The sequence below is a fragment of the Cebidichthys violaceus genome, unplaced genomic scaffold (assembly GCF_023349555.1).
Source record: "Cebidichthys violaceus isolate CVI_PGR_0920_01 unplaced genomic scaffold, fCebVio1.0.p SCAF_21, whole genome shotgun sequence".
In the NCBI taxonomy this organism is placed as follows: domain Eukaryota; kingdom Metazoa; phylum Chordata; class Actinopteri; order Perciformes; family Stichaeidae; genus Cebidichthys; species Cebidichthys violaceus.
The window spans coordinates 4,653,251-4,794,433 of NW_027176384.1; the positions used below are offsets into that span (position 1 = coordinate 4,653,251).

Genomic DNA, 141,183 nt, shown 5'->3' on the forward strand with positions numbered 1-141,183 from the left:
TACTGAGTATGTTTTCATGTAAGTTAAAGCTGCACCAATCAATATGTATTATTAACAACGGATCAAACCACTTGTGTATAAAAGAGGCCCGCTCATAGTGACAAAGCCACAGAAAATGATTACGCAGCGTTTCCTTCAGCTCTTTTGAGTTCTCAGTGTTGTTTTGTTTTTCTCGGCTGTCGGTTGAATCTCATGGCTCTCACCAGTGCCATTTTCGGACACAGAAGCTATTTTCAGCAACAAAAAAAGAGAAGCTATTATTAAAAGACTGTACTCCACTCACCCAGTACTAAACAACAGATGGACAACTATGTATACAGGTAACCGATTGCTAACACATTTGCCGTTATAACGCTATAATACGTCAGAGATGAGAGGAAAAGATGTTAGCCTAATGCTCCGAAAAAGAAAACGCTATACATTATTCAAAAAAGGGCTGATTGATCCTTTACACTAATTCAACCACTTTAGATTAATTACTCCTCAGGGAAACATTAGAAGTCCCCCCCCACAGCAGACATTTTGACATGTGGCCGTCGGCAAAGCACAGGTATTACTAATGACATTAACCATGGCTCAAGTGTCCCAGCAAGCCGTGGCAGAGTGACACTGAGCCAGCGTGAATAACAGCAGGAATTCAGCCATCATCTGTGTTATTACTTCCACCTGTGCTTTTTCTCACTGTGACACGTCAACATGTCTTGTTGGGGGCGGCGGCGGCCTATGAGTTCACGGCTGTGACCTGAGTGGCATCTCGATGAGCTGATGTGATGAAATTGGTGCCTGTCTGATGTGTCGAATCGACAATATATCTCCCATGTATTTAAAGGTGGGGGAGCTGAGTTGGTTTGACACGTTGTAGTGCTTCTGGGCCCAGCCAATGAGATCATTGCTGCATGCGTGCAACCACTAAGATGTATGGCCAGTGTTTAAGCTGCCAACAGGGAGCACCGTGCCTTCATCTTCCTCGACCTTCATCCTCTTATTTATTTTAAAATGTATTTATTTTTAAACATCTCTCTGATGCCCTCCTCCTCCTTTTGCAGCCAGGTAATCATCTTTCCATCAGAGGGAGGTCACATTTGCTGACATGGAGTAAATGGTGTGGGGGAGGAGGGAGGGGAGTTTTCCTTGGTTGCTGCTGAGGAAGAGCTGCAGTAGTTTGCAGATGGAATACACATGAGCAGCTGAGGCTGCAACATATTGTCCTCTCTCTGTCTCTCTCTCGCTCCCTCCCTATGTCTCTGTGTGTGTGTGTGTGTGTGTGTGTGTGTGTGTGTGTGTGTGTGTGTGTGTGTGTATGCGTGCGTGCGTGCTGTGAGCTGTAACCCGGCCTGAGCTGACCTCAGCGCCTGCAGCTGTCAGAGTCCGGGGGATCAGTGCGCCTCTGCAAACGGACACTTCGGTAATCCAGGTGTTATGCGGGCCGGTTAAACCCAGGTGAACGCGCAGCTGCAGCCGTTTGTCACCCCTGATCCACGCCGACGCCCCGAGGGGACCCCAAAACGGGGATGGTCTGCGTGATGGTTGTTGTCTGCAAGTTGGTGCATTGCGAATTTACCGCTGCCGTGCCCCGACCAGACCCGCATACACATACCTCTCTCCCTCTGTCGGACAGGATGCGTGAGCGGCATCCCATTGAACATCAACAACCTGCACGGCCACAATAAAGCTCAAATGTAAGGGGTAATTATACAGTAAATAGTTCACAGTTAGGAAATAAACAAGGGAAGACAAGGATTTTTAATGCATAAAAATGTTAGGGGAAAGGTAGAGGCCCCGAAAAAGTGCCGACGGTGCAGCAATTAACGACGTTTAGACAATTGCAGCAGGTCCGCCGCCAAGCTAGAGATACGTAACCAGCGTAATACAGAAAATTGGGAAATGCTGACTTCAAAATAAAAGCACAGCAGAACTAAATAGTTTTAGATATTGGTGAAATTGATAACCGTTAAATTGTTGGAGAAAATTATAAAAGCTCCATCCAGAAACCGATATAGGTTCTGGTTCTACTACGCTTATAATGCGAGGTAATGTTTTTTTTAATCCTTTTTATTACACAAGATTAATTAATATTCACTGTCACCTAATCATTGAACCTACTTTCAGGTTGCTTGCTTCCCTGATTTTGCTATTAATTTTGTTTTTATTAAGTTAAAAATGTATAGAAAGCTCATAGAACTGAGTATGATGATAGTAGTACCACTTTTATATTATTAGTTTTCGTACTGGTAATAGCAATTATAGTGATAAGAATTATTGACACACAACAAGTAATAACAGTATCAATATGAGTATTATTTGTCTGAACATCCTATCAACCAATATGAGTAACCTGTCTGTGTTCCTACGTTATGTAAAACAGGCTTTTATTTTGAAAGCCTTGACGAGAAGCGTTGTTATGTCCTCGTGAACTTGACAGCCGCTGTCCAGGGCCGGAGATGAGGAGAGGGAGGAGGGAGAGCGAGAAGAGGAGGAGGAGGGAGGCAGCAGGGACACAGTAACCTGCAGGAGGACTCACATGGTCCTGCTGCAGCAGAGGAGCACAGACCACCGGGACTCTCCAAACCTCTTACACGCAGCTCGGCTTCATTCTTCTTTATTTCACACACTCCTACGTTTTTATTTTCTTTCTTTTTTTTGTTTGTTGCTCACATCCCTCCTCCCGCAGCCCAGTGTCGGTCGGACTCGGGCCGGTTAAAAGCAGCGCCATGGCTCGGGAGAACGGAGATACCGGCAGAGGAGAGACGTGGAAAAAACAAGTCGACGACATCAAGAAGATCTTTGATTTTAAAGAAGTCCTCGGCACGTGAGTTGACTAACTTCACCTCGGATACTTCTGCGATACGCCCGTAATATTCCCAGCAGTGTTCAGTGTACATGTGGAGCTCCGTAGTGAGTTGACAGTGACCTTAATGCACTTCAGCAACGTTACAGTATTCCAGTGATCTCACCAAAGTGACTCTAAACGAGCCTCAGCACTGACCTCACACACTTGGACTGTTACACACGTTTCTTCTTCTGTGATATTCCTGGAGGCTTGTTGCATGTCCGCGTTTAATCAGCAGGGGGGTTTCATGTTTTTTTGTTTTTGCTATGGCGTCACTAATTGTTGGCTATTTGTACAAAGTGTATAGTGTATAATGTTTCTGTAATGGTCCCGAATGGCTCTTTTGTGAAATTAAGGTCTCGTAATGGTTCTCCATAGAAATAGTGACTTCAAAACAACGACATTGTTTTCTGTTAATTTAGCCATTTCAACAATTTATTCATTACATGTACTCAACTAACTAACTCGTACTTTTAGATAGTATGTTAAATACTTACTATACTTCCATCAATTTACCTTTTCATTTGTTTTAGCTATCGTAATTTCCCCATTTAGCATTTTAGCCATGTATTTCAACAGTTTATCGTTTACTTTAAGCTAACTATCAGCTATTTAGCTATTAGCTACTTTAAGCTAAGTGACAACCATTTATCCATCTCTTTTAGCTAACAATTTGAATGGTATATTTATTATTTTAAGCTATCTACGTCGACCATTTATCCTAACTTGTTTTCATACACCTGCTGACTCTATATATATATTCTAATTAGCACCCCAAATTCCTATCACATTTATATAAAATGACTTACGTTTGCCTACAACCTCCATGCAGTAGTATTCATGTTGGGTGTCATATGTTCAGGAGTACATAGTAACTTTATGGCAGGTTCATAGCATTTCTAATGTGACTGATACTCCTAGTTTTCCTGTGATTTTAATGTAGCCTCTCCTACTGTATGTAGTGTTTGTATAGAGACTTGCAATGACTTAAGATGACTGTGGTGCTCTAAAGTGAGTTTATAGTGATACAGTGGTTTATCTTTTTGGCACATTCTGTCTCATTCCTGGAGGGGATGTTCTTGTTGATGACAGCAAGGCTTCAACAGACCGCATGAATTTCGGTCTCTCAGCAGCAGCAATGGCCTCAACCATTCAACTCACAATCTTTCTTTTTCTTTCTCCTTGGTCATAAAGGAGATTTACACTCTCTGGCTCCATGTTAGGAATTGCCTTATCTTTCTTTCCTTCCTTGTTCCACCTTTTCTCTCCCGCCTTCCCTCTCGTTCTCATTCAAATAGCAACAGAATACAGTTCGACGCCCCCCAAAATGCCCGACAGGTAGTCCCTGTAAGCGTCTCTCTGCCCCAGCTCTGTTTGTCCTGCTGTGAGGAACGAGCTGCGTCTGTTTTATACGGCAGCCCGGAGGGGGACACGCGGGACGGATGCAGATTGGGATTAACTGCGCAGGGATTAGGGTGACTTCCCCTGAATAGAAGGAAGTTCAGTAATGGCTGAATGAGGATGGACGGCTAGCTGGCCGGGGTTTGTTACTCCAGATCACCTGAAATTTTGACCGGATGTGAAAAAAAACACACACACACACACACACACACACACACACACACACACACACACACACACTTAGCATGCAGGCTGGTACAGGACTCAATGATCCAAATCAGCCATGTTGCAGCCACACATTAACCAGAGTTGCTGACGGATCGTTGAACCTGATGCATCAGCATAAAAGAGGAAGGGGGAGTGTGTTTGTGGGATGGGCAAGTAATTAGCGATTAGCATTGGGAAAGCAGGATGAAGGAGAAGAGGACAAAGAGGAGACAGGGTAGCTGTGACTCATGTGGAAACAGATGAGTTTTTAGCACCAAGAACAAAGTAGGGATGAAAGCAGCAGCTTAGAGCCAATCAAAAAGGAGCAGTTGTCCAAAAATGTGTCCAGTGATTGGATGACCAGCCAAAGAGACATCATCAGCTATGTAGTGCTGCAGGAGTCCTAAAACCCGGAAATGAGTTTGTAGTTTTTCACTTTTGGTTCCCTCGTCTCATAGTCAAGGGGGTTTTGGTTTGATGCCTGAAATAGGTCTGTGGTTAACAGGAGCTGAAGATATTTAAAAAATTCCCGTTGGCTTTTTGTGGAGGGAGCCACCGTGATGCTAACGTCCAGGGTTAGCCCACAAAAGTACATCACCCCTGCAGCACTCTATAATAGTGAAACCAACAGAAATACAGATTTGCATGTTTGCGTTCCCCGGTAGCAGAGCTGTGTGGACATGCACGTGGGGAAACCCTGAAGCTAGTCGGTGTAATACTGCAGCGTTAAAAGTTGTCTGAGTCAGCGTTCCTGAGCTGCATCTGTACTGACAGGATGTGATGTAACGGAGCTGACACTGACCCTTCATATTTTGTCTCCTCACAATAAATCACCCATGCAAACATTGCTGTGTGTGTGTGTGTGTGTGTGTGTGTGTGTGTGTGTGTGTGTGTGTGTGTGTCGCTCACTAGTCAATAATTCAACACAAACAGGAGTGTGTTCTTTGTGTCGGTGTGTGTGGGTCTCAGGTAGGCCACAGCTTGCTCAGCAGGAGGAGTCACGGTGAGAACAAGTGCGAGAGACGGATAGTAGAAGAAGAAGAGTGGAGGCCGAAGAGAGCGAGCACATCTCAGCGTGCCGTCGCTCAACACAGGGTTTAGATTAGCCTCATGTTTTCGACTCCGGGTTGAGGCTAGAGGTCAGGAACTTAGTAGACACAATGGAAGTTTTTATTTTTTCCAAGTGTGTGTGTGTGTGTGTGTATGTGGGTGAGTGATCGAGACGTAAAGTAAAGTGGCGTCCGTGATGGTGGTGCATTGAGGGACGTCACTGTGCCATCTAGGGCACGCTGCCCTTAATTGCTGCTCCACTTCCCTGCTGCTGGCACTGTTCTGCTGCTGGCACTCCCCCCCCCCACATCCATCCTCTCTCTCTTTATGTCTCTATATCTCCCTCTTTATGTCTGAAGCTCTTTCATACACCTCCCTACTGTGTGTCCCTGAGTTAAACTTCCTTTTTTTTTCGACAACGTAGTGAGGACAGGATGCAGATTTGAAAGTTTCCATTCTTCCACCCCTGTTATAAATAGCGTCTTATAAATAGAACAAAAGATGGTTGTTTGCAAAGTGACAAAACCAACTTCATCAGTGGGCAGAGAGCCCATGTTTCTAACAGCTTGTGTGCAACTGTCTGTGCAACTGTCTGTGTGTGTGTGAGCACAAAGACAAATTTGAGCACATTGTAGTGATATTTGACTCGTCGCAGCATGTCGCCAGGCAGGCTTGTCCTCTGTTGATCTGTCCATCTGCTCTGTCCTCTCCTCTTCTTCTGTTGAGTCCTTCTCTCAGGCTGTGATTGGCTGTTGCAGCTCCTCGTTGTCGCCGATGAAGATCGTGTCGGCGTAATGCGGCAGTTGCTCTTGCTGTTGAAGGCATTGGTGACGTCATCCGTCATTATGTCGGTGGGTATCGCTGATGTAGCTGAAAACATCTGCGTTGTTTGTTACCGTGATGATGTTGTTGACATTGTTGATCCTGCTGATGCACGACAACAATCACGTTGTTGTTTATCTCGGTCTCTGTTTCCGACAATAACGAGACGACCAGGTGTTGATGACATGGTTAGTGTTTTTTGATAGATGGTGTTGTTTTTATGCCAATAATGCACCTTGATGATACTTGCGTCGCAACTCTTTGTTTGGATGTCGTCGTTGACTTTATGTCTGCTGATAAGCATATTGATGATGCTATTATCAAGTCATTATCATGTTGGTGATGATGTTTGTTGTGTTAATATGAAGGAATATCTGTGGTTTTTCAATAAAATAATAATAAAGTTTTATTCCCCCAGCAGCTTTCAACCTCGTCCCAGAGTCTTCATCAGCGGATGATGTTCACTCTGTTGTCATGGAAATGAATATGGACCATGACTCGCGTGATAACGGGTGGTAATCGACAACAACTGAGCCGTTCGGTACTAGGCTACGCTAACATTGTAGCGGCTCCATCAACACTGAAAATAACTCTATTCGCATCCATTCACGTCTCTGCATTGACTTTTTAATCGCGCTGCTCGGATTTCAACACACCAACACAGAATATGCTGATCTCAGTTTGGCATCTCAGTGCTACTAAATTTGAGCTACATTCATGTCACACACCTAGCGTCCACCTCTCTGCACAGATTGACACGTGTATCCAGACCTCTGAGTATTAATGATCATAAACTTTAGTCCATTATCGGATCAGCGCTCTATATTAAGCCTCTCGGCAAACCGCATCCAGCTTATAATGTCCCCCGAGCTGGAAGCCTGTTGTCTCCGCGCTGCTCTGTCCCGACAGCTGTGTGCCCCCCGGTGTGTCACCGCTCTCGTATGTAAACGCGGCCACCAGCTTTGGGAAGAGGTGCGGAGAAAGTTTGTGTAAGAACACAAAATGTAGACATTTAAAAGAACAAAATCCCTCGCTTTCTTTTTTTTTTACCTCATGCTGTTCCATTAGTTGCACATAAAAAGAGACCGATTTTTGTGGTATTACACATCAGAAACACTTTTCTGGTCTGGTATCCCACTGTGATTTCATTTTCGTCAGTAATGAAAGTAAAACAAAATGCTGTTTCCTCGTGACCTATTAAATGAAGATGGAGATGCTGTGCCAAGACCACTTACCGCCACAAAAGACATTTTCCTTTGTTTCTTTTTTGCGATCTGCAGTCTTCAGTTTGTTTCTCCTGACTGGAGGATTTGGTTTCAGGCCTGTTTTTAGCATTCGCAAAAGGGTCTCGACAACAACATCTGCTGCTGGAGAGGGGAATCAGGGCCACAGCCTGCTGGGGGACAAATGTCGCTTGTTATGGGGAAGTTAGCGGTTAGTGGGATGACTATATTTTGGTGATCAAGGGCGACAGGGTGCTGCTGGGGCTCAGTGGACTTGGGACGATCTGAGCAGTGTAGCTAATTGTCTTCCCTGCAGGCCATTGGCCTCTCAAAACATCAATCAAACTCAACATATATTGTGGTACATTTTCTCATAGACTTCTAAATTGTTGTCTGTAGGCTAGGTTGTTGGTGTTGGGCCACTCTTAATGGGTAAGTGGGCAAACCACAACAGTTACTAGCTCAGGTGTCTCACTGTATAACACATCTGGGTCTCCTTAATTCTCTGATCCCCCATAATTAATTTCATCACAGTGGAGGCAGGGCATCGTATTCCGACGGCACAAACGGTTCAAAGCAGTAAACAGAAACGGTTTCCTGTGCTGCGTATCCACAAAGAGAAAGGGAAGGCGTATTTATAAGAAAACGTGTAAGGTCAGTAAACTCAATGGCTGCGATACCAGCTGACTGCTGATAGTTTAATTGTGCAACCTCTACCTGACCGGAAAGGCAAGTCAGAAAGTAGCTTAGCGTGTTCTCCCTTGAGGCTCGGCTGCTCCTGACAGTGGCAGCGCAAAATATAGCAGAATACCAGAGCGGAGGAGGAGGAGGAAGAGGAAGAGGAAGAAGAGATAACAGAGTGGAAACGAGCAATGAGGGCGGGGAATTGAAGCACATGGGAGCCTAAGGGGATGGCCTCGAGGGGGGGTCCACTAAAGACTGAATATGTTGGAAGTCATCTCTCTGTCGGCCTTACTTTCCTTCAACCATCTGCCGTCACCAGAATCTCTGAAAGCTTTGAAAGAACAGCACTATGTTCCCGTTTTGCGCATGTTCCATTTCCCTCCAAATGCAACCTGCTGGCTCGTCGCATAAAACGGACGGAAGAAGCAGACGATTTTGATCATAGTAATGATGAATTAAGGGGGTGCTCAGCCCAGTCGAGAGACGATATTCGGGATCCAGAGTGAATCATCAAGCACACTGACTGGATCTGTCTCTGTCTCTGTGTGCATGTGCAGGGCTTTGTCCTCTGCAGGAACACGGAGCTCCGAGCTTCCCTTTCTTCCTGCTCGTCCCCCATTGAGACGGCAGCGAGTGTCAGAACAGGTTGCACGAAAATTTAATGCGAAAAAAGACTCTATACTCAGCAAACTTTGAGGAACCTTGTATCAGTTTGATTTGACCGTGACCTGAGTGAGTGTTCCCCGGTAGATGGGAGCCAGACTGCTATCAGTGAACGGGCGTGTGCGAACATGTTCGGTTGTATTTGCGTGACTCCGTCTTGTGAGATACGAGTGCTTGTCTGAGTGTTCTGTTGGCTCCAAATTGTCACAACTTCAGCCAGGCTTTAGTTTTTCATTTGTCTGTCTCCTGTTTTGCCACACTAACTCTCATGTCATTTCAGAATCTGCCACTCCCCCCCGCTCTGCACTAATTGCTGATTTCATTTCACCTGGCCTGCCCCACCTCCATACTCACCTGCTCCTCATCAGCAATCAGCCCCTCAGTGTATATGTACCGGCCCATTTCCCTCAGTTCTCTGCCAGATTGTCTAGTGTGTTTCCCTTGCTATCCAGCAACCTGTCATTCCGATTCTGATCCTGATTATCCGTGTATTGACCTGCCTTTTTGGACTTTGGACCTTCCCTTTTGCCTGCTCCCACTGGATTTGTTTGCCACGCGGGTTACTACCTGGTTTGACATCTGCTGGTTACTAAACCCGGTTTCTACACCTGAACTGTTTTCTGTGTCGTGCTATTGGGTTCTTGTCTGTCGTTTTGTGATACCTGACACAAATGGCAAATGATCTCACCATGTAGATGGTGTGTTTGTCTGAATACGATATAAGCTACTGGCCCGGTCCTAGAACAAACTAAAACAGGGCCAACACTTACACAAAATGCTGTTCAAAAGTAGAACTGCTGTGATGTTGTTGCAATAGTCACATTGCAGGATGTGCGATCAAAAAAAGTCAAAAGCCTCTGACTCCAGCTTCTTAAATGTGAATATTTCTGGTTTCTATACTCCTCTATGACAGTCAGCTGAATATATTTGAGTTGTGGACAAAGCAAGACATTTGAGGTTGTCCTCTTGGGCTTTCGATTTTTTTTTTTTACCATTTTCTGACATTTTATAGACCAAATGACTAATTGATTAATCTAAAAGAGAATCATTAATCATTAATTTCAGCCCTATGTGTGACCCGTGTTGAAACCCGTCTTCATATAAAGTCTTATTCAGCATTGTAACCTTTCCGGGGTCTTATCCTATATTGATCGGACTGCTGAGATTAATTATAGTGTAACAGCGTGTACCCAAATAATATTTTGGCTGTTGCCCATCAGATCGTGAATGATTGCTGCCGTTAATGGAAGCAGCGCTGCCGCAGCGGCTCCACCGCGGGCCAACACACACTCCGTCTTCTGGACAGGTAATTTAGGGCAGACGGCACGCACACAAACAAACCCTCAAAAATACACCCAGAGAAAACACATGCAGGCATACACTCGAAGAAACACAGAAAGAGCCTCACACACACACACACACACACACACACACACACACACACACACACACACACACACACACACACACACACACACACACACACACACACACACACACACACACACACACTTAAACACACATGGATGAGCCAAGTCACACACACACACAACCAACACGCATAGTATCTGACATTTTCACAGAATCTCTCACACGCCGAAGAACATTTATGTAAATATAAAATCAATTTTTGGTTTAAAACATACCAAAACTAACAGACATACATAATGTTACTGTGAAATGGCACATACAGTACACTTTCTGCTCTGGTAGGCTTTACACTTCACCAGAGTGACTGACACACACACACACACACACACACACACACACACACACACACACACACACACACACACACACACACACACACACACACACACACACACACACTCATCTGCACCTTGGAGGCCTTTTCTGTATTATAGCAGACCTACTTTCACGGAGTCCCACTACTGTACTTAGATCAGAGTGTGTGTGTGTGTGTGTGTGTGTGTGTGTGTGTGTGTGTGTGTGTGTGTGTGTGTGTGTGTGTGTGTGTGTGTGGCTGTTTATCTGGCGCGGCTTGGCCCAGTTGCTCTCACGTCTTCCTTGAGCAGAACACAATGCTGCACATAAACACTGATCCTGAAATTGCAAAGTTTTAAATTGTCTCAGGCTCTGTCACCAGCAGAGGAGTCTTACAGTTGAGGTCATTTTTATGCAAAAACTGCGTCACTGTTTGATCTTAGCCAGCTGTGCGTATTAATGTGTGTGTGTGTGTGTGTGTGTGTGTGTGTGAGAAAATGCTCTATGCGTCATCAGTCTAGTCAGAGCAGTGCGGTCTAGCTATCAATCATTTGTGTGGATGCCAAACACACACACACACACACACACACACACACACACACACACACACACACACACACACACACACACACACACACACACACACACACACAGTACGTGTAGTTATAGCGCCATCATCATCGCTAACATCATTGCGACATAATAGTCGATCCTCCACAATTAGTCTTTTTCTTTTTCCCTCTGCCTGACCCGCCAGGAATCCCTTCATCAGAAACTCACTATTCTGAGGCAAATTATGTAAAAATCATTCCCTAGTCTAATTTTATGTTTTAATGTTATTTTATTTATTTATTTTGTTCTCCACAACCGTCTGGCGGCCCCCATAAATCATCTCTCAACCCCTTGGTGGTATAGGTTTAGAGTCAATATGCAGAAACCAGGTTACTGTTGGTATTTCTGCAGTTACTTTATTTTGTGAACGTCATCTAAACAAGAAATCCGCTTTTAGATTGACAGCACTCTCATGTCTGTACACTAAAAATGAAACCAGACAACGGTTAGCTTAGCTTAGCTTAGCTTAGCGTAAAGACTGGAAACGGGGAGAAACAAAATCCACTCATCAGCGCCTCTAGAACCCGCTTAAAAAACATGTTATATGTGCAAAAACCACAGTGTAAAAAGGACAAATTGTGATTTTATTTGCCAGACTATTTCTTAGCCCGGACTGCAGTGAATTCCTGGTTTCTCAGCCGGCTGCCTGACCCCCAAGACTCCATGAAATAGTGAAAATATGGCACATAAGCTCCCCGTAGAACCACAAAGCCACCAGGTTACTTATAAATGTACTAAAAATCTCAGAAGCGGCTGGGTGGCTTTGAGGAAACCAAACAGTGACTGGCTCCCGATTGACTCCTAGAGTCTGCGCCATTCGGGGGTTGGGGGGGCGGGGTGACGTCATTATTAGGTCATATCGTCCAGCCCCACTTCAGAGGTAATATTCCATTCACACCTCATTCATGTAGCTGACAGCTACCCACAGTTATTCCTAAAAGGCGGGCTCGCTTGGCTGTCGATGGATGCCATTCACTCTCTGTAACCTCCAGGCCAGCCGCACCCTGCAGCCGCCTCCTGCTGCTGCCCCTGTTACGTGTGACTTGTGCTGTCGTGACATTAACCGTGATTAAATGATACTTGTAATCTATTGAAAGCAGGCGAGATTAGGCTGACTAAATGTGACTCCTGTAAGCACCTGTTCTCTTGTGTGTGACTGCTGCTGGGTGTGACGTGAGGTATATTTGGTTCTCTGGATATGTGCATGTGAGAGAGACCGTGTCGAGCTGCTGGGAAAGTGAATGCATAGTTTCACCAAAGGGGAAAAACAAGTGTGAGCATGTGTGCGTATCTGTAAGCCAAAAAGAAAAACAGTAGCCACATCACAAAAGCGTGTTTAAATATTTGCACTTGGCTTGTTTCTACTGATACAACCTCAATAGAGGCCATTGTATCATGAATCTAAAGCAAACATGTAGGTCTCCATCATGGAGGGATATTTGCGTGTTAATGACTCATTTCCATGTCTAACAGCCCAACTGGGAACAAAGAGGCACATCTAACAGCTTGTTGGGGTGAAGCTGTAGAACCCTTCAGTAACCCTCTTGTCCGTGTTCTCGTTGAACAGTCTGATGTCTGATTATAATTCTTTAAACAGATGCTGGTGCTTCAACTAGGCCGAGCCGATGTCACTCAGCTAATATGGAGTGACCTCAGCGTCACAAATGAAAAGGATCTGCGTCTCCGTTTGTACATTTTGTTCCTTCTGATTTGAGGGTATTCAGGGAACGTTGTTCTTTTAAAGGAACAAGATGACTGTGTCACTCTACCGACAGACGGGTCAGAGGAAGTCGACGTGTTGCCCCCCCCCCCCCCCTGCCTCTGAAGCAGACTCCGCTCTGTGAAGATAACAGGAATGGAAACATAATGAAAAGGCTGCATCACAGGCGAACAGAGCTGTTTACTCACAGTACATCACAATACATTCTGACGACACATGTCTCACTCGTTTCCTCCGGTTTTGTCGTCGTCTGTTCTCTCACTCGTAGCTCTGCCCGGTGGCTGAAGTCCGTTTTGTGCTGTAGAGCCTTTATGCTTTTGTTTGTTCACAGTTTCTTTGTGAACTTCACAATAGTGGTGTAGAACAAAATAAGCATTAATAAAGAAAGTCAAACAAACTAACCTAGCGTCAGCAGCGTTTCCAAACCCCTCAGTTTTTGGGGGGTTAAAACTCTGTAACAGTCTAAACATAGCAAAAGATATGCGTTTTTAAATCTACTATGTGACCCCTCCTCTCAGGCCGGATGTCATGAAAGAGTCTTTCAAATCTATTTTGCTATCCTCGTCAATACTTCCACACACTCTTATTAGCACGGAGGACCTCCAGCGGGGCCTTCAACATGTCAGGTCATGCCTTTTTATTTCCTTTCTTTTAAAAACACCCCATCCCCGCCTCCCCCCTCCCTCCCTCTGTGTCTCTCTGTTTGCCTCCATCACTCAGCATGGCTCTTGTTATACTGACGGGGAGACTGCGGTGCGGTGCTGGCGGTGTTCATGTTGCTGTCACTGCAGTCAGCCCTGTACCTTTAGCCACATCTGACGCTATTGCATTGTGTGTGTGTGTGTGTGTGTGTGTGTGTGTGTGTGTGTGTGTGTGTGTGTGTGTGTGTGTGTGTGTGTGTGTGTGTGTGGCTAGGGGAATCTCCAATTTTCACAGGATAGGAGATAAACTGCTGAGTCACCTACTGGTCTGTCGTCAAAACAGCTTTTGTTCGCTGCGGCAGTTTCTTCTCTGCTGTTTTTATTGTAGATTTCTTTAATGGTACATTTACATAATAACATTCACACAAAATCCCAAATTCATTGATTTGACACCTCTCATCTATGCACCGTCAGCTAGCCAAATTTAGCGTTGACAGCCATGGAGTGATGTTGCTCAACAGGTTGGTTGTCATTATGATTTTTTGTCTTAAAAACATCCGCTGCACTCATGATTCACTCCTTTCATGCTCCCACAACTCATTTTACATTTACAACTCTGCACGTCCAATTTTTGTAACACAGTCTCCCGCTTTCACACATGGGATTACCCAGAGTTCAAGCGCATCCTCACACACACACACACACACACACACACACGGGCTGAAGCTGTTACCATGGCAATTAATGTAAACAGAAGTGAAGTCTCCTGACAGCCACAGTGGTGGTCAGAGCTGTTGCCATGGCAAGTCCGTACCGCACAGGCTGCGTTGGTCTTTTTGTGTGTATCCATGTGACTGGAACACACAAAGCAGACAGGAAGCAGCATCTTTCTCTCTTCCCCGTGTGGTCACTTAATTATACACACATACGCTTCTTATGCCACTCCTGAATTCGGTTTCTCTTGTCTCTGGGAGTCCAGGTCATCCGGGTTTGTAGCGTGTACGTTTTAGAAAAACAACTTGATCACGACTAGCTGTCGAGGAATAATAAGCTGAAAGCAGAAGATGAAACAAATCCGTTTAAAGAAGGCATTACCTTTTTTCTGTGGACGTCTGGCACCCACAATGTTCAGGTCTAGATAACTCTAATCTAACATCTGTTTTGTGTACAGGTTGGAGGTAACCAGTGTTTTTGTTGAATCTCTATTTTGGGTTCCTCAGAATGATAGTTTTGCATCGTGTCATGTATCTCTGCATATCTTTGATTTGTCTATTATGACAGTTTCTTTTTTTTTATCATTCCATGGTGGCCTGAAGTAATCTCGCCCAGCATGCATCGGCTCACGTCTTTCTGTTAATGTTTAATTTTGTGCCACAGAGCTCGTCCCATCTGTCGTGGTATTGCCGGTGGAGAGGAGCCCAATCTTCACCCCCCTACGGACGGCGCGTTTGATTGCAGCGTCTCCAGCTTTTATGCCAACTTCTGCTTCTGTTTTGTGGATTGTTTTTGTCTTAATTGCACGGAAGACTGTACAGGCATTTTTCTCACAGCTCTCTCTCTCGCTCGTCTTCCTCTTCTGCTATCGGAGCCACATTGAGAATACAGACTATAATTGGCACTTAATTGCTGCCGTGGCAACAGTGCTATTTAAGCCTACGCGCTCTGCAACTGAGGCATATAGCGTGTGCACACAGGCACAAAATAAAGAGGAAAGGAGGCTCTTATGGCTCCGTTTCCCTCATTTCACCCCACGTGTTTATGTTTCCTCTACATAGAGAGACCGAGGTTCTGCTGAAGACTGTGTGGCAGCAGTGTTTGCATTCCACCTGTCCTGTTATTCTGCTCCGTTGCTTTCACACAGCAGCGGTAATAAAATCCTTGCCCATCCCGCCTGGCCTCTCCGTTGCCATCGTGATTCAGATCCACTGCGGGTCAGAACCCTACAACAGGTCCTGAGACAGTTGAGGAGGGTTTAGAAAGCTGTTGTTGCTGATCTCTTGGCCTCGTTTGAATTTTTATCTAATTACATAAACACGATCGTTTTATGTAGTTCTGAGCTGCTTCTTCAAAGCGAAACACGGAGACCCCTGAAAAAAGTTCCATAAAAATGTGAGATACAAGAAAGGACCTTCAATTATTAAGGAGGTGGAGGATTAACTTAATTGTTAAAATTGACAGTCGTCATGTGACGATCAAGCATCGGCTGTCCTGCAATTGGGCAATTGAGCCTACATGAACCTAAAACAATACAACGAACACAACAATCTTTTCAGTGGCATCGAGACAATGACACACGACTCAAAGCACATTACTTTGTATTCAAAGCACATGATAATAATGGTGCATGTGTGTTTGTGTGTTTGTGTGTGTGTGTGTGTGTGTGTGTGTGTGTGTGTGTGTGTGTGTGTGTGTGTGTGTGTGTGTGTGTGTGTGTGTACGTGGTCTGCTCAGTAATGACGGTAGTTTTGCGCTGTGTAATTGTCCTTGCCCATGCTCTGTCATTATCAGGCCTTCAGCGTGTATGTGTTGGAGCACAACCGCTTCTGCTTTGATTAAACTGCTAATTATTGATTGGACAGGAGCAGACCTACAGAGCTGACATTATCCCTCTCTAAATGTGTGTGTGTGTGTGTGTGTGTGTGTGTGTGTGTGTGTGTGTGTGTGTGTGTGTGTGTGTGTGTGTGTGTGTCCAGATACCGGTTCTTTCCCAGCTGCCTTTTTTTGTCATTTATCTGGCATTCTTGTTGGCTAAATCAATGTTGCGGCTCTGCTTGATTTCATTTTAATACCGTGCTGCATTTAGACTTCAGATCGATGGCATTAAAGCCAAAAATGAAACTTAACGTAAAGATAAAATCCCTTCACAGTGATGGGAGCAGTGAAGAAAACCTCAGAACAAATGCTGAATAACGTGGTTAACAAAGGAGCCGCAGATTAGATTGAGCAGGGAGGGTGTTTGTGGTTGAGCGGCGCCGGATCTTGTGAGAGATGTGTTAACAATTTGCACTTAGTACAACTACCGTGCGCCATTAATGCCATCTTGCAGCCTCAATTTATGTCTGTTCCAGTGTACCTGACCACTTTGTGAGCCAACAGAAGGGCATTAATGGACTCTCTGGCATTGTCTGGGTTACCTGCATCAATGACTCTTGTTTAACAACCCTGTTTATGTAGGGTTTGTTAATGGAGGTGTGAAATCATGCCAATTAGACCACAGCTTGAGCCATTTTCACACCATGATTGGGTTCCTTTATCTGTTAAATAGAGATTTTGTTTTTCTGACTCTGGCAATAAATGCACTTCAGCAGGGAGATGGCTGAATGGTTTGAATCCTGGTTGCCAGTTTGAGTAAAAGGTTTAGTTGAAAATGTATCGTACAGCAAAACAACGCACCTTTTGGTTTATAACACTACGAGACAGGGTTTTACAGAGTGACTGGTTTCATACAGAAAATACGCATACATGGCCAATAAAGCTGATTCTGATTCTGATTGGTTGCAGGCGGATTTGTGCTTTCAGTAAAAACGCAGAAGAATCTGATGACTGAACAACTTTTTGCAACGAATGTACTTTCAGCTCGACATTGAGAAACACTGATGGCTGTTGTCAGTCTCGGTGTTAAATGTGTCACTGTCACCATGTCGGCCTGTTCAAGTCTCTCTGTTCCTATCTCTGTCTTACATTGTGTGTGTGTGTGTGTGTGTGTGTGTGTGTGTGTGTGTGTGTGTGTGTGTGTGTGTGTGTGTGTGTGTGTGTGTGTGTGTGTGTGTGTGTGTGTGTGTGTGTGTGTGTGTGTCACAGACAGACTGTTTCCCTGTTGGATATGCACTTGATGGAGAAACACACACACACTGTTAATGCCAATGCATTTCTTGCGCGGCGCACTCAGAGAGGCAGCTGAGCTCGACTGACTCAGTTACACAGGTTTTATACAGCAGGAAATGCAATCATTGTTGCCGCGGGTAACGGCAAGCAGGGACTGCCAGCCAGTCAACTCCCGACACACACACACACACACACACACACACACACACACACACACACACACACACACACACACACACACACACACACACACAGTGGCCAGTTAGTGAACTCAGCTGCCAGATGTTATACAAGCTCCTGTTCTCCAATAAAATGAGCCCCACAGGTCTGTGTGTGTGTGTGTGTGTGTCACACTTTTTCAATCCCTCCCTTTACTGACCTTTTTCCTCATTTCAGTATAGCTCAGCTTCACATTTCATTCACTTCTTCCAACCATTCAGACATAATATTCAGCCTGAATGAACAGTGTGTGTGTGTGTGTGTGTGTGTGTGTGTGTGTGTGTGTGTGTGTGTGTGTGTGTGTGTGTGTGTGTGTGTGTGTGTGTGTGTGTGTGTGTGTGTGTGTGTGTGTGTGTGTGTGTGTGTGTGTGTGTGTGTCAATGCAAATTATATCCAAATCTTTATTTTTTTACTGGTATAATAATCATATTGCTGATCATAATCATGATTGCTAACTGGAGATTGGAGCACATTTTGTTGGCGGTCACATCAGTGTTGATGGTAACCTGTTGTGATTATGGCTCTGAAAGCAGGATAGGCTCCAATCAGTGCTGCAGTTTATGAGAGGCTCTTCCACTAGGGCAACGACTGTGTCTTATTAAGCAGTTGAAAAGCTTCAATGCTACTTGAAATAGACACCCCCAAGTCTGTAGGACTCAACACCATCTATTTCCTCATTTAGTGTAAAATTGTTCAAATAAAGATAAATAAAAAGCTTGGTTTTAAGGACACATTTTCTGACATTTGATGATAAAATTACATGTATTAAAATTTTCCGATGTGACAATCCCCTTTGCAAGGTGGAAAAAAATAATACTAACCCTGGAGAAATCAAATTTCAGTTTTTCTGCATATCCCCTGACCAGTTGTACATCTGAGGGGTTTTCTGGTACGTGTCTGACCGGAAGCCATTTCAGGTGTGTCTTTGGCTGATTTGAGGAACGAGGGGTGTCGAGGGTGTCCTCACTTCACCTGTTGAATGTCGCCCTGCAATCATCCCTATTGCGCTGGAAGGGACGGAGGTCTGCATGTCTGATTAAGTCACTCGTGGAACCGTTCGCATTATTTTGTCACTTACATATTTCGCTTCGTTCACGAAATATGAAAAAGCATTTTGCCACCCGGCTGAACTCATTTTTAGATGGAGAGTTATTGGAAGAAGTTATTGCTGGTATACTTGTTCTAATAACAGTTGTTCAGAGTCGGTCAAATCTTTTGCATCCATTTGGAGTCGTGTCTCTGCTCATCTGGCTGAAGTTAGTATAAAAGTCACTCTCTTTTTAGCTCTGTTTTTAGACTCCTGAGGGAAATCTGTTTAGCCACTAAATGCTCCACTATCTTCACCAGATAGTTGCTACCTCTGGTTGTCTGTTTGAGCAGATAGCATACAGTGTACTTTTTTTTTTTCTTCTTCTTTTTTTTGACTGCTGCAGCTGAAAATAACGCTATGAGAGTGGTGTGACTGAAACAAAGTCATAAAGTTGTGCGCTGCAAAACCAAAACAATGAGCTGAGCGGTGTGTGAATGCTCCTTAGAGTTGGGGGGAAGTGCACATGTGTCCTTTTTAACTTTACATTTGATCCAATGTTATTATATAGAGATGGACAGTAGCGACTTTTAACAGTTCCTTTGATTCATTGTGGATTATCCCTGGATTTACTGACAAACTCACAGCAGGTAGCCACAAAAGCAACTGTAGCTGCAATCTGCCCACCTGTGACGATTAATAAGAACTGCAGCTGTGAAAATGTAATGGCCCTGTGCGTCACCACTGGCGTGAGATGGAGTTGGGCAATGGCAATGTTTGGATACAACAATTACGCCAATGCTGCAGTGTAACTCAGTAAACCCAGTAAAAACTGAGGAAGCAGGGATTTTTGAAAGGATAGTCGGTATCACCATCAAAGTGAACGTTCGTTCATATTATCTCACAGTCGTGCTACTGATTTTATTTACATTTATTTTAATGAGATGTAATGTGTTTGTTCTCTACTGTTATAATTGAGGGGTTATTGGGATTATGGGAAGAAGAATTTAGTGCAGATTAAGGGTTAAAGAGTTCACGTACTGTCGGTTGGGTAGAAGACCCCCGCCATATACACACACACACACACACACACACACACACACACACACACACACACACACACACACACACACACACACACACACACACACACACACACACACACACACAGTGGCCCGGAGTGTGAGGTTACGTATCCCTGTGCGGCTGTTTTTGTCAATGGATGCTCATTCATGTGTGTACCTGTGTCTCTTTCTCTGTCTCTGCGGGTAATGAATGAACCACGTACGCACATGTGTGTAAGCAAGGCAACAATGCAAATAGCACGGCCCGCTCGTTTCGTCTGGCTTTGACGTCACCAAAACCCACAGCAGCCGTTATCAGTGCCAGCAGGTGTCTGCTGTGTGTGCGGGCGTGTGAGGGCATTTGGAGTGATCTGATTGGTTTGCCGGAAAGTCCACCTTGATCGCCAGGGTGGCCAACCGGTAATGTGATCACTTGTCACTGTAAAAGACATGTGGACAGTGAGGTGAGAAACGCAAAGAGGATGAGAGAGAGAGAGGAGGGAGGAGGAGGGGGAGGAGGAGGAGGAGGAAGTGAAGGTGAGAAGAGAGCGAGATTCTCGCCGAGAGGCGTGAGAAAAACACCAAGAGCAAGCAGATGCAGAGAAAATCAGCAACAAACCGCTTACTGTGACGGCACGCTGGCGTTCTTGGGGCTAGTCTCCCTAGTGGCTGATGGGCGGCTTGTCAAATGTGCTCCTTCTCTAAGGGGCTCAAGGGCTTTGCCGCACAGCAGCGCATATCAATGTGATGGAGAACTCATTCACAACAGCCTCTTACCGCCGGGATGAGGGTCTTAAAACACACTTACAGCACAAACACACACACCGAAATACACACAAAGGTAACAATGGATGAATGGAAACCTCGGCATGGAGCGGGAGGGCGAAGGTGTGATGTGATGGTGGACGAGTGTATGAAAGGCCGCCTGATGCGAGACTCTATTTTTTTTTTTTTTTATGGCGTGAAAGATGGAGAGATGGAAGTAAATTCATGAATTGAGTCTTGACTGATGGCAATAAAGTATTTGACAGATATTCGCATGAAATGTTTAATCAGCAGAATAAGATTAGTAGAGCAATATTAAAACACAGTTGGACCTCTTTTTCTTTATTTTTATTGCTCCCATTGGTGTAATGCAGTCTCAGATTCCTTCCTATAAACCCGACTGCTGTTATTTTGCCACGTTTCCTTTTTTTGGTAATAATCCTATAAGCACTATTTAAAAGAAAAGACACACAGTGTATCACAAAAGGCAACAGATTAGCAAACTGGAAGCTAGCAGCTCCCCAAGGCGGCACTTTGAGCTAAATGTTAAACATTAGCATGCTAACATGCGGATGTTTAGCAGGTGTAATGTTAACTATGGGCACCGTTTTAGTTTTGCTTGTTATCATGCTAATGTTTGCTAATCAGCGCTAGACGCAAAGTACATCTGAAGCTGTTGGGAAGATCACTATGCTATGTTCACACTGCAGCCAAGTGTAGCCTGCTACATCATTGTGTTGCTCAAGCACTCGTTGACGTAGTTATGTCGTTAAAAAGCACTGAGAACTGGCTAGCGGCAAGAATACGTTTCTCTTTCCGTTTTTTTTAGACGGAGCGGAACAGTGGTGGGTAAAGGAAAGGGGACTGGAAATGGTGAAACCAAACGCATTTGATTGGTTGACGCTTCGCCGTTGAGGCCAGCTCAAATACGTTTTGTAGGGCGTCACGCGGTGGCAAGTGTCGGACATCAGTTTGTAGCTTCATGTCACCGGCTCCCACTGAAAAGGACTTGTGGCCCCTTGATTTGATGCTCGTAGTGTGAACATAGTTTTTTAGTGTTTCAGGTTGCATGCTTCAGCTAATTTGTTTGGATTTTATTGACCACAATAGCAGACAGTGTGTTTTTATATCAACTGTTTACCTCAGGAGTTGGTGGAGAACAAAACGGAGCTAAAAGACCAGTGAATATTGGACTTCCATTAATTATAGGGCCACAAAGGCAACTCCAAATGAATGCTACTGTTGCTCCGTGTCTGCTGGATGTGTCGAAAGGTAACTGTTTGCTAACGCTTTCACCACAAAAACTTCATAAGGTTGTTCCTCTGGTCCTTAAAAGGTGTCTTGTGGTCTTAAACTCAATGTTACTGTGCATCTAGCGGGCATAACGTTATAAATCTGGATTTGTGTCGGCTGCAGGTTACCTGAATGTTGCACAGGAAGAGATGACGGAGGACGTTGCAGAGGGAGCGGGGACAAATGGCAAGATGAGGATAGAGAGAAGTTTGTTTTCCACTAATGCAAAGTCAGTGAAGCTGATGGCAGATCGTCACAGGAGTCAACGCTTGGTTCAGGCAGATTAACTCTCAATGGGCTCATCTTCATTCGTCGCCCTGCTCGTCTCCCCGGCGCACGCACACACACACACACACACACACACACACACACACACACACACACACACACACACACACACACACACACACACACATACACACACGCTCATACAAGAACCGAGAGACGTTTTGCCTAATATTGTCGCAGTGATTATGATTGAGGAGCGTCCATTTTTATGATGCAAGAAACCAAAATGAGAAATTATTTTTCATCCGTAACAGTCGTTTTAAGTGAATGAGTAAAAACAATTGGTAATGTTACACTTGGCAGATCCAATCTCATTATCATTGCAGTGTAATTTTCTGCATGTTAAGATCAGATACCTGTACCTGCTGTCAATGAGCTCTCAAAGGCAAAAATAACTAAATTCATTCCAATTTTATTTAGGCTAGAAAAGTTGTTTTTTTCCCCTTTTGTTTGCTAGGTTTAATCTGGCAACAGCAAATAGCACTGAAAAAAAGGTTGAACCGGTACACTCTACTGACCCCTCTTGTTTGGTTAGCTCGAGCTCTCATACTTTGAATTTGACCATTGTTTTTTTGTTTTTTTTTATGTATAGTGAAAACCTATTTATTGTGAAATCTAGTGGGACACCGGCATAAATGATCAGCTTGTGACTCGCGTGCCCTTCTGTTTAAATGTGTTCACAGGGGAGCGTTTTCCGAGGTGGTCCTGGCCCAGGAGAAGCTGACCGGCCGGATGTTTGCGGTGAAATGCATCCCCAAGAAGGCTCTGAAGGGGAAGGAGAGCAGCATCGAGAACGAGATCGCCGTGCTGAGGAAGTGAGTGCCGTCAGACAAAGCACCTAAAGCCTCCCTAATTCTGGTTACCGGGGCAACTGTGCATCTCCTCTCTCTTCCACTCATCACAACCACCCCCACCCTCCCCCTCCTTACCCTTCCGCCCCCAGGTCACGATCCGCATCCCACCTACCACACATGCACACATCACGACTGAAACGCCTGTCTGTCTGAGCACAAAACAGCCGCACGATATCAACCAGAAGAATCCCGCGGTGAACTCTATTTGGATGCCGTTGTTGGCGTTTCAGTCAATTGAGAGGAAACGTATCGACTTCAATCTGAATTAAAACGAGACGAAGTTGGTGTTTCTACACTCTGCATTGAGAGACATCCGATTTTAGAAGAAACAAAAACATTGCCGAAACATTCCTGAGCGTCACACATGGACACACATTATATGGACATGGATTTTATTTAGATATTCATGATTCAACCCATCAGGGCTAGTGTACTGTATAGTAACAGACATGGCACACAATAACATGCAAGGGAGGCAAAGCATACCCTCAGAAGAAAAAAAAAAAAGGACTTGTCTCCCTTTTACACACAAGCGTGTGACCACATGATTACACAGAAATGTCATACTGGCCGGGCGTTATTCTATTAGATACAATAAATGTGTTCGTTCAGCCGCAAAGTGTAACATTAGAGAAAATGAAAATTGCCTCCTGTAATAAAGGAGAGATGCAGACTTTCATTGAGACAAATGAGTGTCATTACTGCAAACACAAGAGAGCGTGAGGGAGCACACTGGCAGTTTCTACCAGCCCGTTCACTGTGAAGCAGCGGGTCGGCTTTGGAGGGAAAGCTGATGACTTTACACAAATCAGGACGATGTTCTCCCTCAGCAAATAGAGCCAACACTTTCAGAGAATCTGCTGAAAGGAGATGATGGAAAGAATTCTGGAAAAAATCAAGAAGAGGAACATGAACACAAGCTACAGCACCTGTATTATAGTAGGTCAACGGCATCATCCTCATAGACATTTCTTCTTGATTTCCCATGATACAACATTTCCAGGGAGTGTCCCAGCCTGAGTGATAAAAATAGTCAGTGGTCTCATTACGTCATTAAATTAAAAATTAAAACGATATTATTTATATAATAACATTGTTTATGCATATATATATATATATATATATATATCATTTATTTATTTGATTAATCATTTGGTTAATTAATACAATTAGAAGTATAGCCACATAGCTAAAGGGGATGTCTTCAAATTATTTCTTTGCTTCTTTGTTTTTTCTTCCAACTCTTAATTGTGAAGCTCAATTTCAAGAATGTTTGTCAATTTCACTTGATAAATGACATCATTCTCTGCTCAAGGAGACATTACGCCACTGTATCTTTACATCGCAAATAGTCGTTTGCTGCCATATTAATGCTCTGATTCCCGTATATACAATAGAATAATTAATCAACGTATCATTTCAGCTCACTTCAGAGCTTTATGTGCTACAGTTCAAAAGATTGAAAAGCAAATAAAAATGCCACACATGACATCGTTCTGTGCACAGCAGTTCCATCTGTGCTGCAGGACTCATGCAGGAGAAATCCATGAATGAGAACAACTGGCAGGAGCATAAAGCCAATAATGTACGAGAGGGTTTTTAACAATGCTTCCTGGCTCTCCTCTGCCATTATACTCTCTTCATTATCTCAGGCAGGGCTTTAATAAGTGCACACACACACACACACACACACACACACACACACACACACATCATCCCTTTTCAACCTGCACGCCTGTGTCTGTGTGTATGAGTCACGTCTCAGCTCCGCGGTTCATCGCCTGCCTGCCGTCGAAAGGTTGCACGCTCCATATTAAGTGTTAGATGCTCACCTGCGCACCTGCTGTGTGTGTGTGTGTGTTAGAGAGAGAGAGAGAGAGAGATAGACTAGGGGGAATTACCTCTGTTCACAATGCAAAAGATGATTAACCCACACACCCACGCACAAAATCAATCGTGTTTCTACAAGGTATGAGGTGTTAGGATAACGAATGTACTCCCACACACACACACACACACACACACACACACACACACACACACACACACACACACACACACACACACACAAAAGGATGGAAACACCCTCGTCACAGAGCCGTAACCATGGAGAAACCAGGAGAGAACTGACAGAAATGAGCAGAGAGGTGAGGAGAAGATGAAAATGGTTTTGTGGCAAAATGGCCCTCTGTGATCGGAAGATTGTCGGTTCGAGTCCCTGAAGAATTTGAGCTGGGTGGAAATTTTTGTGCGAAAGTTCATCCTCGGCTTCAGAATTAGTAGTTTTTGCAAAAACGCAGCTACAGTCTTCTTCAGATGCCAACTAGCCTCCAGAAACCTCAAGGTCCCTTTAGTAGCTGTTCTGGAGCTTTCAATCATATCCCATGATCTTCATCAGCAGGTAACGTTTGCTGAGCAACTGGGCAAAAAATGAATAGCTTGGAAATCTACATTTCCGTGGCAACTAGGCCAACTCTATCTGCGGATGAAGATCATGTAGTGTGATCAAAAGCACCAGAAAAGCGACTGAAGAAATCTGGGTACTGAAGTCTGGATTGTAAGGCCACCCGAGGTGACAGTTTAGTTTCGTTAATAGGTTATTGTGTGACATAAGACGTGCTGCAGCTTTGAAATAAAACACTGATGGTCTGTCTTTGCTTTGCAGGATCAAGCATGAGAACATCGTGGCACTGGAGGACATCTACGAGAGTCCTGACCACCTCTACCTGATCATGCAGCTGTGAGTTTAAGCTTCCTGTCTTTTTTGTTGTTCATTTGCTCTCTTACTTGAGCTTTTGGGACTGTTGATCAATCTAGTTGATGAGAAAACAGAGCCCCAAATCAGCCACGTCCCTGGGAGATCATTCAATCAGGTGATCCAGTGACAGTAAGTTTTATGCTGAAACTTAAAGGGGCAAGCCACTGATTTTACACAGTGTGTTCAGTATACATGTGAAAACTTGTCAACATGTACACTTCCGCTATGACCAGTAGCGTTCATTTTCTGTTGTGCACTTCACACAAGAAAGTCTCTTTCTGAACCTAAAAGCAGGTTCCTCTGGGAGGAGAAGATAAATGGGACTGCATGCTGACTTAATAATCAGGAGAAAGTTGTGGTTCTCACAGCGTTTCCTTACTAAACCTGCAGAGCAGTACGAGTCAGCATGGAAATATGCTATCTACTTGCATTATGGGAAATGTAGGATTTTTGGACGTTGTTGTAGCTGGAAACATACTAGACTCAGATTATAGTGTTGGGATTGTTCAATTTTGAGGTGAGTGATCACTGGTCACAGAAAAAATTCCTTTCATCCGTTTTAGATTATTATTATTTATTTATTTTTGTCAAAAATACAAACTCTGTTTATTGTATGATTTGTTTTTGGTGATATTTTCCATTTAAAAAAATGGGAACATTAGAACTTTCCTGGAGAAAACCACAAGAGCAATATCTGTTGGAATACAGAAATCTTAAAATGACAATGTTTTCTTGAGTTATTCATGAAACACTACATATAAATGAGCCAGAGATTCATAATTCTCCATCTCTGTCTTTCTCACACGTTAAATCGTATTCTTCTGTCCGCCCACCCATCACCACGTACACACACACACACACACACACACACACACACACACACACACACACACACACACACACACACACACACACACACACACACACACACACACACACACACACACTCTTCACTTCAACGACAGCTCCACCGAGATGACAAAATCTCACACACGCACAGCCCACCCATCCTCCCACACACACACACACACACACACACACACAACACAGAATGCATCAGCAACATCTCCGCTTGATGGTCAGCTGTAGGGGGAAGCAGGATTGTGTGTGGTTCACCCATGGGTGCCCTACTAACCTCCTCTGCAAGGTTACTGCCGCTTACATAAGAGGAGAAGTTGGTCGGGCAGTTTGGCCCTTGTACTGGAAACATTTCAGTCAAGTTCAGGTGGAAGTCATGGCTGCGGATTACACAACAAGGGGTGTGTTTACAACCCGGCGTTAACGCTTTATCTTGTCTGCCTACCACACGAGGATCTTTCTACGTTAGCTGCGGTCAAAATACAGGAAGCGAAGGGTTTTGTTTTACGATTAAAAAAACACAACTTTTTCTAGTTTTGATTCAGGGAATAAACTCTTAAGTAAAAGCTAATATTTTACTTTTGAATGGAAAAATGGACTTCTTCCTTTTCCTTGAGATTAAACTAGTTTATTGCATTTTCTGTGCTCTAATTCTGGAGTTTATGTAGCAGCTGTATGTCATAATCAATAGAAATGGAACTTGGGTGATTGTTTAAACTTGCAGATTTTAGCCTGAATGAGAATTTACATTTTCTTTAAATTAGGCTGATGGATCAGTAAGCTTTAAAGATACCAAAGGTAGCATCATTCTCAGTAATAGGTTGATAAGATCTGGCTCCTATATAGGTTACTGTGACATATTACATCAGACCTCATCTGATAAATGGAAGTTTTAAGCGACATCACTGGTATTTAATGGTATTTATGTTCTGCACCAGTGACATTTTCAATCCAGGCTAAAGGCTTTCATCTAAAGAAAGCTGCAGTGCTTCTGCTGCAGATGTAAGGCTTAAGGAAATACAAACATCATTTCCCTGTAAACGTATATAACATTATCTGTGTGACCTTAGCTAATGTTAGCGACCATAAGCTACCGGTCATACCAGACCAAATAAGGCCGGAGCAGCAAAACACTGTGTTTTGAATTGACCAAAGTTGCAGTTTATTGCTTGTTAATTCGACAAGGCAAAATTTCATTCGTCCAAAATGACTGGGTAAAATTTTCATCTGTAGCTAGCTAAGCTGACAGTAATGATAATAGATGACTGAAGGAATTATCAGAAAAGAAATTGTCACAATGAGCACTATGGCTCCAGGTTTACACCCGAAATGATAAACCTAATGAATCGTGATTATTCATCGCGATCATTTATAGATTTTAGGAAAAACATTTTTAGCGTGCATTTAAAATAAACGGAGCACTACTTTTATTTTGATGTTGTGTTACATTCCTGCTAATGTGCAGATCTCTGCATGAAAATAAAACGCCAGTCCACAAACCAACGGGTGACGTCACGATGACTACGTCCACTTCTTATACTGTATACAGTCTATGAGTGCAGCGGCATGACAGTTCCCCAACAGTAAAGCCAAAACATAGTGATCCCCCAGTGGCTGTCTGTTCTCGATTTGATATGCAGTGGAGTTTTTTTACAAGCGGAGCACGCTTTTCCAACGTCAATATCCCAGTCGATCATGTTCATTTAATTGCGGTGAGCCAAAATCGTGATGATATCTGAATAATTGAGCAGCCCCAGTAAGCACACAGGTCAATCGTGTAAATTCAGCCGTTCACAGAGCCGAGGTTCCTCCAACACGTCTGCTGAGAAGTGCGTTACGTCACCTGAAATCCTCTGTTGGCCAGACTGCAGTCAAAGGTTTTACTCTGATTAAGCTGTTTACCTTCAATAACGTTAACCTTTTGACGGAGTTTCCTGTTGTCATGAATAAACCAATTAACAGTAGTTGTGTTGGCAGGCCAGCTGCCATCACCTGTTTGTCAGCTTTACTTACGGTGGGTAACATGAGAAGGAAGTGATCGTCCCTACTCAGTCAGAACTTTACTGGTAAATAATTTCTAGACATTATTAAAATTGTGTCCAGATTTAAGAAATGGAATCTCGTGACTTTGAGTGGGAGCTTTGCAGCAGTTAAGTGTATGTACTTCTCTCTGCTGTGCTGCATATACAGGTTGTCAGACTCAATAAAACATCATCTCAAGGAGTTTTAACCTGCTGCCTCATTTCTACTGCTTTCACCTCGCTTTTAGGGCAAAAGACAGTTTTCATTCTAACAAAGCACGACAGAGACGGTAACAGGAAAGACCCCGCCTCTGCTCCTCCGTCCCCCTGTACACCCCCCCATCCCTGTGTCTTTTCTCTCCTCTCTCACACCATCTGCTCTCTGCTCCCTTCACTTCACTGCTTCCTTTCCTCCCCTCTCGCACCTTATTTCCATCACCTCTCGCCTTTCGCTTGCTCACTTGCAATTTTTTTTTTTAAACGTTTTTTTCTTTCAAGTTCCATCTATTCATGGAATATGGGTCGGTTGCCATAGTTACAGGGTCAAAGTTAACACCTGCTTTATAACGTTTCATTGGGACCTTGAGAATTGCAGCAGGTGGTATTATCAATGTGAGAGATTAGTTGTGCCGTTGTTTGTGTGATATTTTTTTACTTATTCAGACAAGCTTTTGGATAACCTTTCTGACTGTTACAATTAATATTTACTGTGCCACTTCTCATTCTATTTGACTAACATTTTCACAGTGCTCTTTTAAGATTCTGCATCGTCTCATGTTCAGACAGAGCATCAGAGAGAGAGAGACGCTATGTTAAAAAATAGAAGGCTCAGTGTAAAAGCATCAGAAGAGAGAGCAGTTCAGGCTCCCTTTTCATGTGGCCTCAGCGCTGCAGGCTGTTCTTCCTTATGCTGTACACAGCAGCTCCGTCACTGTACAGCTGATCTGCTGAAACAGAAAGAATCTGTGTAGCTGGTGACGGCAATCTGTCATCAGTGCCTCAGCAAGCTCGTAGCAGAAAGTGAGGCTTTTCCAGACCAAACGCCACTGTAATAAGTAACCTCATTTGTTCTAATTATGTTCATTTACCTGAGATGTCAGTTTTTTGTTTTTTTTCAGCACACATGAATCTCATTTAGAAAAGGATTTAGTAAAATATTTTTTGGTGTAAATGCGGCATGGTGGATCGATGCAGTCTGACTGCGCTTCCTTCACTCCCGTTCATCACAGCCCGTCTTACGTAACCTCCACCGCAGGGAGGCAATCAGTCGGCGCCGCTATGAAAATCGATGCAACCGAGAGCAACGTGGGCTTTATATTGATGCTGTTTATGTTGCGAGAGGCATATTAGCCAAAAGGCGAAAGCATCTGTGGTGTAGTAAGTATAAAAAAAAGTATGCAGCATCTGACCTCAGAAAGGTTGCAAAAAGATAGACCTGTGGTATAATTTTTTGATTCTTATGTTATAGTTTTAAGTGTGTTTTTTTATTTATTGCATCACCTTTTGTTTTTGTGCATTCCCGGGAAACCTAAAGCAGCGGTAGGCAATTTTTGGGGTGAAATTACATCATGAGAAAAATTATCAAACCGTCTTGTCATTTAACAAAATTCTGACGTTCAAATTAAGGATTTCAGACAAATGGCAATTTTTTTAAATAGTTAAAATGATAGTTATTAATGTTTTTGTGTGATAAGCATTCATGGGAACAAACATCAACTGGATCAAAGAAAAGCAAACCAGAAGTGCAAGTGCAGCCTTTGAAGCGGTGGGGCAGCTGTGATTAGTTAGTCAGGTCCCTAGACTGTAATACACACACACACACACACACACACACACACACACACACACACACATGAAAATAAGGCTTTCTGTCAGTCATGATGCACAACCGTTGCCTCGAGACAGCAATGCGACCGCCTGCCTGTAAACAGATGAGCTGACGGAGGAGAGATGGATGTCGGGATGGTGAAGAAGGGAATGAGAAAAAGGAAAGCATTTATCCTGGGGGGGAAAAAAAGTGAATGCCGGAAAATTCATCTGCAGCTGTAGAAAATGGGGACGACTCTACCCCCAGAATCAGATGACTTAAAATGTAAATGTGCTGAACCCATAATGTACACAATGATTTAAAGCACAGGTGTTTGCACTTATTCCGGATAATTAGACTCCTCTCCGGTTGAAGAGAGATCAGTGTGGACATTGTGACATGTCAGAAGGAAAATCACAGGTGTAAATAAGACAATTACACACAGTGGGTTTTGTTTACGCTCATGTGCGGAACTCTGTCCTGAATTGAAACGGTGCCGCTCATATTTGGAGCCGACCCGCTGAAAGCGCAGTCTGCCCACACAGCGCTCAGAAGAGCTTTAATCAGCCTAGACAAGTGGAAACACCTGTGTGGATGGACAGAGGCTGTGGAGGGCCTTAAAATGTCACAGCAAAAATAAAAAACATAATTTTATTGTTTTCCATGAAGATTTTTTCTAAATGCAGAAATTGAGTTATTCACTTTATGCCGTCCGTCCATTTTTTTCGCTGCTGGTCCGAATGCATTTGTATCCCATTTGTAGCACTGTTAGCATTGAAAACAAGAGGGATATTTGGGAACATTCAGCAAAAAAAACACAATCGGATGGTTTTACAGAACCACACCCATCAGCCATCAGTGACTGGGAGGACAACATATGAAAATGGCCTTCTCCTTTTTAATTACCTTGTAATTACTCTGTGTGAAGATGAAGCTTATCCTAGCTAGCTAGCTAGTAACTAGCTACTAGCAAATCGATGGGTTCTTGATTCATTTTATGGTTAAACATGCATTGGATACCTGTGTCTTCCCCTTCTGGCAGTGAGAGTAAACAAAAACACTTTCGACATGTGATTTATATACAGCCAGCAGCTCCTCTCCAATTTTTTTTCCATAAACATCAGCGGAAATTTCCAATTAGGCCTTATTTTGATAAACTGATCACATATTGGCAATCTAAATGGTGACTTTCTCTCCTGAAAACTGATTCAAACTTAAGAACAGCTTTTTTTAAAGATTTAATTTTTTTGGCAAGTGCCTTGTGCCATGTGAAAGAGCCCTGGTTCAGGCAAAGAATAAGGTCAATACCACACAGGCATAGAGCCGCCCAAACGGCATATTCTCATCTATTAAATGAGACACACTGCATTCTGGGATTGTTATCAGAATTGGAATGCACATGCCATGGCTGCTACTTTTTTCGTTCCATTGAGAAATTTGTGATGGCCGGCGAACAGTAACTGTAGTGCTCTATAATAAATAGACTGGGGGACATAAATATATTGTAAGGATGCTGTGACCTTAGACCTCCTGATATTGTTTATTAGATTGAATGAATAATAAGATGATCTGAGGTTAATTTGACAATACCTCAGCCTCTTTTTACGCGTGACATTGTGTTTAGTGTGCGTACTTGTACGTGTTTAACTTTGATGTGTGACCTTGTATGTTTATCTCTGTGTTTTTCACGCTTGTCTCTGTGTGTATGCGCTTGCTTTTAATATGTTCATGTCTCTGTGCGTGTGCGTGTGCGTGTGTGTGTGTGCGTGTGTGTGTGCGGTCCCGCCCTCGTGTCTGCGCTCGTGTGTCTGTGTTCTCTTGTGTGGTTGCTCCTGTCTGATTGCCATGGTCTCCTTACGCAAACGCTTACGCAACCATGCAGCCTGGTGGCTGATCTCCCCTTTTGCAGTGTGTGTGTGTGTGTGTGTGTGTGTGTGTGTGTGTGTGTGTGTGTGTGTGTGTGTGTGTGTGTGTGTGTGTGTGTGTGTGTGTGTCTGTGTGCGTGTCTGTGTGCGTGTGTGTGTGCGTGTGTGTGTGCGTGTGTGTGTGTGTGTGCGTGTGTGCGTGTCTGTGTGCGTGTCTGTGTGTGTGTGTGTGTGTGTGTGTGTGTGTGTGTGTGTGTTTGGCCCTTTCTTGTCATTCCCAGAAATGACTGCCTCTGAAACCAAACATGTCGCTGCCCTCTTTGAAGAGTCAGAGGATTAGCAATTAATTCTAATCTTTTTTTTTTCCAGAAACTTCATTAGAGTTTAACTTCCACAGGCTCTAATCTGATCCGTCGCCGTGACGACGCCCCACAGATACGCTGTGCGATTGTGTGCATGCATGTGTTCGCCTTGTTGTGTGTCTGTGGTGTTTTATGTGCACATTTCTGGCCACTAGTGCGTATTAGTGCATGTGTGCATATGCCTTCATTATGCTTTAATGCACAAAGTATAAACATGCAGTATATAGAGAATACTACAAGGTTGGTTGGGTACTACTGCTCTTATTATTACTACTAGTAATATTACAAATACTGCCACTGTGTTGCTTACTTATGTCGACACATCTTGTACGGCAAATAGTCCACATTAACGTCTAAACATTTAGATTAGATGACATCGTGAGGTGAAGGAGGAGGTTATCCTCCAGCAGGGGGAGCAATGCGTCCGTACGGCATAAGATGAGCCCGTTCCCATCTGCTCCGACTGTATGTGCGCCCGAACAAGTCATTTCATGTGGTCTGGAGTCATAAAACATCAAACTAAATATTGAAAGAATCTGCCAGAGGGGATGAACTTTGAAATGAGTTTTTTCTCTGGGGTCAATTGTGAGTTTCTTCTTTTACCAGCATTGCTGGGTTCCATTCTGTCTGCACGCTGTTTGTGTGTCAGAATATATTTTTTATCAACTTGGTGGGAGCTTTGTCTCCTTTCAAGAACAAGTTTCACATTGAAAATTGAGCAAAAAGTACTAATTTCTGATTTTCTTTCTAATCAAATTAAAGGAAAACTGCCATAGTTTAAAGTACACACCACCATATGCATAAAATCTGAGTTTAACAGTTTAATTTATCATGCAATCAGAGCAGTTCGACCTGCATTTGCATTCCTCACAGTCCCTGTAACACCCAACATCATAGTTCTACTTTGAGAGGGCACAAACACTGAGAGCTGAACTACCAAAACCAGAACGATGTTTTTGAGAATCGATACGGTAACACAAAACGTAATATCGCCATTTTTGATATTTTCTTACACCCCTGCTTTCCAGGAATATGGGAGGATGCATTTTCCAACTTTTATCACACTTTGCAAAAATAACATGAACACGGTATGCTAAACGCTGCAGGGTATGTGAGTACTTTGTGTGTGTATAAGTGTGTGTTTGTGTGTGTGTGAGGAAGCACATTGCTCACAGCTTCCACACGCAGCTCATAAATTACCAGAGATCTTGACCCAGCAACACCCCCCACCCCCCAGCCTTTTACCGGTCACTGCCATGTGTGTGCGTGCATGCTAATGTTTTTCTTTTTTAACAAACATACACTGACACACACACGATCTCCTTGCCATTCCGCAGCGTGTCCGGCGGCGAGCTGTTCGACCGAATCGTGGAAAAGGGTTTCTACACGGAGAAGGATGCGAGCACGCTGATCCGACAAGTCCTGGACGCTGTGAACTACCTGCACAAGATGGCCATCGTACACCGAGACCTGAAGGTAACACACACACGCACACACACACTCCTCCGGTATTTTTTGTGGGTCTGCGTTGCGCCTGCCGGCTGTTAGAAGAGTGCTGATTGGTCAGAGTGACTCTGTCTCTCTCTCAGTCTGTCTCTCTCTGTCTCCCTCTGTCTCTCTCTGTCTCTGTCTCTCTCTCTGTCTCTCTCTCTATCTGTCTCTCTCTCTGTCTGTCTCTCTCTGTCTCCCTCTGTCTCTCTCTCTGTCTCCTCCAGCCAGAGAACTTGCTGTATTTTAATCCCCAAGACGAGTCCAAGATCATGATCAGCGACTTTGGACTCTCCAAGATGGAGGGCAGTGGCGATGTCATGTCCACTGCGTGCGGCACGCCAGGATATGTGGGTACGTTAGCCAGTCTTCCCTGGCCTCTCCTTCTTTTTCTTTTTCTTTCCCCCTAAAAAAACATTAGTATCCAGGAAACGAAGAGATAATAAACTGTTTAATAAAGGCTTGCTCTCCTAAGGGCTTTCCACTCTCTACACACACACATGTGCTAACGAGGGCAGATTTGCCACTTGAAACTCTTGATATATTTTTAAGCAATGGGTCCTTGATTTCAGACGGAGGTAGACAAAAGCCAGTTTTGCTGGTTTTGCAGACTTGGTTTTTGGGTCCATAGCCGCATTGTGGTTTGGAAATGGGGGTCATAGCTGCCACACGTCTGTATTTCTCATTATGCCACTATGTGTTAGTGTGAATACAAACCAAGCTGTCTCCTTTGATTTCTGCTGGCGTTGATCCAACAACACGCATGAAAAATTCAAAGAGCGCATGTTGTTAGCATCTGACACCCTTTATGTATCCTGCACCGTCTTTGTGATCTGGTGGTGTGTGTGTGTGTGTGTGTGTGTGTGTGTGTGTGTGTGTGTGTGTGTGTGTGTGTGTGTGTGTGTGTGTGTGTGTGTGTGTGTGTGTGTGTGTGTGTGTGTGTTATAAGAGACAGATGTTCTGTGTTGACAGCACACACACACACACTCCCATGTTGGAACATAAACACACTGGTTGTTCTATATTTTTGTAGTTTCAGTTCGGCTGCTTTTCTTTATTTTCTTAATTTTACGATCTATGAAACACACACATACACTTTGACTTTAAATGATCAAATCCTTGTGTCTTTCTCTCTTTCATCCTGTCTCTCTGTACCTCTCTCGTTCATCTGTCCCATGGAGCTCATTTTGGGCTTTGCCCCTCGAGCAGCCTCCTCTCCCTCCTGCAGAGGCTTGCTTGGCCACAGGGCATTTCCACTCCAGACAATTTGTGTCTAAATGTAACTATAAATAACCCTGGAACGCACAGAATTAAAACCAGATCTGAACGATGTGCATATACTTATGAAGAACTTCCATTGACAAAGTGATCTAACTAGGCCCTTGAAGTTCTCCAACAGAAATCAAATTTGGGATGTTAACAAAGGCTGTGGGACTATTTTTGAATGTGTCACTGCAAACAGGTGCTGGTATATTCAGCCCAACAGGTTAGAAAGTTCACTAACTGATGCCAAATTTCCACTTGAACTTACTTGAAATTCCTGGAAAATGGTGCATGCTCAGTTGATGTTCCTAAAAACAAAAAACGTCCAAGCAATTCAGTCTTTGCAAGATTTGCATTTTGTCTTGCCTTTTTATCATCCTGAAAAATCACAATGTCTTGCCTAAAAATAGAGTAAGATCAACTATTGTATGTTTTACTGTAACAGCCCTCCAGTGACAGCTCCTTTCATTTATTCTATTTTATTATATTATTAGTTAATGTCAGGTACATTGCTTATTGATCAACTAAATGTTTATCTATTTATTTAGTAGGGGTAGTTAAAACTTTCTTCTTTTTTTCTTTTTTTTTGCAGAACACGAGGAAGACAAAAACAGCAAATACAGCACAGTTATCCCGATTTAAAACATTTTTTAAAAAGATTTGTAAAGTTTATAACTTAAAAAGCAATCAACAGACATCCCTTTGACCTGATGTTGCTCTTTTATTCCACGCAAAAAAAATGGTGACGAACCTCGTGAAAGCTTATGTTAACGAGACACACGCTTTGGGACAACAGTGTTGTTCTGAAATAGCAGAACGACCAAAAGAGTCAGAGTCCAAAGATGATGAGGTCCCTCCCATTGTTTGATAGGTGATGTGGAGAACATGCAGTGCAGAAATACTTCAGTAATGAGAATTTAGCAACAGAAATGGAGTTACACGGATGAATATACATTTCGGATCACTGCCGTATTTTACACATTTACAACATATTTGACCCTAAACTCTTTAACTTTTTAAAGTAGTGAGCACCAGGCAAGTCCAGCAAAACAACACACACACACACACACACACACACACACACACCTTCACAATGATTCAGTGTAGATCTATAAACAAATCTCTGATTCAGCATGTGTGCAAAGTTTCTGTTTTGGTATTTCTTCATATCTTGCCATTTGTGTAAGTGTGCCAAATCTATTTCAATCCAGCCTTGTGTGTGTGTGTGTGTGTGTGTGTGTGTGTGTGTGTGTGTGTGTGTGTGTGTGTGTGTGTGTGTGTGTGCGTGTGCGTGTGCGTGTGTGTGTGTGAGAGGCGATGTTCTGGTGAGCTCACTGACGGGACTAGAGGCTTGGTAATGAGCCACAGGGAAAGATCAGGCCAGGGCAGCCTGCCTTATGAACACAAAGAGCAGAGGAAACTACAGAAATAATAAAACAGAAGTGAGCTTCATGTTGAAATACAGGATAAAGCATGAGGTTGTTGCTTTGTTTGGGTCTTTTATTTCGGGGTCTACTTTTGTGTCAGTTACAACTTTTTTTGCAGGATGTGAAAATGTGTTCCTCCCGCAGGAAATTTCCCACCGTTCCCACCAAACCCGACATGTGATTTCAATTTGGACAGACATGGAGATTCTGCATGTTTTCTCTTTATTCAGGCTCATAAAACAGCCACATTTTCACACAATGATCGCACGGGAGTTTTAACTGGACCTCAAGCTGACTAGAAAGGAGAACGCTGCTGAAAACACGATCCAGATTTAAGCTTTAACACCAGGCTATTACAAAATTACATTAGTAAGAAAAACAAGTAACCAATATACATTTATTTTTCTTTCACTCTCAGCTCCAGAGGTTCTGGCCCAGAAGCCGTACAGTAAGGCGGTGGACTGCTGGTCCATTGGGGTGATCGCCTACATCCTGTAAGTACCAACTGGTCTCCTTCGGGTCACGACACGCTGCACAGCGAGTGGTTTCACCCAAAGCAGCCCGACGGATCACCGCACTCTCAGTTGGTGTCAGATTCACAGTTTGCACAAGTTTCTCGCCGGGAGACCCGTCGACACCATATGTCAGATTATCGAGTTGCCTGAACACATCGCAGAGTTCTGACACTTTCTTTTGCTGCGAGACTTCACTCATTTGAATGAGTGGGATAAATCAAAATGTCACCTGAGCTGAGGTCTAATTAGCCAGAACAAGTGGAAACACCTGTGTGTCAACAGTTGAGTTGTGAAAGCAAACAAGAATTGAAATCAAAGGAGATCAGTTTTGACTCTTGTCTTTGGTATTTGGAGAAAAAAATGCACGGTCTGACTTTACAGTTACCCTGCTAATATTTCTTTTACCAGTTATTGAAAATTGTTTTGCAGCTATAGGCAATTACAGATAGATGTCACAGAAAGTTGTTTTCTTTACTCCATGTGCAAAAAATCAATTGAGAACAGTTCTGCTTTGACGTCTTATCTTTTTCTCCACATAGGAATCTGTAACAGCACAACATCTATTGGAAATCAGAGTCAGACTCACATATGACACAGAATGACTCACCTCCGACTAAGCTTGTACACACACACACACACACACACACACACACACAAAACCACCGGCTGAGTTGTGTTGTGTTACACCTCCATATTCTTTTCATTAAGCTAGCTGGCATCGGTTTGTCATGCACTAATTTAACCGTTAGCAATGCTAGTACACGCTAATGTGTACACGGAGCCTATTGCCCTCAAAGGTCATGTAGCTCCACTCTGTTCTGGAGCTGAACTTGAGCCAGTCCCACGTGTGTGTGTGTGTGTGTGTGTGTGTGTGTGTGTGTGTGTGTGTGTGTGTGTGTGTGTGTGTGTGTGTGTGTGTGTGTGTGTGTGTGTGTGTGTGTGTGTGTGTGTGTGTGTGTGTGTGTGTGTGTGTGTGTGTGTGTGTGTGTGTGTGTATTTGTGTATTTGTGTATTTGTGTATTTGTTGATTTTACCCTGCGTGCGTGCATGTGTGTGTGTTGATGATGCTGCGTGTGCCGTCATCTGGGCCAGATGGAGCTCTGCTGAACGGCCTTGTATGGACATGGAGCAGCAGTCTAGACGTATCATTCCCTGCTTTTTGTTTTTTTTCTGCCGCATCACCCCAACCTCATACCACCACACACACACTTTCACTTGTGTGTGTGTGTGTGTGTGTGTGTGTGTGTGTGTGTGCACACCTTTGAGTGTAAGCGAACAATAACAACTACAATTTCAATGTGCTTAGCTTACTGTTGTGTGTACAGGGCTGTTTTAGTGTGTGTGTGTGTGTGTGTGTGTGTGTGTGTGTGTGTGTGTGTGGGTGCATCTGTTTGTGCTCCAACGTGTGTGTGGGAGTGTGTCTTTAGAGCATGACCTCTAACGTGTGTACCACAATGATATTGATGCCTTAAGCCACCATTTTAATCATTTTAGTGTGTGTGTGTGTGTGTGTGTGTGTGTGTGTGTGTGTGTATGCGTGTGCGCGTGCGTGTGCACGAGGGAGAGAGAGTTAGAGCGGCTCCCTGCTGACAATTAGCACAATTAGCGTTGGGATTCAGACCTTGCTAGCTTTTAGCCGCTGCTCAGGTGGAAAGATCACATTAGGTAATCAGCCATGATAATCACCTGGGATCCCGAGTGTGTTCAGTGGGATGGATGGTGAGCGGAGGCTGAGTCTCCAAGCAAACGTGAAAGCAGAAAAACAAAAGGCCAGCATCTCTTCACACCAGGCCGAAACTTAGTTTCTTCCTGTGTGTGTGTGTGTGTGTGTGTGTGTGTGTGTGTGTGTGTGTGTGTGTGTGTGTGTGTGTGTGTGTGTGTGTGTGTGTGTGTGTGTGTGTGTGTGTGTGTAATAGAGTGGAGGGTTAGCTAAGTGACAGGTGAGTCTGTAACCAAATGAGAAACCAGAAAAACAAACGGAAAGCCTTACTTTCTTCACTGCAGGCAGACTCTTTCTTCCTTTCCTCCTGGTGTGCTTTTCTTTTATTCTTTGTGTGTGTGTGTGTGTGTGTGTGTGTGTGTGTGTGTGTGTGATTGTGTATCGATGGAGAACAGCATTTTAATGAGTTTTTATCAAAATCTCTTGGTGCATCCAGAACTTCAGTAATGAGGTGCGGATGGTGTTTTTGTCGGTTCAGGCGGCTCATTACGGAGAATCAGACGGGAGCCTCAGTAAACACTGGGAACACTGGGAACGCAGTAATCTCATGTTGACCCGATTAAGGTGATACCGCCAACTACTGCCAGGACTACTATAGAAAGGGGCTGTCACATTAACCACTGTTGTCCCCTGCCACAAAAACGGGCAAGATGCCATTAATGAACTCACACAATGAACCTGATATTGATATAAATCACATTATGGCAGATGGGTGCTAAATTACATATCAAACAATCCAAATTAGGTTTAGTGCAACAAAAACATTATTGTGTTCCCAGAGTCAGGGATAAACATCTTCAAATAACTTGTTTTGTACAACAGATTAATATCTAGCAATATTCCGACTCATCATTCATCGGCTCTAAATGAATGATTTAATAAATCTGTGAATGCATAAATGATTTATTGACTGAGTAAATAGATAAACCAATCAGTTGACTTGTTTTGTACTGTATGAAATGACAAAGTGAGTTAATCAATCACTCGAGAGACAAAAGTGAATGAATGACTGGATAAATGAGTCAGTGAATAACCAGAGTGAATGAGTAAACGTCTTGTCTGCAGGCTGTGTGGTTACCCTCCGTTCTACGACGAGAACGACTCCAAGCTGTTCGAACAGATCCTGAAAGCCGACTACGAGTTTGACGCGCCGTACTGGGACGACATATCGGACTCAGGTGAGCCTTCCTCCTCCTCCTCCTCTTCCTCCTCCTCGTTCTTCCTCCTCTTCTGCTCCCTTGACCACTTTTTCCTTTGTCCTCCTCCGTCCCCCACACATGGCACACATTTACCACACACCACCTCTCCATCACAGCCTCTGACATCATCTGCCTGGAAGGAATGTGTTTGGGAATGTGTGTGTGTGGGGTCATCAGTCACCACCACAATTATGTGCGAAGCCTGGTGTGTGTGTGTGTGTGTGTGTGTGTGTGTGTGTGTGTGTGTGTGTGTGTGTGTGTGTGTGTGTGTGTGTGTGTGTGTGTGTGTGTGTGTGTTGATGAGGATAAAATAGCATTCATTCAGGTTTGTTCTTGAAGCAAATATAGCAGATGGTGCTTAGAGCACTTGGAAATCACCCAAATCCGAGTTACGTTTTTTTTTTTTGTAATAACCTCAAAATCCAATTTTGGGTGTTTAATTTTACACCGCAGCTGAAGATGCAGCTCTGTGATGACACGTTTCAACCCGTGGAACCCTCTGAAACACCAACTCGATTTTTGTTGTCATGCAAATATGAAGTTGTTTTTATGCATGTAAGGGGACGACAATGGTCCAGACAGAACAGTTATTGATGGACTGACATTTCATACACACATTCATGGTTACCAGAGGATGAATCCCTAATGACATTCTGAGATTCCCTCTAGGGCCACAATGTTGACATTTGTAGCTTTGATTGAAATGTCTGGATGGATTGCCGCTACATTTTGAACACACATTCATCTCCCCTCAGGAGGAATTGTAATCATTTTGATGATCCTTTTACTTGGCGTCATTATCAGGTCAAAATTTTGATTGTCCAATACTCTGGTTTATAATAAAAAAAACTTGTAAAACTAATGACATTCCCTTCAGCCACAGCTGTACTTTGTGCTTAGTTCTAATTACCAAATGCTAGCATGCTAACAAGCTACACTAGGACGATGAGCATGGTAAACATTCTACCTGTTGAACATCAGCATTGTGTTTGCGAGCGTGTTAGCTTGATGGCGTTAGCATTTAGCACAAAGCACCGCTGGTCATATGTACAGCCTCACAGAGCGGTTAGCATGGCTGTAGATTCGTAGTCTTCTGAGACATTATGTTTTTAATCAGATACCAGGTTTTCAGCGGATGCTAATCAAAAGTATTTGCACAAGCAATCCAAACTCACTGAAATATCAAAGATTACCAGCGTGTCACGCATATCTTTTTTTAAGCAGAAGGAATTGTTTCAAAATGCTGTTTAAAGTCAGTATGGTGCTCGTGTGTCTAGAGTGTTGACGTTTTATGGCCCTTGTGTTTCATTCAGCCAAGGATTTCATCGGCAGTCTGATGGAAAAAGATCCAGCCAAGCGTTTCACCTGTGATCAGGCGCTCAGACACCCCTGGTGAGAAACGCACACACACTCGCAAGGGATGTCACACACAGGCTAACAAAAAGGCATAAAATCAATATCGATATTGATGTACCGTCAGAAGTGTTCACAAAGAATTTGTGTGTGTGTGTGTGTGTGTCAGGATCGCCGGTGATACAGCACTGTGCAAGAACATCCATGAGTCAGTCAGCCGACAGATCAGAAAGAACTTCGCCAAGAGCAAATGGAGGGTAAGTTTAGTTTACTACGGTTTATTCTCTGTGGATCTGGCTCTATTGCAGCACATTACTTCAGTACGACTCCTCAAACGATTGTCTGTGTTTTTTAGAAGATGAATCACTGTGTAGTAAAAAAACTTGGCCCACCACATGTTCAGGACCTTCATCATCCCCTTTTCTTTTCCTGCTGCAGAGAGTAACCTGCAGACCTGAGACAAATTCCTCTTTCTTTAAGAAGTGCTCCTCACACAGTATGTCATTTCCAGCTCTGTGTGTTAAAAGCACATCCAGCTTGTGTACGATTTGAACCTCAGATGTTTTTAATGGAAAATAACCTTAAACAGAAGACCATATCATGGCTTTTTTTTTTTTTGCACTAGTGCCAGTTCATGAAAAGCAGATTCTGGTCTGCAAAGCCTTTTATGAAGACGAAAAATCCCTTTTTCGAACTTTACAATGACAAAATATTTAATAAAAAACCTTTATATAATCCCCTCCTCCTCATGAGACAGTACATCGGCAGTACAGCAAAGTCACTTGAGGCGAAGTGAGAGCTCATCTTCCCATTTCCTACCTCTCTCCAGCAAGCGTTCAATGCCACCGCCGTGGTTCGCCACATGAGGCGGCTGCAGCTTGGCAGCAGCATGGGGAGCAGCATGGACGCCTCCAACCCGCCGACCAGGCCCAGCCAGACGCAGAGGCCGGCTCAGAGCCAGGCGGGCCAGATCCAGCCAGCTCAGAGCCAAATCACCGGCCAGACGGCGCTGAGCCAGAACGCCACCACGGCCGCCAGCAAAACCTCCTCGACAGACAACAATTTAGCAGCTCCCCGCAAGGAATGTGAGTATGAGTCAGTAGTATCAGTAGCACCAGAGAGTCAGGAGAACATATGTATTACAAAAAAGTTACAGAATTGATAATACTCTAAACCACGATTGTGCAATCATAGTGTAATCTTTGGAAGTGATACTCTGTATGTACATCAAGAATTTGGTGTTTGTCTGCTCCAATGAAAGCTGAAAACGTTAGCATGTTCGGCTAACTAGCTTACCTACATACTAACACAGCGTTCCATTCAACTTTGTTGTTCTTGTGAGTTAAAAGTTATGTACAAAAAACAAGCCAGTCCTGAGTGCTACTATATCAAGAGTGTAAGCTAACATCAGCAGCTCTGTCTCTGTTCCAACAACGGCAGACAAACTCACAGACGTAGTGTTGTGTTCACATTGGTTCGTCCTCACCCTAAAAGCCTTTTCTCTTTTAACGTTTAAAGTAAATACAAACAATAAAGCGCAAATGTAACCTCTCGCATGTCTAAAGCAACCACTGTTATCATAGTATTTTGCATGTGTGTCGTGCGAAATTGGAAGACATAGTAGCAGAAGCGAAAGCGGGTGAGGCTTAGTGAAGGGTCGGATACAGCATTATAAAAATATATATGTATTACCCCTGATCCATCTGCCGCCTCCTCTCTCTCAGGTGTAACTGCATCGGTCACACCCTGCAGTCTGGCGTCCGCTGCCTCTTCTCCCGCCGCGGGGGCAGAGCTGAACCGGCCGCATCCGTCGGCGGTTCCCGCCCCGGTGCTCACGGAGACCAAGTGACGCCAGGTCCCGCGGGGAACCAGCTGGGAGGCCACAGCACTGTGAGACAGAGAGACGGGAAAGAAACGGAGGAAGACAAGAGAGGAAGAGGATCAACCCCCCCCCCCCCCACACACACACACACACACACACACACACACACACCTCCATCTCTTCTTCTTCGTTTCTCCCTCTCCTCACTGCGTTTCCACTTGAATGCGACGGCCCAGCAAGTTCCCCGCCCTGCTCCCGTGAGAGCAGAGGACTTTACCTCCACCCCACCGACTCAAGCCACACAGCGCCATACTGCACGCCTCTGGCCATAGCAACAGCCCGGCCACGGACTCTCACAGAGGATGCTTGTGCAGCCGACTGCGATTGGCTGCTTTGATGATGAATGGGCAGTAATTGGTGGTTGACAGTGGGGCCGGTGGTATCATAATATTCAGTGTTGGTCAACATCAACTTCCCTCTCGAATCTGGTCTTTCCTGCCCCACTTTATTTAGCTTTTTTTTCCAAGTTAGGTTTGACTGTTGACAACTGGATTGTTTTATTTTGTATTATTACTGTTAATGTTAAAGGTGGTATGTGTAACTTTTAAAAACCAAACACATCATTGTCAAATTGATATTGCTACTTTGGTATGATTACTGTAAATAAACAAGACCACTGCCAAGACGAGAGGTCTTCTTAGCCATTCTTTCTTTTCACTGATCTCACCAATGTAGCAAACCAATGTGACAATGTTAAAATGCTACATATAGCACCTTTAAGACACTATATGCCCTCATGGGCTCGTCTACCTATTTGTTTGTGCTTTAAGAAGTGCTTTAAAAGTACCATACGACTGTTGAGACGTGGAAACATGAGTAAGCGCTTTATGTATTTTTGCACAGAGGGTCAGATATGGTCTCAGACACAGATTAGCCGCCATCCATTTAAGTTAATCAGAGAGTAGAGATTGTAAACCTTTATAATAAATAAAGAAAATGCTAAGAATACTAACCCAGAGTGGATGTCAGAGCATTATGCGACTTTATTGTCTGAAAGATTCTGATCTGTTTATTATTTTCTATAAGACTTTTTTATAACAATCACCCTTTAAGGGACACACATACTACGAAGCATGCAGCAGGTGTAGGATAGTTTAGGACAGAGGTATTCACTGGGGGGGAAAAACTGCCTCCAGTTGAGAATGTTGGCTACATGTTAGCTTGCCATTTAGATTTATTTTCCAAACCAACAAGCAGCGCAGTGCAGTTTTAGAGCGGCTAAAGAATCCAAGATGGTGAAGCTGTCCCCCCCCCCTCTAAAGAAGCCATGACCTCACCTTTATCGCATTGTCAAGCTGTACCCAGTTTGGAAGTGCTCAGGGAAAACTGCAGCTGCACTGTGAGCTAGTGAATACTGATTTCCCGGTTTAGGTCGTTCCGTCAGTGTTTTTCTTTTTCTTTTTTTGATCCAGGTGTTGTGGCATCAAACAGCTCCGTGGATTTATTGCAATGTTGTAGTGACACGTGACTTGGAGACTCAGACCTGGGCTCCGACTGTTCCACAGAGGACTTTTGAGGATGCAATTCGCAACCGCGGAACAGCTGGGCTCTTTGCTTGACAGAATTGGACTGACAACAATACCTTGGATAGGTTAGGTCTTGCCGTATCCGATGATCCCCTGCCTTTATCACCCCGCAGCAGACAGCTATCGTGACCAAAATCTGAGTAGCTTGGTTTACGCGATTGAGTGAAATGATCCCAATACACGTGAGCAGCAAAGCCCAAATATTTGTGCTTAAAAAAAAGGCTCCCACGGTCCACTACCACTAGCCGTGACAATGGCTCATTCTTGGTTGATTTAAAAAAAAGGATACTGGGGTCCCGGTTGTATTTACTAATCTAAGCTTGATTTGACAGACTGACTTTGTTTTCATTCGCCCTTGATGACTCTGGCGTGACTTCGGTAGCTTTGGATCACGTCACCGGTTCTTGCGATGTCCTTCCAGACGTAACTCAGAGAGCAGAACTCTACAATGTCGGGTGCTCACTCACACATATCAGATTGTCGCGATGCAATTCTTCTGATCCCTTTATTGTGAATTGTAGCCAAAGACTAGCGCTGGGTACGAAGACAATTTGGTTCATTCTACTCCATGAATTAGTTACAACAGAACTAGTCAGATGTGAAGCCGTTCGAGACACAAGTGGACTAAAAACTAAGGGCTGAACTCCAGCTGCAAATTAATCTGGAGGGAAATTTATTCCCCATTTGATCCCTTCCTAATCTTTTGCCATTTGCCTTCTTTTTATTATCTACACAGAGTGCTGCTGAAAAGTGTCAGCATATTATTCATAGAGCTTGTTTTGATCCGTACGGCATGTCAGGGAGGGTGAGACCACAGCTGGATGAAAGTCAAATTATGGAAAAGATGAACACTCACCCAAGCTCTCTGGAATTCACCTTTGGCATGCTGTGCGTATTAAGTTGCACCTATTTGGCACTGAGGTTGACAAAAACAAAACCGACAAGAGATTTGTGAACGCTATCCAGTCTAAAAGCTGCCTCCGTCCTCTCTACGTTCTCTGTTCTTTGACAGCAGCGCCTTCTTCCTTCATAAGCTCTGCAAGGACAGTGGTGTCCTGGACAGTGTGTTCGTCCGGCTCTCAATGCAGAACAACTTTCTTACCCCATCTGCAGCTTTCAGCCCCCAAGCCCATCGGCTATACTGAGGACGTTAATCTTACAAAATGAGTCACAAAATATATAGTTGACATGAGACGGAACCTTATGTCAACAATTTCGGTAGGCTTAGTTGTGTAGGAAAAAGCCTGTTAGCCTGATTTATTTTGTTGTTTTATATGTGCAGTCATAGAGAAAGATAACTTTTTCGTGTTTTTACTGATTTACAACACCCACATGCAGCGTCTCCTACTGTATGACACCGTTCACCTCTCAGAAATGTTTATTAACTCTGACGTTTTTACAGCGGGGTCTTGTGTTTTTCTCTACTAAGTCAATCCATGCTGTCCACGTGTTACTGAGGGGAACTTTCAACCATGTAAGGGCTTTATTCCTTAATCTGATTATTCACTGTAACCATGTATACATCCCCATTGATTGCTATGCATTTTTTTAAACATTTTTAAGTGTCGTCAATGCTTTTTCTTGGAAGTGGGATCAGGGAACACCTATAGTTAAAAAAAAGTTTGGGGAATAAAAAAGTGCAAGACGCCAACCAGATCTTAGACTATTTCAACTTAACATTGAATTATCATTATTATTGAACAAGCTACATTGTAAAAAAGCGGCTTACCAGCTTTTGTCTCCGGCACAAAAGATGTTAACGAGTCGTCAGCCGACACTGTAAGAATCATTAAATGTGATGTTGTCCACTTCAGTGTGGACGTTTGGGTTTCTGAATGTATTGTGAGGCAGGCAGAAGGGTTCAGGTTCATGCTGCTCTGTGGTTTTATGTCTGCTGTTCAAAAACAAAACAAAAAAAAAGTTTTCTGAATGAATCTTTCCACATTCAAGATGCTACTGTAAATAGATTGTGAATATGAATGATCATTTTCAAGATAATATTTACAAATGTTTTGCTGTTCGGGCATGTGAGAGGGAATGAGTGAGCGAGCGAGTGTGTCGAGGGAAGTTGATTGTATTCTCTATGGAATGTTTAATGTAAAACAAACAAAAAAATAAGCTGAAACCCCCTTTACTCCCCACTGCAGTCTGCTGTCACATATAAACTGCTGCACAGTGCAGGTCAACGCCATCAGTGTTCCACCACCACGTCAGTGTCAGTCCAACTAAAAGTGAAAGCATCGTTAACTGAACTCAGGCTTACGTTTTTTTGCCATTCTAAAGGAAGAAATCCAAAGCTGTGACCTTCTCAGAAACACACTGTTAAGGACGAGAGTGGGTTACAACATGCCCTCGTCCGCCCTTTGAGCTCTCGCTCTTATTTTTTTCACGCCGTCACTAAAGATGAAAACACAAGCATGTCAAAAAAAAGGAATAAAAGTGCTCCAAGAATTCAACTTCACCATGAGTGTTTGCATAATCGTGTATATGCCCTTGTATGATGTTAGTATCTCTGTATTATGTAAAGACGTGCACAGGTTGAGATGTCTTCAGTCCACAAAAAGCACTTTTACTCAGTAATAGAGTTTTAGGTTCTACAAACAGCTTCCATAGGCGAAAAATAATCTCATGTAAGTATATTGCAAGCTAGCCAGCTGGCATGCATTAAGAGGATTGGATACAGTGTTCCAATGTATGAGCTCTAATTCTAATGAAAATAATTTATTCATGATAATTCAAAACATTTTTACTGTACCAAGTGGCATAAGATGTTGCTTTTTATATATATATATAATTTATCCCAAAAAGGCAATGCCCTGTTGTGCACTGTTTCCAGAAAACATGTAGCCATTGGCTTTTACTGAGGCTGCATAATTAGCGGTGGAAGTCATGTCTAATTTTACTCAATTATATCTTTGCTATGTTGGCTAAGTTCTACATCTACATGCAAGTGGTTCCGTATGAATTGTTGCCAAACGCTTTAGGAGTCACAATATTAGCATCGTCTCTCATGGACTGAAAAAGTTGCTCGGTGAGTTAGCATTAGTAAACCTAGCAAAAAGCTGTCACGCTAGCAGCTGTGCCTCAGTCCAGCTAATGTTAAAATCAGTCTATGTAGAGTTTGTAGGACTAAAACTTTATAGGAGCTGCTTTTTTGCGACCCAGTGTCTCCCTGTGGGCGTCCTCGTCCAGCCGACCTACAAGGTTAGCTGGCTGTATTGTATTTACTCTCTGCATGTGACCACGACAAAACTCCCCTTCTGAGCACCCTCCGTCACGTCGACGACACCCTCATATTTCTCAGAGCGGGCACCGCCTGCCGCACTTATTGTGCTGTTATGATGATGATGATGATGATGATGACTTTCTGTTAATGGGGCTTGTATATCAGATGCCTTCGACAATCATGTGCACATATCAGAGTTACCATGACGACACTGGCCAGAGCGACTGTTTGTGTTTTGTTTGTCTTTCTCCTGGAATAAATTCTGAATGATCGTAATATGACTCTTTATTTTTATTTGGGGTTTGTTCTTGTGTCATATGTGGCTAAGTACTACTCAGTCTTAGAATTAATGTTGTGCGTGTGTGTGTGTGTGTGTTCTTCCACACTCACAACTCAAGGATCTATGCACGTTTGATATAAAGCAGACACTCGACCACTACGGCCGACATATTGGCTTCTTATGTCCTGCGCAACAGATGTCTAACAGACGGAACACGCGTGTTGCAGACACATGGGGCACATTGACTAGCACATGTTGGAATACATTATTATGGTTAGAGCATTGAAAATATCTACAGATGTTACCTCCCCATAGAAAAGTATGTTCGGCCTCTTTGGGTTTAGACTCCAGTATCCACACTGAAATGATTGTGCAGCTGGTTTCGGTAAAAGTTCAGATAACACGTTACAGCCTTAACAAAAAATAAAGACCACTCATTTTTTTCTATATCAGTGTTTTTCTTCAACAGCAGTTTCCAAACATCTTTGAATCTTCACAGCTGCCAAGCACTCGTGTGGATGAATCAGTAAATATTACTATGTTTCATAGTGTTAAAATGATAATTTTTCAATGTGATTAAATGAAATGTATGTTTCTCTGAACAATGTATTGTAAAATGTAAACACAACTTAAGAGAGAAGAAAACACTAGTGGGGGGGGGGGGTGAAGCTGCAGGCTACTTCCTGCCCGTATATTGCCTTTTGATCATAGACTGTGAAGTGGACGTAGTCAGCGTGATGTCACCCATTGGTTTGTGGATTACGGTTTTGCAGCCTCTAGTTCGGCATTTGAGTAAGAAATTGGGTGGCCAAAATGTTATAATGAACTTTCATGTGCTGAAAACACACTATGAAAGCATTAAAGTCCTAAGATGATAACCCAGACCTGCCAGCACCATGGTAGCGACCTGTTAATCATAACATAGCCCCGCTCTAAAGCATACTCTGCTTCATGGTATATTTGACTCTAAATGGACCATAATTTACTAAATGAACATCATGCTGTATTGAAGAAGACTTGAAACTAGAGATTAAGACCATAAACTCATGTTTACAATGTTTACTGAGGTAATAAATCAAGAGAGAAGTAGATCAATTTTTTCATACAATCAGACTTCTTTTTGCAACCAGATGTGTCGCCCCCTGCTGACCAGTAGAAATAATTCAAGTTTAAGTGACTTCCACAGTGGCTTCACTTTTCAGACACTGAGGTTTTTTGTCAGAGCATCTGATTTAGTGATTGCTGTCGGGAGGTACAGAATTTCCAAAAAATATCACAAAAATGTTTTTGAAGAAGATTACCAACCCCAGCTTTAATATTGAGGCATTATTAGCAGAGGTCGGCTTGGTGGACACTTCCTGCTTTTCCCTCCATCTCAGTTGGAGCTTCTCCTCCTGACTGACTCCCTATCACAGTTCAGTACAGCGCAACACACACACACACACACACACACACACACACACACACACACACACACACATTGAATGCTCATTAGAAATGATTCATCCTTCTGACACAAACACACACACACACACACACCAAAGCACTGAAATGAAAATTGTGAAATCAAAGTATTTTAAATCCCTTTGGCACTCATGCACAATAACATGCACACACACACGAGCAGCAAAGCAACAGGATTGAATTTTGAAAATTGTCCATTATTTACACACACACACACACATACACACACACACACACACACACACACACACACACACTGATTCAAACACTGCTTGTTGACTTTGGCTGTCAAATTGTAAGCGTGTTTGTGCTCAGAGTTACTGATCTCACCGCCTCTTGAACTGATTTCTCCTCATCTTTAAATCAGGGCTTCGTCCTCCCATCCTCTTCTCCAGCCCTTTTTCTCCCTGCAGGCTTTCTTCCCCTCCTCTCTCCTCCGCAGAGACACGTTGTTTTGTTCTTTACTGAGCAGCATATATACACATGCCATGAGACTGGTTACGGGCATATCATCTGAAACAGCAAGATAACGTTGTGCAGGAAATAAGAGGCACGCTGGGGGAATTTCAAGTGTGCAAAGACCATCCGTATCATTTGGACAGACGGTTCTGAATGCAAGCAGCAGAGGGTAACGTGATGTTTGCTTGTTTGCTAGTAGTTAATAAGCTAAAAACTAAACCCAACTGCGCTGAACATCATCTTACGGTAGCACCATGACACCATCAATGACCTCAAGAAACATTTTACTTTAGCGGAAAAAGGCTTTGGTATAAAATTAGGCCGACATTATTCCAAACAGTTGTAATCAACCCCCGCAAACCACCATCTTTATGCATTATATGTATTATATATATTGGAACGCCAATAAGTAGGTTTTGAATGTAGCACACACCTTTATTGATGGATGGATGTCATGATAATATTGGTTGAAATTGGTACGAGCTTAGTCCCTAGCTTAAGCACACTTCCTATTTTTAATTTACAGAGAGAGAAGATGATTGGATTTTGATATAAAAATACAAAGTAGTTATCTTTTGTAATGTTTGCATATATTGTAAAATAGGTGCACAATATGCAACATGTGATCTAAAAGGGTTAAAAAGACATTATTTCATCTCTACTCTAAAAGTTCCCTGACGAATCAAACTGTAGAACCATTTGTTTGTTTCTTTATAGTTTCAGACTGAAATTATTTGCTAGAAGACAGCAAGCCAGGGAGCGTTTAAATAATGTGCAAACACAGCACAGTGTTCTGAAGTCAGTCGAAGTGAACACTCTTACAAATATATACATTTAAAGCTGCTTCTCCCAATAATAGACTCTCCTCAATCCCTCCCCCAAACTTATCCAACCCGTGGCCCTAAAAGCAACAAATACTGCACCAATTTAAAAAAATAAAATCTTTGCCACCAGAATAATTTGTAATCTGCTTTCATCACATAAAATTAAAATTGACACATGCATCATTTGAATTATTAAGTTCTTTGTCGAGCTAATTGGGCATGGGTTGTCAGTTACAACAACACTTTTTTAAAATGTATTTTTTATCGTAGTTACCATATTCCTCAGAAACTCAATTGTTCTTAGCATCATATGTGCATGTTTGGCTGCTTCGGGTTAGCAAAGATATAAAGTACTTTCTGTCACTGTGTTACGTGTATGCTACCTCAGCACAGACCAAGAAGATAAAGCTCTAAGGGGTTGTGTGTTTGACAGAATATATAAAAACGGGAGAACATGTTTGTATTCCTTGTTATTTTAGAATAACCGACTTAAGGCCGTATTTCGACTTCCTGCTTTACTCCTCTCATCGTCGCTGAGTGTTTGATTACGCGCTACAAGCGAGAAACTGCGATTTAACTTTTCTCTCCCGCCTCTCGTTTTGCCTGGATTTTTTTTTGTGTGTGATTTGCCGTGGTCCCGTGATGTGTCGGCTGCTCGCCTCCCTCCAGAGTTTTTGGTCTTCCAGACTGAATTGGAGGAATTACTTTCAGCGACGTCCTGCTGTTCGGAACATTGCTGCCCACGCAAACACATTCCAGTCACTTGATGGACCCGAAGCACATCTCTTTCTCTCCCCGAATACGACACTTATTACACACACACACACACGCACACGCACACGCACACACACACACACACACACACACACACACACACACACACACACACACACACACACACACACGCAGCGTCTCCCCTGAACTTAACCTGTCTTTACACTGTCTGTGTGATGCCGTAGGGCTTAACCGACCCGCCGGGTGTGTGTGGATATATTTGTTGTTTGGCGCTCAGGTGATGCAGATGTTCATAGTGTCCCCTCTAAACATTGCCACTTTCACACCGATGTTCAACCAAGTAAGATTTTATATGCATGAAAAACATCCGTACAAAAATATCCACATACAAGCCAATGCTTCCGACTTTAAAAAGCTAAAATTAAGTAAATGATTAAAGGACCTTCTCATGCAACATCGCAGTATTCTCATTCTCAGATACACCACTTATGCCGATTAAAAAGTTGATAAATCACAGCATCTTTAAAATGAAATGTAATGTTTCTTATCACTGCTTCACCAGGCCGCGATGACATGGAATTTTATTTGGTTAAGTTTATTTCGGTTGTTTTTGGATGCAAAAAGCTGCATAACCTAAAAGACTTAAATTGCGAGTACAAGTCTTTCAAATGCTTGAAACTGCTGTAATCAATATTTTCTTTTTAACAGTGGGTCAAATTAGTGTCAGTCGTGGAAGGGGTTTCTTATCGTGAGAATTATCACCAAACTCGGCTGTTCCACTCAGGTCTACATCCTATTTTCAGCTCATTGTTTCATTTGTGCATTGGACTGCAACTTTAAAGTTGCGATTTAATCCACTCGCATCAACGTCAGTTTGCACCATTGCCGAGCGCCTCCTCCTACCTGGATGTCTTTCAAATTTCTTGACCCCAAATGTGGAGCATTTTCTGTTGAGAGGATTTCCGTTCAAATGTGTTCAAACCCCGACCAAGATAACCCCTACGACATAACTTCCAAGACTTGTCACAGCTCCACAAGAGCCACAAAAGATATTATACAATTGTTTTTTACAGGCCGAGTAGCACTCCATCTGACAATGTAGGGGGAGTGGCCCTTTAACAGAATTCTTAGTCAGCATAAATGGTCCGATACATGATTTTCTTTTGTCGTAATTTAGTTTTATGGTCCTGGCCATCTGATAACATAGCAAGCAGGGATACAAAAGAGAGAAGGAGTAGTAAACTATGTAAATTATGACTTAATAAAAGTGTGTTTACTCATATGTGACAGCTGCTACTTATTTGCCCCTTACATGGAGACCGCCCAGCAGTCTCTCGCTCTCCACGGCCAGTTTTCAGTCCAGGTGGGTAGCAGTTTGGGGGGGCGGGGTCCGGGGCGGGGATTGAGTTAAATTTGCATCCTCTTGCGTATCGTAGCGCTCGTGTAACGCCCGGGCGGAGGCTCCTCCTGCGTTATGGCGTTGAGGTGATGCCCCGCCCTCCGCTCCGCGGCCTCCAGCCTCCCCTGCAACTCCCGGGCCTCCTGCTCGGCCTTGCGCAGGGCCTTGCGGGCGTTCCCCAGGGAGCGCTTCACCTTGCGAACGCGCTCCTTCAGCTGCTGGTTCCTCCTCTCCGCCGTGGCCAGCCGCTCCTGCATCTTGCGGCCGCGCTCCTCCTCCTCAAACAGCGCAGCCTGCACCGAGGAGCACAGCAGCTGGAGAGAGGAGGAAGAGGGAGGGGGGTTAGTTAACACACACAGGATGGGAGTTTGCTTAACAGAGACAAATCAAACTGTTGTAAAGCATCAGTTGCAATCTTGTCAGCTGGTTGTGTGGTGATGTTTTTATTCACAGCAGCCTCTCTGAGAAAACAAGATTTTTTAAAAGTCTCCCTTTGATGTCCACAGTGCTTAGAAGGAAGGAGGTGGGGAAATAAGGTGGAGGTCCTGACCCTCGTCATTTACATTCATCCACACAGGCTCCTCTGTGCAGAAAAACCCAAGGGGAGGTCGTTTATGTGTCTGTGTAACATAAATGTATCACCCCCGTGCACCTCCCTGACGATGTGAGGGGGTCACGTACTTTGATGTTTCAGAGGGCCCTAATTTTCCATCTCATTGGCAGACCAGAGCTGACCTTTAACCAGCAGGGTTAACAGGGGGGGGGGGGGGGGCTCACAGTGTGTTAATGTGACAGCAAACATGGGAAAATCTGAATGAATGTGTAAATGCTAATTGTTCCTTGTGCTCCATTAGCACTTTTCTAACAGCACCAGCATCACAAGATTCTGTGCGCCGACGGTGCATTCTGTATGTCAGTGTATGAATTGCTGTGGATGTGTTCTGCTTTGCCGAATGCACTGAAGCCGCATCAAGTGTAGCACTGATACAACATATAGCTACAGACCCTTCTCTGCATCAGATGGCAGCGAAGGAAACATGCATTCACAAACTGTCAGAGGAACTTGCTGCGGCCTGTTCGCATCATCCTCAGATGGCTACAGATGATAGTTACTTTCACATATTCTAAGGAGTGTCTTGGCACCAGTTTTGAGGTATATGAATTTTTTTTTCAGTAAGCTTTAGGGAGTACACTTATTACATATGAGCAAAGAATTACCATGTTTTGGAATATTAAATGCAAAAAAAAAAGCGTTTTTCACAAATTTCTGCACGTTGAATATATTTCGTTATAGGGTCAGCTTAATTAAAATGAACATTTTTAATTAGAGCTACCTTTTTTGAAAACTGTGGATACTGTTTCTGGACGGGGAGGGGGGTTTGCATTTATTTTAACATGCAACAAAAGTGTAAAGCTGCAATTACTTTCTCTTTCTTCCGATTTATTGACACAAAAGTTAAATCCTCATTACATAACACACACACACACACACACACACACACACACACACACACACACACACACACACACACACACCTGTCAAAACATCTGGGTGTTACCTGCCTGCTGTTTAGCGTCATCTGTACAAACACTATTTACAGGACATGTGAAGACACACACATGGATGTACAAAATGTTCTCAAATTCAAGTGAACAAAACGGACCACAGAAAGACGTTAACTTGACGACTCACGTGACGAGCGGGCATGTGAGTCATGTGACTAACAGCCCTAGCGACTCACGTGACAAAATGCCAATGTTTACTTTGAGTTTCGCTCAGGACATGAACAGCGGCCTCATGGACGACAGTGAACTGATGAACTGCCTCAGATCAAGCTTCAAAACAATAGTCCACAAACCAAGTGGGGATATCACAGTGCTGACTTCTTATATACAGTCTAACTAACTAACAAGGTTGGCAGTCCCCCCCCCCGGCTCCTACTGTTCGCATGTCAAAGTGTCCTTAAACCCACAGCTCCTAAATGCCAAATTTCATATATATACCTGTATGTGAATATTGTAATAAATTCAATTGATTCATCAACAGATAAAGAAGGAAGACATGGTCAGAGAAAGGCAGGGAAAGAGGAAAAATGGAATGAAAGAGTTTTAAAGCAAAAGAGAGAGTAGAGGGACTGGGAGACGTGCCTTTTTGTGTATCTGTCTTTGTGTGTCTGCAGACTTTTGATTCCTCTCTCTAACTTTATATGGGGACTCAGCATGAGCCCCCCCCCCTCTTGTCTTTAGAGCTTCACTATTGACGTCAAATGGGACATGCCAGGATTTCTCCTCTTCTCCTGAGGTTTTATTCTGCTCTGTGTGTGTGTGTGTGTGTGTGTGTGTGTGTGTGTGTGTGTGTGTGTGTGTGTGTGTGTGCGCGCGTGTGTGCGTGTGTGTGTGTGTGTGTGTGTGTGTGCGCGCATAGGGATGGTGATTAGAAAAGAGAGACAAAAAGAGAGAAAGAGAGTGAGAGATGAGGAGATAAAAGGAACAAAAGGGGGACAGAAAGAGGAAGAAAAACAAAGACAAGGCAGAGAAAGTGGGAGCTCAAACTACTGAGCGAAGCAGGCAGACTGTGTTCTCGTCCTTTTATCCCTCTAAGCGTCCACATAAAATGTTAATGAAACTCTGAAACTCTTGTTAAAGGTGTTTACATGACTGTTACAACTGGAGCATTCCCTCGCTGTGGTTATAATCAAATCATTAGAGCGCATGTAAACATGGAAATGTGCTGATTAAGAAGTATTATTCGCCTCTATCTTGCTGTGGCCTATCAAGGGAAGGATAAAGGGCCCAAAAGAAAATTTGAAAAAGAGAGAAATTTGTATCAAACAGATGAACGGTGGGCTGACAACAGTGTTACGGTGAAAGCTGCTCTGAGTGCTGCTGATAAGAGCCTCCTCTTTAAAAAAAAGCTAATTGAGGGTTCCGGCAGAAAAGTGGATCCTTCTGGATGGGCGTTTGGTTCCCACGAGGCTGAAACCAGAAGCAAACAATCTCCCAACTTCAATTTTAAGGGTGGTTTTGTGTCTAAACTCAAGCCAGGGAAAACACTTTGAAGATCCTTTGGAGATGGATAGATAGATAATGAAATTAGAAATTGGATCTTGTTGCTTTTAATTTAGTTTTAATTACACTTCAGCAAAACAGAAGTAAAGAGAGAGAGAAGGAGCTTTTTTATTTGCTTCAAGTCTGATACAAAAGACAGGGAAACATGGACGGGTAAGCAAGAGACGTGAGGAAGGGGAAAAAAAGTTCCTTTCATCTCATCATCTTCCATAAATTCCTGGAGCAAAACACCTGTTTCGTTCCGCCTTTTGTAAAAGTCATGGCAGATATATGCGAGTGCTCGTCCTCATAATGAGCCGTGTCTTTAACCCCTGCCTCACTGACCTTTGCCCACACAGCTCAGAGCCTGCAGGTCAAACCCGAGTAGAAAGGAAGGGGAAGACACCGCATCACTGTAAGTCTCCTGATTTAGTTCTGCAGTTTGGACTGTTAATAACTAAAATCCATTTTAGAAGCAGTTAAACCACATCTCTCTACATCGGCTGCAGGCAGTGTTCATGTCAGTCAGGGACAAGCTGCAACATCCTGACTGTTACTGCAAAGATGCTGATACGTGTAAGTTTAAACATTTTCTGTCACAAGTTACACAAATAGGTGCAAATGTACTGATTACTGATTTACTATAATGATGTTGGTGCTGTGTGATGTTACATCAGTATTCCTTTTGATTGTCTGGATACAAATCTGAGTTGATTGTAAGTATTTTGGAGGTTGTCCAAGTCAAGTCAATGAGTGTATGTCCAAGTCAAGGCTCAAGGCAATGGAGACGTGTCCAAGTCTTGTTATCCCAAGTCAATGGCCACATGTCAAAGTCAAGACTCAAGTCAATGGCGGAATGTCAAAGTAAAGACTTAAGACATTGGTGGCATGTCAAATTTAAGACTCAAGTCAATGCCGACTTGTCAAATTTAAGACCCAAGTCTATGGCAACGTGTCAATTTCAAGTGTCAAGTTAATGGTGAGGTGTCAAAGTCACAACCCAAGTCAGTGGACACAAATCTAAAAAAAACAATCAATGCAAGTCATGTCCCAAGTCACTCAGGACAAGCCCAATTCAAGTCTCAAGTCTTTTGAGAAAAGTGTAGTCAAACCTGATTTGGTGCAAGTCCAAGAGGCCCAGTTTCATGTCAGTGGAGACATATGAAGGCGAATCAGAGTCAAGTCTCAGGACTATTGAGACCAGTGAAATATAGATTAATTTGAGACAATTCAAACCAAAGGTCATTCACAACAAACCCAAGTCAAGTCTCAACTCATTCGGGACAAGTTCAAGCCAAGCCTCAGGTCACTGAAGACAGGTCGAGACAGACAATTTTCTCGTGTTTTGACATAGCTGACGCCTTCAAAGTACAGGCCTGTTTGTCCCCATGCAAAACCTGTCTGTCAAATCTTATTTATATGTTATTGTTCCAGGACTCAGTTCAAAACTTGAGACTTGAAAGGAAATGTCAGTTTTTAACTGGTCGATTCAAGCCTTTAAGGAGTCAGCTCTAAATAAATACAACACTGATGACCAAGTCATTTTTCAAGCCGTCATTTTTGTGACCTAACTCTACCCCGAGTCTCAAGTCTACATCTCGGATACACCTACAGTGAATTGACACTGTGCCACCAAATGAATAGCTCTTCAACGTTCAAATAGCTGCCCTAATATCCTTTCAAAACCAGGGCTGAGACTTGTGTAGCTCCATCTCCAGTTCTGTCTGGTCCAAAGTGTGACCTGCTCAGCTCACCCAGAGGAGGTTTGAGAATAAATGCTGCAGACTTTTCTTCCTCTGTTGACAGGGTCCAGCTTATCTTTGGTCTCGGGTCAGCAAACATTGCATCTACTGACATAAATCGAAGCTGAAGACTGACACACTTTTAAGCTGCTGCCTGTCAGAGATGTGGATCTGTGCTATTTGGCCTTTGACCTCTGGATGGCCAGTATCCTGCCTTCCTGAGAAGCCAGACGTATAATTTACTCTTCTGTGCATGTGAGTGACTATTCTTGTTTTTTTTTTATTGTTTTTGTATCCTTCTGAAGATCAGAACAGTAAAGTGTTATTTGTGTGTACATGTGCATGGGTGTGTGTGTGTGTGCGTGTATGTGTGTGTGTGTGTGTGTGTGTGTGTGTGTGTGTGTGTGTGTGTGTAGCTCTTAACTGTAGTTAAGCTGTGTTTCTACTGATCCTCACCACATTCCTGTCAGCAGCGTCGCAACTCAGGATTAGGTGTCCACACACACACACACAAATAAATTAATAAATAAAATATATATATGGCAACCATCTAGCAGTCATGCTGCATGGCAGTTGTCAGGGGTACAACTCAATCTTAGTTTTAGACCTTCAGGGGGGGAACAGTTGTATGATACCGTTGTACAACAGCGTGGTGCCCTACCCTGCTGTCCTCCTGTGTTTCCCACTCCGGGCTGAAGGTGTGGAAAGGCTGGCTCCCCTGGGTGCAGTTGGAGAACTGGAAGAGGCTGGAGAACATGCGCCTGTTGTCAGACGTGTCGGCGAAGATGGCGTCCTGGAAGTTGACACCATGGGGGAGGATGTTGTAGTTCTCATCCATCCTGCAGAGGAGACAGGCCGATGCATTTCATAGATGAGCTTTATATTTAATGAGCCTTTTAGCTTTGTGGGTAAAATCTTCCTTTGCAAAATAACTACAACAACAGCTTTCACATATATGTAGAAGATAAAGAGCTCAACATTTGAAGTCTCACTTCATGGAAATACTTAGCCTCAAGTGGCAAACCACACATTTAAATCTAAACACAGTATAGTCTTGTTTATACAGCTGACTGTAGATCAGTTTGCTCCAAAACAAACTGACAAAAGACAAGAACTGTTAGTTGAAAGTTGCTATTTAGCTAAATGCACGTCTGGTCTGTCAGTTTTATGGGATGCAATCAAATTTTAGTGAGAACAATAAAACTTCTAGACTGTTTCAAGTATAGTTTGAATTAAAAGAGTCCAAATGTTTAGAGTCCAAATGTTTGTTGGAACTAATAAGTTCAGGCTCAACACTTCACCTGAGGAAGAAGAAGTAGGAGTAGTTCTCCATCACGGTGTGGGACTGGCAGGACAGGTACCCCAGTCCAGTCAGGTTGAGCCTTGATCCAGAGGGCACCTCCAGCATGCTGCCCCAGGCTTGATCGCACAGCAACTCCACCTCCGCAGAGTACAGCAGCCCTTCCTCTGCGCCCTCGTACCCATACCCGAACCCGATGGGCAGCGAGTTGTACAGACTGCTCGCCCCGCCGCCCAGGGGCTCCCGGTGGATCGCCAGGACGCGGGCGTACACGATGATCTCCGCCAGCTCCGCCCGGCAGCCCTCGCTCAGCGGCCGCCACTCGGAAGGGAGCTGGCACCCGTGCGTAAAAGTGTCCAGATGCGCAAAAACGCCGAGCGCTGCGAGGAGGAGAGCCGTGGAAGACATCCCGAAGAACCCGGGAAGAGTTGCAAGCTTCTGGTAGTTTGTAAACCCCGTAGTGATGCTTCACTGAAGAAAAAATGTGATTTTACTAATTGATTAAAATTGTTTTATGATAGAAGTCTCCATGCAAGTTGCTAAAAGTTGCACATCTGGTTGGTGACCTGGAGGCTTGACGACCACAGTGCTTTTGTCCATTAAACTAAACGTGCACAAACTCAGATCTTCTCACCTCCAGACCAATTTGCAGAAACTTAAAGCACTCCAACCTGCTGCTGCGTTCCCAGTGCTTCCACCTCATCTGTCCGCAGCGGGAGCCACAGCAGGCTTCACCAGAGCGCACGGGTGCTGCGTTCAAGGACTGATAAAGACACTCCGACATTTGAAGCTTCCATGCGAACCGGTTAGTGGGCTCGAGCGCTATATACTCTGAAAAAATCAATATAGTTTCCAAACATCTTCCAAATATTACAAAACATTGTAAAGGAAATTGTACATGCATAACTCCTTATTCGTTTTATTTGTCAAATTTAAATAAATAGTAATAAGGGCTATACTGGCAAATCATTACTTTTTTCTATCACCAGCTTTTTCACCAGATTCAAGGTCTTTTGGGTGTAATTCTTAAGTAGTTTCCATTTTTCCGATAGCACACCTGAAAGCAACCAAGAGGATCAGAGATAAACGATCAGTCGAAGTGGTTTACTGTGGGAGAGCATGTCGAGGAGAAGGTCCTCTTTGAAGTGGTTCCAAGTGAACAACAATGACATCAGTGATTAATAACCGTAGTGTACAGTGGAACAGACAAGGATTAGGGTAATGACATTCATTATCCCCTGTACATTTATTTTATGTAGTTCAATAATCTCTACAGCAAACACGAGGTGTCAGAGTAGGTTCTGTGTGGATCCATCAGCTGCTCCTGTTTTAGTATTCTCCATAAAACAGCTGACAATTTGGCCTCAAAATGCACATCATCACACAAAATAATTAGGAACGTATTTCGGATGATACTTTTCAACCACAGCCAAACATTTACATTTTTTATTTTTTAAAGCTGTGTATTTCTGCTTAGAAAACACTGCCATCTAACGGACACTGCCGCGAGCAGCATGCTTATATATTTAATTGTATATAATAGAGTATCTAATTTGAATAAATGCTGTGATATTTTATATTTGACTTAATGGGCCACTCTGTGCACAAGTTTGGACCAAACCGCAAAAAAAGGGATGTTTATTGTAACTCATTAATGTAGATAAGGATCTTCATGTGTTTTTGTCAAACACTATCGCCATACATCAGGATTAATTATATATAACCCTAACCCTTTGCAAGAGTTGTCCCCTAAACATGACATGTCATAACAGTAATCCAGTCTTTCGTTTCTTGTTTTCAAAGTGCAAGGTGACTCCTGATGGGAATTCCCGCAGTCAGGTGATGGCTGTCTCCGCCCTCAGTTGTCAGTCTTTCCCTGATGTGTAAAACATGCGGATGGGCGGGTCGGCGCACTCACAGCGGCTCTGTTTATACTCACAGCTGTCGTTCATATTGAGAGCTAGTCACCGCTCTGCGACGTCACTTCGAGGAAGTCGGAACTGCAGCTACTTTTAATGTTGACAGGAAAAGAAGGTAAATGAGCTTTCAAAATAAGAGCGTAAACGTGACGATAAGTGTCAAAGTCGTCATTAAAGTTCGAGCATAGATTAGCAACATCAATATATTATTTAAAAAATGGGGATGCGTAAACAAATGGTCACCCCTTTTATCTCGTTGTTGCTATTTTCCCTATTCCTGTGTATTATCTGACTTATAGCCCATATAGATTGCATTAATGATCAATAAGAAACAGAACTTCGAACAGTATCTCTAAAAGAAATATTTTTTCTAAAGAAGGTCCGTTTTAAAACATAATACAAATTACTGGCAAAGTTGTGCTCAATTCTTGTACCGTTTTCAGACCAAAAAACCCCACATATTGTCGAAGTGCAGTTTTATTTTGAAAACAATCACCGGAAAGCGCTTTGTTTCCGTACGTCACTTGATGTTGCGAACCCAGAAGCAGCACAAGGTTGCTCGACACATTTCGCCATCTCTCCGAGTGTTTCTCTGTGTTTCTGGAGTGACGAGTCGGACTACGTTTAGTTTCCGAGTTGACAGCAGGTGAGTGGAAACATTTCTGCGCGTTTTTAAACGTTTGTCGTGACGCAGTTTGGCTCAACTTAAACCGCAACCGTGTTACGCAAGTTACTGGTAACTTTTCAGTGTTTACTAAAGAGTCCCACACCGGATAGGGCCCACCTCGAAGAAAGCGAAAGTAAAGTTATACGGCCGAATGTTAAAAATAACATATATCTACCAATTTTCACAGTGCGACCGTGTGTCCGTAGTATTCAGCGGTGGATTTAAAGTGGCATTTTTCCCACTGGGAACCACTGTAGTATTCTTTAAGGGAGTTACAGTTCAGCCGTGATATCTCTATATTGTTATTTATTTGTCACGGCAAGTCATTGTTGGCGCTCAGAAGCAGACCACAGTGTGTATCGCATTCAGCTCTTGTTATTATAACGTGATTAAACTATCATGTGCCCTGCTGATGAGAGAATTCCGGCTGTATGCTGCTTTTTCTGCTGCTGAATGCTGAAGCACTGAGTCATTCGATGATGTCAGCATGGGGCTTTTTTATGTGCCCTGTTGACGTGTAAGCACTTCAGTTAATAAGACAGGGTGTTCAATAATAGGTCCATAATAATCCATATTTTTTATTCTGTTATAAATTCTGACTCAAATTGATATCAAATGAAAACCAGATGGAGTCAGTCCAGTTATTCCTGTGGATATGATAATGCAGAGACTACCTGCTAACTACCTCTGAATCCAATTAACATTGTATCTAAGTGTGTGCAGTGTCTCCTCACAGATCAATAATAAGTCCATTATTCCAAAGAGAAAACCAGCCACGTCTTTAATGATATTTGATCAATATTCAAAGTCTCTGTCTCTTCTCCTGTTTTTCTCCCTCTCAGCGTCATGGCGTCTGGAGGCCCCGTGATGAATGGCGACATCTCTCGCTCTCCCGGTCAGTCGGGCGCGCTGGAGGAAACCCTGCAGCAGATGAACATCCTCATCCAGGAGAACCGAGACCTGAAAGGTGAGAGCAGGTGGAGGGTGGTAGATGTTTCTCATTCAAGCTTTTTGTTTGTTTTTCCTCCTCCTATCAGGTCTCAAAGTGCTCAGGGTCAAAGGTCAGGGTGGAGTTTCAGAGTTTTAGCGTAATAGACCAGCTGGAGCAGTTTGTTGGGAGAGGAAAGGCATAATGGCTGAGGAATGGGTCGTAACTCAAATGACTTGGATCGCGCGATTTTTCATTTATTCAAATTATTTTCGGTTTGTGTCTGTCGCCACCTCAGAGGCCCTGCGTCAGACCAACCTGACGATGAAGGAGCGTTTCGAGGGTCTGTCCACGTGGCGGGAGAAGCAGCGGGAGGAACGGGACTTCCTGGAGAGCAGGCTGGAGGAGGCTCGGGGCCACATGGAGGCGCTGACCCTCCAAAACCAGGAGCTGGGCAAGAGGATGGAGGGGGACGGGAGGACAGGGGGAGCTCTGGGAAGCTTGCTGGTGAGAATGTAACCCATAATTATATAATTCTCCAAGGAGACTTTGTCTGGCTCATTTTATATTAAATTGCACGAGATTTAAGCTCCTGTCAAATTGTAATCTCCGTGTGATTTGGTCTCCAGGCGGTGTCATCCAATCAGAGTGCAGAGGTGGATGCCCTGCGTGCCCAGGTCACTCGCCTGCAGGCTGAGAAGAACGACCTGGTGGCCATGAACTCCGAGCTGCAGCTGAAGGCGGACCAGGACTCACACGACGACTCCTTCATTGAGATCATCAGGGTCTCGGTGAGGAGTCACACACACACACACACACACACACACACACAGACACCTCCTATATAATCAGTGTGTCTTCTATCCAGCATGGAAAGGCCTCATCTAACAAAAAAAAGCCTCCACCTCCCACTCTGCGATATAACCGGGTGTGTTTTTTCTCTCAGGATGAAGTCGTAGACGGCGTGAACGGCGTGTGTGGTTCGGAGCGCAGCCGACGTCCGGACCTGAGCATGACGGCGTCCCGACTGGAAAGCGAGGAGATGACCGTCAGCCAGCTCCTCCAGTCACTGAGGAACGAGACGCAGCGGGCCGAGCGGCTGCAGGCCGAGCTTCAGTCCTCTGCTGCCAGGTAGGGGACCCAGTTCACCACTAGATGATCCACTCTCATCGTTTATAGCATCAGGAAACACAGGAAGTCAGAATGTTAGTGGTTCCTTGCAATTCTATTTCCGGTAAACTGGACCGACTTGGGAGGGAGTGACGTATTTCTGTGTTAGTTTTATTTAGTTTTAAGCGCGATGTTTTCATGAAATTCTTTGTTTTTAAAAAATACACACCTCTTGACGTGTGTTAGACATATTTTGTGAACTGTTTGTGAAAACGCACTGTCCAACAGGATTACACAGCTGGAGGAGAGGAAGGCGGATGTGGAGAAATCAACACAGACCCACCAGGCAGAGACCAAGGAGGATTCTGGGAAAGAGGAAAAGGTATTTACTCAACAGTGAAATTAATTTTATTCTAGTGAACGAACGATCTAATTCAGATAGGTGGTGTCCTGTGTATTCTGTCGACAGCTTGATCACGTGGTACACTGAGTTTTGTGATTTCGTTTTTCTTATCGTTGATGTTCGTGTGTCATTGTGCCAACGTTTTTCAGGCAGCGTCCGAGGTGGAGAATCTGAAGTCTCAGATGATGACGCTGTTCAAGGAGCTGCAGCAGGCCCAGAGCAAGCTGGATGAAGCAGAAGGGATGAAGAAGAACCTGCAGGACAGGTTAGGCCAACACGTGCAGATATGCACACACAGTCAGATCTTAACCCGCAAACCATTTAGTGAAGGAGCCAACGGCCGTACCGCATCGCAACCTGTATTAATCCCCAACAGTTAAACAATTTACAGGGAAACCCTGTGTCTTATGCAAAGGTTTCCTCCTTCAGTCAGCGTTCCCGTGCTTTGTCTTGACCTGTACTCACATATACAGCTTTGGTCTCGTGTCTAGATGTCGGGAGGTGGAGCAGGACGTGGTTACTCTGAAGGCTCAGCTGGTGGAGAAGCAGGCCGTTCAGTCGGAGAACGACCGGCTGAAGCTGCAGGTGGACAGCATGCACTCTCAGAGCCAGATGGAGCAGAAGAAGGCCGGGGAGGAGAGGTCAAAGATGACACAGATATATATATATAGTATATACGGAGATCTCAACCGCTTTTACTCACCGGTAACCCTTTTCCTTCCTTCCTCCCTCACAGGAACAACCTGGCCCAACTAAAGGATGCCTACACCAAGCTGTTTGAAGACTACAATGAACTCAAAGAGGAGAAGAAAAAGAAAGAGGTCAGTTTAAATAGCATGACGAGGACCCGTTTAGCAACAGATTTAATCCTGCTGATTTCCATCAAACCTAATGCAGCTATGAGAGAAATGGCAGCCAGACGTGTTTCACCTTTTGCCCTCTGCTCTTCAGTCTCTGCTGGTGCAGAAGGAGGTGGTGGACGAGCTGCAGGAACGTCTGAGTGCCGCTGAAGAGGCCCTGGCTGCTAAACAGAACCACATCGATAAAATGAAGCAGGAGATCTTCAGCAAGGAGGAGGAGCTGCAGACAATATCTGTGTTCCAGGCTCAGGTCAGCGTTGGTGTATGATTTCTCGATTTTGAGTAAACGAAAGCGCCATTGCACCAGGGAAGTATCAAGACGTCCTTGTGACAACATGGCCTCCCTCATGCTTATTTGTTGTACCGCAGGCGGAGGTCTATTCCTCGGACTTCTACGCAGAGCGAGCAGCGAGGGAGAAACTCCACGAAGAGAGGGAGCGTCTGGCTGCTCAGCTGGAGTACGTAAAGAAGCAGAACAACCAGCTGCAGGAAGAGTTGGACTCGCTGGGCAGGTACAGAATCAAGCGGAAGACCAGGTCTGCTTTTACACCTGTAGTTCAGTTCAGGAATAAAAAAATAGAAAAATACAGCACATTATCTCCTTTAGGTTCTAGTCTGGTTTCTTTTTACACTGTAACCAAGCTGTAAGCCTGTATGGTAACTCATTCATTGGACAGTTTTGGTGATGTCATCCTGCATCATCAGTACCACGTGGACCTGTGTGGTGAAACCTGCTCTCGTTCTGGCGTGCATAAGTGTTACCATACTAAACAAATGATCTTGCATAAATATATACCTGTATGTAGCTTATACAGGTTGCGTGTAAGATCGCTCTCATGGCAGTTCACAGACAGCAGTTATATTATCGTAGTTTAGCTTTAGAATGGGCACTACAATAATAACAATAATCCTGTGGTTGGTCTGCTTTGCTTTGACTCCACAAACAAACTGCACCGATCTGCTGGGAAGCGGTCTGACGTCCCCCTTCTTCACTGTGTTTCTCCACAGGCATTCGCTGACCGAGATGCAGAAGAGACATGTGTCACTGGGAGGAAATCCACACGGAGCCGCCGCTAGTCTGGTCGGAAGAGGTACATGTGCTTTTTTTTTGCATCCCATGTTTTTACCTGATAGTCTTAAAGGGACAGTTTATCTCAAAATGAACAGTCTCTTTCACAATGTAAGTCTATGGGAAATGTATTTTTGGGCCCCAATAGCATCACGTGACGGACCCTGAAATTGTAATTCCACAGTTTGGCCACCACCCACATAAAACACAAAGTATTTACATTTCAGCAAACAAGTTTTGAACAAACATGATACAGCATGCTGATTAGTTTAGACATATTAGTTTAGCCTTTTTGACAGGGCCAGGCTAGCTGTTTCCCTCCGTTTCCATTCTTTATGCTAGGCTAAGCTAACTGGCTGGAGCTTCATATTAGTGTAAATTAAAAAATTACAAACTATTCATTGAACCATCTCGACGGTTTAACCCTTGAATGGTGATTGGTGTAACTTGCTGTAACATAGCACACAGTCTGAGAGGGAGTGCTGGATTGACAGCTCAGTCCAGTGTAACTGGGACATGTGTCCAGGTTGTGATCAGTGTCTCTGACTCTCAGGTACTGACTGGCAGCATCAGGGGAATATTCCCGAACACGCCTGTCCCAAGTGCAATGAGATCCTGCCGGACCTGGACTCCCTGCAGATCCACATCATGGACTGCATCAACTAGACCTCCATGATTACAAGCATCCACGACAACAGCGGCTCCATTAGCACCTCAATCTTGAGTCTTCCTCTGCTTTTACACGCAGCTCTTCTCAACACCGTAGTTCCACCATGAACCCAGTAACATTCACTATAGGAAGGGAAGACTTAGAAGAAGTTAAGCCAAAAGGATTGTAAAGATGTATTTAGGGTTCCTCTGAAAATAATTGCTCCTCTCAAATTTGTTAAATTTGAGAATTCCTTCTAAAGATTTGAAATAGAACAAAGTATTGTAGGACACGTCTTGAAGGTTGTGGGCCCATGTCAAGTCTGAAAAAGAACTGCACGAACCCTTTGATAAGATTTGAATTAGGCGCTGTTTGCCTGTCATGCACACATTCAATTAGTTCAACCTTTACAAGTTCTATTTGGTTGTGTTGCCAAAGGAGATACAGATATACAGTATATATTTTAATTCTATCTATATTCTTTGCTTGGGAAAGATGTTTTAGCTCATCACTGGTTTGTTGGTGTACGCACCATGTAGGCACTTTAATATGAATATATATATTTTATTCAGAAGATACCTGGTAATTTGATTGTAATATATTTAACTTGTTAGTTGATCTGTCACTGAAGCCCCAGCCTTTGTAAATCTATGTGCAGGAAGCTCCAACACCCTGCAGATTCTGTAGTCTCTAGATTATATGTAATTTCAGATTCCATGTTGTTCTTCTGTGAGTGAAAATAAAATCTGCAACGTTCTGTCTGCTTTTGGTCATATTGTAACAGTACGGGAAGTTTACAAAAAACTCTTGAGTTAGATATATAATGATACAATTAACTGTAATTGAACCTGAACATAGTGATATCTATATGTTTAGAAACACCATGCACATGACATCCTGCCTTAAAAGAAGTATGATTTGAGGCTCGTTTTGGAAATGTATACTACTGTACAGTAGACTAATACTGGTGTGATGGTCCACTTTTTAAATATCTGACTTTGGCAACTCCCAGTGGTAGTATTAAAAAAATATAAATTACTTTTTTAATGATTTTTATGGGGATTGACTAACTTTTCACCAATCATCCGTGCACCTGTTGAACGACCACCTCATGGCAGTTAGCTCCTCTTGTAGCTCTATTCTCTCTTTGCGTGCAGCTTCATCCGCATAGCTTGTTACTTGTGTGTAATAAATATTCTGAAGGTCATTCCAAATGAAAACATTCTCTTTGACGCTTTTATCTTTTACAACTTTATTTTAAAGGCCAACTTAGTCAATTTTCAAGTATTTTTTAATTCTCAATAACCGGCGATCTATTTGTTCCTCATGTGAAACGAGAATATTGATTTATTGCTCACGGAACTTCTGTACTTCTGTAACGGAACTTCAGTAGTTATTTAAACCCAAATGACGATCTTTCCTAAAACTAACTCAGTAGTTTTGTTGCCTAAACCTAACTCAGTATTTCGCGATCTTTTCCTAAACCGAACCAAGTAGTTTAGTGTCCTAAACTTATCTGTTGTTTCCTGTTCAAAAAACATTATTTTTCTCATACTGTCTGCCTGAAACGCTCTGTTTTAGTGCCTGTCTCTTTAAGCTCCCCTCCCGGAAAAGCCCAATTAGCTATGATTGGCTTGCAAAAAATATGATGCACCTTCGCAAAGGTATTTCTCAAGCCACGTGGGTGGAGACACTAAGATGGGGGGGATGGTATATTGGACTTAGCCTGCATGTGAAATAAGAAAGGGAGCCAAACTGAATGGCATGTTTTCTGATCTAGGCATCATGTTTTCTGATCAAAAGCACTTTATAGTCGCATGCATTTACTCAACTGCCAGTTTGCCACCATCATCTTCGACGTACTGGTTGTTCCTCAAAGCGGTCTAGAACCGGGCCTGATAGTACCTGGTCACACAGACCAGCTAACACGTGAGAAATAACCTAAATGAGAAAACTCTTAAAATATCAAAAATATATTTATTGAACAGACACTAATAATAATTCAGCTGAATGGATAGAGCTCTTTCCCCACAGATGGTTCGGAGGTCTAACAACAAAGAATAGTTTAACAAAGTATTATATGCACATTATCTCGGCTTTTGTGAGTTCTAAGCAGCTCTATGTTGTAGTAAGCAGTGGAACGTTAACGTCAACATGGCAAAATAAATCTCCTTAGATGAGGTGAAACAGAAATCGGACCTCCATCTCTGTTGAACTGTATGATGAGACATGTCAGTGAGTTTCATAACAAACAATAATCAATTTGTAAGAAATTCTATCATCCAAGTATTTATATTACCATTATAAGCATTCAGAATCAACTGTCAATTCGACCGATTCCTTTATCAAATACAAGAAAGCACTATCTGTTTTGTGGGATCATATTTCTCAGATAGCAAGCTGTAATAATGAACACAAGTATTACAGAGAAATGTCACTTTTGTAGTCCTAAGGGAGGAAACCAGCCAGACATTGTAAACAAGTCAGATGTTGCAGGATCAGCCTTTTTGGACTAACAGCGTGTACGTTGCGCCCGGTACCTTGTGATTCAAAGCAGTCAGTGAAAGTGAGGTTCTTTGGAACACGAAAATCTGTCGGAGGGATGACGTCTGGTGTTGATCTGCCAAAATCTTTATGGTGCAAGGCATGTTTACAGAAAATGTTATCTTTGAACAATTTAGAGTAGAAAGACTTTGAAAAATAGATTAAACAGTGGAATGCGCATGTGTGATATTTAAAATGTTTTAGATCTTTGGTTCTTTTGGTAAAAGCATAGGCTGTGGTCATGTTTTAAGTGTGTCACACATGAGTAGTTGGTGTGCTGCCGTACTGTGAAAACAATCCATTTTTCTACAAAGTACTACAAAACTGTGAACTCTCTTGTGTACCATGCTGAATTAATACAAATATATATTCTTATTTTTTTAACTTTGTTTCCACTTACTTTTACTTTAAGTCTAGTGTTAAAATCCTAAGGTGTACAGATGAATGATGCTACTTAGTTATTCTCTGACAAATCACTACTGTGATATACTATACTGCAGGGGTATTTAATTAAAGTTCAACGAGGTCCAGTTAGACATTATTGTGATGTTCCATATACAGCATATTGTATTAACGTCTGTATGTGGTCACCAACTGAATGAAATAAAAAAAGTTAAATTGAATAATACCTCAACAATATTTATTGTCAGATTTAAAATTTAACTGGATGAATTATAAATAATGAATAAATGCTCTTCTCTTGCTTCAAGTAAAATAAGGACTGTACTAAAGAATAAATTATATAACAAAAGGAAAAGGAAAGCTTTTGAAAAATGTGCTTCTTAAAATAAAGTACTTAATTTTAGAAAAATGTATTTCACTGAATTGCCCTGCAGCTTAAATTCAGTTCATTCAGGTGTGAAGTGATGTCAATCAAAAATGTTTGATGGCACACAAAGTTTTCAGCTGGTTTGTGTTTTCCAAAGTCTCTACCCCTCAATTTTCCTTTACCACCCCTGTTGCCGCTGTCCTTTTTTTCCTCCACGCCCTCTTCCTCTGTGTTTGTCTCTGTCTCCTGCACCATATGTCATGGCATCATACATTGTCAGCTGGGCATCCTTGAGTTTGCGCTGACGAAACTCAATCTTTACTTGTTCTCTGTTGTTGTACTGCTCCTTAGCGTGTTCAGCATGTTGCAATATGGTTAGAGTCTTCCATATCAGACAACTCTCTTTGGTGTGATGTTTTCCAGGCTCATGGATGACGGAAAAGCCTTCTTACAGAGTTCGGTCAGGGCTGTCACTGCATGGTTATACGGACAGTTTTAAGCATCACCACAGTTGTATATAACACACTGCAGCATTTGGTCTTTCTGAAGTCCACAATAAGCTCATTGGTCTTCTTGGTGTTGAGGGCCAGGTTGTTGTTGGCGCACCACTTCTTTATGTCTTCTCTCTCTGTTATAATGTCCTCTTTGTCTAGCGTTCAGATAATCCAGGTTTATATTGTCATCAGTGTTCATTGACAGGGCTGAAGTTTTGAGCGTTGACATGATGCCTGTAGATTTTGATGAGTCTCATTTGTCCTCTTCATGCTCGGAGTGTTGAGTGGTGGGTGTTGGCTGTCATGTTGTTTGTGCCTGGGGAGCATACGGCAGCTGAATTCAGCTGTAAATTTTTCTTTTTTATAATTTCTTATTTGTATCTTTCTGACCTTCATTTCTTAATCTCTTTCTTTCTCTTACTTGTGCGTTCCCTCTCCACATACTATATGCTTTCCAGTCCACTTTAAACAGTTTACATTTATTTATTTCTGTCCTGTTCTGTATTTCTGTTCTGTACATTTTTTCATGTTTTTCTGCTTCACCTTTCTCTCTCTGCTCCAAACACGTTTTGAGTTGATCCAATTTTCTTGGGCTAAACTGCCTTTTTCAGGGAACCCCAATTGTATCCATTCTTCTAATTGTTTGTCAGTCTGATTATCTTTGTCCCGAGCGGCATGGGGATGTAAGGGATGAGGGTCGTGGGATGAAGGGATGTGGGGATTAGGGTAGTGGGGTCGAGGGATGAGATGTCGAAATTGGGATCTCCCTACGGGGCTGTTGGAAGGCGGGGGCAGACGACTTTGGAGTTGACGGAGAATGGATAACGAGAACCGCGGGGAACGTGGATGGCTAAACACAGCCGAGGTTGCTGGCGAGAGGAGGGAGCTCCGGAACTTCGGAATATGGCTGGTCATCCGGGAAAGATCCTTTGAGCAAGGTAAGCGGTTTTAAGATTTTGCTTGTCTGTCGCACGTCGTGTTGAAGCTTAGTCGAAGAGATTTTGCTCGTCTGTCGCACGTCGTGTTGAAGCTGGGTCAAAGAGGAAGTCAGTGGGTCAGTTGTGCTTAAATACTTTGTGCAGAGGAAATGAGATATGTTCGGGGTGTGGTACTTGTTCCTGAACTGGAAAGTTTATAAAACAAAATGTAATGAATATGTATGTATTCATACTCAGGTGTTTCATAATGGAATAAATGCACTTAGCCTTTGCAAACTGTACTCTGTATGTAGATTTTATTAAGACCATTAATAAAATCAGTCAATCCTAAGAAAGCTGAACAAAGTAAAGTAAAAAAAAAAAATTTAAGTTATCATTTAGCTCTTACATCCAGTATTAAAAGCTACAGTCGGTGACTTTAATAAAGATTACGCTTTTGTCATATTTGCTCAAACTGTCCCTGTATCCTGACAGTAGTACATGAGACAGCTAATCAGTCCATTTAGAAGCGATAATGGCCACTAAGATTTGAGACCTATGAGCATGGGCTTTACTTGTAATTTGCATAACATATTCCTGTGAAGTGTGGAAGACTTAAATTGTCTCAGTTGAAAGAAATCAAACAAAGAAATAAAGCACAACAAATACACATTATTGAATGCATTTCCAATTTAATCAGGAAATATTTCAATGTTAATTGAAATATAATCAAAAGAACTACTAGTCACCAGAAGTCATAAGTACATTTCCTTTTCCAAACAAGCATCTAAGAGCATGAAGCAGAGCATAACTCAGAGCCAAAGTACAGTGCAGAAACAAGAAAAACAGTTAGTGCTATAAGTAATACGAATACAATAAGTGCAACAAGCTAGTATGAAAACAATAAGTGCTAAGTGGAAGGCTCAGGGTAGCACTTCCTGAAGAGGTGGGTTTTCAGCCTGCGCCGAAAGATGGGCAGCGACTCCGCTGTCCTGACGTCAGTGGGAAGTTCATTCCACCACTGTGTGGCCAGGACAGAAAACAGGCATGACCGGGTCGATCGGCCGCCAGGACCTCTGAGCGTCGGGGCAACCAATCGCCCCGAGGCAGCAGAGCGAAGTGGTCGGGCGGGGGTGTAAGGCTTGACCATGGCCTGGAGATAGGAAGGAGCTGTTCCTTTCACTGCCCTGTAGGCTAGCACCAGAGTCTTAAACTGGATGCGAGCTCTTACAGGTAGCCAGTGTAGAGAACGGAGAAAGGAAGTTGTGTGGGAGAACTTGGGGCGATTGAACACCAGGCGAGCTGCGGCTTTCTGGACAAGCTCCAGAGGTCTGATGGCCGACGCCGGGGCTCCGGCGAGTAGAGAGTTGCAGTAGTCCAGGCGGGAGATGACAAGAGCCTGGATGAGAACCTGCGCCGTCTTGTCAGTCAGGAAGGGACGAATCCTCCTGATGTTGTAAAGCAGGAATCTGCAGGAGCGTGTAACGGATGAAATGTTTGCCGAGAATGACAGTTGGTCATCCAGGGTCACACCCAGGTTCCTCGCAGTCCGAGTTGGCGTCACCACGGTATCATCAATGGTGATGGACAGGTCCCGGTGCGGGCAACCCTTCCCCGGGAGGAACAGTAGCTCAGTTTTGTCTAGGTTGAGCTTGAGGTGGTGTGTCGTCATCCACTTCGAGATGTCAGCCAAACACGCAGTGATTCGCGTCTCCACTTGGGTGTCACCGGGGGGAAATGACAAGACCAGCTGGGTGTCATCGGCATAACAATGGTAGAAGAAGTCATGCGAGCGAATAACAGAACCCAGAGATGTTGTGTAGAGCGAGAAGAGAAGGGGGCCCAGAACTGACCCTTGCGGAACCCCCGTAGTCAGCATGCGTGGTTCCGACACGGCCCCCCTCCAGGTCACCTGGTAGGATCGACCCGTCAGGTAGGATGCAAACAGGGAGAGTGCAGAGCCTGAGACGCCCATCCCCTCGAGGGGGAGGCCGCATGTCTCCCACTGCTGCGTCTTTCCTCAGCAAAGCAGTGGCAAAAAATCAGCTGGTCCAAGTTAAAATCAAATCAAAAGATATTTAATAAGTACAGAAGCTAAACAATTACAAACCAAATACACTATTAATAACAAAACAAACATATCAATTTCATGAAAGTGAGGCCCTGTCCAGGCCACGCGACAGACTCGTATGTCTACTCCATGGTCAGGAGGAGGTCTGATTCTCTCCTCGGATTTACAGTTCTCTTGTCCCCCCAAAGTTACATTCCTCATTGATCTGCCTATTGATCTGCTCCACAATTGGCTGTAATCCGATAAGCCCCTCCTGGCCTTTGACACCTTTGTCCTGGTAGGTCATCTTCCTTCGGCCTGCAGCTTCCATCCCCCGCAGGTTCACACCTTCTCACATTCCTGAAGCCAGCCTCTCCCAACTCATCTCATTACCATACAGTCTACAGATCTGAAAAGCCTGTCTCAAAGGTCCCTCTCTTTCCCTCAAAACATTCAGCAACTATACTTTTAGTTTATGTTGGATTTTATAAACAAACTTATAACCCGGCTCATTGATCTTACTATTAATAAAATGCATTTAGTGTAATACCAGTGTACCGCTATGATTTTGAAAATGTAATTGTTGGAATGCTGATTCAGCATTCCAAGTATTGTTCTTCGAATCTTTATTCAACTATTTCTTCCGTACGTATTTTGGCACTTAATAACTTCCACATTTCTTAAGCTACAGAAACCATTCAACTATATAAATGTTCAGCTTTTTCAGGAGAGGGGTGTTATTTCTCATAATTTTTCTAATCTTTCAACTTTTTGAATTATTAAGCTTTTTGCAACTTATTTTTTGAATGGGATGTCTATGGAGAATATTTTTAAATCCTCTTAAACTTGTTCAACTTTCAGATCCTTCTACTTCCTCATACTTTCAGCTACAGACACCATTTAAACTTTCAAATGTTGAGAAAACCCTGACCAATGATTGTATGTTATAATCATTTTGATATCTTTTACACTTTTTGAATAGTAGCATTTTTGCTTTCATGTGTTTTTCAGTCCTTTTCTGCTTTTATAATGGGTGTGTATTGCGCAGCTTAGAGTGCGTGATGTCACCGCTAGAGTGAAGAGAAGCCTGAGATTCCTGTGAAAAAAATATTTGTCTTTTGCGACTGACTCCTCAATTTTCACTCTACATGCATAATTTGTGGATGGAAACGTAGCTAATCTTGTCCTTGTCGTAGACATATGACTTTGGAATCCCACAGGTTTACACATTTGGCTCAAAAGCCTTTACTTGAGAGGAAAACCAACTTTCTCCTCCATAGACCCCAATGTTAAAACGTACTTCAAAAAAGTCTTGCACAGACAATCGTACCCCATTTCTAAATCGCCATTGAAGCCACTTTTTTTTACACTACAGATCCAATATTCGCATGATCTGTTCTTCAAGTCATCCTTGCACTTCAGTCTTAATATCGGAGCAATAGGGGCTATGGTTATGGGAGTTTTGTGGTTTTGTTTGACAGGTGTTTTCCAGTTTTTTTCTCATGAAAAGGCGGCAGGCTCACAGGTGTTCGTGCTTGAGCTAATTACTAATGTTTATAAACACACAGACTCACAGACTCTCCAACTGCTGCGCCGTCACCATGGGAACCAATGACACACACACACACACACACACACACACACACACACACACACACACACCCTCTTTCTCTGTCTGTCTGTCTCTCTCTACACACTCAGTACATATAACTGTCTGCCTGCCTCACTCACTCACTCAGTACATATAACTGTCTGTCTGTCTGCCTGTCTCACTCACTCATTCCATATAACTGTCTGTCTGCCTGTCTCTCTCTCCAAATCACTCAGTCAATGTAACTGTCTGTCTGCCTGTCTCTCTCTCCCACACAATCAGTCCATCTGACTGTCTGTCTGCCTGTCTCTCTCTCCCACTCACTCAGTACATATAACTGTCTGCCTGTCTCACTCACTCACTCAGTTCATATAACTGTCTGTTTACCTGTCTCACTCACTAACTCAGTTCATATAACTGTCTGTCTGCCTGTCTCACTCACTCAGTACAAATAACTGTTTGTCTGCCTGTCTCTCTCTCCAAATCACTCAGTCAATGTAACTGTCTGTCTGTCTGTCTCTTTCTCCCAAACACTCAGTCCATCTGACTGTCTGTCTGCCTGTCTCTCTCTCCAAATCACTCAGTCAATGTAACTGTCTGTCTGCCTGTCTCTCTCTCCAAATCACTCAGTCAATGTAACTGTCTGTCTGCCTGTCTCTCTCTCCAAATCACTCAGTCAATGTAACTGTCTGTGTGCCTGTCTCTCTTTCCCACTCACTCAGTAAATATAATTGTCTGTCTGCTCTTCTCACTCAATCCAGATGACTGTCTGTCCACCTGTCTCACTCACTCACTCAGTACATATAACTGTCTGCCTGTCTCACTCACTCAGTTCATATAACTGTCTGTTTGCCTGTCTCACTCACTCACTCAGTTCATATAACTGTCTGTCTGCCTGTCTCACTCACTCACTCACTCACTCACTCCATATAACTGTCTGTCTGCCTGTCTCTCTCTCCAAATCACTCAGTCCATCTAACTGTCTGTCTGCCTGTCTCTCTCTCCCACTCACTCAGTTCATATAACTGTTTGTCTGCCTGTCTCACTCACTCACTCACTCCATATAACTGTCTGTCTGCCTGTCTCTCTCTCCAAATCACTCAGTCAATGTAACTGTCTGCCTGTCTCTCTCTCCCACTCAGTCAGTCCATCTGACTGTCTGTCTTCCTGTCTCTCTCTCCCACTCACTCAGTACATATAACTGTCTGTCTGCTCTTCTCACTCAATCCAGATGACTGTCCGTCCACCTGTCTCACTCACTCACTCAGTACTGTCTGTCTGTCTGCCTGTCTCACTCACTCAGTTCATATAACTGTCTGTTTGCCTGTCTCACTCACTCACTCAATTCATATAACTGTCTGTCTGCCTGTCTCTCTCTCCCACACACTCAGTCCATCTGACTGTCTGTCTGCCTGTCTCTCTCTCTGACTCACTCAGTACATATAACTGTCTGTCTGCTCTTCTCACTCAATCCAGATGACTGTCTGTCCACCTGTCTCACTTACTCAGTACATATAACTGTCTGTTTGCCTGTCTCACTCACTCACTCACTCACTCAGTACAAATAACTGTTTGTCTGCCTGTCTCTCTCTCCAAATCACTCAGTCAATGTAACTGTCTGTCTGCCTGTCTCTCTCTCCCATACAGTCAGTCCATCTGACTGTCTGTCTGCCTGTCTCTCTCTCCCACACAGTCAGTCCATCTGACTGTCTGCCTGTCTCTCTCTCCCACTCACTCAGTACATATAACTGTCTGTCTGCTCTTCTCATTCAATCCAGATGACTGTCTGTCATCCTGTCTCCCTCACTCACTCAGTACATATAACTGTCTGTCTGCCTGTCTCTCTCTCCCACACACTCAGTCCATCTAACTGTCTGTCTGTCTGTCTCTCTCTCCCACACACTCAGTCCATCTAACTGTCTGTCTGCCTGTCTTTCTCTCCCACACACTCAGTCCATCTAACTGTCGGTCTGCCTGTCTCTCTCTCCCACTCACTCAGTACATATAACTGTCTGTCTGCTCTTCTCACACGATCCAGACGACTGTCTGTCCTCCTGTCTCCCTCACTCACTCAGTACATATAACTGTCTGTCTGCCTTTCTCACTCTCTCACACTCATTCATTCAGTCTCTCTATCTCTGTCTTCCTGTCATTCTGTGTTTCTCTCTCTGTCTTTCTTTCTGTCTCTCCCTCTCTCCCTCTGGCTCTCTCTCTGCTACCACTACTGCTGTTATTCATGCTACTACCAGTACCAATACTACTACAGCTATTAGTACGATTGCTACTAGAACTAATACTACTGATATCACTTCAAATACTGCCATTACTATTTCTACTTCTTCTACTACTACTACTGTTATATTAAATACTACGACCACTACTACAGCTATTACTACGACTACTGATACTACTACTTATACTGCTTCTTCTAATTACTAATACTTCTACTAATAATAATACTTCTACTACAACTACAACTTCTACTACTACAAATATCACTACTGCTGACATTTTTTAAGCCACAGAAGCTGTTTGAATATCAAAATATTCAGCTTTTTCAGGAGAGGGGTGATATTTTTCATATTTGTAATCTTTAAACTTTTTGAATTATTAAGCTTTTTGCAATTTGTTTTGAATGGGATATCTATGGAGAAAATCTTCAAATCCTGTTCAACTTCTTCAACTTTCAAAGCCTTCTTTCTCATACTTTCAGCTACAGACACCATAGTTAGACGTTTCAACTAGAAGGGTTTTCAGCAGTGCAGTTTAAATGCTTTCAAGCTTCAACATTTTTCAGACCGGTAGTCTCTCATTTCTGTATTTTCAGCAATGTTTTTGCAATTCATTTCAGCTTTCAGCTTTCAGCATTCCAACGCATTTTCAGCAGGAAATGCATTTTCTAGTTTTATAAGCTTTTCATATGTTGTAAAATCTTAATCTGTAGAGTAATGAGTAACTATTGATATATCAAATAAATTAAGTGGAGCAGAAGTACAAAGTTGCATAAAATAATAAAGTACTTCAAAATTGTACTTAAGTACAGCACTTGAGTGAACACTTTAATGCAATGCACATTTTCACTTTGAATTATAATTAATTTAGCCTTTAAAGAAAAGCTGAATAATTGTTATTTAGCAAATATTTTCCATTTAAGTATAAGAGGTATTGCATCCAAAAAATACATATAACCATGTATACAGTATATATCCATTTAACTTCATATCTTAATTTGATTTGTTTTAATTTAGGGAGTTTCAATCTTCCATACTTCACAAGAATTAAACTTATTAGCTATTTAGATGGAAGTGACAATCAGAGTATAAAGGTTAAGAAAAGCTTGACTCACTTTATGTTCTTTTTTTAGTATTTGTTTGAATTTAGGTATGCTAAAGCTTCAACAGAGAAGTCCCTATTCTTTGCTTTTTCTGTTCTTTTTTGGCACATGGGAGTGGTTAAGAAGAGAAGGCGTCGTCAACATGAGATTCTATTGTTATCTTTAGCTGTGACTGTGATTCATGATGCAGTGCTGTTTGCTGTCACTACCCTCACATTAATTTCCTGAAAGTCAAGCACAGAGAACGTTTATTGTAAACCAGTGAGACAAAGTGACGGATCACACTGTGATGAACAGAATCTCCAAATGAATCTCTGCTGAGGTAAGACACATGAAACGCTTAAACAAAGTATATATATGAAGTTTATTTTATCATGAATCAGTATCAGTAACCATTCTAATATACTGTACATGTGTGACATTTTATTTGACTTCTACTCCTGTTATATGCTACTTAATACTTCTGCTCCACTACATTTCAGAGGGACATTTGTGCTTTGTACATTACATTACATTTACTCGACTGTAGTAATTGGATACTTTGTTGATTTAAGATTTACATAAAGTTAAAGACATATGACCAGTTTATAGAATCATGCATTCAAAACTTGATGGAAGTAAAAGTGCAAAAGTATTATCATCAAAATATGTCATTATGCAGAAGGCCCATTTTAGAATAATATATTATTATATTATATCTTCCCCAAATTCATACTGCAGTATCAGAGAGCTGAACTAAATTGATCTTCATCTGCTTGTGTTTCTTGTTCTCTTGTGTTTCCACATTGCTGTAGTAACAGTTTTTATAATAGGATATTTCAATGTAAAACACTGAGCAGAGTATTCACAAGATTTGGTATTTACAAAGTCTATTACATCAGATTGTCTGGTTTCTTTTACACCATAGCTGTACTCTTTATTATGAACCTATAACCTGTGATTCAGTAGAGCTGAGAGTGATTTGACTTGAAGCACGGGACAAACCAGTCTGTCCAAATATTGTTTGTCCTCATCTGGCATAGCTCAGATGTGTTTCAGAAAGATTTCTTCACATTCAGAATATATCCCACATATCTGTGTTCTGTGGGAAGCTGAGAATAGTCGTAATGTAAAACAAGAACAGAAAACACTTTTGATTAGGCATAAATCTCACTATTATGTCTTGTTGTCCACACAAATGTTAACTTCACCACCTTTGATAAAGTGCAGGCTAAGAGAAATACAGACAGAAATACAGACACAAAAGCGTCTGGTGTGTAGATGTGGGGTTATCCAATTGTGGGTTGCATTCATTCAATCACAAAATACAACACTGGTCGTTCCAGAACTTCCCTCTACTGAGTGCACCTTTCTACTTGTAAATGTATACATTTTATTTTGGATGTGGTCTTTTGAGAAAGATGCGCACATTATTATTTTTCTGCCACTTGGGGGCAGCAAAACATATTGACATATGAACGCCTTATAAAGTTGATATGACTAAAGTGTTAGCAAACACTGGACTATTTACACATCTAGAAGACATGGAAAAACATTAACATTTATTTGGAGTTGTGTTAATTGGTACTGCAAGACCGTCAAACCAAAACAATGAGCTGAAAGATGCGACAATGTTCCATAGAGCTGAGGGAACTGCAAAGTCAGGTAAGAATTATCTGTGTCTTAATAAGTGCGAGCGACATATTGCAGATTACTCATAGTCATTGACCCATTACTTATATGGAAATATTGATAAGTGCAGCTTTAACTCACAAAATGGATTTTTAGGGATAAAGTTTTGTGGGATGTTGAATGAACTTTCAAGCCGTTGTTTCCCATTTTAGTGCTGGATCTTTCTAGTTTTAACCTTGTTAAATTATTTAAAATGTGGGTCACCTTTGCTTTTATTTGAGTATGTTAAGCCATATTTTATGTGTGCTTTTTTTCTTCAGTGGTGTTAACCTGAAAGTCTTTATTCAGGCTTCAGGACCTTCCAATGTCACTGTGTTGCCAAAAAAGGAAGGTAAATCAAGATTTTACTGCTGACTATAATTACAATATTCAAAACTGAATGTCCTACAGACAATGAAAGTGTGTTGCGAGCATGGAGCACTAGGCTAAAAGTTAATTAATGTTGCTCTTCTTGTTAGTAGTGTATCTAGTGTCACTTTATACTTTGGTTTTGTTTTTTTACGGGATAATTTATATTATTTTACTTCCTCAGCTCAGCTAAAAAAGAAGAGCAGCACTGTGACATCTGGACCCTCTGGCTATTACTACCAGGGTGTGTGGCGAGCACTAGGTGGCACCACAGTTTGCCAATTCAACACCTCCTCTGCCATCAGTCAGTGTCTGAAAGGCAAAGTGGTCCATATGTATGGAGACTCCACTGTCAGGCAGTGGTTTGAATTTTTCAATGCAACTCTACCAGGTAGCTGATCCACAGGGATTTCTGGCATAGTTTGATTTTTTCCCCACTGCAGCTTAACGTGTCACCCCGTCATACTTTCAGGTCTCAAGGAGTTTGACCTGCACAACCGAAACAAAATTGGACCTTTTATGGCCTTAGACTATGAAAACAACATCTTGGTGACGTTTCACTGCCACGGTCCTCCACTCCGTTTTGCCGCCATCCCAACTAGACAGCTTTGTTACATTGTCAATGAACTAGATGACTTATTTGTAGGCAACAACACTGTCGTAGTCCTTGGCATCTGGTCTCACTTCAGCAGTTTCCCCATGGAGATCTACATCAGGAGGCTACAGAGCATCCGCAGGGCGGTGGTGCGGCTGCTGGACACAGCTCCAGGCACGCTGGTCGTCATCCGGACAGCAAATCCCAAAGCTTTGACGTTATATGAGAAAATTACAAATAGCAACTGGTACTCCCTGCAGCGTGATAAGGTGCTCAGAGCCATGTTCAAAGGACTGAATGGCCATCTGATTGATGCCTGGGAAATGACCCTGGCCCACCACCTGCCGCATAACCTCCACCCACCACCTCCCATTATTAAGAATATGATAAACCATCTATTGTCCTACATATGTCCTCAAAATGGCGGCTAGATATTTGTGTCTTGGGGGAGAGGAATGTGGATTCAAGCACACGTTGAGTTTACATGTTATCTCTGTGTTTCCACCAAGTGTGGCTCAAAAGAACAGAAACCAAAAATATTTTCACGATGTAACAATAATATTTTCACATGATGCCAAACATTGTTTTCAGAAAAGTCCTCATGTAATAATGAATCTTTCAATTATGCTGGTCTTGGTTAGAAGACGAACAGAACAAACTAGTCCTTTTCTATCAGGAAATGTCTGTAGTATCTTTCCAACTATCCAGGATCCACGAGGCGCTGTTGAATCAACAACAACAACGATATCTCCAGGTAAAAAAAAATAGTTTTGCCTTTCTTGCAACAATGGTACGTATTCTTGTGTCCATCTTTTCCAAAATAGATCAGCCAATTACTGAGTCTGTCTCCATCTCCTTTTTATATACAGATCCCTTTTTTCAAAAAGTCCAGGTGGCAAAACTGAGAATTCTCTTCCTTTCATCAAGAGAATGCGATTTGGCGTCGATGGCTCAAGGTCATTAGGATCATCAGATAACTGTGTAATAGGCCGATCATTTAGTATGGCCTCCATTTCACATAACACAGTGTGAAATCCTTCCTCATCCAAACATTGCTGACGAAAAACAGTGTTTAGAATCCTCCTCACCATACGTATGATTCGTTCCCAAACTCCACCATGATGGGATCCAGCAAGAGGGTTGAAACTCCATCTAATTCCTTCTTGTGCCATATTATTTTGTATTTTACTGTGATCTAATGAAGCTAAAGCTTCTCTGAGTTCTCTTTCAGCTCCCACAAAGTTAGTTCCGTTGTCTGATCGCATCGTAGAAACTTGTCCTCTCCTGCAGATGAATCTTCTCAACGCATTGACACACCAGTCTGTATCAAGCGAGTAAGCAACTTCCAGATGGACTGCTCTACTTGCCATGCAAGTGAAAAGTACTCCATAGCGCTTTATGATGATGCGACCTCTCCACATCAATTGGACCAAAATAATCCACACCAACATTTGTGAATGGTGGAAGATCAGGAACAACTCTCTCAGATGGTAAATCTGCCATTTTTTGCTCCCCCACCTTTCCTCTGTGACGCTTACAGAAGTAAGCGTTCGTTATTACCCTTCTCACTGCTGAATTGGCGCTTGCAATCCAATACCTTTTCCTTAGCTTGGAGAGTATATGATTTCTGCCACCATGGCCCAGTTGTTCATGAATATGACGGAGTGTAAGAGTCGAGATATTTTGGTCCTTGGCTAGAATGAGTGGTTATTTTCTTTCTTCAGGCATGGCAGCTTTGTCTAGTCTTCCTCCAACTCTCAAAAGACCTCCTTCATGAATTGGGTTCAGTTGTAGATGGTGCTGTCTTTTTTCACTTTAGATTTCCAAGATGCTAGTGCAACAATTTCGTTGTGAAATCTTTCCCATTGGCTGAAGCGAACAATAGATGTTTCAGCTTCGAAGAGGTCACCTACAGACAACCTTTGTCCTCCTAATGTGGCTTTGAAGTTTTGCATCTCCAAATTAACATCCATTAGTTGACGACCATCGCCACTGGCATTCGTAGTAATCAGCTGCTTCCCTTTCTTAGTTAAAGTCAGCAAAATCATCTTCAACATGAGAATCGAACCTACTGCAAATTTCAATCTTTTCCAACTGGAAAAGTGAGTAATCAGTTTATGCGTGGGACTTGAATCATCTTCAGTGACAATTGCATTTACTGTGAAGTTCCTTTTAACTTCCAGGTCCTCAACAATGTCCAAATCCAAAAAGTGCACTGGCCAATCTTTTTCTGCTTTCCACAGAAACTTTGGACTTTCAATCCATCTCTTTTGAACCAAATGTTAAATTTTCAGTCCCCTTGAGGCGTCATCTGCTGGGTTTTGTGCTGTAGGAATGTATCTCCACTGTGAAGTGTGTGATGGCTCTCTAATAGTTGATATTCTGTTTGCAACAAATGTTTGGAACCTTTTGTCCTCATTTTTGATGAATTTTAGAACTGATGTACTGTCGGTCCAGAATTGTGACTTCTCCAAAGGAAGCTGTAGCTCTGATTGTAGCTTTTTGTCCACTTTAACAGAATATCCTTTGTCAATGACATCAGTAAGAAAGTTTGAATATTCTTTATGGTAACTTTCATCCTTCAGAAGTCTCCTTTTCAGTGAACTGACACGCTGTTTAGCAACAGACTTTCCTTCTTCTATTAACATGTCCTTAATGTTTAGTGTTTTTAAGAGATATATTATGTGTACTTTTATTTTCAACAGTTGTCCAGACCTGTCGTCAATATTGAGTCTGAAATACTTGTATAAATTACACTTAATAATTATGTTAACATTTTACTCTGTGATTTCATATTATAGGCTAATATAGTTCTAAATGTATTCATACAGCCTAACTATATCACCATTCATTTGTACTGGCTTTTGATGCAATTGTATAACTCTTCATTATCAATATGACCATCTCATACAGCAAAACAACTTAAATTATTTGACCCCTTCCCTTTTCCAGTCATCAATGGCCTCGCTGAGGCGAAACATTTTTCATATGGACTGATTTTTTCTTTATTTCAGTGACAGTATGACCCTCAGGTGACACGGCAATAACATCAATGTTTATTGTTCCCCATCCCTTGACTTTAGCAGGTCCTTTATTAATTCCGCTGCAGACTCTGTTTAACATTTAAGACTTTTCTTGGATCTCTGAATGCAGGACTTCAATATAGGACATATGAGGCAGGAAGCGTAGCCTTATATGGTATTGATGGGGTTACTTATAATAATTTATAATTCTCATGAATGCTCACTCATGTATGCATAGGTGACATTCATCATGTTTACGCTGGTCATTGACACGGTTATCTGAAGTTAGGAGCGTTTGCCGAATCTGTTGTGGCACACTCGTACAAGTTTACCGTACAAAGAAAAATAAGAGAAACTTCAGGAAAAAGCGTCCTACATTCTGCTGGGTAGCGTTCTCCGGCAGAGAAATTAACAGTATTCAGCCCAATTTCAAAAGAGTGCTGGAAGCATGGAGCACTAGGCTAAACGTTCATGAATGCAGCTTCAGCTGTTAGCAGTGTTTATAGTCTCTCAGGAGTAAGGATAGTACTTAAGAGGTTCACACAATCACTTTATTTGGTTTTGTTTTTTCATGGGATAATCCCACCCTTATTTTTTAATTTCCTCTCAGGTCAGCTAATGGTGAAGAGCAGCACTGTGGCATCTGGACCCTCTGGTTATTACTACCAGGGTGTGTGGCGAGCACTAGGTGGCACCACAGTCTGCAAATTCAATGTGTCTGCCATCAGTCAGTGTCTGAAAGGCAAGGTGATCCACATGAATGGAGACTTCACCGTCCGGCAGTGGTTTGAATTCCTCAACACAGCTCTACCAGGTAGCTGATCCACAGGGATTTCTGGTAACAGATGATTTTGTTCCCACTGCAGCCTAATGTGTTCCCCCTGTCATACTTTCAGATCTTAAACCTGCACAGCCTGAAGCAAGCTGGACCGTACATCTCCTTGGACTATGCAAACAACATCTTGGTGACGTACCGCTGCCACGAGCCTCCTATTCATTTTCGAAGCCATGTCAACAAGAGAGCTTCGTTACATTGCTTCGTTACATTGCTAGATGACTTAACCGGAGGCCCCAACACTGTCGTAGTTTTTGGCATCTGGGCTCACTTCGGCACTTTCCCCATGGAGATCTACATCCGGCGGCTGCAGAGCATCTGCAGGGCGGTGGTGCGGCTGCTGGACACAGCTCCAGACACACTGGTCGTCATCCGGACCGCAAACCTCAGATTTGTAGACCTTTTTGTGACGCTACTCAGTAGCGACTGGTACGGGGTTAGACCTTGGCTAAGTGGAGAGCAGGGCCGCCTTTCAATCAGTGGGTCGGCGGTTCGATCCCCGGCTACTAGTCTCATGTCAATGTGTCCTTGAGCAAGACACTTAACCCCAAAATTGCTCCCGTAGCTGCGTCTACGGTGTAGATACTGAATTGTAAGTCGCTTTGGATAAAAGAACCGTAATGTAATATAATGTACTCGCTGCAGCGTGATAAGGTCCTCAGAGCCATGTTCAAAGGACCGAATGTGCATCTGATTGATGCCTGGGAAATTACCCAGGCCATATAACTTCCAGAGAGGAGAGGAATGTAGATTTAAGCACACATTGAGTTGTGCATGTTATTTCTGTGTTTCCACCAAGTGCTGCATTTTTCCTCCAGCAGTCTATGCTCAGACCAGAGGAACAATCAATTAAAAAAAAAATGTAACTTGACCCGCCAGATGGTTTGTTACACAGAACCATCTGAGAAGCCGTCATTGGTAACTTTTTAGAAAAGGGCATACTTTTTTACTTGAAGATGAACCATCTGTCAATCAAACTCTCACCAAAGTTAATCGGGAGAAAAGCAAATCTTTTCTATTGAGAAAAAGCTCCAGTGCCGTTCTTTGCTTTTCTCTCAATGAAGAAATACTCTCCAGCGCTGAAATAACTGATGCCATTGCAGCTTCTACGCTAACCTCTTTAGGAGCCGCCATTTTTGTTTGGATCTAAAAGAGATCGTCATGTGCGCCATTGGAAAATGTCCAATTTCACTTAATCAGTCAAAAAAATATGTCAAACTCAAATATTCCGACCCTCGGAACAATTATATCCGGCCCGCGAGATTCATATGTCTATCATTACAGCCACACCACAGAGCTCTGGGACGAAACGTGGCAATGTGAGCTGGCCTTTTTGTGCGACATAACGAAGCATCTCACTGCGCTAAACCTCCAGCTTCAGGGACGGGAGCGTGTGATTACAGACATGTATGATGCAGTAAAAGCTTTCCAAGCCAAGCTGTACCTGTGGGAGACTCAGATGCAGCAAGGGAACTTGGGTCACTTTCCGTGTTGCCAAACCGTGTCTCCACCGCTGTGTTCTTGACTGCGCATTTTGCTGATAAACTGGGTGCACTTGGCATAGAGTTCACCCGGCGATTTGCCGACTTTAGCTCAGCAATCCGTTTGCAGTTGACGTGGAAAGAGCACTTGTGCCCAGCTGGTAGACCTCCAGTGTAATGACACTTATGGCAAAGTATGACTCTGTGGGCGCTGCACAGTTTCCAAGCTTCATCCCCGAAACGATGCCTCAACTCTACCTACATGCTGCTCAAATGCTCTGCATGTTTGGAAGCACATACCTGTGTGAGCAGCTTTTCTCTGTGATGAAGATGAACAAAAACCCACACAAGAGTCATTCTCACTGATGCACACCTTCACTCCATCTTGAGGGTTTCCACAGCACAGAACTTAACCCCAGATATTAATGAACTGGCATCCAAAAAAGATGCCAGACATCTGGCTCTGGTAGGTATGCATACAATAATATAGCCTACCAAAACATGGATTCTTTTTGCACTTTGTCCAATATCCCTTCTATCCTGTTTATTAAATGTTGACCCTATTTGGCCCTCAATGTATAGTCCCAACGTTTTATTTTGGCCTTCTCTGTGATTGAGTTTGACACCCCTGGCATTTATGCTGTATTATGCTAAAAGTTGTCATTTTGTAACTTTTTTGGTTGTTGGTGTGCCGCGGGATCTTTTTAATGTAAAAAATGTGCCGCGGCTCAGAAAGGGTTGAAAAACACTGGTCTAACACACCTAAGCCAATGCCATAGCTGCCAATAGCTCATTACAGGATGCTGATTGGTTTGTGTTCAGCCACACAAACACCTTAACATTAATCTCTCCCCTTACCTTAAAAATAGACAAGTCAGGGGTTCTGCAAATAAATATCTTTAATGATTATGTATGTATTCATACTCAGGTGTTTCATAATGGAATTAATGCACGCCTTTGCAAACTGTGCTCTGTATGTGGACTTTCATTAATAAAATCAGTCAAACCTCAAGCATGACGTCATAGACCAGTTAACATGTCTTGACATGAAGAAATTTAAAAACCATCAAGAATAATCAATCTGCAAAGGCAGAAACACCCTGGAAGTGTGAACAGTAGGCCCAGTATCTTAAAAATACAACTGATTTGCGCATAAAAAAGAAAGAGTCCTTTTGCTTAAATGTAATACCAGCCTAGATGTGCAACTAGAAAAGCCAGTATGAAGTTAAATGTGGGTTGGGTCCTCTCACGCAGACTTGATCATCATTCTGGTGGCCTTCAGGGAGTAAGGCGCGTGAGTTTTCCAGGTTTGCCAGTGGAGGCCTGACGCCCAACCGACGTGTTCACCACTAGGATGCCAGTCTCCGTTCAGGCCGGCAGAGCCACAGCGACTGTACCACCAACCACTACCGTCTGAAGAAGTACAATCCATTTGAGCAATGTCACCAAAGATGCATGGGGAGCAGCCGTCATTGTCGCGGTCGACGGTGCTGAAGCCGAAGCCATTCTGGTCAATGCCTGAATAGGCACCACGAATGGCATCGCCTGTGGACAAAGTTAGAAACCGTTGAAGCAAGTTTAGAATTCAGTGGGTGCCTTTTGAAATCCACATGTGGCAGTTACAAGATGAGTACTGTTAAGAGATTGTAGAAAGATATGAAAGCATAAAAGTATAACCATCACAAAGATATGTTTTGTTCACTTTTTATAACTGTCACAATATATAACTTGTTTACACTTATTATAACTGATTTAACCTAAACAGTTTTATTTCATATTAGATGTGATTTAACATAAACTGTTTTATTTTATGATAGAAATGATCGAAACATATAGCCTGCTTAGACACTTTAATATAACAAGGTCACTTGAGCCTTGCATAGTGCTTTGGTTCTGTCCGGACCAAACTAGTTACAACCAGTTACAGTCTGTTGCTGACTCTGATATAAGATGTTTCCTGTATTTGTGATGCATGTGATTAGAGGAGGTACTAGTCAGAGTAGCATAAAAGAGAAACCTAAACTAGAGACTCTGGTTGTTTAGAACAATTTGACCCTCTTCCCTGTCCCTCATCCATGTGATACAGAGATGACGACCGACTCTACCAGAGGAGCTTAAGGTAAGTTCCCTGGGTGAAGACTTGGCAGAATTAGTCATAAATGCTGAGAATGTTCACAATAGGCGATAGTAAAGTACAGACTTTCTACATAACTATCCATACTGGGTGCTAGGGTTGCAGCCTACTGAGAGCACCTAGGGCATAGCCATACAAGACTCTCGAGAAGACAATTAATCCGAAATCCTAACGATTCAGCTACAGGGTGAGATAAAAGGCCGACGGTATTGTTCCGACACCTCTAGGAGGAATGTATATCCTCGCAGGTGGGACAGCCGACGGAGTTAGGTGCGCAAGCCTGCCCCGCTTTCCCCGGGGCGGGATCCGTTCACACTACAGTACAGAGGAGACAGTGAGCCTATTCAGTAATGCCAGTTAGACTTAAATTTGCCAAAATTAGTTAACGTTAGCCACCATAAGCTACTGGTCATACCAGACCAAGTAAGGATGGAGAAGTAAACCCCCTCAGGGTAGATTGGGGTGCATTTAATTACTTTTCAATTCCACTTTTGAAAGAGGAAATTATGTTATTTCCCTCTTTCAAAAGTTATATTGACTCGCTTTAAAGCTGCCATGTGTAGCATTTTATTATGTGTCGACCAACCCATCAAAGAGAGCTTGGACAGAGTTTGTGCTGAAAGCAGATGGTGGAAGAAGGCAAAGGGGAAATAGTGAGAAGTAATAAGTTGAAAATGTCCACAACCATAAGCACTAACAATATGACTGTGGTCTGAAGGTGGACCCTAGGTGATATAGTTGCCATGGTAACAACACCAAACAACAAAAACAATTTTTTTCTGGGCTCACAGGCTGCACAATTATTTTGATGACGTTAGAAACTTTTGCTCTGAGCAGCTTTCATTTACATCTATCAAAATGCTAAGGTTCAAATGGCCGTGGCAAAAAGACTACTCCAACCAGCATAAATGGAATGGAAGTAAATGGGTTTAAATTTGTATATCACTAAAAAGCGAAGGGAAAAGATGATCAATGAGAAAATAGCAGCCATTCGAAAAGCCTGCAATACCTGCATCTCCTCTGTATTTCCCGACATGCAGTTTGAAAGCAGCTTTTGCACTGCCCAAACTGAAGTTTCTGTACTCGGCGAAAGCAGTGGCATCTTCATGGTCCCACAGGTCGACCCTCATGGTCCACTTCTTGGTCTTGTTCTTGCTCAGAGAGAAGACCTTCATCAGACCAAGCCAGTGGTCCTCTAAGGGAATCAGCAGAGCACAAGGACACGATTCAAGTTTTTTCCGAAACGACTTTGCTTTGAGTTGTCATTGCTGCAGAATGCAGGGTCTTAAAAGTTCAAGATTGCAATTTCTGAAGTTCACACAATGTTTTAGTCTAGGAGTAGTAAATGTATGTCTGGTACAAAATGTGCTTATTGAGTTCACAGTATAATCTAATCTACGACTCTTCACAACATTATGCAGGAGAACATGTGGCAAAAGGGGCTGTTTCCGGCCAATGTCAATAAGGAAAAAACGTCTGTTTATTCTTGTAATGTTTCACCTTAATAACAGCTAATTGAATCCCAAATCCTGTATGTTCTTCTGCATTCAACTACGACCTTTCTTGGATATGTACATTCCCTGTGTAATAACTAAGGCGTGTCACAGTTCATCACAAGTTTGATTCATCCTCACACCCATGAACAAACCCAACCAGTTTTATATTCTTTACTTACGTTTCAAGTTTCCAAAACCCTTTTTATATGCTGCCCATTTCCTGTTAAAGGAAACCACTCGTCCGCTGCGCCTCTGAAACACCGTCCAGCCTCCGTCTTGCCGCATTTCACAGAACACCTGAGCAGGTAGTCCAGTAAGCATGCAGTATGTTGAAAAGTTTAAAAAACAGGTGGCAGGTTTTTATGTGTTCTACAGGGGTTTGGAAAAGACTTTGCATGCTCTATTTTTTTTCTTTCCAAAATCTGTTTATTGATTTCAGTCATGCAAAGGATTTAAGTTTTTTCTTTTCTTTTTTTTAAATGACACAACAGAAAAGAGCTGTTCAATTTAAGATTCAGTATTCATAAGGACATGCGTAGCAACAGTAACTAAGTGGGTGGGGCTTGGCAAATGGACAATTACAATCAAGCCTTGCTATGTACGTTACATCTCAGGTTTGGAGTCTTTTATTATACCTTGAACGGGGCCTTGACTCTCAGAGGCTGGATTACATAAACCCCACTGGATGCGTGTGGTGAGAGAGCCTTAATCCGTGTGCAGTCTGTTCCTGAGGTTAGCACAAGAGAAAAACAAAAGGAGGAACATTATGAAATGTGAATATACAGGTTCTTGTACCTTCCAAAGAGAGAATAACATTCACTGTACCTTGAGGCGAAAGTCGCTTCCGGTGTTTCTAGCAATGTCACAGAAACAGATTTATAGTGAGACTTCAAAATACAGACATCAAAGCCAGAGTTTGAGGATTGACTTGCTAGTCTGAAACATACAGTATTTAAGACAATGGAGAGACGAGGAGATATTATGTAGTTTGTATTACCTCAGCCTGTCCCGTGCAGCTCAAAAGAAACGCTGAGATGACCACACAATACCCAACCAGACTCTTCATTTTGACCTGCGTTTAAAAGAGCATCTCTTTTATAACATTTATAAACGTTAAAACAGCAGTCTGAGAAATTAGACTTTTCAGCCTTCACTTTCACAAGACCAAGTGAGAAAACACTACCGTTATTAGCCCATAATAATGTAATTGTTCTTTCTAACACTTACCTATGTGCTGGATGAACCTTGTATGCCAGTTCAAATTCCAAAGCAGTTGCACCTTTTCCCAACAACTAAACTACCACACCTCCTTCATGTTTACCATAATAGCTGTCACATCCTGTCATGCAGATTGAGCAGGAGCAAAGTCTGAACAACAGATCCACAGTGGTGGGCCATCAGGACCAGCAACACCTTCTCTACTGGCCTAAACAGAATCACAAAGTTATAGCTATTTTATCATTGAATTATTTTTCATAAATACACTACATGTATTCTAAATATTTTTTATCCAATCAGATTTCGCACCTATGCTGTCTCAAAGTAAAAAAAGTTGATTTCGACCAGGACTTGTAGTAGTATATCTGACGGAGTTTCTCCCTCAACCCATCCACACGGAGTCTGGTCGGAAGAGGTACCTGTGCTTTTTTTTTTTTTGCATCCCATGTTTTTACCTGATAGTCTTAAAGTTTATCCCAAAATCAGAACTTCACAATTCTTATTTTACCTCTAGGGCTATTTATCAATCAAGATGTTTTTGGTAAAAAAATACATTTGAGAATCTTCTCGCTCACATGAATGGCAGTTCATAATGCCTCGGGAAATAACTCTGGATTCAGCTATTACTGAAGTTTACAACTATTAGGACCTAATGATTTGAATAAGTTGTAACAATTCACCTTATTATATAATATATAAAAGGGGTTTACATGTTTACTAAGATCCTTTACACCAGGGGTCTTCAACGTTTTTCAGGCCAAGGACCCTCAAACTGATAGAGAGATGGAGCAGGGACCCCCTACTGTATACAGTATATTTTATAATTATATATATAATTGTGTCTTAAACGGGGCCTAGTGGCATGTATAAACATACCTTGTTATTGTTCATTCAATACTAAGATATTCAAATAATACACAGATTTATATATTCATGTTTTTATTTTAAACATGTGCAAGGTACAGTGAGTAGGTGCCACTGCCATTTAGAAACATAGCTTGCATGATAATCATGCATACAAGCTTTTCAAATTGACGTTTTTATTTTAAACATAAATGTGGAAATGAAAATGAGTGATGGACTATTAGTGCCAGTGCCATGCATAAACATACCTGTTATATTGCATACAATACTGAACTATTAAAATAATGGACAGATTCATGTTTGGGAAAAAATAAATTAATAAATAGTTTAATCAACCAAAGATTTCGCAGACCCCCTGTTGAAGACCTCTGCTTTACACCTCAGTAACTGCTGAGCTGTTTTTTTAGTAACACATACATATTAAAACATGTTACCCAGTCTGTTACAATACCTGGAATGATAAAATATTTGTTTTTATTGTATTCAGTTTGTTCAATCATTTCTTCATAATCTATTTCTCCATGTCATTTTTTTGTGACATGGAGTGATCATTTGAACCTGTAAAACCCAAAGCCTACCACGTCTTGTACACTGAATCCACTATACTGCCTGTTTTTGCATCTGCTTTGAACAAAGCAAATCATTTATAAACCTGTGTAAAGTGATACTTGGACCAAGAAATAGTGACTAGAAATGCCCTACATAATAACTTACCTCGTCGTGATCTGTGTAAAAGTATCATTCATTAATACCAATATTTACTCAACAACTTGCTAAATATTTTATATTCTTCTATCTGTAGACTGAATTAAATGGTCACTCCCATCTTCCCTCTGTCACACCTGTATGTCAAGCTGGGTTTTTGTCCTGTCTCCACGTTTGTTTTGTGACTTCCTGTTTTATTTTGGAAATTAACTCTCCTCTTGTTTCAGGTTCCTTGCCCTTCCTCATGTGTCACCAGTCTGATTGTCTTCCCTGATTCCTGATTGTGTCCACCTGTTTCCCCACTTCCCTCATGTGTACTTATAGTCTGCGTCTCCCCTTGTCCTGTGCCAGTGTGTCATGGCCTTTCGTCTTGCACACCCGCCCCATGCTAGTATCAAGTCCAAGTCATAGTTTTGTCCGTCCCGAACCTTGTTATAGAGTCCTTGGTTGGCCTTGTGCCGTTTATTGCTTCACAGCCCTTAGAATTATTTCAGAGCCTTTTTGTTAGTGACTGATTATTTTCTTGTTTCCTCGGTAAGAGAGATTTTGGTTTTGCATCTTGCCTTTTCGACTATTCAGCTCTTCGAGTTAAATCAGAGCATTTTTACTTGTAGTTTAATACCTTCCTCGAGAAGAGATTTTGGTTTGGCTTTTGCCGTTTTGACGTTGCAGCTCTTTGAGTTAAATCAGAGCATTTTTAGTTCTACTTTGTTATTTTCTTCTTTCCTCGCTAAAAGAGGTTTTTGTTGGCTTCCCGTTATTTAATATTGCCCAGCTCTATTTGTTTAGCCAGAGCATTTCCCCGTTCATCCCTCTTCGGAGGAGTTTTTTGTTTCCAGGGATTTCCCTGTGTATTTTTGTTGGAAATAAAAGATTGTCAGCTGAACCTCTACTCTGCGTCCGAGTCCTCGTCAAGAGCACCCTTCGTGACACCCTCGGGGTTAAAACTACTGGGGAGGCCCACGCAGAAGAGGATGGTCCAATGACACCATTGCTTAGCATTTTCTCAAGTTGTTCGTCCTTCTCGTCTCACAAATGGTTTATTTCATCTCTGTTCTATTACAGGTTTAGTACATACAAATCTATGGTGATATATTATGTTACATAAGCAGATCAAGCCGCTCATGTTGATTTCTACTTTGACAGTGCAGAGAACTCTTATGGGTCGCCAAGGACAATGATGAGAGTAAGTTCACTTTTAGAAATCCAGTTGTTTGATCTTTCTCACCACAATTACAGAATTAGAGCGATAATAGCGGTTAAGACACTACACACAAAATTATCAAAGCATCTGAAAATCTGCTAATGTGTAAATTACAGTCCAGAAGTGAACTAATTATTACCCAGCAATTTATCAATAACTAAAAATGAAATCTTAAGGTCTTAGGTGCCTCAAGGGGCGGTAACCCTCGAACTCCGTGGTGGACACCGGTGGTCAGGGAAGCCGTCCGACTGAAGAAAGAGGCCTTCCGGGATATGTTATCCTGGAGGACTCCTGAGGCAGTTGCAAGGTACCGACGGACCCGAAGGGCTACAGCCGCTGCCGTGAAGGAGGCAAAGCAGCGGGTGTGGGAGGAGTTCGGAGTAGCCATGGAGAAGGACTTTCGGTCGGCACCAAGGTGTTTCTGGAAAACCATCCGGAACCTCAGGAGGGGGAAACGGGGAAACATCCAAGCTGTATACAGTAAGGATGGGACTCTCTTGACTTCAACTGAGGGGGTAATCGGGCGGTGGAAGGAGCACTTTGAGGAACTCTTGAATCCGACTAGTACGCCCTCTATGGTAGAGGCAGAGCTGGAGGCTGATGGGGGAGCATCATCAATTTCCCTGGTGGAAGTCATTGAGGTAGTCAAACAACTCCACAGTGGCAAAGCCCCAGGGATTGATGAGATCCGTCCAGAAATGCTGAAGGCACTGGGTGTGGAGGGGCTGTCTTGGATGACACGTCTCTTCAACATTGTGTGGAGGTCTGGGACGGTGCCTAGGGAGTGGCAGACCGGGGTGGTGTGTGCCAATTACCGCGCTATCACACTACTCAGCCTCCCTGGTAAAGTCTACTCCAAGGTGCTGGAAAGGAGGGTTCGGCCGATAGTCGAACCTTGGATTGAAGAGGAACAATGCGGATTCCGTCCTGGCCGTGGAACAACGGACCAGCTCTTCACTCTCGCAAGGATCCTGGAGGGGGCTTGGGAATACGCCCATCCGGTCTACATGTGTTTTGTGGACCTGGAGAAGGCGTATGACCGGGTCCCCCGGGAGATACTGTGGGAGGTGCTGCGGGAGTATGGGGTGAGGGGGCCACTTCTGGGGGCCATCCAATCCCTGTACGCCCAAAGCGAGAGCTGTGTCCGGGTTCTCGGCAGTAAGTCGGACTCGTTTCTGGTGAGGGTTGGCCTCCGCCAGGGCTGCACTTTGTCACCAATCCTGTTTGTGGTATTCATGGACAGGATATCGAGGCGTAGTCGTGGGGAGGAGTGTTTACAGTTCGGTGGGCTGAGGATTGCATCGCTGCTGTTTGCAGATGATGTGGTCCTGATGTCTTCATCGGGCTGTGACCTCCAGCACTCACTGGATCGGTTCGCAGCCGAGTGTGAAGCGGTTGGGATGAGGATCAGCACCTCTAAATCTGAGGCCATGGTTCTCAGCAGGAAACCGGTGGATTGCCCACTCCGGGTAGGGAATGAGTCCTTACCCCAAGTGAAGGACTTCAAGTACCTCGGGGTCTTGTTTCGCGAGTGAGGGAACAATGGAACGTGAGATTGGCCGGAGAATCGGAGCAGCTGGGGCGGTATTGCAGTCGCTCTACCACACCGTTGTGACGAAAAGATAGCTGAGCCGCAAGGCAAAGCTCTCTATCTACCGGGCAATCTTCGTGGACTGGGTCATGACCGAAATAATTAGATCGTGGGTACAAGCGGCCAAATGGGTTTCCTCAGGAGGGTGGCTGGCATCTCCCTTAGAGATAGGGTGAGAAGTTCGGTCATCCGTGAGGGACTCGGAGTAGAGCCGCTGCTCCTTTGCGTGGAAAGGAGCCAGTTGAGGTGGTTCAGGCATCTGGTAAGGATGCCACCTGGGCGCCTTCCTAGGGAGGTGTTCCAGGCACGACCAGCTGGGAGGAGACCCCGAGGGAGGCCCAGGATCAGGTGGAGGGACTATATCTCCAAACTGGCCTGGGAGCGCCTTGGGATCCCCCAGTCAGAGCTGGCTGATGTGGCTCGGGAAAGGGAAGTTTGGGGTCCCCTGCTGGAGCTGTTGCGTCATTCGTCATTTTTCATGCCCGCTAGGAGCATGAAGTTTAAACCCATTTCTCAGTTTGTTCGTATTCCAAATCATCCAATGAAATAAAAGACATAGTCATAATAAATCCTTAGTGGGTGTAGTGTATTTACAATATTACTTCAGTAAAGTTTATAAATAATAAAATAAATAATGCAAATACATGTTGGTTTGGCCTGAGGTTCAAAACGTTTCCCAATCCCAATGCCCTCAAGGCCTTAGACCCTGAAGCCTCAGGGATTTACTGACGTCACCTGTTAAACAGTTGAGTGTGAGAGACTGTGTAGGACAGCACTTTGCTGCAAGACATTGTGGTGGAAAAAAATCTTTTTAACCTCCCTGTGAGAAATAACCGAAATGAGAAAACTCTTAAATATAAAAAAACATATTTATTGAACAGACACTAATAATAATTCAGCTGAATGGATAGAGCTCTTTCCCCACGGATGGTTCGGAGGTCTAACAACAATGAATAGACAAAACAAAGTATATATGCACATTATCTCACCTCCTCTCCCTTCACCCCCCTTCGCAGATGTCGCCCTCCTCTGTCTACCGATGCACCCACCAAGGCCAGGTTCCCAGCCTTTTGGTGGGAAGAGGATTAGGTGGTGAGATCAGGATAACACTACAGAAAGAAAGAAATGCTAAAATACTTTCGATATGAGATCATTTCTTATTAGCTTTTAAATTAGTGTGGTTGGCCTCGTCTGCATTTCTGCAGGTTTTAAGCAATACAAGTTATAACTAAGAGAACGCTATGATAAATTTCTCCAACACACATCATGTTGCAACATCATACCATGTTATGTACAACTGTAGGTATTTATTTGATACTTTTTATTATACGATTTGAACGTCTTCCAGGCTCTTTCATCACAAGATGAGAGATAATTACAAATAATCTTTTTACTCGTTTCATCTTTAATCCTTCATGTTTCTGTGTAAATTAAATATGACAGGCTGACAGTTGTTCCGTCCTCTTTGTTTACCTTTGTTTTCTCCATGCGACGTTAACCGTGTTTAACGTCACATTGCAATGATTTGTGGGTAATTCCCTAAGGCAAAAAAGACAGCATCCTATGCTGATTTACAGAAAGGGTTCATAAAGGGCTCAAAATGTCTGTGAGAGAGCCCTCAAACACTCGATGATTTGACAGTGAGACAGCCCTAAACCCTCACGGACTTCGCGGGAGCGCGCCTCAAAGTCTGTGAGTCCGTAAAGTTGGAGATTGGGATTGGGCCCTTATTTCTGCTCGGAGGAGCAAGGATCGAGGAGGAGCCATAGGTGAGGACGCACGAGAGCAGTCTTCCAGGAAGTGTTATTACGGCCGACACGCCCCCTCATTGTTCATCAGTTATGTGATTGGAGGCTGCAGCTGATTGGACTGACTGAGTGGAGTTTCATACCAGAGTGAAGACAGATCGCAGAATAAACTCTAGTTTTATATTTGATTAGTTTTCTAATTAACCATCTGGTTTAAATATATGTTCATTGTAGTCTAAACAACAAAAGGACCACAAACAACTTTCTTCATTTATTAGAAAGATTTGTCTTTTCATGATCTGTTATTTCCCTCAAGAACTTGTATTATGGATACAATTAAAGTCAGAGAGCGCTTTTTACATAATTTATCATCATCATTTCATTCAGTCACGTGAGGCTGATCATTCCTGAGTGTCGGGTTTGATGAGTTATATAATTTAAATTTAACCTGAAACATTGAGCCTGATAAATTAATTCCAGTAATATAATTTGCAAATAATTCATAAATATGAAAAACGCATTCCACCGGTATAAAAAGATCCTGCACTTATAAACAGGACAGTTTGTTAAAGAGGTAACAGGCTACAGAAAGAAAACACCTCTACAGTGATGATTACTGTCTTTATTAGTTTTTAGTATTATTAGTTACTATTGAGTGATCATGTGTACAGACACAAACTTCTCAAAAGTCTCTCCAGCTGTTAAAGATGACAGCTGTGATCAGCGGCCGCTGTCATCAGAAACATACTGAGGAAAACATATTTCCTTGTTTCCTCTCTCCTTGCATGGTAAGGACGCAAGTGAGGGAAACGGATGCAATTAAGAGACTTGGGGTGTGCCCTTTAGTGTGCAGAAATGCTGATTTACAGAAAGGGTGCATAAAGGAATTAAAATGTCTGCGAGAGAGCCCTCAAACACTCGATGATTTGACAGTGGGACAGCCCTAAACCCTCACGGACTTTGCCTCAAAATCCGTCGGCCCGTGAGTGTGGAGATTGGGATAGGGCCGTAGACAGCATTCTTTTTTTTCTTACATATAACAATTATTTTTTTGTCTTAGTAAATACATGTTTTTTCATGAATTTCATCCAGTGACATGAACTTTCAATTAAACTTTACAATTAAAATGTTTCTTATTTGTATTTTATTTTTTATTAACAGCCTGTAAAAGACACTCTCTATGGGTACATCTCAAGTCTCTTAATTGTCATTTCCTCGCTCCTCGATCCTCGCTTGAACCGGAAGTTGTTCTGCGCCGCCATATTGACGGCCGTCCCAAAGCTCTTATTTAGCTCGTAGAGAGGCGGGATCTCGGAGGACCCACGAGAACAGGCTTCCAGGTAGTGTTTTAACGGCAGACGCGCCCCCTCTTTGTTCATCAGTTATGTGATTGGACGCTGCAGCCAATCGGACTGATACAATTTTTTCCAACATGTAAACAGCGAAGACGGATTAAACTCAAGCTTTATATTTGATATGTTTTCTGATTCCGTATCTGTTTTAAATATATGTTCTTTGTAGACTGAACAACAAAAGGACCACACACAACGTTCTTAATTTCTTAGAAAGATTTGTCTTTTCATGATCTAATATTTCCCTCAATAACTTGTATTATGGATACAATTAAAGTCAGAGAGAGCTGAGAGACTAAACACTTTATATATATATATATATATATATATATATATATATATATATATATATATATATATATATATATATATATATATATATATATATTGTAGCGACCCTTGGTAAGGAAAGCTACGAGACGTTACTGTACTTGTTGTCTACAAGTACAGTACACGGCCCACTGTACACAGGCTACTGTGGGCCGTAGCCTACGCCAAACAACAGTCAACACCGTTAAACGTGCACAACCTGCTTAACAATCTGCTCCCGCTTATAGACTGCTTCACAGAACAACATCCACCCACACTCTCTCTGCCAATCCCAGGTACGCTCATGTGTGCCACCCACCCCCATAGGTAGCTAGGATGACTGACAGGTTTTACAGCTTCACAGGGCATGAGACCTTCACTGACCTCCGTAAATCCACTAACCAATCGTATCTAGAACTTCTTGTAAACACTATAACGCTTATAACATAACAGGTTAACATTACATGTCGCTCAGTCCCTTACACTATAATATAGTGACGTGCTGTGAGGTTCGTGGCTGGTGAGGCACTGACTGCACACTACATAAATCAGATTTACAAATATATGAACCTAAAAGAGTAGTTTAAATTACCATTCAATTGGCAGCTTGCACATTGACTACTGGTTGTTGTTCATATTTCATATCAGCATTATTTACACACACATAGGTAAGGTACATATTTGATTCCACCGTGAGCGTGTGCGTCGCGATCTGCCCCAACGACCTGCCCCACCAGGAGCGTTTCAGAAGCGGAGCGCTCGCGGGCGCCACCCGCGAAAATCGTGAGATTCCGCGATAATCTGTGTAACAACCACGGATGTATAAAGAGAACAACAAACACATAAAAGGTTACTTTACCTGTCCGACGTTGAATTGCTGTTGATTTGTTCATATTTCCCTGTTTTTTGAGACATTTTTAAGCTTGGATATATAATCTTACATTTTTGTGGTCAAAGCAAAATATAAGAAGAAGAAAAGTGTAGAAGAAGAGCAACGACAGAACAAGCATAAACCCGACCTGTGGGCTCTCGCACGCCCTCTTCTTTGAGGCAGAGGTACTGTTTGCCTCTCTGTGCTTTTTCACTGCGGTTTAATGTCAGATCAGCAACACAAAATATGTTCTACACATACGTGAAATACATTACCTATTTAGTGTCAACAAATGTTACAGTGGTGACAAACAATGAGAAAGCAAAAGGCACGCGCTCAACCCAGTTAGTGAGGGATTCACAATCTGAGGTGACGAACACCTCGTCACTGCCTCACCTCACCTGTCTTCTCTGTTTAAACAGGACATGCGCTAATTCAGCGATTTTGATTATAACTAGAAAATTTCGCAAGAAATTTTGACAGTGTGGCTTCTACTGCCCGAAGACGTCGCACTATATATATATACACGCTGATGTTACCGGTAGTATCGTTGAGGTTCGATTGAGATAATGCTTCTCTCTTTTCTGCATTTTAGATTCATACTCTTGAAAAAGTTAAACCAAGTTAAAGCTGACGCTTTTATTTTGAAAACTTACCGGATGCTCTATCCCTTATCGGTGTCTGACTTCCTGCCTGGGTCGATCTGCTCTGTGTTAATTGACGCGATAAACCTGAGCCTTGGGCTCTCGCACGCCCCCTTCATTGAGGCAGAGTAGTGTTTGCCTCCCCTTAATGTCAGATCAGCAACACTAAATATGTTCTACACAGACGTGAAATACAGTACCTATTATATGGAAAGAAAGGACATATAATGAAAGTGTCTACAAATATTACAGTGTGTGCAGGAATGAGACAGCAAAAGGCACGCGCTCAACCCAGTTTGTGAGGGATTCACAGTCTGAGGTGAGGAACAGCTGGTCACTGCCTCACCTCACTGTCTCCTCTTTGTTTGAACAGGACATGCGCTAATTCAGAGATTTTGATTATAAAAATGTTTGGAATAATACAGAAATTACATTTATAGTGCAGATCAGTAGAGAAATATTAATATTTATTTTATTTTAGCATTATTTGTTTTTTACATTTCATCATCACACCCTGACCGCACGTCCCTGCGTAGAGCTCTGGGTGAACACAGACGGCTACAGTTTGTACTTCCTGATTCAACAACAACAGGACGTCAGTGATGACAGGAGGAACATCGCGCCAACCTCGTCGCTTCAAACGCATCGCCCCAAACGCGGCGCTCCAAACGCCTCAAACGCGACGCCTTAAACGCGTCGCCCCAAACTTAACGCCCCAAACGCGTCGCCCCAAACTTAACGCCCCAAACGCGTCGCTCCAAACGCCCCAAACGCGTCGCTTCAAACGCGTTGCTCCAAACGCCCCAAACGCGTCGCCCCAAACGCTCCAAACGCGTCGCCCCAAACGCGCCGCGCAAAATTCGCGTCACTGCAGTCTCATAGCGTCTGTGCAAAGACTTTGTATGTAATCTCATCACGCGAATAATTCGCCCTGCGTTCGGTGTGAACACAGCTGGCAGCCTCGTGGGGAGGGGAGGGGGGAGCTGCGCTCATGTGATTGCTTGAAAATGAGGCTGACATCTGATTGGCTACAGATAGGTCCATGTTAAAAAAAACGTATTTGTGAATCCGGCCAGGCAGGGGAGTCTCAAAAAACCCACCAACAAATGTGAAGAGATCCACAAACAAATACACACAAATCCACAAACAAATAGAAAACATCCACACACAAATACATACAAATGCAGAAATATATTTGTTCTGCGTGCATTTGTGAGTCACATTTATTTGTAAATCCTTCTGTGTAGAGACAGGCAGACAGACAGAGAGAGAGAGAGCGCGTGCGTGCGTGTCACTGGTTGCCATGGTGACGACGCAGGGCCTGGAGAGTCTGTGAGTCTGTTTGTTTATAAACATCAGTAATTAGCTGAATTAAGAACACCTGTGAGCTTGGCAGACTTTTCATGAGAAAACACTGGAAAACACCTGTCAAACAAATGCACTTTATACCAAAACCATGGGTCCAATCAATAAAATAAGTGCACCGTGAGAGAGATAAGACTCTGCCGAACGCCCTGGTATGTTTTTTATGATTATAGTGTTATAAATGTGAGCGCCAGCGCAAGTTACAAAACTGGTACCGTCTGCTTTCTTTGACAAATTTCTTTTCTGATTTAACATGGGGTCTAATGGGGCAGTCGGTTGGAATTCATGTCGCTCCACGGCTGTTTGAGCCAAATGTGTAAGTCCGTTGGATTCCATAGACACTTTGTTGCGACCAGCACAACATTTCCAAGCTTTTTGGCCAAAAAATGGTGTATAAAGAGTAAAAATTGTGGGAATGGGAGCAATTTGTTTGGAAAAATCACAGAACTTTTTCCTGCTCTGCTCCACTCTGACCGTGATGTCATCACACTAGCACTTAACGAGCTGCGCAATACACACCCATTATAAAATCTGAAACAGACCCAAAGTTTTGCTGAAACTAAATTGGTGACTTCATGAAAACTATGCTAGCTAGCTAAATGTCCATTTGGCTCAATAACGTCGATCAATTTGTCTACGTTTTAAACTTTGAATCATGTTTCTACGTTAAAGTATGGCTGGTCAATATGGGTCCAAAGTTAAGTGTTTTTTTTGCTTTCTTCACGCCGAAATCCCATTCAAGTCAATGGGCCGATTTTTCATCGTAGATCGCGATTTTCGGGGAAACCGCTGGACGAATTTCTTATAAAGGTCATAGCTCACGATTCCCGATCAAGCCGCACGTGTTGAATTACTTTTTGAGCAGGTGTTGGCAACGCTGTGGGGCAAGTTTCGCGGCAAACTCTGATGTGGAAGATGGAGAATAAGAATAATAAGCCCGCAGGATTACAGTCAGTGTGCTTTGGCACAGGCAGTATTACTGCCTTGTGCCACAAAGCCACACTGAACTAGAAAATGCATTTCCTGCTGAAAATGCGTTGGAATGCTGAAAGCTGAAAGCTGAAATGAATTGCAAAAACATTGCTGAAAATACAGAAATGAGAGACTACCGATCTGAAAAATGTTGAAGCTCGAAAGCATTTACGCTGCACTGCTGAAAACCCTTTTAGTTGACACGTCTAACTATGGTGTCAGTAGCTGAAAATATGAGAAAGAAGAAGGCTTTGAAAGTTGAAGAAGTTTAACAGGATTTGAAGATTTTCCCCATAGATATCTTATTCAAAACAAATTGCAAAAAGCTTAATAATTCAAAAATGTAAAGATTATAAATATGAAAAGTCATATCACCCTCTCCTGAAAGAGCTGAAAATTTTGATATTTGAATGGTTTCTGTGGCTTAAACAATGTGTAGTAGTAGTGATATTTTTAGTAGTAGTAGAAGTTGTAGTTGTAGTAGAAGTATTGTTTGAAGTAGAAGTATTAGTAGCAATAGAGATATTTAAAGTAGTAGTAGAAGTTGTAGTTGTAGTAGAAGTATTATTAGTAGTAGAAGTATTAGTAATTAGAAGAAGTAGTAGAAGTAGTCGTAGTAATAGCTGTAGTATTGGTTGTTGTATTTAATATAACAGTAGTAGTAGTAGAAGAAGTAGTAGTATGAGTAACAGTAATGGCAGTATTTGAAGTAGCAGTAATAGCAGTAGTATTAGTACTAGTAGCAATCGTACTAATAGCTGAAGCAGTATTGATTCTGGTAGTAGCATGAATAGCAGCAGTAGTGGTAGCAGAGAGAGAGCCAGAGGGAGAGAGGGAGAGACAGAAAGAAAGACAGAGAGAGAAACACAGAATGACAGGAAGACAGAGATAGAGAAACTGAATGAATGAGTGTGAGAGAGTGAGAAAGACAGACAGTTATTTGTACTGAGTGAGTGAGACAGGCAGACAGACAGTTATATGTACTGAGTGATTTGGAGAGAGAGACAGGCAGACAGACAGACAGATGGATTGAGTGTGTGGGAGAGAGAGACAGGCAGACAGACAGTTATATGAACTGAGTGAGTGAGTGAGTGAGACAGGCAAACAGACAGTTATATGAACTGAGTGAGTGAGACAGGTGGACAGACAGTCATCTGGATTGAGTGAGAAGAGCAGACAGACAGTTATATGTACTGAGTGAGTGGGAGAGAGACGGGCAGACAGACAGTCAGATGGACTGACTGTGTGGGAGAGAGAGACAGGCAGACAGACAGTTACATTGACTGAGTGATTTGGAGAGAGAGACAGGCAGACAGACAGTTATATGGAGTGAGTGAGTGAGTGAGACAGGCAGACAGACAGTTATATGTACTGAGTGTGTAGAGAGAGACAGACAGACAGAGAAAGAGAGAGAGTGTGTGTGTGTGTGTGTGTGTGTGTGTGTGTCATTGGTTCCCATGGTGACGCAGTTGGAGCAGTTGGAGCAGTTGGAGAGTCTGTGAGTCTGTGTGTTTATAAACATTAGTAATTAGCTCAAGCACGAACACCTGTGAGCCTGCCGCCTTTTCATGAGAAAAAAACTGGAAAACACCTGTCAAACAAAACCACAAAACTCCCATAACCATAGCCCCTATTGCTCCGATATTAAGACTGAAGTGCAAGGATGACTTGAAGAACAGATCATGCGAATATTGGATCTGTAGCATAAAAAAAAGTGGCTTCAATGGCGATTTAGAAATGGGGTACGGTTGTCTGTGCAAGACTTTTTTGAAGTACGTTTTAACATTGGGGTCTATGGAGGAGAAAGTTGGTTTTCCTCTCAAGTAAAGGCTTTTGAGCCAAATGTGTAAACCTGTGGGATTCCAAAGTCATATGTCTACGACAAGGACAAGATTAGCTACGTTTCCATCCACAAATTATGCATGTAGAGTGAAAATTGAGGAGTCAGTCGCAAAAGACAAATATTTTTTTCACAGGAATCTCAGGCTTCTCTTCACTCTAGCGGTGACATCACGCACTCTAAACTGCGCAATACACACCCATTATAAAAGCAGAAAAGGACTGAAAAACACATGAAAGCAAAAATGCTACTATTCAAAAAGTGTAAAAGATATCAAAATGATTATAACATACAATCATTGGTCAGGGTTTTCTCAACATTTGAAAGTTTAAATGGTGTATGTAGCTGAAAGTATGAGGAAGTAGAAGGATCTGAAAGTTGAACAAGTTTAAGAGGATTTAAAAATATTCTCCATAGACATCCCATTCAAAAAATAAGTTGCAAAAAGCTTAATAATTCAAAAAGTTGAAAGATTAGAAAAATTATGAGAAATAACACCCCTCTCCTGAAAAAGCTGAACATTTATATAGTTGAATGGTTTCTGTAGCTTAAGAAATGTGGAAGTTATTAAGTGCCAAAATACGTATGGAAGAAATAGTTGAATAAAGATTCGAAGAACAATACTTGGAATGCTGAATCAGCATTCCAACAATAAAGATTCGAAGAACAATACTTGGAATGCTGAATCAGCATTCCAACAATAAGCCCGCAGGATTACAGTCAGTGTGCTTTGGCACAGGCAGTATTACTGCCTTGTGCCACAAAGCCACACTGAATAATAATAAGCTCGCAGGATTACAGTCAGTGTGCTTTGGCACAGGCAGTATTACTGCCTTGTGCCACAAAGCCACACTGAATAATAATAAGCCCGCAGGATTACAGTCAGTGTGCTTTGGCACAGGCAGTATTACTGCCTTGTGCCACAAAGCCACACTGAATAATAATAAGCCCGCAGGATTACAGTCAGTGTGCTTTGGCACAGGCAGTATTACTGCCTTGTGCCACAAAGCCACACTGAATAATAAGCCTGCAGGATTACAGTCAGTGTGCTTTGGCACAGGCAGTATTACTGCCTTGTGCCACAAAGCCACACTGAAAAATGCTTGAAATGATTGGAATCATATAGAAATTACATTTATAGCACAGACCAGTAGAGAAATATTAATATGTATTTTATTTTAGCATTATTTGTTTTTTACTTTTCATGATGACAGGTGCCTCCCCTGACCGCACGTCCCTGATATAATATAATATATAGAGCTGGAGAGACGAAACACGTTTTACATAATGTATCATCATTTCATTTAGTCACATGAGGCTGATCATTCCTGCGGGTTTGATGAGTTATATCAATTAAGAGAAACCATAATCATATTCTGGGTTATTTAATAATCACGTCACAGTCACAATTTCAAAACGTACAGACGCAAATAAGTCATAAATATGACAAACGCATTCTGTCATAGAACTCGATCGTGCGCTCATAAAAAGGACACAGTTTATTAAAGAGGTGACAAAGAAAACACCGCTACAGTGATGATAACTGTGTGTTTTTATTAGTTTTTAGTATTAGTAGTTACTATTAAGTACAGTGATCATGTGAACAGACACAAACTTCTCAAAAGTCTCTCCAGCTGTTAAAGCCGATCGACAACTGATCACAGCTGTGATCAGCGGCCGCCGTCATCAGAAACAGACGTCGCTTCACGTGACGCAACTGAGGAAAGGACGTCTCATGTGTCTTAAAACATATATCCTCGTTCCTCTCTCCTCGCATGGTTTCCTCCATGCATCCCTGGTGGGAGGTACTAAGACGCAAGGAAAGGACCCAAGTGAGTGAAACGGGGATGCAATTAAGAGACTTGGGAAACGAAGTAACGGAGTTACGAAATTATGAGATAGTAAATAGAAATTATGAGATAGTATCTCATTATAAAAGGAGCTGTATTTTTTCCTCACATTGGTAGAAATGGGCTTCCATATTTTTGGCACAGTGTTGAAGAAATTTACTTCCTGAGTTACTGTTGTTTATTTGATTCAAGCTGCGACGGAGATTCAGGATACAGTGCTGGGTGGTACCCACCCTTAAATACAAAACCTGGAAGTCAAGCAGAGAGAACAAAGCTTCCAGTAAACCAGAGAGGGATAAAGTGACGGATCACACTGAGGTTGTATCACTGTGATACAATGAATCTCTGCTGCGGTAAGACACATGAAACTCTTCAACTAAGTTTATTTCAATTTTCATTTAATAATGAAAACTAAATGTTGTCAGTAACCATTCGAATATACTGTACATGTGTACAAATTTGAGGTACCTGTATTTTACTTCTACTACTTCTGCTTCATGCTATACTCCATTTGTACTCCATCACATTTACTCAACTGTAGTTTCTGGATACTTTTGTCGATTACATAGAGTTACAAACATGATCAGTCTATAAAAGGCAATTAAACGGGCAAAAGTATCAGCGTCATGATATACTTCAAGTACCTAAAATAGAAGTATGCATTGTGCAGAAGAATTATATATTATTGTGTTATATTTTCCCAAAGGTCAATACTGCAGTATCTGAAAATGTACAGTATACACACATCGAAGTTAAAGCAACAGAACTTAACCTAGCTGAATTAAATGTCAGTCCAACAGTTACATTGGCAGCGTTAGCACCGTAGATACTTCCTGATGCAAAATAAGACTTTGCATTTTTAAAATGGAAAAACTCATAGGCAGTCGCCACACTTATTGTATTTCCGGGTCCACCGATTTTTGAAGAAGTTCGGCAGACAAGGTAGGAGTAGCATTTATTGTTCCACAATTTAATGTCAAAATAGTAAATGATACAGGGGGGACATGCTGGCAATAAGGTTAGATCTACAGTGGATAGAGGACACAAGACCATCGAGGGTAATCATTTTTTAAGATTCAAGTTCATCATTAACCATCTTACAGAACAGCCATTCAGACGGTAGACCAGACATCCCAAAATAAACACGACGAACATTGTACAGAATTCAAACAGACGTGTTTCTATCGCGGTACCGGCACCGAGTGTGGATTTGTCAAAGGGATGGAAATGTTAAATAAAGCTGCACTAATGTTGCAGTCAGCTTCAGTGCATCATAAACCAAAAGCAATATTTAACGGAAATCGAAAGGGAAAGTGGCCGAAACAATAGGTGGAAGAAAGAAAAGCACGATGGTTTAAGTTAAAGTCTAACGTTATCATGATGTGTTCACATGTAATCTCGTAAAATGTGGTGTTGACTAAACTTGACTAAATCCAGTTGTATGGAGGAGATGTTTTCACAACAACATAAATAGATGTTAGTGATGAATTATGAGCTATTTGACTTCCTAACACCAGCTGTAGGTAGCGTATAATAAATCATTAAAATGTGTTTAAATCAAATATACAATCTTTTATTTCCATATCATTTGAATTATGTGTTTTTATAAAGAATAAACCCCACTATAAATTACTGCAACAGAGTAAAAGGATAACATTCAGAATTTGTGATGGTTTACACTGACTTAAGTTGTTGAAATGAACTTCCTTAAAACCCCTTCTCTGCTTCTTTAATAATAGGAAAAGCTGGCAGTGTTACTATATTTGTATGGAGAGGATTTCACAATGGAGTTTAAGTTTTAACAAATAATATTCTTTGGCATAACAAGGTGCCAAAGGTGTGGTGCAAAATAATTTTACCCGCTGTTGAGTCTTTTTAAAGTTAAATATAGAATATCGTCAAACAGAACTTGTCTTTTAAAAGTATTTAATCTTGCAAGAAGAGGCACAGTTACACAGAGTCACAAAGAGTCTGTAGAAGTGTGCGCTACCGAGTTCAATTCTTACAGAGTTATAGAGAGAGTGATCAAGGGTGGGGAAACATCCTGTTTCAGGCTGTGCAGGCCGTGACAGTTAAGAAGTGCGTTATCTGTGTAACAACAGACACACACATACATACATTTTATAGAAAGTGTGAATTCAGGGCCATAAGTACTTGGACTGTGGCACAATTTTCCTAATTTTGCCTCTTTACCAAACTCCAATGGATTTGAAACTGCAGTCAATATGTGGTTGAAGTGTAGACTTTCAGCTTTAATTCAATGGATATAACCAAAACATAAGACTAACACAGTACTTGTTATCCAACACAGAGAAGAAGAGGATATGTGTGCAGGCAGTCAGCTGCTGCATGGATCACAAGTTACATGATGCAAGCTTATGATAGCTTGTTGGAAAACAAGTTATAAAACAGTTTACTTATAAGAATATAAAATACTTATAAGAATATATTTCCATTACCCAACAGCAAGATACATTTGAGCAGGTATGTTAACACAAAGGGTGAAGGTGTACTGAGTTCAGAGCAAAAGTACAAGTGCTTAGGCATTTACACAATATACTAAGTATAAATATATACTAAGTAGAAATTTACCATTACAGGACCAGAGACAGTGGTCGGGCCACAGATGAGGACTGATCACCAATCATGAAGGCCAAAGCTTGTTTAAGCTTCCTCCTCTTTCTGGCTGTCTTTGTCTTAATCTTTGTGCTATGGCACATGGACGATCTGGAGGTGAGAACGTATACGTTTTAGTGGGATCTGTTTGAAGGGTGGACCCTGTTTGAAATGTTTGATATTAGACTCTTTCTGGATATTTTCAAATCCAATGGAGCCCGGCTACAGTAATGGTCTATGTTGCAAGTTAATGCAGTTAAATGGTGTTATCACTCTCAATCCTGCATCTCTTCCAGTTAAAGGATAAAGCTGGCAGTATTCTATACTTTAGACAACCTACTGGCTTCCCATTCATTCTTACTGAAGACCTAAATCTTAAGAAATGGGTCGCAAATATATAGTTTATAAAAAGCCATGAGATGCCTCAAAACAGCTGGGCACTGAAGGGAGGACTTTGAGGTTTAATGCCTTGAATTCTCTCATCGGGAGAGTTTGTGAAACGACTAATAGTCCCTTTTGTACTGTTAGTGTGGTTCAATCCATTGAATATGCATTCAAAATTCAATACATCTTTCAGCTATGAAAGTCTTCCACTGTCATGTTAAACCAATGGGCATAAAACATCCTCTGTAGTGCTTCTTGGCCAATGACACAACATATCCCAAAGTATGAATTTTATTTAAAAAGACCTTGAAAACTGTGAACATTTAAATTCCATGGGTTAATATTGACAACAGAGTAAGGGCCATGGCGGAAGTTGAGAAGGGTGGAAAACATACATTTAAATCAACTCTCCAAAGTCATTTTGAGTTTTGGGGAGGGATAAATCTTCAGTCTTTGCACTTTTGCTGCATTTAGTTAATTATTTGATGCATCTTTGACACCATCTGTCTCTCTCGACCCCCTGCCAGTTTCAGCCTAAAGTCAAATCCACTATCATCATGCCGAGAGTCTCCACTGACCCTGACATGAATCGCAGCTTCTGCACCTTCCAGCCACTGTCCCTTAAGGATGCTCTGGAGGAACGCCTCATACTAAATTCCACTGCTTGGCCTGAAACTCCACTTCTGCCAGCTCCTATTTCCCTGGAGCAGACCAGTGATCCAGCTCACAGCACCTTCACCATTCTCCCAGGGAGGAAAGGGAGACAGTGGCATGTAGGTGATCAGCTAGAGGTTATGATACAAACCTCTGACTTCCAGGGTCGTCCCAAGAAGTCTGGGGGGGACTTCCTACTCGCCCGGCTGCACAACCTGAAGCTTGAAGCAGGTGTGGTTGGGCAAGTGGTGGATCATCTGAATGGGAGCTACTCTGCTGTATTCTCTTTACTCTGGGAAGGAGACGCACAAGTTGAGGTACCGAGATGTTTAAAACATTTCTTTTACTGATTGTCCGTGAAGCCCCGCCCACCTTTAGTTAGTTCAGAGGAGGGTTTAAGTGAATAGACAATTGTCCAGAGATTATTGTCTGAGATTAATCTGGTTCACGACTTGAAGACGTGAACCTTTTATAAGTGTGGCACTTCAAGTAGTATTACTGATATGACTGAACATGATTGGACTTGGTGAAAACTCTGGTTCTCTGTCCAATCAGGTGACTCTGGTTCACCCTGGTGAGGCCATCTCAGTGCTGAACAGGCTGAACAGAGAACAGCCCGACAGGATTTACTTCAAGAGCCTCTTCCGTTCAGGCTCACTCTCTGAAACCACCCTCTGTGACGTCTGCCTAAGGCCAACCCAGCAGCCGCAGTGCAACTACACTGACCTTCGTACAGGCGAGCCGTGGTTCTGCTACAAGCCAAAGAGCCTGAGCTGTGATACCAGGATCAACCACTACATGGGAGGATCCAAAGAAAACCTCCTCAATGCCAATGAGGATAAGCTCTTTCAAAGGTGAGGGAGCAGAGAGACTGGCATTTTGTGTGACTTCTAAATACGTACATCCAGTGTTACCTATGTATCGCCTTGGTGGAATGTTTCAGAAGTTTGTAACTACATGCAGTTAAGATTGAATATAAAGATGTTTTAAAGGTAATGCAAATCAAACAAACCAGTCTGAATCATACTAGTTGACTTTCATTTGGAACATTAGATAGCATTTGCTGTGTTTGATTTTAAATTGAATTATTGTAAAGTTATTTTATTTTGGATGAAGTCTTTTCTAAACTTTAAAATGCACACTTATTATTTTTTGCCACTTGGAGGCAGCACACCAAGCTATTAACATATGATCACCTTGTAAAGTGGATATGGCTAAAATGTAAGCAAACACTGGCCTATTTAATACCAGTTGACCCGGAGACACATTAGCATTCATTTGGTCTTGTGTCTAATATTTCTTCTCCTTTTAGCTGTATTTTGGTCTTCACCAACATCAGAGGGAAATATCTGCCTTAATCTAAATGTGGCACTTTGTTCAACCTGCTAGTCGCTAACATTGTCTGCCTGCTGTTTAGTGGTTTTTAGTGCACCCTTCATTTAGCCCTGCCCCCCGCTGATACTCCGTCAAAATGTCAGAGCTACCAGTATGGGCTCCATACTGTCACTAACTGCACTCACTGAATATGTAATATCCAATTTTTGGGAAAAACAATAAAAACGACATGCGTTTGAAGGATATATTCAGGATGTCAAAGTAATTCAGCAGTGAAAACAGGTGAAAAACCTACAGATCACAGTGTAAAAGTGAAAAGTGATCGAGACAGACAACAAAGTATATTCACTGTTACAATCATTAAAAAAAACAAAAGCAACCTTGAGTGTCTAGCGTAGCAAAGAAGTTGTAACACTAGTTAATGATGTGCTAGCTACTCTGCTAATGTTAGCGCCACAGGTTTTTGCATGGAAATGTAACGTTTTAACGTAAATCTCCTTCCAACTTCTCCAGGCAACGAGTTTCACTATTCCACAACATTTAACTAGGACTAGCTCCAGATCCCCAAAACTAGCCTGAAAATGAAGTAAATCTGAAAGGATTGCATTAGAGTTCATAGAGCAGAGCCGGATAGTTGTCAGACCCTGGTCAGAGTTGGCCAAAGCTACACTTTGATTGACCAGTCTGCGTTGGATTGGCAGGACTAACCAATGGGTCAATTGGTTAATCAGCTTTCCGGCATGAAGCATCTGCCTGCTGCATCAAATAAAATATGTTAATGAGAACAGTGAGACTCAACCAAAAGTTTAGTTTGCTGGCAGTAAAACCAAAAATATGAACTGAAAGATGCTAAAACGTTCTGTAGCTAGTAATCATTATCTCTGGGTTCACCACTGTGAGTGGCACCTTGCACATTACACAGTCATTGGACCCATTGCTTATTTGAAAATTATATAAATTAGTGCTGCTTTAATTCACAAAATTGATTTTTAGGGGTTCTGTTTTTTGTTGTTTCTCTTTTTAGGGCTAGATTTTTCTAATTTTAATTTCATTAAATTATTTCAAATGTTTCGCCTCTTGTATTTATGTTGTTAATGTTGTAGTGTAATTAATTAATTAATTACTCTGTGTGCTTTTCTTCAGGGGTGTTAACTTGAAAGTCTCCATTCAGGCTTCAGGACCTGCTACTGTCACCGTGTTGCCACAAAAAGAAGGTAGAGCACAACATGTTATTTGATATTTATTACTAAAACTAACTAGAGCGAGAGGTTTTTTATATGGAACCATTTCTTCTTTATTTCAGTGACAGTGTGAACCTCAGATGACACGGCAATAAATGAATTCTTTATTGTTCCCCATCCCTTGACTTTAGCAGGTCCTTTAATTCTGCTGCTGACTTTTCTTTATGGATCTCTGATCTAGTGTTGTATGGTATTATTGGGGTTACTTGTGCTAATTTATAATGATAATGAATGCTCATTTGTGTACAGGTAGCATTCATCATGTTTACGCTGGTCATTTACAGTCATCTGAAGTTAGGAGCGTTTGCTGAATCTGACGTGGCTCCCTCGTATGAATCCACCAAATGAAACAAAAGTCAGAAAAAAGTTCAGAAAAGAATATGAAAATGTTCTTGCTTGAGGTCCACTGAGAGTAATGGTCAGAAAAAAATGTGGAAAAAGTTTTTTTCTGGTGTTGTCCTGAAGAGAGATTAACTGTATTCAGCCCAAAATAGTGCTGGGAGCATGGAGCACTAGGCTAAAAGTTCATGAGAGTTGCTCTTCCTATTAGCAGTGTTTACAGTCTCTCAGGAGTAAGACGTACTTAGGATGTTTATACAATCCCTTTATAGCTTGGTTTTGTTTTTTCATGGGATAACCCCACCCTTACTCTTTAACTTCCTCTTAGGTCAGCTAAAGGTGAAGAGCAGAACTGTGACGTCTGGACCCTCTGGTTATTACTACCAGGGTGTGTGGCGAGCACTAGGTGGCACCACAGTCCGCGAATTCAACGAGTCTGCCATCAGTCAGTGTCTGAAAGGCAAGGCGGTCCACATGAATGGAGACTCCACCGTCAGGCAGTGGTTTGAATTCCTCAACGCAGCTCTGCCAGGTAGCTGATCCACAGGGATTTCTGGTAACAGATGAATTTGTTCCCACTGCTGCTTAATGTGTTCCCCCTGTCATATTTTCAGATCTTAAGGAGTTTGACTTGCACAGCCCAAAGCAAGCTGGACCGTACATCTCCTTGGACTATGCAAACAACATCTTGTTGACGTCCCGCTTCCACGGCCCTCCAATCCGGATTGTCGTTGTCTCGACCAGCGAGCTTCGTTACATTGCTAATGAGCTAGATGGCTTAATCGGAGGCCCCAACACTGTCGTTATTTTTGGCATCTGGGCTCACTTCGGCACTTTCCCCATGGAGATCTACATCAGGAGGCTGCAGAGCATCCGCAGGGCGGTGGTGCGGCTGCTGGACAGGGCTCCAGACACGCTGGTCGTCATCCGGACAGGGAACCCCAAAGATTTAAACCTTTTTGTATCGCTAACAAACAGTGACTGGCACTCGCTGCAGTGTAACAAGGTGCTCAGAGCCATGTTCAAAGGACTGAATGTTCATCTGATCGATGCCTGGGAAATGACCCTGGCCCACCACTTGCCGCATAACCTCCACCCACCACCTCCCATTATTAAGAATATGATAAACCATCTATTGTCTTACATATGTCCTGTAAAAGGCAGCTAGATGTATTGTGTTTGTTGAGAGAGAGGAGTGGGGGTGCATTTTTCATTCAAGCAGTCCATACTCAGAGTAGACTAACTACTTTTTTTTAACATCAGGCAATGTTGAGTGAACGCAAAAGAAACAGGACTTGATTGAAAGCTGCTCCAAGCCCACTTGCTTGCAAACTGCTGAATGATCACACTCAACACATACAACTTCATGACCCATGTCTTGGGATTGTCTCGCAAAATTGCAGGTGTCGATCTTTGTCTGATATACATAATTTTCAACTCGTCACACTCTGTTTCCATCTGCAGTCTGACATCTGATTTGATTTTTGCTATCCAATCACGAGAGACCAAAGTATCCGCCTAAAACTAATGTAATTTTAAGTTGAAATCAGTCATCAGGTGAACACAAGCACTTTTTTTACATTTTGATAACTTCTAAATAAATACAAAGTAATAGTAGCACTGTGCACATCTTAAATACACACCAACAAAATGAGTCAATATGTCGATCCCATTACTTTGTTTCAGTACAGTGGTGTCTAGAAAGTTTCTTCAATTATTTGAACTGTGTGAATGGGTATCCTGTCTTTCAGTTTAAGTTTGAATTCAATGAGTGCGCTGTCGACACTTTTCCCTGTCATGTCACGGATATACTGTCATCATCTGAAGTCTTCATGATGTGCATTAACCTTTGTAGGAGGCTTGATCTCCTCCATCTCCTCAGACTATGAGTGCAGGATCTCCTGGGGTCTGGCACTTATATGGAAAGGTCACCCAATGCAAGAAGTTAGCCGCATGTCTTTTAAAGTCCTCTTCAGATTAGGCGTATGAGATATAATGCACAAAAAAGTCCAAATGAGCTTCATCTCCACAAGCTACAACAGTAAATTGCTAGTTACACAATATTCAGCTGTAGTAATTATGCAACAATAATTTCTTTAAAGTGCAATTAGTGTTGTGGTTTCTTAACCTTGAACGAATCAATTGTTTTTTTTCTCCTCGTTTGGGAGAATCTTGCAAGTAGACTATTTTAAATGATTAGTTAGTACTTTTTGGAAATGCTCTAATTTGCTTCCTTCTTGAATGTTAGATGAAAAAAACGATACAACTTTCACAAACTATTTAAATATGAAGCTGAAGCCAAGAGATGGTTAGTTTATTTCAGCATAAAGACTGGAAACCGGGAAACAGCTCGCCTGGTTCTGTTGAAGGTGGGTGCAGTGCGAAGAATCTCCAACAGGTGGCGGTAACAATACAAATGTCACCTGCCGTAAAATAAAAATGGAGATGAAGAGGCCTTTGACAACAAATCGACTTCCCCATATAGCGTTAACAAACCCAACTGATTGTTTTGAATATTTTACGTTTAATCGAAATGTATATATTATATAGAGGAGACGTTTTGTAGCTTCAGCTGGATAGCTAACGTTACCTCAGTCCAATCTTTGTCATTCAGTTTCTACCAATACTAGCCAACTGTTGCTGGGTAGCTAGCTAGCTAGATCACAGCAGCTAACCTCAGCTAGCGTTACTAACATTTTTAACAACGGTGTGAGAAGATGGACTCAAGTGTCTTCACGGCCGTTTCCAAAGGTTTGTTTACAGGAAAACCGAGAACGATTAAAAGCAAATCAGTGGGGAAAGTTTCAGTTGGTGATAGTTGAGCTAACGTTGACTTTTAGCAGCGCTTTAACTCTAGCCAGGTTAGCTTAATAACCATTAACTTACATTCGGTTAGCAACGTTACCTTGACGTGTTTTATCATGCATCGCAGGTCATTTTGCATGCATATTGTCACATGAGTGAGTGCTCTACTGTTTCAACTTGGCAAATGGCTAACCGTGTTTAAGCAACATTGTGGTTATTGAACATGCACTAGTGAGGTTGCATTCAAAACACATCGCTATTCCTATAGGGGTTAGCTAATAAACAAAAGCACCTGACGTTACATGGGCAACATAGCTCTGCACTGTCCTCACATTCGTGGTGTTTTAATGTTGTGAATACATCACTTTATTGTATAATTATAACCAATAATTTTGCCCTAATTGATCCCAGAATGACATCAGGAATAACTGTACATAACAGCCCCAGTCTGACTCTCCATCATCATACAGTCTGATCATTAATTTGAAAATGTGATATTGCCTTTTGTAGACAGATAACATATCAGATAGTTGAATTAGGATAAACAGTCAGCTGCATTCACTTTCCGTCTGAATGCTTTTCTATTTTTCAGGTGACCCCTTACCTCTGGCGTCGCTGCGCCTCCTGGTCCCACCTTTCCAGCTTATGGCAGCCTCCATGTGGCAGGTTCTGAGGAGACAAGATGTCTTGAATTACTGGAAAGTGGCAGAGTTTGTCTCTTTGGTGATGGACATGGTCCCAGAGCTGCTAATGTACAAGCACGGGACACAACTTAATTTGGGATTGAGAGCCAGGGTGGGTACCAGTGGAGGACACGAGGCATTCATTGCTAATGTCTTTTTTTTTTTTGGGATGGAAAGTTATTGACAAAAAAAGATGTGTTAACTGTATTGTGAACAATATCTCCTCATCAGTATATTCTTGAGTTGTGCCGAAGTGAACAGCCCGTGGAGCCGGACTTCATCTTGTCCATCTTGAACCAGATTAAACCGCAACACCCCATCTTGAATGATGTGAGTGTCCCCAATCTAGATTAGTTTATTTCTAACCTTTTGGAACATTTCTGCTTCTTAAGTCAGTATGTGTTTACACATATTGTTGTCGTTGGCTTGGCAACAAGTGTATTAACACAACTCAGGAGGTTTTCCGGTAGTGAACTTGTAATATGTGTCATCTTTATGCCCTTTTTGCAGATTAAAGAATCACAAGAGGAGGAAGTAGTGGTTCACTTTCTTGAGTTGATCCAGACTCTGCTCAAAGATCCCGAAGAGAGACAAGATTTTTTTTTGGTGAGGCGGTTTCACTTCCAGGGAAACAAAAATAGTCGATTCTGATACCTGATTTTGGTCGTGTATGTGCAATGCAGTAAAATTGACGGTGTGTCTTTCAAAGGAGGTCTTCCCTGCTGAGTACGGACCTCAGTATGACAGCGACTTGCAGATGCTGTTTTCGGAGTTCCTCTGTCGACTGGCTCAGCTGTTGCCAGTTCCAGACCTCGAGCAGGTGAGAGGTGTCATTTTGTCATAATTTTTAATGAAAAGTTAAAAGTATCTCCCCATCAAAGAATAACTTAAACTACCATACTAAGTCTATACTGTTTAACTTATACCTCTAAATTCAGTAACGAGAAGAAACTATCTTTGCAGAAAAGGTAGACAACAGCGGCAATTTCAAAAGTCCCTGATGGTATGCTCTGTTCTCGTTGTTACGGTTTTCATGTGACGTGTGCTGGTGGAGTAGCAACAACATTCACAATTCAAAGTGTCATGTCACTAAGAACTATTATATGAAACTAAAACAAGAGTACACACTACCGGAATGATGGTGGACATTGGTATTTGCCAGAGAATATGTCAATAACAGCTGGGATATGATATCAATTAATCAAACAATCTTTATTTATTTAGCATATTTCATGCAGTGGCTATTGCACATTGTGCTGCATGTGACCAAAAGACAATTTCAACAAAATGGGTTCCCCCTATACCAGAATGATAATGTGTGGAGCCAGACCTTTCTTAAGCACTGACTGACGGAGATATGTCTGGCTATGCAAGTCTATATATAGACCAAACTTATAATATATAATTAGTAAGATTACTGCTACTCAAATAAACAAATTAATGTAAAGCCTCAAATGGTTTATAGAAAGGTTTGAAAGGACCAAACACAGCAGTACTTTAACAACAATGCAATTGTAATATTTTAGAAATTAATTTAAAAATGCTAAAATTGGAGTAACGGGTACCTTCATAGAAATCTGGCTGCAGTGTTCTATGTACAAAGTGAAGTCTTTGCAGGTCCAGTACATTAGACAAGATGTGACAAATGTAGTTCAGAAAGTGTAATGGTCTTGTCTTTACAAGATCATTACAAGTCTGCAGTTTGGTGTAGCGTCAAAGGCATTTTAGATACAAGTGTAGATAAGATTGCATACCATAAATAACAATAATGGCTATGCGCTCTATTGTATACACTTTCCAACTGTTAGGAACTGTCTGGAACTGCGAGTGTAGACTAAATGAGGGGCAGTGCCACGCAAAATGTCAGAGATTATTGTTGGTCAGTAATGTGTTTTACAGGTTTTTAATTAGCAAATCTCATGTCTTTGTGTCCTGTTTTTTGAAGTTGAAATGTTTAGATTGGATTTGGTGTTTGTGTGTTTTCATGCATTTCCCACAGACTGTTTCCTGGCTTGGAGCCGAACGCTCTGTGTTGGAGGAATGTGTGCATTCAGTTTGGGAGCCTACAGATCTGAAAATTTTGCTCCAGCACCACAAACACCTCGGGCATTTGGAGCAGCATGGTGAGTCACTTCCCATTTCCACTGCCGTTGTGTTTCTCTGACGCAGCTCTACGACGATAACGTCTGTGTCACCCTTGTCCTGTTTTTTTTTTTTTTGGTGCAGTTCCACCCTGCAGCATGGGCGACAGCATCCTGTCCTCCCTCTCCGCAGCTCCGTCCAGCAGAGTGGCCAGACCCACGGAACAACCCGACCAATCGGATCCACAGCAAGGCCTCTGCGATGACGCACAGACTGTGTCATTCGTGGATGACGTAGCGGTTGAAATCGTCACAGTGACCGACTACACAGAGGTGGAGTTAGACGCAAGCACCGGCATCGAGGTGGCAACGGGAGAAAACTGCTTTGAAGGAACGGACGTCTGCGCCGACGATTCGCTGGTAGTGCTTCCTGAAGAGGTGGCCATGGAGGAAGAAGTGGGTGAAGCAGGGGAAGAGGCAACCCAGGATAAAGCTGCGAGCGGTTCGGCGGACATCATCCATCCAGAGGTTAGCACGGACGACTTGGCATCCTCCCAAGAAAAAGTCTCCACGGGACCTCATGACTGCCTGGACTGCGAGAAGAAATTCAAGTTTGCCTCCTCGCTGATTGCCCACAGGGTCATCCACACCGGGGAGCGCCCCCACCGGTGCAACGACTGCGGCCGCTGCTTCTCGTTCAGGCAGTCCCTCGACAGGCACAGGCACACTCACAGAACCGGACGCAAGTACAGCTGCGTCGTATGCAGGGAGACCTTCCACTCCTTGTCTGCCCGCACGGAGCACAAGCTCGCGCACATGGAAGACGGCGTTTACGTGTGTCATCAGTGCGACAAGAAATTTAACTGGGAGCTGGCGCTTGCAAGGCACCTAAAATCTCACGCTGATGATCACAACGCCAGCATGCCCACAGTGAGCCGTGAGGATGGACAAGAGGCGGTCATAGGTGATGAAAATATCAGCGAAGCTCCCGTTGCACCAGCCAAACCCGACAGCCAGCTGCAGGCGGATGATGATGATGATGATGATGTTGATCGAGATCCGGAGAACGCAGAGGTTCAGAGCTGTGAGGGTCTCACCTCTGAGCCTGAATGCACTGTGCCCGAACTTGACACGGAGGTCGTTTCCTTGGTGAAGGTTCGAACGAGTGGGCGAAAACGCAAACCGACCATGAAGATCCAGGTGATAAATTTACAGAAGCGCATGAGCACTAAACGAAGGAAGGAGATCACCAAGGCCGACCCTCTAGAGCTGAAGCCTTTGCCCTTCCATTGGTAAAAACGTCCGTCCTCCTTCTCATCTCACAAATGGTTGTTCCTTTCATCCTGGTTCTATTTCAGGGTTACTACATAGAAATATAATGAGTCGATATTTGGTGGCTATGCTGGGACTTCAGGCAGATCAAGCCCCTCATGTTGATTTCTGCTTTCTCTTTAACAGTGCAGAGCATTCTTATGGCTCGCCCATTGTCTCTGCAAAGGACGGTGAAGAGAGTGAGTTCACTTTTGTAAATACAATTGTTTGACATCAAGATAGTCGGAAGTTTACTTTGAATGATTAATTGCCAAGTTGGGCCGATACATCCTTAAATGCTTTGATAGGCACCTTTATTATTTTACAATGGATATATTACAGGTCAGTCTTGGCAATTATTTTAAACTTATTTCAAAGGAAAATTTTCATCTTCTTTTAACCAAAAAACTTCTTCTTACAACTCCATTTCCATTTCTTAGAATAATGTTCTAAGAAATGGTCCAGTCTCAGATGTGTTTTTTGTTTCTTCCTGAAGGTTCTGTTGCAGATGGCTCATTGGCTGCTTTCTCCTGTCCTAAGTGCTCCTTCCACCACTCGGAGGAAGCCCAGGTCCAGCAGCACATTGACAAGGTCCACTCCGAGGATGACGAGCCGTCCTCTCGGCCCCTCGCGGATGAGGAGGGCCGCTTCAGCTGCCCAGACTGTGAGAAGAGCTTCAAGTTCCAGTCCTTACTGAAAGCCCACCAGCGCATCCATACGGGCGAGCAGCCCTTCCTGTGTTCTCAGTGCGGACGGCGGTTCTCCTTCAAGCAGTCGCTGGAGAGGCACAGGCAGACGCACAAAACCGGGCGCAAGTACGAGTGCCTGATCTGCGGGGAGTTCTTCAAGTCCCTGGCGGCTCAGAGGGAACACAAGAGCTCCCACATGGAGAACGGCGAGTACCTGTGTTCGGAGTGCGGCCGGGCGTTCGCCTGGAAGTCCGCACTGGTGAGACACCTGAAGACCCACGGCGAGGATGCGGAGAGGATGGAGCGTCCTTACAAATGCCCCCGCTGTGACCTGGGCTTCAGCTGTGCCAGCTACCTCAACAGGCACCTCCAGACTCACCAGGAAGAGAGAGTGCACACCTGCAACTGCGGGAAGAGCTTCGCCTACCGGGCGGCCCTCACTGCGCACCAGCGCATCCACCAGAAGGAGCGGCCGCACACGTGCACGCAGTGCGGCAAGGGATTCCTCTACAAGGGGGGGTTGCTGAGCCACATGAAGATCCACTCCGAGGAGATGCCCTTCATGTGTTCCTTCTGCGGCAAGAGCTTTAAGAGGGAGCGCAACATGAAGAAGCACGAGCGCTGCCACACCCGGGAGGACGTCTTCAGCTGCTCGCAGTGCGACAAGAGCTTCGTCTACAAGGCCACCCTGATCCGCCACGAGCTGACTCATTCTGGCGAGCGGCCGTACCTCTGCTCCGACTGCGGGAAGGGCTTCTTCTCCCACGCAGAGCTCCTGAAGCATGAGCGTTTCCACACGGGCCACAAGCCCTTCCAGTGCCCCCACTGTGGCAAGAAGTTCACTCAGTCCTGCTACCTGACCATACACCTGCGCTACCACACGGGAGTCCGGCCCTACTCCTGCAGCGAGTGCGACAAGAGCTTCCTCAGTGCCAACCGCCTGAAGAGACACCAGCGAACACATTCGGGGGAAAAACCGTACCTCTGCGTGGAATGTGGGAAGGGATTCAGGCAGTCGTATAATCTCAAAATGCATCAACGGACACACATTATGAAGATTAAATAGTCAAGACTTTAACTGTTGATCTGGAGATTCATATTTTGGAAATTAACAGAGTGGGACAAAAACAACTGTACCTGGATTACTGTGACTCATCTTCTATGCAATTGGAGTGAACTGCTTCTAGTATAGAAGCGGTTCATGTTGAATGTTTTTCATTACACTGAATGAATTTGATTTCCAGGTTGTGTTGCGATTAAAGCGAGTGTTTTTCAGATGAATTGTGATGCAATTTTTTCCCCTCATCTAGTCTTCAAATAATGAAAAGGAAGGTACATAAATCCAGTCTTTTATTGTGGGCATGTTCTACAACAGAAAATGTAACACTGCGTTGGAAAAAGAGGCTTAAAACACACATTACATATTCTTATGAGCAGTAGTTTTAAATTCAGACAACACAAACACGTACTGCAGGCTCTGTGGCATGGAGGCTTTCCTCAGATCAGCAGAAGTACAGACAACTGGGACACAGTTCCACAGCCAGTCATTGTTGAAAATTTGTGTTAGACATCGTACACCACTGGGTTTACTGACAAACTTCAATTGGATGAAGAGGTTAAACAGGCATTATGAATTGTGCTGGTCATTTAATGGCAGTTTAATTTGAAAACTGAAACCGTTAAAAGTACTAGACAAACTACGCTACTGCAGAGCTGGAAAAGTAGCACTATGAAACCAGTGAGGGCTGTGTAAAGCCCTGCTCAGACGGTGACCTACACAGCTATGTGCAGAGTGATGGGGCAGTGGTCGCTTCCCAGGGCCTTGTTGCGGATCTTGCTGTCGCACAGGCCCGGCAGCAGGCTGGACGACAGCAGGAAGTAATCGAGCCTCCAGCCCACGTTCTTTCCGCGGGAGTTCATCATGTAGGTCCAGAAGGTGTAGGCGTTGGCCTGCTCTGGGTAGAGCTCACGGAAGCTGTCGGTGAAACCGGACTCCAGCAGCTGGCTGATGCCCTCGCGCTCCTCGGGGGTGAATCCGGCGCTTTTCTTGTTCCCCTTGGGGTTCTTCAGGTCGATATCCTGGTGTGCGACGTTGAGGTCGCCGCACAGCACCAGGGGCTTCTGCATGTCCAGCTCGCTCAGGTAGGCCCGGAAGTCCACGTCCCACGTTTTGCGGTAATCTAGGCGCACGAGGCCTCTGCCAGAGTTCGGCACGTAGGCGGTCACCAGGTAGAAGTTGGGGAACTCGGCAGTGATGACGCGGCCCTCCTTGTCATGCTCTTCTTTGCCTGGAGCGTTTGGAAGGTAAGGAACAGTTAAGAATGGAATGTCTTCACCAGGATTCAAAGTTCAATAACTTATTGTTTAAGTTTGTGTTCACAAAAAAAATTGTACGGGAATAAAAAACTCAAGTCACTCATAGTTCTGACAATATGCTCATTCCTTTTCTTGAGACGTGTGTACAGTAAATGTGAAGCTACGGTCAGCAGCCTAGCAGTTAGCATAGAAACTGCTAGCCTGGCTCTGTTGAAAAGGTAACAAAATCTACAGCTTACTAATTGACACACTATCTCGTTTGCTCGGTTCACTAAAAAAAAAAAGTGTAAAAGCCATAATTTATGTGCTGAATACGAGAGCAGATGCCAAGCAACCGGTGGAGACTGCAGGAAGTTACTGCCCCCAGCTGAGAAATTATTCTGCACATGACCCTAAATTTATTTCCCAAAATGGCTAAGCATTCCTGTAAACCAGACAGAATGTGTAGATGTACATAAAAATGTATCATAAATGTCTTTTCATGCAATTTCCAAACACTCAAACGCTTAAAAGTTAATCAATTTGAAGCTGTACTTCACAAATTTGCTTTACAAAATGATGCCCTAGAATCTAAACTAGTATTGTTGTCATTTACAGCCACCAGTGCAGGTTCAATGACAGAGGTCTGCTATAGAGGCCCAGTAGAAGACAACACTCACCAATGCCATAGGTGACTTTGAGGGGCTCAGTCTTGCACAGCATGGCCACACCACTGTAACCCTCCTTCTCATCGGACGCGGCCCAGTACTTGTGAGGGTACTCTGGCATCGAGGTGATGTCGGCGGGGAGGGATTTCTCCGCACACTTTGTCTCCTGCAGGCACAAAACATCTGGAGCCTCCTCACGCACCCACTGGGAGGAAGAACACAAACGTTGAACCGTTAAAACTGCTCTCAGAACTTAACTCTGCAAATCATTTACGTTGCCTTCGGTCACTGCAAACGCACATCCAGGCCGTTCTTTTTCACCCAGGCCCTCAGGCCATCAACGTTCCAGGAGGTGATCTTCATGTTGGCGTCGCGTCCATCTTTGCTGGTCAATTTTTCAGGAGGATCTTCGTACAATATCGGGGCCTCTGGTTCCTTAGCCTTCTTGGTTTTCTTTGCCGAAGCTGTGAGGTGAAAGACGCATACAGGGTCATGCAAGTGGTTGATCACACAAAAGATGCATTTAAAAGTCGTTCGATATGCAGGATAACAGCAAGCGTTTGTGCATTGGTGCATGCTGTCTCACCGGAGCCCGTGTCATTCTCCCCGTCCGCGGCCGCCTCCTCTGCCTTCTTGCCTCTCTTCATGCTTGAACTCGCTCTGACTGCAAACACACCTCGCAGACACACAGCACGCACACACAACACCACACACGCCGCTGGGGAAAAACAAGAGGAGCAAATAATGTGATGCGTTACTCCGGAAACTTATCAGCAATACACAAGAGTTTCACAGTTGTTTCCCACTGTGCCATCAAGGCCAAATCATTAGCATGTTTTTACTGGAGTGCTATCAAATCCACTGCTGGTTGATGTCACCTTGGGTTCTGAGAATTATTATTTTTTTCCTGGCATTTCGTAGGCTAACCAATTGTTAGAAAAATAATGATGAAAATAGTTGCAATAATTCCAATTCAACATATTTGACGTTTTAAGTCAACACGCACAACGGTTGAGAACTGATGTTGGACAACACAGTTTATTTATGTTTACGAACAATATTTTAGATTTTACAACAATTTAAGAATAATTAATCTGCTGTACTGAGCAGAACATGTTTGTAGTTAAATAATACTTTTTAGAGCTCTCGGTTGTACCAACTTTGTAACGGAGGCTAATTTTAAAGACCTCAAACATATTTACAATAATACAAAAGAGACAAGTCTGAAAACTAGAGTGCGAACTAACACTCGAATAGAAGCACATCAACACCAGTATCGCACTATCGAGTGTTGGTCGAACTATTATTAGTGTCCTCATAATGCAAAATCCCTCCGTTTTAAACGGCATTTGTTTTAAATATGGTGCTTGTAAAGGCAAGTAAACCCTCTGACTAAGTGGAAGCAAGCGGGACGTTTATTTTGATGCAAGTCGTTGCTGTGAAGAAGCTTACAGCCGAGCACAATAAATACAAAATATGAATACATTTCTAGCCCACGGGATGCAAAATTAACAGCATGCACGGAGAAGAACCCTAAGATAAAAAATAACTACGCTGTTTTTACGCGTTACACAACAGGTTTTGTGGCCAGCTATGCTAACGCTAGCTTGTCCTCCGTGACAAAGAGAACAGAGCCAGCAGCAGACGGCATGCGCTGCGAATTAATGGAGCCAGCTAGCTTAATTAGCTTGATATGCATCTTATTTGATTAATCTACAAATGCAAATGCGGTAAAACAACGAAAGTGCTTTTCATTTCAACCAGGAACACGTTTCAGGAAAAAGAGATGCAAATAATCTTACTTGCACGTTCACAACAGGACGCAAAGACGAGGTGAGTACTTCTTTTGTCACCCCCCCAAACCAAACTCACAATGCACTGCAAAGATTTCTCACCACGTGCTTGATGCACTTACTGAGTGCCTAAACTTATGCCTGACAGAAATGACAAATAACACGTTTTTACCGCGTCTTTTTTAATTGAAAAATTAAATACACAGCTGTAGCTGCTATGACGCATATTACATTATCTTGACGTATTGCTGAAGTAAAATTTTATTTAGACAACGTTTTTTGGTGAGGCCATCTCTACAGCTGTCAGTGTTTGGGACCATTTAGGACCCCTTTCAATAGAGGAGTTGAAGTGAAGAAGTTAGCCGAGGCAGTATGATTATTCGTTTAACAGTTTAACTGGCACGCATTTGGATTCATTTGAATCACTGAAAGAAAGCGAAAAGGTAGGTATACTTATTTCTATATTCAGTGTACCGTTAAGCTAGTTTTACGGAGACGGTATGCTGTCACTCACTGCTATCTTAACAGCTACACAGCTGTGCAGAGTGGTCTAATTAGGGTTTTCGCGGGTTTCGGGTTTTCGCTAGCTAGACATGTACAGTATGTAACGTTATACCATAATGTTGCATTTTGTAAGTTGTATGTGTCTGCGGGGTAGTGTAATATTTCCATACATGTCACGTAGTGTTACATTTCAAATTACAACTTAAAATGGTGGCATTTAAAGCTTGTCACCAAAACCTAATTCAATTTAAATTTCCAGTTAGAATAGATTCGTCTATTCAGCCAAGTCTTTGAAAAAAAGAATGGGTTATTATTTTATTAACATAATTATTATGTTGTTTAATTACTATTACTGTTATTTTAGCTTTTAATTATATTTTATTACATTTTAGTCGTTTTATTGGCTTGGGTGTATTGGTCTCATATTGTCAAATAGCTGAATCGTTATCTTTTCTGTTGTTTTTTTGGTCTATACTGTCTTATTTTCATCTCTGATACAGTTTGAACTAAACTAACATGTACAATACAAATACAGTTTGATTGAGTTTGAACAGATGTACCTCCCAGTCAAACTGTGTGAATATACAGTAGTTTATAGACAATGTAACAACAACTAACCGTAGCCATCTGTTAGACTAGACATTGCATTTGGTCTAATATTAGTAGTTGCCAGGTCCACTGGGGACCTGGCAACTACCAATATTAGACCAAATGTAATGTGTAAAATTGGTGCAGTATCCCTATAACTTCATTTTGATCATATTTCTTTTTTATATTTTATCATTCCTCATTTTTCATGTTTGGCGTCAAGGAGAGATGAGAGATACTTTCCCTTCTTGGCTTCCATGCAAAAACAATACTTTTCTCTTTCCTTTTTTTTTTTTTTTTTAGCTACCATGACTGTAGTAATTGGATTTGAGGGCAGTGCCAATAAGATCGGCATCGGAATCATCAAGGATGGTGAAGTGCTTTCCAACCCTAGACGGACCTACATTACCCCCCCTGGTCAAGGCAAGTCAGTAAGGACACTTTCGCTTCACTAGTCTAACTAGCTTGCATGTGAAGTTGACAACATGTTGTTTTACCCATCAGGGTTCATGCCTAGTGACACTGCCAGGCACCACCGTGCTGTCATACTGACTGTCCTGAAGGAGGCACTGGAGCAAGCAGGGCTGAAGCCTGCAGACATCGACTGTGTGGCGTACACGAAAGGTAACGTAACCTCCTGGGCGTTCACCTAGGTAGAGCAAGATTTGAACCATCCAGATGTTTGTCAGAACGAGGCATAACTTTTCAATTTTTAATGTTTAAAAGTTTTGTTCTCTAATTTCACCCACAAGTACTGAATGGCACACAGAAGAAGTTTGCCTTCAGGGCTTTCTGCTAGAAAGGGTTTATTTGAACCCAGAACGTGATCTGTTCCCAAACATAACCAAGGTGGTAGATTTCTTGCATGTGCTGAGAGAGAAGATTAATTAAATTGAAGGGGACTTTATACAGCATCCATACAACATTTTATGTTCATCAAACTAATGTGATGTTCTCTCTCAAACAAGGATATGATGTATTCTATCACTCCGACGTGACAAACACCCCTCTCTCTCTTTCTCTCTTTGTTTTCCTTCTTCTTCTCATTCAGGTCCTGGTATGGGTGCCCCCTTGGTGACGGTGGCTCTGGTGGCTCGTACAGTCGCACAGCTTTGGGGGAAGCCGCTCCTCGGTGTCAACCACTGTATTGGACACATTGAGATGGGCCGACTCATCACACAAGCCAACAACCCCACCGTGCTTTATGTCAGTGGAGGGAACACACAGGTTGGTTTGTGAATGCCTTGCTCCTGAGGGGAAGCTATGGGTCTGCATGCATTAACTTCCTGATAATCAGCTATCAAACAGTGTTGGCGGAGCTGCTACATACACTTACACAGTAAGTACACAGTTTTAGGTTCATCGTGTACAGATGTATATTCTTCCTGTGCAGGTGATTGCCTACTCAGAGCGGCGGTACAGAATATTTGGGGAGACCATTGACATCGCAGTTGGCAACTGTCTTGACAGGTTTGCCAGAGTTATAAAGGTCTGTGCCATTCTGGTCTTTATCATTAAGCAACTATTTGCCTTTTACTGTATGTGATAGGTGTTTGTTAATTCTTAGTGTGGAACTGTTTCTTCACTCAGATTTCCAATGACCCCAGTCCAGGCTACAACATAGAGCAGATGGCCAAAAAGTGAGTGAGAGCCACTAAGCAGCTTTATTGTTGTGTGCTTCATGTTTGTTTTTACTACTTAACTTTGCTTTTTGTCCATGGTGTTAGAGGGAGTCAGTATGTGGAGCTGCCATATACAGTAAAGGGAATGGACGTCTCATTTTCTGGGATTTTATCCTATATTGAGGTGAGTGGTTTACTTGTTTGTTAAACTATTTATCTATAAGAAATGTCGTCATCTGACTAATTTTTGTAATCCTCTCTGTTGTCCTTTGACAGGATGTAGATATATTAATGAGGCAAATCTCAAAGCCGATACTCAAGGCTGCACTTGATGCCTACTTCATCATTGTTTTGGTTCATGAGCCTAAAGTATTTTCCTTTTTTTTTTTTTTTGTTCCATAGGAAGCTTCTCATAAGATGCTGAGCTCTGGTCAGTGTGCAGCAGAGGACCTGTGTTTCTCTCTACAGGTACAAAGAACTATCAGTTCAATCCTGGAACCCATCGGCTATCGGTCTGATGACGATTGAGCCTCTTAGGACAGTGGCCAGTATTTCTGGCATTCCAGAAATCTCGGTCAAGATTTTGTCTTCCATGCGGCGGCCAATTATTCACTGTACAATTAGCAGCTTGAGACGTGAGAATGAAGTTGGAGTTGAGAGACGATGTGTACGACCGGATTAATTAACAAGTAGCGAGTTTATCTAATTATTTTAGATACATTTTCTTCTGATGACAGCCGATGGGTTCCGAGATTGCACTTCATCCAATGCTATATGCCTCTTTTGCTTTTCACATGGATTGTTTACCTGCATTCAACCATAACATGTTCAATTGCGATTTGTCAATACTACCCCGACTACAAACGGAAACCAAAATCCTCAGTCAGTCTGTTAATGTGATGCTGCCCCACATGGTGGATGTGTAGCTCAGTTAAAAAGCTCTATTGAACCATTTCAGGAGCCATTTGAGATTTTGTCTTTATTGCCCAACACTAATGCCTTCCTCTTTGCAGGAGACCGTATTCTCCATGCTGGTAGAGATCACAGAGAGGGCCATGGCTCACTGCGGCTCCCAAGAGGTCCTCATCGTGGGGGGGGTTGGCTGTAAGTACATCAGATTTTAGAAGTTCATCATTCTTACATGAGCATGTGTACAATATAGGAGTCAGAGAGATTGTGTATGCTATTGTATGATTCACTATTTCTACAGTTGCAAAATACATTAAAGTTTAAAGGTTGTTTCATTTAAAGGAACAGGTTACTCATTTTTGTTCTGTAGAAGACCACATGGGAACAGTTACTTTCTACTCCTAGATATGTCAGAGTAGCAGAGTAGCAACAACACAAAAGATTCTTCCTGTCTAAAACCAAAGACAATATCTTGCGACGTGTAAGGGCTTGTACTATTTTCCAAATGGGTAGCTCTTTTTACTTTTGTACTATACTACTATTATACTAGACTACTTCATTTTATACATATATGTAGTATATATTAGTACATTTTCTTGATTATATACTTGCATACTTTTACTTAGGTAAGCTTTTGAATAATGGGCTTTTAGTTGTAGCAGTGTTTTTTAAATGGTGGTATTCATACTTTTACTTAATTAAAATATCTTAGTTCTTCTACCACTATTGTCATACTATACTATGGTCTTTTGACTTTTTATATGGCACCTCAATACTACACTTTGACATTTTATAAATATAACACAACTCTTTTCATTATTTGTATTAAATATTATTCTAAATCTTATGACATTATTTTACTACTTTGTAACTCTTTTAGGTCATACCATACTATGTCTTTTCTATTTCATACTGTAACTTTTTTGTGTGTGTGTGTGTGTGTGTGTGTGTGTGTGTGTGTGTGTGTGTGTGTGTGTGTGTGTGTGTGTGTGTGTGTGTGTGTGTGTGTGTGTGTGTGTGTGTGTGTGAGAGAGTGTGTATGTATTTTTTATGACAAATTATTCTATGATTATTTATTTTTTAGGGCATACTATACTGCAGAGGTTTTTAGGACTTTTTTTATGACATACTAAACAGTTTTTTTACTCTTTCATGATGTACTGTACTATGACTTTTTATGAAATAATATACTGACTTTTTATGACATACTATATGATGTTTTTTTTTTTTAATGGACAACTTTACGATGACTTTTTAAAATTCATACTATGGCCGTGATAACTTTACTGTGACTTTTTGATAATATACTATGACCTTTTATGATTTTATGACATAATCTACCCATAACCTTTTAATGGTATACTATTCGGACTTTTTTTTTAATCACTTTTTTATGACATACAATACTAACACTTTTTTGACATACTATACTGTGGCGTTTTTACAACATACTATACAGGAATTTGACAATAAACATATTATGACATACTATGCTATGACTTTTTATTATTTCATGACATAATCAACCATTATGCCATTATGTTATTGTTGAAAAAATGTATAGTATGTCGAAAAAAGTCATAATACATCAAAAAAACCCAATATATGATATATATATCATATATTGAAAAAAGTAAAAAAAAAAAGGTTCTTTTATGTTATAGCTGTAACATAAATGGAAGACCAGACAAGTGAAGAATAACATTAATTAAACAAAACAAACATGGTGAGTCAGTAATGTCAGCGTTTGTGGACGTGTGGAGCAAACAAAACCAAACGGCAGGCGTGTCAGCCAAGAGGGCATCCATGTTCAGGTGGTGAGTCACTGGCCCAATCCAGATCTCCACACTCTCAGAGTCCGTGAGGATTTAGGGCTGTCCTTGCTGTCAAAGAGTGTTTGAGGCCTCTGACATTTAGAGTCCTTTATCAACCCTTTCTGTAAGTCAGCATTAGATGCAGACTTTGCCCAAGGGAGTTACCCATAATTCATTGCAATGGGATGTTAAACACGGGGTAACCAGTGAAAGGTAACGGCACAGGTGTGTTCAGCCTGTCATAAATTTACACAGACACATTAAGGATCACAGATGGAACAAAAAAAAAGGATTATTTATTTATTCATCAAATATTTAATTTTGTTATCAAAGCTGATTTGACAAAAACTAGTAAATGGATTATCTGACATTACCTCTCATCTTATGAGGAAAGAGCCTGGAAGACGTTCAAATTAGGGGGTAAAATGTATAATATAAATACCCACAATTGTACATCATAATTTTTTTACATTGTCATGGAAACATGATATGTTGCAGCAAAGTGCTGTCTCATTCATATTTACACCATTTCAAGCCCTTGAAGTCTCTCTTACTCAATGATTTAACAGGTGACGTCAGTGAGTCCCTGAGGGTTCAGTGTTTGAGGCTTTAGGGGGGACATTGGGATCGGGCCCTTATATCTTGAACCACACCAGGCTCAGGTGTGGCTCATCAGCTGATCATCCTGAAAGACAAGAGCCAGCAAACAGGACACAGACCCCTTGTGGAAAGGAGGGTTCATAACAGTATGTCAGAAAAAGTCATAGTATTCTTCATTGATAATCTCTACTGCTTTTTAATGAACTTCCCATCGCAATCACAATTGCCAGAAGGAAGGCCTCAGTTGCCTGAAACGTGAATGGAAATTTAAACTATATACCCCTATCATAATTAAAAACTAGAAAATGCATTTCCTGCTGAAAATGCGTTGGAATGCTGAAAGCTGAAATGAATTGCAAAAACATTGCTGAAAATACAGAAATGAGAGACTACCTGTCTGAAAAATGTTGAAGCCCAAAAGCATTTAAACTGCACTGCTGAAAACCCTTCTAGTTGACACGTCTAACTATGGTGTCAGTAGCTGAAAATATGAGAAAGAAGAAGGCTTTGAAAGTTGAAGTTTAACAGGATTTGAAGATTGTCTCCATATATATCTTATTCAAAACAAATTGCAAAAAGCTTAATAATTCAAAAATGTAAAGATTATAAATATGAAAAGTCATATCACCCTCTCCTGAAAGAGCTGAAAATGTTGATATTTGAATGGTTTCTGTGGCTTAAACAATGTGTAGTAGTAGTGATATTTGTAGTAGTAGTAGAAGTTGTAGTTGTAGTTGAAGTATTGTTTGAAGTAGAAGTATTAGTAGCAATAGAGATATTTAAAGTAGTTGTAGAAGTTGTAGTTGTAGTAGAAGTATTATTAGTAGTAGAAGTATTAGTAATTCGAAGAAGTAGTAGAAGTAGTCGTAGTAATAGCTGTAGTATTGGTTGTTGTATTTAATATAACAGTAGTAGTAGTAGAAGAAGTAGTAGTAGTATGAGTAACAGTAATGACAGTATTTGAAGTAGCAGTAATAGCAGTAGTAGAAATACTAGTAGCATTCATACTTTTAGCTGTAGTAGTATTAGTATTGGTAGTAGCATGAATAGTAGCAGTAGTAGTAGTAGTAGCAGTTGTAGTATAAGTAATAGTAGTACTGGTAGTATTAGCAGTAGTGGTAGTAATAATTGTAGTAGTGGTAATAGTTGCAACAACAAAAGTTGTAGTAGTATTAGTAGCAGTAGTAGTAATACTAGAAATATTAGCAGCAGTAGTAGTAGTTGTCGTAGTATTAGTAAGAGCATTAATTATTTCAACAAAAAAAGCCTCATTTTGAGCTTAATGTTTAAATACAGTTAATCCATGGGGCTTTTATTTTGAAAGGGTGGGGCTGGGTGGGTTAGACAGGAGGAGAGGAGACTGAATCATAATGTTCGATAAACACAAACAGGTTATTAAATGACAGGCTTCATCAAAAACATTTCAGTTGGAATTCATTCGGTGGGGCTTGTACTTTAAAATGGCGTGTGTGTGTGTGGGGTCCTCTAAAAGTCTCTAATACCTGAATGACTGTATAAGAGATACACACGCAGAGAGAGAGAGACACACAGAGAGAGAGATACACACGCAGAGAGAGAGACACACACGCAGAGAGAGAGATACACACGCAGAGAGAGAGACACACACAGAGAGATAGAGAGACACACAGAGAAAGAGATACACACGCAGAGAGAGAGAGACACAGAGAGATAGAGTGAGGCTTGTGTCTGTGAGTCTGTGTGTTTATAAACATCAGTAATTAGCTCAAGTACCAACACCTGTGAGCCTGGCTGCCTTTTCATGAGAAAAGACTGGGAAACACCTGTCAAACAAAACCCCCAAAACCCCATAACCATAGCCCCTATTGCTCCAATATTAAGACTGGAGAGGGAGGATGACTTGAAGAACAGATCATGCGAAAATTGTGTCTGTAGTGTAAAAAAAAAGTGGCTTCAATGGCGATTTAGAAATGGGGTACGGTTGTCTGTGCAAGACTTTTTTGAAGTACGTTTTAACATTGGGGTCTATGGAGGAGAAAGTTGGTTTTCCTCTCAAGTAAAGGCTTTTGTGCCAAATGTGTAAATCTGTGAGATTCCACAGTCATATGTCTACGACAAGGACAAGATTAGCTACGTTTCCATCCAAAAATTATGCATGTAGATTGAAAATTGAGGAGTCAGTCGCAAAAGACAAATATTTTTTTCACAGGAATCTCAAGCTTCTTTTCACTCTAGCGATGACATCACGCACTCTAAGCTGCGCAATACACACCCATTATAAAAGCAGAAAAGGACTGAAAAACACATAAAAGCAAAATTGCTACAGCTCAAAAAGTATAAAAGATATAAAAATGATTATAACATACAATCATTGATCAGGGTTTTCTCAACATTTGAAAGTTTAAATGGTGTCTGTAGCTGAAAGTATGAGGAAGTAGAATGATCTGAAAGTTGAACAAGTTTAAGAGGATTTGAAAAGTTTCTCCATAGACATCCCATTCAAAAAAAAATTGCAAAATGCTTTAATTAAAAAAGTTGAAAGATTAGAAACATAAAAAGACATAGCACCCCTCTCCTGAAAAAGCTGAACATTTTCATATTTGAACAGTTTCTGTAGCTGAAAAGATGCTGAAGTTATTAAGTGCCAAAATACGTACGGAAGAAATAGTTGAAGAATAAAGATTAGGATAACAATACTTGGAATGCTGAATCAGCATTCCAACAATAAGGGATCTAGTCCCATTCGGGAATCAAGGAAGCCTCGCATTTTTATTCACCAGAAGATTTAACCGGTGTGACCTTGTTTCGTCTGCAGGTAACATGCGCTTGCAGGAGATGATGGGGGTGATGTGTAAGGAGAGAGGAGCCAAGCTGTTTGCCACAGATGAACGGTAAACCAGCCATTCATTTACTCTCTGACAATAGGTTAGGGTTCTTGGGACCAAACCACAAGTACTGCTAATCAATTCAATGCATGCTTTGTTTTAGATTGAGCTTGTTTTTCCATCACTCAGGTGCTATTCTTTCACTGCAATATACAAGTCCTGCACCTCTATAGAAACAGAGCTAGAAGTAGTCACACGTTTGTTCAAGGCCCGTCGGAAAGATGAAAATCTGATCAGCTTCTGGCTGTGATAAACGATGTAGTTTTGGCGAATGTTTAAAGAAAATGCTATTCCGTCCTCCGGGCGGGTTTTAGGGTTCAGAGGGTTACGTATCCATTATAATAAACGTGTCATCAAACGCAAGTTATTGTTGGATAATAATGCATTTTTAGTACAATGAAAAGTATAATGGCATGCTTTGTTAAACAGTTAACAGTATGTGAGTGGTGGTAAATTGGCTGGACACGAAAAAAACACTGGCCCTTTAAGAAAAAAGAGCCGTTGTCATTTCACATGCCCTCACTGCTAAGTTCCTAAAATAGTCTGTCATAACACTGTTCCATGGTCAATAAAAAATAATGTTCACTTTGGGCCACAGGTTCTGCATTGACAACGGAGCAATGATTGCTCAAGCCGGCTGGGAGATGTTTAGGTCCGGTCAAGTGACGGAGCTGGAAGACTCGTGGATTACACAAAGGTAGCCTTCACGTTACTATTTCGGTTTGTCTCTTTATACTGCATCTGTCTTTTAGGAAATCATGGAAATGCTAAGTGGTTGCCTGGGATTTAGTGGTCTTTACAATTGGATACTCAGTGCCGCTATGGGTTTTACTATACTCAATAACCCAGGGTGAATAGCATTTCTGGATTAGCACGCCCAAAATGTAGGAGATAGATTTAATATTTTTACCTTGCTGTCATTCCTTGTCATCTGTCCATGTTGATCATTAACATGTTTCCTGTCATAGGTACAGAACAGATGAAGTGGAGGTAACGTGGAGAGACTGACTGATGACCTGAGCAACATCTTGGTGCTATGTATGACGCTGGTCTAGTACTCCAGTGAGGGGACTAACATCTTTCTGTACTTGTACATTTGAGCCAATTTGGTGTTCAAGATTTAGGGTTTGTTATTGTGCAATATCAAACTTGAACTTAAAAGAAAAAAAGGAACATTTCAAGTTTATTCATTTTTATTAAGCAATACTGTTCACTTACATTCCTCCTCTTTCTCCAGTGTAAATTTTTTTATTCAATAAATTTTCTTTTCAAAAATCAACATACTGAACATGGTATAAGATCCCTTATGGATTTGTGAGTAACATTCACCCGATTGGGGAACCAAATAAAAACAAAAAGGGACACAGCATTAAGATCTGATGGGTAAAGGGTGAACTCTACTGTGCCTTTGACTACACCCTCTGTAAACTGAATACACAGGATACACAAGTCCTCTGCATACATTAACCATAAAACTCTAGCAGGTACAAGACATTCTTCTGTTTGTAATTGAGAAGGAGGGGAAAAAAGAAGAAAAAAAAAAATCGCTCTGGTGAGGGTTTCTCGCACACAGGGATTGGTCACAACAGATTTTTTTAACAAAGTGCTTGATTGACCACTCGCTTTACAGAAGACAAAAAAACAGCGATAAAACTGACTGCAGCTTCCAAAAGGGGGAAAAATTAAATTACAGCTCAGCGTAGATTGTTTAAAATAAATGACCAGCTCTACACATACAAGCTAAAAAGATAATGAGGCGATGAAAACAGGTCTGATTAATTAAGGCAGGCTTTCTGTAAGGCATTAAAAAAGTCCATTGCTGTAAGATCTCAAAGGAGTTAGTCCAAAGTGTCTCAGTGTGGCTTTGCGTGAAGACATCATCCTGAGTGCAGTGTGTGTGTGTGTGTGTGTGTGTGTGTGTGTGTGTGTGTGTGTGTGTGTGTGTGTGTGTGTGTGTGTGTGTACGGGACTCATACATTTGTCCATCTTTACATGTTTATATGTGCATGTAGGTGTGTGTTGTACATGTCTGTATATACTTTGGGGGTCTCACACTGCTAGGCTGGGTGCTCCTGGGTCTCCTTGTACCAGACCACTTTTTTTGGAACTGCAAAACAGGAGAACAACAAAACAATGTCAGAGAGAAGTTTGGAAAAACTGAAGAAAAAAAAAAAGAAAAAATTTACAATACATTTTTATAGATTATAATAGTAATAAAAAAAATCAATAACTTTTGAGTGTCTCGTCAACACCAGACAATAAATGGTTAGAAACTAGGGGTGTGCCATATCATGTTGTTAATCATAATAGCAGTATAATTTATCAGATTTTAAAAAAAAAAGAAAAAAGTATCATGACAATATTTCGACTTGTTGATGTAGTAACGTCATGATTATACACACACTGAGCATTGCTGAAAGCTAAATCGCTACACTTTGGAGAAGTTAGTTTAAAAAAGGGAGCTAAAGACTGGTAGTGTGGAACAGTTGGGCCTGGGGATATAGTGAAACAGGATGTATAGGAAAAATTATTTAATTTAGAGGTGGTTACCATACCCGGTATTAATGATAATCCTCAGTCTTTCATCCACAACTGCCGCTTTATACAAACACACAGCTCTAACTCGGCTAATAGCTAATTGTTACAAACAAGTGCAAGTTATATTGTGGAGCTGCCTCATAGTGTAGGCTCTGAATGACTAAGTTCCTTCTAGTAAGCAGTGTTCCAGTGTATGTGTACAGGGATTTTACTGTTAACGAGGATGGAGTAATGAAGTTGATGCTGTCTTGGTTGCAGACTGTGTTACTTTATTACCGTCACAAAGTATAAGGGCAACATAACCTGCAGGCAGTGAATCACATCAGCAGAGGGAGGAAGACCGATACTAACTGATTTGTTTCCAGTGAGAGATATTAATAAGTTTAAATGGTGACTCTGCTGTTAACATTACGGTTTAACTAACTTCTCTAGAAACAATATTAAACACAGTTCTATTTGAAATGTTCAATTCTAATAATTACCATGCTGGCATAGGAAATTAACAGCTAATATGCACACTTAAATATTTGTTGCAAGCAAACATGTCATACAGACCTCACGCTGAGGTAAAAAAAAATAAAACCACTGCTATAAGAAAAGATTCATGCTCCCAATTGGCCAAATGCAGGTATTATCTGATATATAAACATTTTACAAGGTGGGCAGTTCATTCTAAAATCAATGTGCCCTTTTTAACATTATCAATAAGGTGTGTGACACTGTAGTAAAGACACTCTGGTTCAAAGAGCACAGATCTACTTAATGCATTACATTACAGTCATTTAGCAGACGCTTTTATCCAAAGCGACTTACAATTCAGTATCTATCTACACACCGTAGACACAGCTACGGGAGCAATTTTTGGGGTTAAGTGTCTTGCTCAAGGACACATTGACATGAGACTGACCAACAGAAGCAGGAGCCGGGGATCGAACCGCCGACCCTCTGATTGAAAGGCGGCCCTGCTCTGCTCTCCACTCCACTCCACTCCACGGTCACCCATGCAATGCAGTGATATAACTAACAATTCAGGTGGTTTCCAAAATAGACATAACTACTAAATATTGTCATGACACGTCAACACATTTAAGGAGCTGAAGCAAAACAAGCATAGCTTTGATGAACGTACCTTTTTTCTGTTTGTTGCACATAGCGTTCCATTCTGAGAGGACAAAAAGAGGGTAATTGTTAGAATGAATTCTCTGAAATGAAAATGCTCAAAAATAATATCTGGCAAAACAATGTCTTCAAAGCACATCCCAATTCTCACCTCTACTGTGGTAGTTCAAAGCCTCCACTAGATGGCGACAACTAAGCAGCAGCTTCCCGTTGCTCGAGTCCACCTCTGGGCGTGTGGTGGGGGGGGCAGAGGTAGCGACTGGAACAGGCGTGTCCTCCGGAGGCTGGACTGTGAGAACTGTCTCGAACTGTAGGTCTGCTGACTGTGCAGCATCTGTCGGCTGAGGAGGGAGGGCGTTGGCAGCAGGTCGAGGGCCAGAGGCCTCTGTAGCCGGCCTCGCTTCGCTGATAAAACTGAGGCCCCACTGGTTCTGTAGCAGCACGCCGATGGCAGGGCGGTCCTCCTCCAGCCCCCCGCTCGCCGCTCCTGCCTTCACCTTGGACGCGTAGCTGACGGCAGGCTGCAGCTTGGCGGGGCTGTCCTGCACTGGGAAGGCAGGTGGGGGCTTGAGCAGTGACAGACTGTCCTCCACCCACCTCTCCTTCTGGTTAACCTTTTGTGGCCGCTCGCTTACTCGGCCAACCCCCTTCTGACTTTCCCTGCGGAGGCTGCGGCCTTTGTGCTGCTGGCCCTTGCGCTCCTTTTCCCTGCGGAAGCTGAAGGTGTGCGTGTGGCCAGGTCCGATCACGACGCCTTCGGGTGAAAGCTGCCGGGGCTGTTGGTCACCCTCAGAGATGCAGCCTCCACCTCCACCACCTCCACAGTTGCCCGAGCCGGGAGACAGGCGGCGGTTGCGAATGTGGGGCTCAGAGTTGGTGGCTGCAACGAGGACTGCTGGATCACACAGGGTATCGGACTCACACACGGTGTTGCTGGCTTCCCATGTACCTGAAAGAGACATCGACAAGTTGTTTAAATCACAGGAGGCTGCTTCACAGAGGCAGAGGAGTTGAAATAAACAATTACAAAATAACTGTCATATAGAAAGTAATTTCTCTCTTCTTCGGAAACAAAATATTGAAATTCTGATTAAAATGCATCAACCGCAACACCTGCAGGACAGGCATTAAGTGGAGGTCCAATCAACAACCAGCGTTCAGGCAGCCTCCCACTGCAGATTCAGACCTAGCCAAAGTAACTAATGCCGTGTAGTATTGCTGCCTACATGCGACCACGCTCAAGCGTAGACAATAAAGATTTAAAAGCATATGACTAAAGTGCTTGAGCCACGCTACAGTGAGAGTTTAGGAATTATCAACAGGTCACAGTCTTATGGAGCATTGCAGAAGAAATACTTTACATTTAAATTACAAACATCTTTTAATTGTTAATCATTTTCAAAATAAATTAACAAAAAGGTTATTTTCTGCAAATTCTTTGTTTTCCCTATTGTACCGAAAATGTGGCCCAAAAACCGAGGACATTTTGATGCCAATATGGTTGTGTTTTTCCTTGCCAATCACTGCATGCAGAACTTAAAAAAAAAAAATATACAAACACAGCTCTGCTCTTTCTGTGATGAATATTTAGAAACGGTTTACATCTATTTTGGTATTGTTCTCACACCAAGAAGTCCTGGCGAGACCTTGCAGTTTGGTCATATCTTTAGAAACTTATTGTTACAGGTAAATGTGGCATTTGGTTTCTTCAGAAACCTTAAGAAAAGAAAAAGATTTTCTATAATAAATTTGGTAATGGCATTAAAATATTTTCATGAATATAAAGCAATATATGAAAGTACTTTCTAATTCGCATGAGAAAAAGTCAATCAAAATACTTAATATCTGTTTTGGTGCCTCACCACAGAACATGTTTTAAGACGGTCGCTTAATTCAGGGCCATTAGTAGTACCAGTGACACCACGAAGCCAAAGGATCAGACGTCGCTTCAAGAGGCATTTGCTCGAGTCACTGCCTATGACAGGAAAAGCAGGTGGTGGAGCGACATTACAAAAGCAATAACCCACTTATGTAGGACTTCTTCACGCTAGTCGAGCAGACGGCTTCAGATCAATGATTAGAACACTGGACTGAAAATATGCCAAACCGCACTTCTCTAGAACATCATAACTGTTCAGTTTTACAACTATCTTAAAATAAGTTGCTTTAATAAAAAGAAAGTTGTTGGCATTTATGACTTATTCAATTCAATATATTTTATATAGCCCAAAATCTGTACACATACGATATCCTCTGTCCCGGGACCCTCACCATTGGAACAGGATTTTTTTTTATTTTGAAGTTATAATTTTACTATGTTGAAGTTTGCACAATAAATATTGTTTACATTCTGCAACTGCTTCATGCGATCTGATTTATTCATGTATTGTTTAATTTTGTGGAGCCATAATTCATAATTTAATCACTTTAGTCTATATAATATTCTATGTACTCCTGGCTTTAGAACACAACAACATAAACATATATAACGGTCATGTCACATTAAAAAAAAGAAATCCAGTGAAGCCACCAGAATCTTAAACAAAATAAATAAAAAAAAATCACTGTGATACAGATACGATTGTCGATTTGTCTAGAGTGATATTCCCCTGGCTCTCTCGCTATACTTGTACTTTTATACTACCCCATGTATGATGAATCTGGGTTCTTTTGATTAATACAAACGATGTTGGGATGAGTCGCAAACTGGTGTAAAATAACAACGCCATTGGTTGGTTTTCCTCCCAACCACAACGGGTTAGAACACCCCAAATATCCACATTCCATGCATCCCAGAAACAAGTTCCAGGTCTTGGTGATTACACTGTCACAATGAACATCACTCATCTCAATCGTTTGGACCAAGTCTTAAGAAAC

The 141,183-nt window shown here is 42.4% G+C and overlaps 11 protein-coding genes across 16 annotated transcripts in view; 7 read left to right on the forward strand and 4 right to left on the reverse strand.

Annotated features, from left to right (window-relative positions):
* Positions 1-2,469: 2,469 nt before the first annotated feature.
* camk1da (calcium/calmodulin-dependent protein kinase 1Da) lies at positions 2,470-48,459 on the forward strand. Its single transcript, XM_068717022.1, has 11 exons — positions 2,470-2,809; positions 22,743-22,874; positions 25,579-25,653; positions 33,922-34,060; positions 34,300-34,426; positions 37,181-37,256; positions 40,063-40,175; positions 41,510-41,588; positions 41,719-41,806; positions 42,379-42,634; positions 43,274-48,459. Exons 1-11 carry the CDS (start codon positions 2,712-2,714, stop codon positions 43,396-43,398), a joined length of 1,308 nt encoding a protein of 435 aa, XP_068573123.1. The 5' UTR covers positions 2,470-2,711; the 3' UTR covers positions 43,399-48,459.
* A 3,837-nt stretch (positions 48,460-52,296) lies between these two features.
* Positions 52,297-60,140, reverse strand: ccdc3a (coiled-coil domain containing 3a). Its single transcript, XM_068716744.1, has 4 exons — positions 60,106-60,140; positions 59,436-59,905; positions 58,796-58,973; positions 52,297-53,658 (listed from the first exon to the last, which is right to left on the reverse strand). Exons 2-4 carry the CDS (start codon positions 59,840-59,842, stop codon positions 53,353-53,355), a joined length of 891 nt encoding a protein of 296 aa, XP_068572845.1. The 5' UTR covers positions 59,843-59,905; positions 60,106-60,140; the 3' UTR covers positions 52,297-53,352.
* A 1,748-nt stretch (positions 60,141-61,888) lies between these two features.
* On the forward strand, positions 61,889-67,796 carry optn (optineurin). Its single transcript, XM_068717025.1, has 13 exons — positions 61,889-61,999; positions 62,863-62,987; positions 63,247-63,455; positions 63,578-63,739; positions 63,895-64,079; positions 64,347-64,440; positions 64,611-64,726; positions 64,953-65,102; positions 65,198-65,282; positions 65,413-65,571; positions 65,691-65,833; positions 66,330-66,412; positions 66,944-67,796. Exons 2-13 carry the CDS (start codon positions 62,867-62,869, stop codon positions 67,054-67,056), a joined length of 1,620 nt encoding a protein of 539 aa, XP_068573126.1. The 5' UTR covers positions 61,889-61,999; positions 62,863-62,866; the 3' UTR covers positions 67,057-67,796.
* A 3,867-nt stretch (positions 67,797-71,663) lies between these two features.
* LOC137877460 (NXPE family member 3-like) lies at positions 71,664-82,260 on the forward strand. The gene is made up of 5 exons (XM_068717401.1): positions 71,664-71,784; positions 71,877-71,892; positions 80,670-80,740; positions 80,942-81,148; positions 81,230-82,260. The coding sequence occupies exons 1-5, from the start codon at positions 71,664-71,666 to the stop codon at positions 81,781-81,783; spliced, it is 969 nt and encodes a 322-aa protein (XP_068573502.1). The 3' UTR covers positions 81,784-82,260.
* LOC137877093 (NXPE family member 3-like) lies at positions 82,249-85,950 on the forward strand. Of its 2 annotated transcripts, XM_068716778.1 has the most exons (4): positions 82,249-82,308; positions 82,643-82,842; positions 84,986-85,189; positions 85,272-85,950. In XM_068716778.1, exons 3-4 carry the CDS (start codon positions 85,136-85,138, stop codon positions 85,740-85,742), a joined length of 525 nt encoding a protein of 174 aa, XP_068572879.1. In that variant the 5' UTR covers positions 82,249-82,308; positions 82,643-82,842; positions 84,986-85,135; the 3' UTR covers positions 85,743-85,950. The 2 variants fall into 2 exon arrangements, with proteins under 2 accessions (XP_068572879.1, XP_068572878.1); XM_068716777.1 differs by lacking the exon at positions 82,249-82,308 and having other exon boundaries at positions 82,419-82,842.
* Positions 85,951-86,051: 101 nt separating this feature from the next.
* LOC137877084 (angiopoietin-related protein 5-like) lies at positions 86,052-91,587 on the reverse strand. The gene is made up of 7 exons (XM_068716768.1): positions 91,549-91,587; positions 91,319-91,393; positions 91,147-91,174; positions 90,957-91,048; positions 90,501-90,618; positions 89,835-90,020; positions 86,052-88,236 (listed from the first exon to the last, which is right to left on the reverse strand). Exons 2-7 carry the CDS (start codon positions 91,385-91,387, stop codon positions 87,938-87,940), a joined length of 792 nt encoding a protein of 263 aa, XP_068572869.1. The 5' UTR covers positions 91,388-91,393; positions 91,549-91,587; the 3' UTR covers positions 86,052-87,937.
* A 15,204-nt stretch (positions 91,588-106,791) lies between these two features.
* On the forward strand, positions 106,792-115,040 carry LOC137877244 (NXPE family member 3-like). Of its 5 annotated transcripts, XM_068717028.1 has the most exons (8): positions 106,792-106,836; positions 107,047-107,207; positions 109,455-109,587; positions 110,382-110,825; positions 111,064-111,362; positions 112,987-113,057; positions 113,752-113,955; positions 114,038-115,040. In XM_068717028.1, exons 3-8 carry the CDS (start codon positions 109,501-109,503, stop codon positions 114,589-114,591), a joined length of 1,659 nt encoding a protein of 552 aa, XP_068573129.1. In that variant the 5' UTR covers positions 106,792-106,836; positions 107,047-107,207; positions 109,455-109,500; the 3' UTR covers positions 114,592-115,040. The 5 variants fall into 5 exon arrangements, with proteins under 5 accessions (XP_068573129.1, XP_068573128.1, XP_068573132.1 ...); XM_068717027.1 differs by lacking the exon at positions 106,792-106,836 and having other exon boundaries at positions 106,880-107,207; XM_068717031.1 differs by lacking the exon at positions 106,792-106,836 and having other exon boundaries at positions 106,880-107,207; positions 110,673-110,825.
* Positions 115,041-115,164: 124 nt separating this feature from the next.
* LOC137877243 (zinc finger protein 11-like) lies at positions 115,165-122,267 on the forward strand. Its single transcript, XM_068717026.1, has 9 exons — positions 115,165-116,174; positions 116,821-117,023; positions 117,143-117,241; positions 117,422-117,517; positions 117,621-117,731; positions 118,911-119,034; positions 119,138-120,284; positions 120,451-120,503; positions 120,800-122,267. The coding sequence occupies exons 1-9, from the start codon at positions 116,141-116,143 to the stop codon at positions 122,056-122,058; spliced, it is 3,126 nt and encodes a 1,041-aa protein (XP_068573127.1). The 5' UTR covers positions 115,165-116,140; the 3' UTR covers positions 122,059-122,267.
* Positions 122,268-122,325: 58 nt separating this feature from the next.
* Positions 122,326-125,841, reverse strand: apex1 (APEX nuclease (multifunctional DNA repair enzyme) 1). The gene is made up of 5 exons (XM_068716719.1): positions 125,758-125,841; positions 124,542-124,673; positions 124,256-124,419; positions 123,968-124,160; positions 122,326-123,280 (listed from the first exon to the last, which is right to left on the reverse strand). The coding sequence occupies exons 2-5, from the start codon at positions 124,600-124,602 to the stop codon at positions 122,766-122,768; spliced, it is 933 nt and encodes a 310-aa protein (XP_068572820.1). The 5' UTR covers positions 124,603-124,673; positions 125,758-125,841; the 3' UTR covers positions 122,326-122,765.
* Positions 125,842-126,081: 240 nt separating this feature from the next.
* Positions 126,082-135,928, forward strand: osgep (O-sialoglycoprotein endopeptidase). The gene is made up of 12 exons (XM_068717032.1): positions 126,082-126,191; positions 127,144-127,263; positions 127,345-127,464; positions 127,892-128,067; positions 128,234-128,329; positions 128,431-128,480; positions 128,568-128,646; positions 128,865-128,930; positions 129,476-129,566; positions 134,580-134,655; positions 135,248-135,346; positions 135,618-135,928. The coding sequence occupies exons 2-12, from the start codon at positions 127,149-127,151 to the stop codon at positions 135,655-135,657; spliced, it is 1,008 nt and encodes a 335-aa protein (XP_068573133.1). The 5' UTR covers positions 126,082-126,191; positions 127,144-127,148; the 3' UTR covers positions 135,658-135,928.
* Positions 135,929-136,669: 741 nt separating this feature from the next.
* si:ch211-214j24.10 (uncharacterized protein LOC558894 homolog) overlaps positions 136,670-141,183 on the reverse strand; it is a 5,649-nt gene continuing 1,135 nt past the window's right edge. Inside the window, exons 2-4 of the mRNA XM_068717033.1 lie at positions 138,458-139,255; positions 138,317-138,349; positions 136,670-136,756 (exon numbers count right to left, since the gene is read on the reverse strand). Of these exons, the coding sequence (XP_068573134.1) occupies positions 136,707-136,756; positions 138,317-138,349; positions 138,458-139,255 (881 nt within the window). The 3' untranslated portion in view covers positions 136,670-136,706. The remainder of the gene's footprint in view (positions 136,757-138,316; positions 138,350-138,457; positions 139,256-141,183) is intronic.

Bases quoted from the DNA above. Each gene is read 5' to 3' on its own strand.
- camk1da (XM_068717022.1), top strand. From the start codon at position 2,712: ATGGCTCGGGAGAACGGAGATACCGGCAGAGGAGAGACGTGGAAAAAA. The intron at 2,810-22,742 runs GTGAGTTGACTA...ATGTGTTCACAG, and splicing joins TTTAAAGAAGTCCTCGGCAC to GGGAGCGTTTTCCGAGGTGG. The intron at 34,427-37,180 runs GTACGTTAGCCA...TTTCACTCTCAG, and splicing joins CGGCACGCCAGGATATGTGG to CTCCAGAGGTTCTGGCCCAG.
- ccdc3a (XM_068716744.1), bottom strand. From the start codon at position 59,842: ATGTCTTCCACGGCTCTCCTCCTCGCAGCGCTCGGCGTTTTTGCGCAT. The intron at 58,974-59,435 runs GTGAAGTGTTGA...TCTCCTCTGCAG, and splicing joins TCCTACTTCTTCTTCCTCAG to GATGGATGAGAACTACAACA. The intron at 53,659-58,795 runs GTAGGGCACCAC...TCCTCTCTCCAG, and splicing joins AAACACAGGAGGACAGCAGG to CTGCTGTGCTCCTCGGTGCA.
- optn (XM_068717025.1), top strand. From the start codon at position 62,867: ATGGCGTCTGGAGGCCCCGTGATGAATGGCGACATCTCTCGCTCTCCC. The intron at 63,740-63,894 runs GTGAGGAGTCAC...TTTTTCTCTCAG, and splicing joins TTGAGATCATCAGGGTCTCG to GATGAAGTCGTAGACGGCGT. The intron at 66,413-66,943 runs GTACATGTGCTT...TCTGACTCTCAG, and splicing joins CGCTAGTCTGGTCGGAAGAG to GTACTGACTGGCAGCATCAG.
- LOC137877460 (XM_068717401.1), top strand. From the start codon at position 71,664: ATGGATAACGAGAACCGCGGGGAACGTGGATGGCTAAACACAGCCGAG. The intron at 80,741-80,941 runs GTAAATCAAGAT...TTACTTCCTCAG, and splicing joins TGTGTTGCCAAAAAAGGAAG to CTCAGCTAAAAAAGAAGAGC. The intron at 81,149-81,229 runs GTAGCTGATCCA...TCATACTTTCAG, and splicing joins TTTCAATGCAACTCTACCAG to GTCTCAAGGAGTTTGACCTG.
- LOC137877093 (XM_068716778.1), top strand. From the start codon at position 85,136: ATGGAGACTTCACCGTCCGGCAGTGGTTTGAATTCCTCAACACAGCTC. The intron at 85,190-85,271 runs GTAGCTGATCCA...TCATACTTTCAG, and splicing joins CCTCAACACAGCTCTACCAG to ATCTTAAACCTGCACAGCCT.
- LOC137877084 (XM_068716768.1), bottom strand. From the start codon at position 91,387: ATGAAGAGTCTGGTTGGGTATTGTGTGGTCATCTCAGCGTTTCTTTTG. The intron at 91,175-91,318 runs GTAATACAAACT...TGACATTGCTAG, and splicing joins GCTGCACGGGACAGGCTGAG to AAACACCGGAAGCGACTTTC. The intron at 90,021-90,500 runs GTAAGTAAAGAA...TGATTCCCTTAG, and splicing joins GGGTTTTGGAAACTTGAAAC to AGGACCACTGGCTTGGTCTG.
- LOC137877244 (XM_068717028.1), top strand. From the start codon at position 109,501: ATGAAGGCCAAAGCTTGTTTAAGCTTCCTCCTCTTTCTGGCTGTCTTT. The intron at 113,058-113,751 runs GTAGAGCACAAC...ACTTCCTCTTAG, and splicing joins CGTGTTGCCACAAAAAGAAG to GTCAGCTAAAGGTGAAGAGC. The intron at 113,956-114,037 runs GTAGCTGATCCA...TCATATTTTCAG, and splicing joins CCTCAACGCAGCTCTGCCAG to ATCTTAAGGAGTTTGACTTG.
- LOC137877243 (XM_068717026.1), top strand. From the start codon at position 116,141: ATGGACTCAAGTGTCTTCACGGCCGTTTCCAAAG. The intron at 117,024-117,142 runs GTGGGTACCAGT...TCTCCTCATCAG, and splicing joins ATTTGGGATTGAGAGCCAGG to TATATTCTTGAGTTGTGCCG. The intron at 117,242-117,421 runs GTGAGTGTCCCC...CCCTTTTTGCAG, and splicing joins AACACCCCATCTTGAATGAT to ATTAAAGAATCACAAGAGGA.
- apex1 (XM_068716719.1), bottom strand. From the start codon at position 124,602: ATGAAGAGAGGCAAGAAGGCAGAGGAGGCGGCCGCGGACGGGGAGAAT. The intron at 124,420-124,541 runs GTGAGACAGCAT...TTCACCTCACAG, and splicing joins GGAGAATGACACGGGCTCCG to CTTCGGCAAAGAAAACCAAG. The intron at 123,281-123,967 runs GTGAGTGTTGTC...CAAACGCTCCAG, and splicing joins CAAAGTCACCTATGGCATTG to GCAAAGAAGAGCATGACAAG.
- osgep (XM_068717032.1), top strand. From the start codon at position 127,149: ATGACTGTAGTAATTGGATTTGAGGGCAGTGCCAATAAGATCGGCATC. The intron at 128,647-128,864 runs GTGAGTGGTTTA...TTTGTTCCATAG, and splicing joins GGATTTTATCCTATATTGAG to GAAGCTTCTCATAAGATGCT. The intron at 135,347-135,617 runs GTAGCCTTCACG...TTCCTGTCATAG, and splicing joins GACTCGTGGATTACACAAAG to GTACAGAACAGATGAAGTGG.